Consider the following 144,179-nt stretch of genomic DNA (forward strand, 5'->3'; position numbering starts at 1 on the left):
CATACAACACTCCTTCCGTGGCCTCCAGCTGCTCTTAAATGCTAGTGAAACTAAATGCATGCTTTTCAACCGATCGCTGAGTAGCTTCACTACTCTGGACGGTTCTGACTTAGAATATGTGGACAACTACAAATACCTAGGTGTCTGGTTAGACTGTGAACTCTCCTTCCATCTCCAACCCAAAATTATATCTAGAATCGACTTCCTATTTCAGAAACAAAGCCTTCTTCATTCATGCTGCTAAACATACCCTAGTAAAACTGACTATCCTACTGATCCTTGACTTTGGCGATGTCATTTACAAAATAGCTTCCAACACTACACTCAGCAAATTTGATGTAGTCAATCACAGTGCCATCCGTTTTGTTACCAAAGCCTCATATACTACCTACCACTGTGACCTGTATGCTCTCGTTGGCAGGCCCTCGCTTCATATTCTTCGCCAAACCCACTGGCTCCAGGTCATCTATAAGTCTTTGCTAGGTAAAGCACCGCCTTATCTCAGCTCACTGGTCACCATAGCAACACCCACCCGTAGCACGCGCTCCAGCAGGTATATTTCACTGGTCATCCCCAAAGCCAACTCCTACTTTGGCCGTCTTTCCTTCCAGTTCTCCGCTGCCAATGACTGGAACGAATTGCAAAAATCACTGAAGCTGGAGTCTTATATCTCCCTCACTAACTTTAAGCATCAGCTGTCAGAGCAGCTTACCGATCATTGCACCTGTACACAGCCCATCTGTAAATAGCCCACCCAACTACCTCATCCCCATATTGTTATTTATTTTTGCTCTTTGCACCCCAGTATCTCTACTTGCACATCACCATCTGCACATCTATCACTCCAGTGTTAATGCTAAATTGTAGTTATTTTGCCACCATGGCCTATTTATTGCCTTACCTTCCTAACCTTACTACATTTGCACACACTGTACATAGATTTTTCTATTGTGTTATTAACTGTACGTTTGTTTATCCCATGTGTAACTGTGTTGTTGTTTTTGTCGCACTGCTTCGCTTTATCTTGGCCAGGTTGCAGTTGTAAATGAGAACTTGTTCTCAACTGGCCTACCTGGTTAAATAAAGGTTAAATAAAAAAATAGATTTAAAGAACTGCAGGTTAGTGACGTTTTTTGAAAAGTAGTGTCGATAAAGAGGTTATAAATTAGCTTATGTGTGTTTTAACTATACTTAGAACACTTATACTACTAAGCTGACCAATTAAGTCAGTGGTGAAATGCATGCTGCTGTACTTACTCGTGGGGTTGTCCATGTATTCATTCACTGCCTCTGTGGTGGTGATGGAGGCTGAGTTGTGGTTGTTGAGGTTGAGGTTGAGGCCCAGTGGCTCCTTGCGAGGCTTCTCTGGAGAGATAGGAGGTACCAACCTGGGTTCATCCTCCTCTTGGGGGAAGAGGTTCTTGGCTCTGGCCGCTATGGAGAGCCGTGATCGGGAAAGGATGGCTGTCTTGGCGGGGGGTGGAGCCTCTGGTTCTGGTTCTTTTGGTTCTGGGACTATACTGGGTTTTCTGTGGAGCATGGGTCTGGGTGCTGGGGTTGGGATGGAAGGAATAAAGGGAGTGGAGAAAATGGAGATTGCCCCCTGGTAGTTATTGACATTACTGGGCTTCTTGATTGAGGGCTTGGGGGCAAGGGCTGGGGCTGGTTTGGCTGAAACCACAGGGGGTTTGATGTGAGTGTTCCTGGGTAGAGGCTCTGGTTGTTTGAACTCTGGTTCCCCATCGCCCTCCTGGCTCTCAAAGGCCTGGATCCGGGCCCGGATGTTACGTTGGCTGTGAAGGGCGGCCATGTCACCGTCCTCGTCACCTTCCTCGCTTTGGTCGCTCCCGTCAGTTGGTGTCTGATTGTCACTAGCGTCACTAGTGTTCTGGTCGCAGTGGTCCACGGGACAAAACACATCTAATAGTTCCTGTAGGTACTTCCCCGAGGGAGGAGCCTCGACTGCTGTGTCATCTACAGAGCTGGAACCACTGTAACTGAGCCTGACCAGAGTCTGAACTTTGACCTCCTCTGTGATTGTCTGTTTGCAGGATTTGGAACGAGGAAGCGGGATGGGACGTTCAGTGGCTACTGGGACTGTAGGTTCTAAGAACGTAGTGATAGTGCTGGGTTCGGGAGGTTTTATTGGCCCATCCAATTGTACGGAGACAGATGGAGAAAGAGACTGGGTGTTTGGGATTGCACAGCTGGAATCTCTAGGGCTGGGTTGGGCTGCGGCTGATTTGGGGTCAGTTTGGTTCTTAGTGTTAGTGGTGTCTACTTGGATAAGACCAGAATCAGATACAGCTGTTGCAGTGGTAGAGTCACTTTGTAAAGGCTTGGGTAAGTATGGCCTTGGTGGCTTTTTTGGCTTTATTTTCACTGAGAAGGAAGAGATTATAAACAATACATTTAGCCTATACTCACACCACTTAAGATGTATAAAAAAAACAAATGAAAACTTTGACTAAAAAGTGACGTTACATTGTTTTAGTCGTGGTAATACAAAGATATGATATTTGCCAACTATAGAGTTTTCGTGACGTTGTCAGCTAACCCATCTGTAATCATCACTCTCACAAGCCTCACCCGTAGACTGTCTCTTCTCGATTGGCTGTGAGGATGCAGTGCATTCTGGGCCAGCGGCAGTGTCGTCCTCCACAGGGTCGGTCTGCGTGGCGATGGTCGTGGATCTCCGGGGGGCGGCGGTCGGCGTGACAATGGTCTCCTGGGTCTTCTCCTTGATCACCTGGTCATAAGATGGCGGTGGCTAAGACACGAGAGAGAAGGTTCACACACACACACACACGTTGACCAAGCAAATGTGTAGCGGTGTGATTATTATAACTTGTATTCTACATGCAAGCTTGCTACCGTCCTACATTGACGTCCTATAGTACTACAACATGCAGAACCTGCCGTGCTTGTTTCACTGCCAAATTATATTTGCTTTGAAAGTAGTTGATCATCTCAAACATTACACTGAAAACTGTGAAAGACACAGGAACATGGTAAGGTTAAATTGGTAAAAGTTCAAATCCATGCAGAACACACCCAAACTGTGAACAGGCCAAGAACACACCCCCTGCTGTCTCCCCTAGTATTAGAGGCTGATGTTAGTTAAATAAACAGTACCTGGGTATCTGATTGGATGCTCCCTCCCCAGATGGGTTGTGAGGGAGGCGGGGCTGCCGTAAATCCCCCAGAAGCCCCTGGGAACCAGCCGTTGGCAGCGAGCGGCTCGGCTGACAGGACGGTGATCTCTGGACGTCTGAAAGACAAACAAGTCCATTACGCACAATACAGTAGACTGCCTCAACCAAACCGCACATGCAACGGACTGTTGACACTTGTCTTATGTTGACAGAAAGCCTTATGTAGCCATCATTTGTCATAAATCATTATATAGCTTTTTGAGCACCATATGTGTTTTTGTTAATATGCCGTGTTATAGACCATATTACTTTCTTTAATGGTTAGTCACCAGTTGAGTCGAGGACTGTACAAGTCAACATTCATATCAGTATGTTTCAAATGAAAGATGTGTATTGCACTGGAGAGCACAAGTTATTTGCCACAGCGCACTTTACCTTGAAGCACTTGAGGTTTGATTTTTGGAATAATGAGAGTAGAACTGTATTCAATCAGAGAGCTACAGACAGACTATGAAGTATTATGACCCTCCTCTGTTTACCTTCTGTCTCTGGTCTGTTCACTTTGGGTGCTGGTTCTCGCTGTGGGAGAAAATGATAGGAAATTCATCTCTTTCAATCTAATATGTAATGAATTGAACGAGACATAAAAAAAACACTTGGGGGAATTCAATCATGTACAATAGCTATATACCAGAGGAGGCTGGTGGGAGGAGCTCTAGGAGGATGGGCTCATTGGAATGGAATATATGGAGCAGAATCAAACACATCAATGTATGGAAACCACGTTTGACTCCGTTCCATTCTAGCCATTACAATGAGCCCATCCTCCTATAGTTCCTCCCACCAGCCTCCTCTGCTATAGCCAGACTTTAATCACGCTAGGTACATTATAAAAGTATGAGAATATACCAAATAATGGACAAACTCCACAATGAGAAACTCACTTCGCTTGATGGCAGCTCGTATTGAGGACAGAGGTCCTTGGCTGGAAGAGAGAAGAGTTACCATTGAGGAGAGGAGAGTTTGACTGGACAATAAGATTTCTTACATTTATACAACCTGAGAAAGCAAAGTATAATGCTGGCAACAGTCAAACTCCACCGGATTACTACACTGGACAGACAGTGCTAATTATCCACAAGCCAACCTGCCACTCAGCAAATAATCCTGACATTTGAAAACATTTCATTGTCATCCATAGGTATCCTAGGCTTCATATATGATAAATTAAAAGAGATAATATATACCCTTTTACCTCTTAAAAGACCTAAATAAGTGCAGAGTAACACCAAAGGATGATAACAACAGGGTTGAACCTCTTTAGCTGCAGTGGTCCTCTCTGCACTGCAGTTGCCAATGGGACGGCCACATCCTCTATCTCACTCTATCATCAACTCCAATCCACACAGCACAGCTACCGCTGCATACTGCAACCGAAAGAAGAGCCTACCTCCGGTACATGCGCCTGTTATACGCCAGCAATCAGAGTGAGAATGGGACAAGTACCAGAGACGTAGGCACAAGAAAGAGGACAATCATTAAAAAGCACGCCCTTTGAAGAGTTCAACCCCGCTTGCAACTTTCCACAATCCCTCTCCAGAAAACCCTTAAAAACGCAGCAGGACGCAGATCCAATCCACTGAATATCCTTCGGCATCGCCCATCTGTTACTGTAACAATGACTCAGAAATATCCCCAGTCTAACCCCTCCTCCTCTGGCCACCACATACATCTACCAAGCCCAGTGTGGTGTCCAAAAGTGCACTTCTGCAATATAACCACCCCTGCTGATCTGTATTCCCAGGTCTGATCTGACTTCCTGACTAGTGGTGTGTTGGAGCTGACACCACACCCCTCCCAGGCTGTGCCAGAATATGTTCCCAGAAGGGCCAACTACACAGTCTCAGCGGAACGGGGTCGTGTTCATTAGGGCACACAATGGAATATGTTTTAAAACATTTTTGCGACAGAAAACGAAGATGTCTTATTGGACAATTCCAGGTGATCCCTCTGGGTTTCTGTTTGCATATGGTGCTTAATGAACAGGATCCAGACCAGACCCCCATAGGCCCAGCACCTTCAACACATCCTGCTCATTAACTGAACTGGAGATGTGATGTAAACCATCTGGAGAGGAAGACAGCAACACGCCCCCCCCCGCCTCTCCCCCCACAGCACTACGTGGATAATTAGGACGATTAGCTAAGACCATAAACAAATAGAACAATAGGGAGGTTAATATAGTAGTTCAATAGTTGATCAACAAAAAAAGGTTTGTATTGGAACACGTTGACGTTTGCTGTACTTGAACAGAGGAGGCTGGTGGGAGGAGCTATAGGAGGACGGGCTCATTGTAATGGCTGGAATGGAATAAATTGACGTATCAAACATCTGGAAACTGTTTCACTCTGTTCTATTTATTCCATTCCAGCAGTTACAATGAGCCCTTCCTCCTATAGCTCCTCCCACCAGCCTCCTTCTGTGTCAATACCCTGGATTGGAAGACACTGAAAAGGTGCTGAGTTTTAAAGAGTTATCTAGGTAGGGTAAACCATGTTGTGAAAGAAAGGTTACAGGGTTGGAGTCAGTTTACTGAACTGAAATGGAATTGACCCTAACCCTGGACGGTAACCAACTTGGCTCTGGGGGCGTCAACAACTGAGTCAGTGTGGTTTGGTCCCCCATTCAAAAAGCTCTGACCTTCGGACACAGTGGACACAGTGTCCGACCGTCTGTCAAAGAGGATGGATCAGCGCATTGTTTGCTACCCTGCACCATTCACAACTCTCCCTCAGCAGAGCTGCCTGTTAAAGAGACAGTGTTCTGGCCACTGCAGTCCTGACAGAGCCGTGGAGCAACAGAGGTGGCTAGGTAGAGCTGGAACAACCCAGTGTTTATACTGGACCGTGCAACATTATCACAATATTAACACGTTTCCTTCTCTGTATTGAGCAAGACAGACACATTGAAAATGCCCAATATGTAATTCAAATGATATGGATTACTTACCTGGAATGAAGAGCCTCAGACTTATTTCTCTCTGTTCGATCTGAAAAGAAAAGTAACCAGTGTTTTCATTTTAACCGTCACATTTGAAAGATCAATTTCTCACTAAGAAAATACACTCATTTTGTACACAAACAAAGCAAGCTGCAGGTACAACGACACAGGACAGGTGAACAAAATAACTATGGGCTTTGCATACCTTCTTGCCGTTCAAAAACTTGAACAACTACATTCAGCTGGCTCAACATTCTAGTCTGTTCTTGTTTAACCAGTTACAAAGAATGACATGCAAATAGCAAAAGCATTAAAAAAAAAAAAAACTTTTCTAAACACAAATAATTGTTCTGTTAATGCTCTCATCTTTATTTCATCAAGCCAGACATTATCTCTGAACCATGATCTGTATAGCTACAATCTCAAAGAAAATCATATGTAAATAGGGGACCATGAGCAATATGTATGGAAGGAATGGCTCTCCCTCATTCACACATTCAATGGCTTATTCTGGATGCCTGACATTTTAGTGTCATGTCTAGATGGGATATAGCTTTTGTCAAATTGACGTTAAAAGTGGAATTATTTAGCATTTTAGCTAACCCTAACCCTTTCTCAACCTTAACCTAGTTCCCCTAACCTACTACTTTAATGTCCTAACCTGCTGCGCAGGTTCTCCTAAACCTGCTATGACAAACCACATTTCAGATGGAGTGAGCATTCACCCAGGACATGCTGTACAGGTGTCATAACTTGTCATAAATGTGTCATGTCTTATTTCCATATATGAAATCTTCAGAAAAGATACTGAACAGATATCATTCCAAAGTTATGTCGTCAGATTTAAGATATGTTAGCTGTATGTATTTGAGATTCTGATCAATGGCTAGATATTCATCTTGTAATTCTCCAACGCGTGTATGATTGAGGCCTAATATCACAGTACCACTATACCGTAGCCAACCCTTTTTTGTCTCTGAAGTGGGATCAATTCAAAGCTAATCAAATTTGATTGGTCACATACACATATTTAACAGATGTTATTGTGGGTGTAGTGAAATGCTTGTGTTCCTAGCTCCAACGGTGCAGTAGTATCTAACAATACACAACAATACCAAAAAAACAAAATACTGCAAAATTGCTTAGGAGCTAGAAGCAGAGCTGCCATGTCTGTCGGCTCCATCAGTGATCACAGGTTCAAAGTCATACAATACACATTAATTACCTGTATTATTTATTTCCTTCACTTTCAACCAGTGACCAGGTTTTCAGACTCAAACAATAGACTTTGAACCTGTGATCTGACTGAGTGCCACGACTGGAACTCTCTGAGGTGGTGGACTGGCTAGTGGTCCACAGAGCACAGCATCTAAGCAAACATTTACATTCATTTGACTATACTACAGTATATGAGTGTATGAGGCCTTGGCGCCATAGGAACTAAAATAAATCAGACAAGTAAGTCATATGAGGATATTAGAATCCCTTTTTGTTAAAAATCATGCATTAGGCCATCTTAATATTTTGATGCTCCTTTTTGTTAGCATCCTGCTAAAGACCTGACGCCATCGCCTCGTTCTCTTACAACCAGTATAATACTGTTACAATGTCTAACACCACACTTGCCATCTGCTATATGCTACTGCCTCAAACTTATGTTACGGACTCTACTGAAAGCTACTTTGAGGAAAAATGTACTTTCTATGCCTGTGCTATGTGGCTGTCCCACCTAGCCATCTGAAGATGAACGCACAAACTGTAAGTCGCTCTGGAAAGGGGTGTCTGCTAAATGACTCAAAATGGAAATGTAACATTTTACCTCACTATGAAACAAAACAAAAGTTAAAGGAAGTAACAGTTTGTTAGTGAATCAAATCCTCAGAGACATTTTCACACATTTATTTGCACTTTGGTCTGTGAGAGATTGTCAAATGTAACTGAGGCAGGTAAACAAAGACAGAATGGAGAGAGGTTTTCCACCAGGAAATCGTTTGACATTTACATACCGGTAGATACAATGCCATATATACACTGGTCAAAGGCAAGTGCAATGGAACAATGAATAGGAATCAATATCTAGTGGATTTTCAATATTCAACATGGAATACAGAGCAATCCCTGCTGAAAGTATTGTCTATAACCTACTGTGAATTGTACTGACAACATAATCTCACAGCGAAACATAGCAACAAGAGATGCTCCTACCTGTTAACGTCTTAAACACATTTCACAAATGTCCCCCAAAATGGTGTGTATTATTTCCTTCATGTCCCTCTCTACTTTTCCATGCTGTGTGTTGCTGTGTAAAGAAACAAACTCCATGACCACAAACGACAACAGAGAAAGGGAGGGGTCTCTCTCTCTCCCTACTGGCTGGTGTGTTGACTTGCCCAATGTGATCAAATGGAATGTGGCCATTCAGGAAGTACCACTCTACTGTCACTCTCCTGCTCTACTGAAAAGGTTCGATGGCACACTACAAACAAAATGACCCTCTGCTCTGATCTTAAAAAGGCACAGTTCACACAAAATACAAATATGCCAGGATTTCTTCGGGCGTTGCTTGTTACAGTTACTTGTTACAGTAGAGCAGGAGAGTGACAGTAGAGTGGTACTTCCTGAATGGCCACATTCCATTTGATCACAATGACTGAACTAGGTCATTGAGTGCATATGTATGTTATTATAAGGGTTGTTCTGGGTTTGTTCCAGCCCAACACCTGTGTTTATCTAACAGAATCAAATCAACATGTCTTCCTGTGTCAGAGAGAGCACAATACTGTGTGTCTTTCTGTCCATCTTCCCTATTGGCAGGGTGTTAATGGTGGGCACACCCATTCTGACGCTACATCTCTGTTGGCCAGATCCTTGTATTTCCCTATTGTAGCACCACTCCCTGCTCTGGAAACATGCATAGCTCTATTATTTGGTCATCTGTCTACGTTAGTGTTAGGATGTAGGCTACATATTAAAAACCTTGGCATACTGTGGGACTATGTTTTGCTGGATTAGAAGGTGGAGTCAACTGTTACTATATTCCAATCCATCATAGATAGTACATCCAGACACAGTGCCACGTCATTTTAGTAATTTAGCAGACGTTCTTATCCAAAGCGACTTACAGTAGTGAGTACATACTTTTTTGTACTCGTCCGCCCGTGGGAGTCGAACCCACAACCCTGGTGTTGCAAGCGCCATTCTCTACCAACTGAGCCATAACATATCCTCTTTTCTAGAAGTGCGACCATTATGAAACACACATTCACTTTTTATTTTAGATAAGCTATAGCTGTGGAAACCAGGCAGAAAAGCACTCCATCCATAGAAGTACTTTCATTAGATACTTATTATTGCTGGCTTAGTGAAGAGGCTCAACCCTCTTTCTCGGAGTGGTGGGAGAGAGACATTTTCCAGGTCATGGACTCCTCCTTCAGAGGGCTTTTAATAGTAAATATCCCATGACAGGTTATGGACAAAGACACAATAAATGAATAAATAAAAATATAAGATTAATAGCCTATTGAATATGAAATAAATATAATTTTTAACACCAAAAAATAAGCAACAAAACAAGAGAGGATGCAAAACAACTGTCTAACTCATTAAAGAGAAAAGAATCAAAGATATGGTTTTAAAGCTGATTTGCTTGCTAAAAGACCAGCTACAATAATAACCATTGAAGGGAACCCATACAGAAACACAACAAAACAACTCACTATGACACATGCTAACATCACTCAGAACTGGGGCAGCCCTCTGTAAAGAACAAGTGGTAAGAGGGAGTGTAGAAAAAAAAAGCCTCTCTTAATATGTAAGCTAGGCCCAGGACTTCAAACCAACCAGAGAGGTCAGAAGTAAGGTTACATCCCATGGAGGGTGGGGCTAGGCTATGAAGGCACAGCAGTGTGGAGACAAGGAGCCTAGTTCTCATCCCTAGTCAGTCCATAAAGAAGCATCTTCCTCTATATCCCGACCCCGGTAACATGGCATGTTCAGGAACGTGATCTCTCATATTCTGGGTTTATTTATCCAGCGCAGGAATCGCTGCGTCTTCCCAGAACCCCATAAGACTTCCAGGGGTTTTCATATCGTTGGATCCTACTTCCCACACAGGCAGAACAGACACGGATGTCCCCATAGGGTAGAATCGAAGTCTTCCCTATACTTTCTCAAAGGGGAGTGTTTCAAATGATTTAGGGTGGGCTGGGGGTTAATGGCTGGGTAAGTGGGCTGAGGTGTGAACGCAACAGCTGCACATTAACCGTGTCCAATCCAGAGCCATTGTGGGTCCGTTTTGAGAGATGTTCTGTAGGAAGTCAAACCCGTGGACCAGACAGGTCAGTTGGACTAGCCAGTAGAAATAAGGAACCAAGTCAATATCGTGTGTCAATTATTGAACATATTTTTATTATGTTAATCAATGATAAACTATCTGGCAGAAATAGATTTGTTTAAATTGTATTAATTTAGCAGACGCTCTCATGCAGAGTGAAATACAGTAGTGAGTGTATACACTTTCATACTTGTTTTGCACACAACCCCCCCCCCATGTGAAGCACTATGAAGACAGGTCAGTTGGACTAGCCAGTAGTATATTGCCTAGCCAAATATATTGTGTCAATTATTGAACATCAATTTATCATTATTATCTTTAATCAATGATAAACTATCTGCCAGAAAGAGTGAAGCATTCTGGGTGATATTGAAATACCAGCTTTTGTGCACTGCACATCTATTTTCTCTCTTGAGGCTCTACAGTACATTAATATGTACATCTCATTTGCTACAAGGGAAACAGGCTCCACATTAATATTTGAGAGCCTTTTCATCACACAAAAGAAAATAGTTATTTCACAGCTGTCATTAGGCTGCCTGCATGTGGAGTCAAATTGATAAGTTATGAATTTGTCGACGTCGAGTGGGGAAGCTAATATTTTACAACGGGACGAGTCAATTAAAATCTAATATGCCTTTTTGGAAATAGTCAGTTTAATTGCAAAATACTAATGATGGTTGGATTTGTATTAATTGATAAGCCTCAGCTAAGGGAGACACGATTCTTCAAAGGAAGACAAAATATGAATTTCTCCTTCTCCATACTCCTACAGCCACCCGAGGGTGAGAGAGACAGAGATGAGGGGGTCTAAGTTATATATATACACACAGTGGAACTCTCCATACTCCTACAGCCACCCGAGGGTGAGAGAGACAGAGATGAGGGGGTCTAAGTTATATATATACACACAGTGGAACTCTCCATACTCCTACAGCCACCCGAGGGTGAGAGAGACAGAGATGAGGGGGTCTAAGTTATATATACACACACACACACACACACTGCTTGGAATAATAAACAGTCAAAGTGGAACAGATATTATGTCTACGACGACTATAAAAGCATAACATTGTGAATGTGGAGCGCTCTATCCTTGCATGAAAAACAGACAAGAGGAGACAGACCATGATCATGTCACCTATGAATAACACAGTGTCAGGAGCTGATTCTTAACATGACTCAAGTCAAGACATGATTAGGTGATGTCAAAGAGGAGTCATCCATGGATGTTAGGGGGCGATGACAGTCTAACGGAGATCTTGCTCAATGCAAGGAGATTAAACTTTGGCCAATTGAAAATGCCAATGAAGAACAGTATGCACAACGTAATCATCAATGATAACATATGGCATCATATGAGATAATGTACATTACTCTTTAAAAGTGACAAGCATATACTGTACACTGAAGCCTTAATTGGCTATTCTCAGCTTGTGACAGAAATAACTTCATATGATATAGCCTAGCTAGCCTACACACATGTGCAGTAGAGTTGGCAGTTGGCACCATTATCAAGTTACAAGACAACCGTTCCTGTTCGCCTGTTCCATCACACAGTCAACCCACCTGCCCATAGGATCAGCCTGATCTCCCCATACAGACAGATGCAGTTAACCCAGGCCTGAACTAACACACTGGGCATGGAGGCTTGCGTTGGGTGGGGTGGGGTGTGTCTTTACTGGGAAGTCAGGTGTTTGCTCAACAGGTGTTGCTGCTTAATTCTCCCCTAACTACACTAGGAAGGTCTAACCATTTCTATGGGTCCAAACACATTGTTAGATTGGAAATTGCTCAGCATAGAACCATGTTTAGAACCAGAATTCAAAGGTGAGGGAAAGTTCAATATACCAACAGCCATTGAAATGTAAAATAGTAAACCAAACACAATGACTAAAATCAAATCAAACTATTTGCCACATGCGCCGAATACAAGTGTAGACTTTACCGTGACAATGTAAATTGTCTGGTGGTGATTTTTATGAATTGTTCAGCAGCCTAATGGGTTGGGGGTAGAGGCTGTTGAGGAGCCTTTTGGTCCTAGACTTGGCGCTCCGTGTGGTAGCAGAGAAAACAGTCTACAACTTGGGTGACTGGAGTCTCTGACAATTTTATGGGCATTCCTCTGACACCGCCTATTATGTAGGTCCTGGATGGCAGGAAGCTTGGCTCCAGTGATGTACTGGGCCATACGCACTACCCTCTGTAGCACCTTACGGTCAGATGCCGAGCAGTTACCATACTAGGCGGTGATGCAACCGGTCAGGATGCTCCCGATGGTGCAGCTGTAGAACCTTGAGGATCTGGGGACCCATGCCAAATATTTTCAGTCTCTTGAGGGAGAAAAGCTTTTGTCGTGCCCTCTTCACGACTGTCTTGGTGTGTTTGGACCACGATAGGTCGTTGGTGATGTGGACACCAAGAAACTTGAACCTCTCGACCCACTCCACTACAGCCCCGTCAATGTTAATGGGGGCCTATATGGCCCGCCTTTTCCTGTAGTCTACGATCAGCTCCTTTCTCTTGCTCCCATTGACGGAGAGGTTGTTGTCCTGGCACCACACTGCTAGTTCTCTGACCTCCTCCCTATAGGCCGCCTCATCATTGTCGGTGATCAGGCCTACCAATGTTGTGTCGATAAGCAAACTTAATGATGGTGTTGGAGTCGTGTTTGGCCACGCAGCCATGGGTGAACAGGGAATACAGGAGGGGACTAAGTACACACCCCTGATGGGCCCCAGTGTTAAGGATCAGCCTTGGCAGACGTGTTGTTGTCAACTCTTACAACCTGGGGGCGGCCCATCAGGAAGTCCAGGATAAAGCCTATAGACATGTATTCATTTACAACCCTTTATCTTGATCTACATGAAGATTGTGTGGCATAAGAGATATGAATATGAATACATTTTAGAAGTGATTTCACCAGGAAATAAAATGACAAAAGCAAAAACATACAGAGCCAAAATGAACAGGATCAACCTGTCTGCCAAGTGTCAGTGGTTTTCCAGATGCATTTCCAGCAACACAGTTAGCACCAAATGACACAGCTTGTCTGGCATGAGATGAGTAATATTTTAAGTGTCGGGACATGTACAATTTGTTGTGTCATCCTTCCTGTCTGGCTGACAGAGTTTCAGGGTTTTCCAGACCATTTCCGTGTGGTTGTAGCACTGTTTACTGACTGCTGTATCTGATACACACAGGTAGTTGCTACCAGCTGCTGTATAAAAGTATCCTTTCACTGAATGATGCAGTGAGAGCATTGTGTCAACCATAGCAGCTGGATACTGTAATAGTGCAGAGCAGAACTAGGGTTTGTTTCTATATAGCACTAGAAACTGATTTGTTGCTAGAAGGCATGAGAGAAGTGAGAGAGCAAGGGTTTTCAAACTCGGGTTTGCGTACTATTATTATTATTATTTTTTAAATATATAGATACTTCTTGATTTTTTTTTTATGTGAACAATTATTATTTTAGGAAAATCGCTAGCTGCAACAGAATACAATCGTTGATACCATTGTATGTCTCTGCACCAAGTATGAAGGAAGTTAAAGGTAGATTTATGAGCCAATGCTAACTAGTGTTAGTGCAATGACTGGTCTACAAGAACATTTAGCATGCTAGCTGTTCTTGTTGATTGGATTCTACCATCTGAAGTAGTAATTTTCAGATAAACTGTTTTTCTCAGTGTCAACTTAAAAGATCAAAACCAGATAGAAAGCAGGCAGAAATATATATTTTAGAACTAACAATCAAATAAAAGCTAGATAGTCAGGGAGAATATAATATTTTAAAAACTGGGCATTCAGGGCACATGCCCATTGATTTTGTTATAATGTTTGAGCAGAGGAACACAGCATTAGCCATGGCAAAATGCATAGAATTTCTGGAATTTAGCTTCAAAACTGCAACAAAAAAGACCTCAGCTCAATAGAATTGAACAATTTGTAGAATTGCATAACATTTGCTTCACAACAATACGTTATATTAATTAAATGTTCAGCTAAATTGTATAATTTCCTACACACTTAACCATATGTTTCATGATGGAACACTGTTCCAAGTTGTCATGTTCATGGGTTAAAAGGTAAAAATCCACGTTTTGAAATTATATTGCCCCAAAGTGTCAAACACATGTAGCCTACTTCAGGAGACGCTGTATCAAAATTACATGAGGTTGACCTTCACGATAGATTGTTGACAAGTGGACATACCTGTTGCTTGATTTCGGTTCCGTATATCCCTCAACTCCTCCGCCTCCTCTTCTCTTCTGGCTTCAGCCATACTAGATAAGAACACTGCGGCGCCTGGTAATTTCCGGCAAATTAGAACCGTGTCATTAAAATAACTATTGACTGAGGTGGGAAATTAATTTGCCTTGTAAACAGTCTCGGCTGGTGCGTAAAGTTGGGTCTTTGTGGCCTACCCCGGCCACCGAGTATAACGTTCTACAACTGTGTTTGTGTTAATGTAATTTTGTAGAATATGAAGGGTAGTTAGGCTATAGCTCCCTACCTTGTCCGCACCGACGGTAGCCCGACCCGAATGTCAACCAAAGGAACTGAATTGTCTGGCAAAAGTGGTATCACAAATGGAGATGTGTGCCCCGGAATTGAGAACCGTGGAGTGGAGTTGACAGACCGCAACAAAAGTTTCTCTCCTCACCACATTGTCTGAGTAAAACCACTGCGACCCGAACACAAAGAATTGTAGCCTAACGGAGTGAGTGGTCACAGTGTTCTCTTGTGCGTATTGGGGAAAATGTTATCCTTAAAACATTTTTTAAAAACAACATCCAAAGCACCGCTATTCGCCCATAGATACCCAGACGGCCGCCCATAGTGATGATGCTAGTTCACCTGTCATTCAATACATGTTACGGCTTGCAGACACAGGCAGGAGCTTTTTTGTTTGTTGTTGAAGCACATACAAATGAAAAGGCACCATACTACTTTACATATTAGCCTACTAACTGGGTTGAGTTGTGTAATAACAAATGTAGTTATTTAAGCTAGAAGTAATGATTAAATATACAAATGTATATTTTTCTCTTCAAGGTAATCTGAATTCCATACTGTATGAACTCTACCCTCCCAACCTGTTGCACCACCAGTGTGTGACTCGCACCCGACTCGGGTGAAGACAAGACAGTCTCCCACTTCGTCTCCTTGGGACATGGTAGTTCCACAGGTATTATCTTGTTAGACAAAGAACAGTTAGCCAGTAAAGACCACTCATTTACAGCGGAATGGTCTGACTCACCACAACCAGCCTCTGTGACCGTTTGTTTGACATGATAGTTTGGTTTGAGTCATGAGTAAAAACATAAAGACTGAGTTGTATATCTATTGTGAAGCATAGACAAAAAAAGCACATACATGTAATTATATCTCTATTACAGTATAGCCTACCATTGCATCTAGGAAATCAAATGGCTGAGGTAGTATTTTGAATCCTATTTTGGGTGTTTCTCATCTATTAATTAATCCCCAAGTTTGATATTTGAATCTTGGCACACAGTCCAAACACATATGTTCTCTACAGCATAGAGACAGAGAAATACCACGGTGACTGCCTGAAAGATTCATAGTAAACTGAGCAATTTCTCAGGAGATGTACTTCAAATTATAAGCACTAGATGTCCCTATCTACCTTGTTTATTTCTACTAGCCAGCACCTGGCACAGTCCAAATCAAATGTTGTCACATGCTACAACAGGTGTAGACTAACAGGAAAATGCCTACTACAACCCTTCCCAACAATGCAGAGAGAAAGAAAATAGAGAAATAATAAACGTAATAATAAATACACGATGAGTTGCTTGTTTACAAAGGTATCAGGTAACCATAAAGTTCAGGATAGACAGTATTTTTATGTTATTTTTTTTTTAAAGTAGAAATGATACATGTGTGCAAATACTTTTCACAATACACAATGTGCAAATAAACATATTCTACAATGTCAATTCCTCATCCGCTATGAGAAGTCTACTTAGTCTGCCATGACCAAGAACCCATGTTTACCTCGTTTTTACAACAGAGACTAATAACACGGCGAATAGCTGCTCCAACTCGAGCCCTGTGACGAGAATGGCAGCTGGCACAGAGCTCCTTAGAACAGGTGACACTGTTAACAGTCCTGTTCAGTCATGGTTGTTGGTCTCCTAACGAGATTTGGGTGGACACAGTTGTCTATGTTTGTATGGTTTTACATTGCCATTCAATTATTATTGTTTAGGATGGAATAGCCTAGTCCTTTGATCATCTGGGCTGGGCAGGATAAAAAGAGGTGTTGAAATACAGGGCTAAAATCCTTGTTTTGTATAAAAAACAATTGTGTGAAGGGCAATCATTTACAGTGCATTGACTTCTCACACTGCTCTCACATTCACAAACTAGTGATGGGTCGTTCGCGAAACGAGTCGGCTCTAAGAGCTCTTGTAGCTCTTGTAGGTGAATGTTCGGAGCCAGCTCGCATATTAGAAGAGCCAAATCTATTTATAAAATATTTTTAAAAATTAAGATATGAATAATCAAAAGATTTAAATTAATAGAATTAACTAATTCAAATAACAAAAAAATGTATAAAATAATATAGGCCTAAATGCTCAAGCGCACACACATTCGCTCTGACTGTCTGCTCAGACTTACAGCCTCACCTGTTGTTCCTGTCAATCAGGCACACAGTGTCAACCAATGAACCAAAGATGCGTGAGGGAGGGCCGAGCCAACTCACTCACAGTCACACACTTTGCAGCCGAGGAGAGAGAGGAAGGACAGCTGTGAAAACAACAGCTGGAAAATGAGTCGGAAGCACAGTAGCATTTGGATGCATTTTAATAACGTAGACCATGTTAGAGCACAGTGTAGAATTTGCCAAAACAAAATCTCATATAAAGCCGGTTCTATGCACAACCTACACCATCATATGCGAACTGTGCACCCAACTGTGAAGCTAGCTGTAGTGGAGCTTCGAGAAACTAGCGGGCCTGCTAGTGATAGTGGTGGAGCCAGCACATCCGCACGTGGAGATGTATCCACTCAGTCAAGTAGGCCTACTTCGCGACTCACAGCAACGCACTCTTCTATGGACCAGTTTATGCCAAAGTCTATGTCTGTAGCAAAACAAGGACAAATTGATATTGCATTGGCTAAAATGATTGCCACCGATTTCCAGCCATTTTCGATCGTGGAGGACAGAGGTTTTAGAAATTATAGCAATAGTCTAAATCCAATGTACATAATTCCAAGCAGGAAAACCCTTTCAAAATCACTTATTCCACAACGGTACGAGATTACACAGGCTTCAGTATGGGAAAGAGTCCAAAAAGCTACTGCAGTTTCCCTTACCACTGACTGCTGAACATCAGGGGTAACCACTCCTTAAATGTCGGTTACATGTCACTTCATTGAAGATTTTTTGATGATTAGATGTCTTCTGGACTGCTTTGTGTTCAGCGACAGACACACCTCAGAGAACTTGGCAGAGGAACTGTTGAGAGTGGCCAGAGAATTGCAAGTAGATGGAAAGGTGTTTTTTTGTGTTAGCGACAATGCAGCTAACTTAACCAAAGCCATGAACATTTTTAAATGGACCCATCACCCATGTCTTGCCCACACAATCAACCTGATTGTGAGAGATGCTATGAAGGTGATGAAGCCCACTGTGGACAAAGTGAAAGCAGCTGTGGAATACTTCCACAGGAGCACAGTGGGCTCTGAAAAACTAAAGTCTACACAACGCCAGATTGGGATGCCTGAGCTGAGGCCTAAACAAGACTGCACTACAAGGTGGAATTCAACATTATATATGTTGAAGCGGTTTCTTGAGTCAAAAGATGCCATCTCAGCTTCCAGTATTTATGTTGCAGTAGAATAATTTTGCACGCCCAATTTTTCAGTTTTTGAATTGTTAAAAAAGTTTGAAATATCCAATAAATGTCGTTTCACTTCATGATTGTGTCCCACTTGTTGTTGATTCTTCACAAAAAAATACAGTTTTATATCTTTATGTTTGAAGCCTGAAATGTGGCAAAAGGTCGCAAAGTTCAAGGGGGCCGAATACTTTCGCAAGGCACTGTAAGAAGGGCTTTATAAATACATTTGATTTGTTCATCTCTACCCTGGCCATTGTCAATGCACCTGTTGATGCTCTGACCTAAGAGGAATGGGAGGTGGTGGAGGATGTGTGCAGAGTCCTGGAACCCTTTGAGCAGGTCACTGTGGAGATCAGTGGAGAGAGGTACAGTAAGCAGTTATTATTTAATCCAGTATTATATATGTATATGAGCAGTAGTTGAGAATGTAGTATCAGTACACAAAACATGAACCTAAACTAATAAGTTACTGTTCTCTCTTTTCAGCTATGTGACAGCCTCAAAAATGATACTCCCGTGTAAGGGTCTGCAGCGAATCACAGCCAGTCGCCAGAGAGAAGCAAATGTAAGCACAGGACATGTGACAGAGTTGATGGATACCCTGTGTTCATCAATGGACAGAATGTTCCACAGAATGGAATACATTCTATTAGAAACTAAACATGCTATTAGAAACCTCTGCACTTGACCCCAGGTTTAAGAAGTTAGCCTTCAGTGATGCCAGAGCGATTTATGAGGCTCTTCAAAGAATAACCTCAGCAGCAGGGAGGGACAGCCCCAACAGTCAGCTGGCTCAGGCACCAGGAAGAAGAGGGATCAGATGGAGCAGAAGCACCAGCAGTAGTGCCATAAAAGTCTGCTGTTTGGATGCTGTTTGATGAGAGAGCAACTATAGGGATGCAGCACGAAGGAATCTCTCAGCAGATTCCATAATTGAGGTCCGATCCTATTTGGAAGAGCCCCTCCTCTGAGCTGGTGGTAGAACAAGGCTTCCTAAAGTCATGATAGGGAGACTCTGCATAGTGGCCACGTCCGTTCCCTCTGAGAGGGTCTTCTCGAAAATGAGACAAATAATTACTGATAGAAGAAACCACATCAGCTCCTCGTAAGTGAGGCATCTTGCATTTCCGAATGCAAATCTCTCATAAAAGCAAAATATGGTCAGCATTGCTGTTGGTTATAACATGACAATAAAGAAGAGAGAGAAAAGAGGGACCAGTTTAATGTTTTAAGTGGGATGCTGCAGTTTTGCACATTGTTATTTATTTTTCTTTGATTTGGTGCAATATTCTATTATTATGTTGTTCAGATTGTATTCGTTTTGAATGGTTAGATTTATATGCACTTTATTTATATACATTAAAAAGTTATACTTTATATTAAAATGTTTAATAGCTTTCTTTTTCATAACAAACCAATGCATTTTTAAATACATTGTGGTTAAGGTAGAGTATGATTTACTTTAATCATTTAATTCGAATTGTTTGAACACCAATCATAGTCAAACTATCGCAAACTGTTTGACTTGAAAAAATACAACAACATTTTTTTTTAAAGAGCCGTTTGGCAGCCAAAAGAGCCTGCTCTTTTCAGTGAGCTGAGCCGAACGAGCCGGCTCACTGAAAGGAGCCGGAATGCCGATCATCATCACAAACTGCTGTGGGCACAAAGAGGGAGGAGCCTAAAGCTTAGTGTGCTCGCGACGCTCACCTATGTATACTACCTACAGTAAGCAGACTGACTGGTTGGCGACCTTGTTAGCTAAGTAGCTTATATCTTTACTTTTCTAATAGAATGCGACATTAAACCAGGGAAATTGAACAACGTTCTGCTGGAGAATTAGTGATTTTCGAGAGGGTTATGTACATTTGTAGGAAAGTAGGGTAAAAGGTTGATTTTGCTCCGCATCTTGAAGCTGTGCGGTGTTGTTACACGAAGTCGGCTAAGTTACTTGCACTTCTGAGACTCAGCCTACGGTACGATATTTCAGTTGGTCTTACTACATATAAATAGACTACAACTAATGTATTTGTAAATTACGGATTTTACAAAGTAAATAACTTGGCAAGACATTGTTAATGTATTTTGCTGCTTGTCAAGTGACCGGGACTGTCTGACTCTGTCAAGGCATAATGTGACACGTTTACATGTCGGTTGTTATCATGGGGTTGTCTTTTTATAAACATCTATATCAGAGTGACTTGTCATCTGTCCTGGGCACATTTCTCAGAACAAGTTTAAAAGTATCTGTCTATACAGCTTGATTCTTGCAAATGCCTGGACACAATCTGTCACCTTTCATTCACCTTTATTGTGCCTCACGTGACATTTTGCAAAAGTTTATTGCTGATGTTATCCACATGTTAATGCTGTGGGGCCCAGACGAATGTGTTTAATCAGACCCACGAACATAAAGTACATTTGGCATCTACTGTAACATAATTCATAATTATTTGTAGCCTTTCTGCTATTCGTTCTGCAGAGGTTAACAGATATGTGACACACACACACTCTTCCAACTTCAGCAAACTTGGGAAACAAAACATGGTAGTATGAAGGGTATTTTTGAAAGGAGTTTTGGACCGGACCGGTACTCTTATCATCTTTCTGTGATGAAGAGGTCAGGGTATTGGGTTACTACCTCATGGGATCACATTCAAACAGACACCCATCAATGTTTCATGGTTGGCCATATTTTATTTACATCTGGTTGGGTGTGGACCGTTCTTTATACCTCAATGGTGTGGACTATACAGGGATTGTTTTACATCAAAGTTGTTATAGGAAAATCAGTGTTGATACAAATTGATTTGAACACAATTTGACCTGACGCAAAAACCCTACTCTGTATAATCAAACTCAGTCAAAACTGTTTGCTATATGCAGTGTATTTGAAGTGAACTTTTTCGAGAAATGTTGAATTATGCTTTGGTGATTTCAAACTGTCAGCACACTCACTGTGGAAGTTGGGTTGGCAGTTGGCTCTAGAAAATGCACACAGAGGGCAAAGCTTTTTGAAGTCCTTTCATTTACTCCTGGGAACTCTCATTGGATGTTACAGACAATGTTTAATTCCAGCACGCTGACTAAATTGATCTGATTTTCTGCTCAGGTGTCATTTATGTATAATAGTAGGAAGAGTTGATACCAGGCTCAGTTGTCCTGATTAGTGTAAATATGAGGATTGATGTCATGAAAGTACAGTATGTGCTGAATAACTATGCTAATCTGAATTGTGGACTTGTTGTAATTGGGATTTTACAGTATGTACAGTAGTGTCTATTTGTGTACTTGTGTTTACATTTGCGTGCATTTTCCATGTGGATTTCCAGGCCAATGAGAATGGCAGTCTGTTCCTTGACCAGTGGAAGCTGGTGGGAGGAACTGTGGGAGGACGGGCTCATTGTAATGGCTGGAAGGGAATAAATGGAATGCTATCAAACAGATCAAACATGTGGAAACCACGTTTGACTCTGTTCCAATTATTCCATTCCAGCCATTACAATGAGCCCATCCTCCTATAGCTCCTCACACCAGCATCCCCTGCACTTGACACACACCTCGCCTTCATATGGCCTTTCCAGAATTCTAGTTACTGACCTAGTAGTACACAGCTTTAAGATGCTCTGCCTCGTGATCATTAACCACACAGACTAGTGAGGTCATATCCCACAAGCCTCATCGCTCCAACTGAGGCACCTTGCATTGAGGGCTGTGATATAGGGCCTATACCTAACGTAAACAAATAATTCATAGCACTATGTCAACATAGCAGGGGACTCAGACTTTATATAGCAAGATATTGGCTTTGTAACACGTGAATGCACTGGAAAAGTAAGGAGTTTTTCTGCTAAGTAACCACATGTGTGTGATCAGGTCAAGTGAGGAGGCAATGTGAAGGGTTTTCCCTTTTAAATCTCTGACATGCATGTCAATGGAGCATTACACAGGCCGGCTGGTTTAGTTTCACATAGTGGAATGTCTGGTTTGACCACTTCAGTCTACAGTGAGACCTGTAGGGCTAAGCCAAGCTATTCATGTAAGAGCAGAGTGTAGTCTGGACTCTACGGTTAACTTTTTTTATAAGGCGTGTGCCTAAGTTGAAAAATGTAGGTGCACACAAAGAAATTTAGGAGCACAATTAAGATTATTTGTGATATTAAAGCCAGAATCTTACATTTTTCTCTGCTCACTGGTGCTCCTAAATAACAATTCCAGGTCACACAGCAAAACATTTAGGCGCATATGCGAGTAAAATGCTCTCACTGTAGAGCCCTGGTAGTGGTGAGATTAGTGACTTATCATCGCAGGTTAGTTAATCTGGGAATGGCATGAGATCGCAGTACACATACACACACACTAAACAAAGTTATACCCTATGGATTATATGGTTGAAGATAAGAGACTTAATTCAATGGGAGTTGGATAGGACAGAGTATCATGTAACACAGTTTACCCAGGGCACTGAGATATGAATATAATTGTGTACTCATCAACTCCCATTGGCTATTTCTAACACATGGTGCAACACATCATAAGCTATGTGTGTGTCAGTGAACAGTTGGTGTTCTCTCTATGTCATGGATGGTTGTCAGAAGGCACAAGCAGCTGAGAGTGCCGCTAACTAGTGGTCCTTGAGCTTGAGGTCCTTCCGATTATCTTGACACGCTGTTGTTAACGTTGCAGAATGTGCTGCTTTTTCATCAAGCACAGAGGGCATGCTTGGTTAAGTTTGTTTTGAAAAACATCTCACTCTGACTAGGCCAGGGAACAAAGTGACCAACCATGCAGGGCAGCATGAGGTAGCATAAACCCAGGCCACCGTGTGACTGGAACAGGGAAGAAACAGGTGTCTGGGACAGCCACCATGCCAACAGCGGTGGCTGTGATGACTCACCGGCCCACCAACCAAGCTGTCTCCCTTTCTCCCAGTTTCTCACACTGGCCATGGCCTCAGCCCAGCTCAGGCTCAGCATTGTCCCGTGTTTGGGATTACACCCCCCCCCTTACCTCCCTGTCTAACCTCCCTGCCCCCTCTTGCGACCCCAGTGAGGGGTAGGTGAGAACAAGGGAGCCGTGTAGAGAGGGCCACTTGCTGGAGTTGTTAACATAGTCTTAACCTAATCCGCTGGGGATGACTGACTGTCGCCCATACCTCTGAACCTTAACACAAGTGTTATGTCACTTTTTGAACTGAAAGTCTACACTAAGTACCTCTTATCTACTGTTGATTGAACTGAAAGTCTCCACGAAGTAACTATATTATCTATTGTTGATTGAACTGAAAGTATCTACTAAGTAAAGGGAAAGTGGGATACCTAGTAAGTTTCACAACTGAATGCATTCAACCAAAATGTGTCTTTTGCATTTAACCCAACCCCTCTGAATCAGAGAGGTGGAGGGGGCAGCCTTAATTGACATCCACGTCATCGGCGCCCGGGGAGCAGTTGTTGTTGGGGGTTAACTGCTTTGCTTAAGGGCAGAACGGCAGATTTTTCCACCTTGACGACTCGGGGATTCGAACCAGCAATCTTTCGGTTAAGGACCTCTTATTGTCTACTGTTGATTACCACTTATTGAGAAGTATGAAGAAGCTGTCAAGCTTCTTAGTGTCTTTGTCTCGTATTTGACATGGCATGTTCCTTAAAGGTAGATTTAATTACATTTTTTCCTTCTCACGTAACTACAGTCACGTTTACTTTTTTCTAGAATGTGCTTCTCTTTGACTAAGCTGAGACACCGTAGCTTGTTTTTGTCTCAGGATACATCACAAATTGCAGGACCTCCAACAACCTTAAATGACCTCCAATTAGTGGTCGACTGATTTATAATTTTTCAACACCGATACCGATTTATTGGATACCGATTAATCGGCCAATTTTTATTTATTTATTTGTAATAATGACAATTACAACAATACAGGCACTTTAGTATTGCCAGTGTAACAGTATAGCTTCTGTCCCTCTCCTTGCTCCTACCTGGGCTCGAACCAGGAACACATCGACAACAGCCACACTCGAAGCAGCGTTACCTGTCACTCCACAACCACTCCAAGTCTCAGAGCGAGTGACGTTTGAAACGCTATTAGCGCGCACCCCGCTAACTAGCTAGCCATTTCACATCGGTTACACCAGCCTAATCTCGGGAGTTGATAGGCATGAAGTCATAAACAGCGCAATGCTTGAAGCACAACGAAGAGCTGCTGTAAAACGCACAAGTGCTGTTTGAATGAATGCTTACGAGCCTGCTGGTGCCCACCATCGCTCAGTCAGACTGCTCTATCAAATATCAAATCATAGACTTAATTATAACATAATAACACACAGAAATATGAGCCTTAGGTCATTAATATTGTCGAATCCGGAAACTATCATCTCGAAAACAAGACGTTTATTCTTTCAGTGAAATACGGAACCGTTCTGTATTTTACCTAACGGGTGGCATCCATAAGTCTAAATATTCCTGTTACATTGCACAACCTAATGTCATAATTACGTAAAATTCTGGCAAATTAGGCGGCCCAAACTGTTGCATATACACTGACTCTGCGTGCAATGAACGCAAGAGAAGTGACACAATTTCACCTGGTTAATATTGCCTGCTAACCTGGATTTCTTTTAGCTAAATATGCAGGTTTAAAAATATATACTTCTGTGTATTGATTTTAAGAAAGGCATTGATGTTTATGGTTAGGTACACATTGGAGCAAGGACAGTCTTTTTTCGCGAATACGCGAAATCAACATCGATTATATGCAACGCAGGACACGCTAGATAAACTAGTAATATTATCAACCATGTGTAGTTAACTAGTGATTATGATTGATTGTTTTTTATAAGTTAAGTGTAATGCTAGCTAGCAATTTACCTTGGCTTACTGCATTCGCGTAACACTCTGGAATGGAGTGATTGCAATGGTATCAAGCCCATGAAAACCGTGTTTTTGATACCATTCCATTTACTCCATTCCAGCCATTATTATGAGCCTTTCTCCCTCAGTAGCCTCCACTGCTCTCCATCTATAGAACAGCATGGTGTCTAGTGGGGAGACTGACTGGAGAGGGAAGATTCATATCTTAACACTACGGTAGTTCAAAAAACAGGCGCAACAGCAGTAGTAGTGTGCCTGTTGAGTCCAAACCAATGGAGCCTATTATCTCCTCTGATCTGGTTAATGACATGAGAGCGTGGCGAGGCCTAGCGCTTTTCATCCCTTCTGAGAAGGGCCCTACCAACATCACAGCCATGCTATGCTATTCAGCCCTTCTGAGAAGGGCTCTACCAACATCACAGCCATGCTATTCATCCCTTCTGAGAAGGGCTCTACCAACATCACAGCCATGCTATGCTATTCATCCCTTCTGAGAAGGGCTCTACCAACATCACAGCCATGCTATGCTATTCATCCCTTCTGAGAAGGGCTCTACCAACATCACAGCCATGCTATGCTATTCATCCCTTCTGAGAAGTGCTCTACCAACATCACAGCCATGCTATGCTATTAATCCCTTCTGAGAAGGGCTCTACCAACATCACAGCTATGCTATTCATCCCTTCTGAGAAGGGCTCTACCAACATCACAGCCATGCTATGCTATTCATCCCTTCTGAGAAGGGCTCTACCAACATCACAGCCATGCTATGCTATTTATCCCTTCTGAGAAGGGCTCTACCAACATCACAGCCATGCTATGCTATTAATCCCTTCTGAGAAGGGCTCTACCAACATCACAGCCATGCTATGCTATTCATCCCTTCTGAGAAGGGCTCTATATACATCACAGCCATGCTATGCATCCCTTCTGAGAAGGGCTCTACCAACATCACAGCCATGCTATGCTATTAATCCTTTCTGAGAAGGGCTCTACCAACATCACAGCCATGCTATGCATCCCTTCTGAGAAGGGCTCTACCAACATCACAGCCATGCTATGCAATTCATCCCTTCTGAGAAGGGCTCTACCAACATCACAGCGATGCTATGCTATTAATCCCTTCTGAGAAGGGCTCTACCAACATCACAGCCATGCTATGCATCCCTTCTGAGAAGGGCCCTACCAACATCACAGCCATGCTATGCAATTCATCCCTTCTGAGAAGGGCTCTACCAACATCACAGCTATGCTATTCATCCCTTCTGAGAAGGGCTCTACCAACATCACAGCCATGCTATGCTATTCATCCCTTCTGAGAAGTGCTCTACCAACATCACAGCCATGCTATGCTATTCATCCCTTCTGAGAAGGGCTCTACCAACATCACAGCCATGCTATGCTATTTATCCCTTCTGAGAAGGGCTCTACCAACATCACAGCCATGCTATTCATCCCTTCTGAGAAGGGCTCTACCAACATCACAGCCATGCTATGCTATTCACTGCTGCATCTCTGCTGTTACCAGACTCGTATTTACTATTGCTAATGCTGCACAATTTAAATATTTGCCATCTATTCTACTGAGCCATTTACTTTATGGTCGTATTCTTATCTTTTATTATTTATTGTTGCGTTGTCGAGAAGGAACCTGACAGTAAGTGTTTCATTGGACAGAGTAGTGTATACAATGTGTATCCTTTACATAATCTCCATTCATTTATCCCTCCACCTCGCCATCCCTCTATCCCCCCCGCCGTCTCGCCTTCATGCAAACACTCACCCCTTTCATCTCCTGTTGGCGCGGCAGCATGCAAACAAGGTAGAGAGGAAGCAGCAGCAGAGATCTGGATTGATGTTCCCACACTAAACCCATTGAGAATAGGCCAGGGGTTTATCCATGTTGCCATCAGAGATCTACCTACTCCCCTCCTGACTCCTGGCCTTTGTTGTTTACAGCTACATGGCGATGACGTCTGTGGAAAAGTATGTGGAAGTTCTGCTGTGGTACTGTTCTACTGAAAGTACACACACAGTATTGTTTAACTAACCTTGTGGGGACAAACAATTTATAAACATTCAAATCCTATATCTCTAACCTTAACCAAAAAACCCAATCTTATCCCTAACTCCTGAACCTAATTCGAACACAAATTCTACCTTAACCCTAAACTTCCTAGAAATAGCATTTGACCTTGTGGGGACTAACGAAATGTCCCCAGTTGGTCAAATTTCTGTTAATTTACTATTCTTGTGGGGACCCCACAAGTATAGTTCCACACACATACACACGTACTGCAAGAATCACTTCACTCACTCCCTGGATCACTGACAAGCTAACCGGCACTTGAAGGCTGTATTTTGTACCATTGACTCCTGTGTTGTCTACTACTCACCTGTCTCAGTATTATTGAACCATTCAAACTAGCCTTATCTCACTGTAGCAGGCTGTGCAGCTCTCTGTATCCCTGTCTCAGAGTCTCATGGAAGTCATTATTACGCAGTGGCTCAAGGGATTGTTTTAGCCACTCTAAATGCAGGCAGCATGTTGCTGTGCCGTTATGTGCTGTTCCTAATGCTGTGGGAAAGAGAACGCTGGGTGTGTCAGCCTGGGTATGCATTTTATAATATGTGTTGATCCTCTGGGGTGTTTGGCTCTAATCCATTCAGCTTGTTGACCCCCCCCCCCCCCCCCCCCCCCCCAGGCCTCCTCCCTCCCTAGCAGGTAATGAGGAGGTGAGCTGATGTGTTTGAACATGTTAATCAACCTCCTCCACTGAGCCCAGAGGTGGGAACACTGACTGAACGCAGCACGTGTTCAACGTGTTGAGCACCTAACTCAGCCAACCTACACCTCAGCCTATAACCTTCAGCTGGTGTTTAACACAGAATCACAGTCCTATCTGATAAGGTCCTTTATGGCTTTTACCCTGTTGTATTAGGTTGTTAATGGGCACAGCTGTTGAGTCCCTTCATGTTGATGTTTCATTTCAGAAATACGACTGACTGTTGCCTCAGAATGATGTGTTGATTGGTACTCTGTTTTAATGTAGCCAACACAGATGGGCTTCAGAGAAATGTATAATTGTGATGTTATGAGCGTTCCTAGTCTGAATGCAGTAGGCCTAACTGTTTCATAGAGACTAACTGTAGTGCGGACAGTGGTCAACGTCCCCTCGGCTACAGGAGAACGGACGCCTAGATGACACTGGATGGTGTCCTCCTATTGTAAATGTCTGTGTTGTTCATTGGAGAAGGGGACAGATAGACTATATATAGCCAGGCTCTCCCTCTTTGGCCCCAGTTGTGGCCCACCTGTAAATATTTCAAAAAGGTACCATCACTTTAATGGCCACTGTAAATGTCCTCTGTCTATCACCCATTGGTCTATCACTGGTGGGAGGAGGGCCAATGTCAGAGCCCATTCGTCCTGGCCAGACCCTATTGTTGGTCCATTTGTCCTGGACCAGGCCCTGCCATTTGTCCTGGACCAGGCCCTGCCATTAGTCCTAGACCGGGCCCTGCCATTGGTCCATTAGTCCAAGACCAGGCCCTGCCATTGGTCCATTAGTCCTAGACCAGGCCCTGCCACTGACCAGGACATCATTATGGGCTCTGTCTGAAGAGGACAGTCGCACTTCCTGATGGAGCTTAATGATCTCACATCAGTCACAAAGTCCAGATGCACAGGCTATGGGAGTGTGGTGGACTAATTAATGTATTGGTTGGTGGTTCAGTCGACAGTATTGAAAAATGCCATGCATACATTTAACTAATTTAAGAAGCAGACACTCGACTACTAATTAATATTGTGAAAAAGAGTTCTCATTGCTTGGTGGGTGTAACAATATGTGTACCTAGAATTCATTAGATTTAAATGTCTGGCCTCAGAGGTAGGAATCACGCACAGCAACATGTTCAGAAAGAGTAAAAAAAAAGCCAGTGTACTGCAAGTTAGGACAGCCTTGTAAGTGCTACTGTAGGTGTGGCTAGCTGGCTTTTCAACTATCTATCACGACCTCGCCCTAGTGTGTGAAACACCTGCCGAGAGGGAGACGCTTTTTACATCTCACAGCTTTAGAAACCGGAGCCACTGTCACCAGAACCACTCTGTCAGAATACACACACATTGATGATGCTTACAAAACCTCTGTCCTTAGGCAAACATTCTATCCTGTCATCGGTGGCTCTGCCTGTGTTATCTCCCGTGAAAAGCTCTTCCTATTTTGTTACCTGTGAAGCCTCTCTCTCCCTCTCCCTCCCTCCCAGCCCATCCATTGAATAACACGTTCAAAAGATGACGTAACAAGATAGACTTCACTTCACTTTCTATAGCTTTATCTCAATGTATTTACCTTGGGAGTTAGCTAGGTCTCTCTACCTAACTCTGACTAGGACTTGTTGCTCTGTGTATAGTCAACCAGTAACCAACTTTACAAAGATGCATGACACAGTTCGAAGAAAATGGTCTTTTCATCTGGTAGAATTCAGTGTTGAAATTTTGTCCTTGGCTACTTTCATTACTCAGGAGACACTTATACACATTCAGTGACTGTTATAGCATGTATAGCATAGGCCTATGTCATAGCATTGTTATGTCAGGAGGACATAAGCAAATGTCAATGCAGTGATGTTTCTAAACCCAAGGTGAAACTAACACAATGTTGACAGAGAACACTCAGCAGGTCACTGTCCTCTAATCTAACAGGTTCTTAGAATGAATTTAACAGTAGCATGGGGAATGTGGTGTTGATCTCTTCAAGCTCACTCTTTCTCTCTGTCCCTCACTTTATTTCTCTGTCCCTCTTTCTCTCTCTCTGTATCTCTCGCTCTCTCATCCTGTCATTCTCTATCTCTCATTCTCTCTCTCTCTTTCTCCATCTCTTTCCCTTTCCCCCTGCGCTTCCTTAGCAAAATCAATATGGTGGTATGCTGCTATATTTAATTTATCATCATTCTAGTTTGACTGTGGTGGTATGGCTTTAAAACACTGCTATAGTTGGCCTATTTGTTCCTCTCAATTCTCCATGTTCCTTATCATCTCTACTAGGCTTCAAAGCAGGTTTGATGTTCTCCTGGTGTTGCTGTTCCGTATTCCCTCACTCACACGAAGCTCTCTGAGGAGTTAACCTCCACCCCAAGGGGAAATCATCTCACCCTGTATACTCTGATCCAAACCCTTCAGAAATAACATCTGGTCATGAATGGCAGAAACCATGGTTAGAGGATGACACTAGGTCTGTGGGCGAGAGGGGGATGGAACTAGATTCGATAGTGCTGCTAGGTAACGGATGTGTTTTGAAACGGTGGAAGCTCCTGTAGTGGATTCATGTCCTCTGTGTGCCAGTAGGAGTGGGTAATGAGCAAGAGCAGTGTGGAAGTTTCTCTTTCCTTTGTACTTGTGAGAGTGGGGATGGAGAAAGATAATGACAGAATGAGATCATCATCATCCCTTGCAGTTGTCATCATTCAGTTTCATCACCATCTAGGCTACATCGTAATCTTTCATCAGTGACTCAGGTCTCTGATCCCAACAGGGGTTCTTCACTGTGCCCGATCACAGCAGGAGGTCTGTTCCATTTCACCTCCTTTTGGAATAAATGAGCCACAAGTAGTGTGTTACTACATACGTCCTCATGATCAATGAGACTATTGATTCATTATTGATCCAGATTAGTCACCGACTCACTCCAAAACAGAAAAAAACGGCTGAATGTTTATAGCGCTCCCTGCTTAAAGCAGCATGCCTCTTCTTCCCTTTTCAACTCTGTTCAAGTGCCTCCAAAGTGTGTGTGTGTGTCTGGCTGAGGTTCGCAACAGGGGTCCTTAGTCAACACTCCTGTTTTCAAAGGGAGATGCTGATTTCAAGACTTCTTCAGAGCTTTTCTGTTTATCCAGTCTCTGGCGTTTGGGGCTATGGAGACGCACAGACACACACACTTTTCTGGGGTCACATGCTCTCCCAGAAACATTATAAATTGAGTTGATTACACAGGCATCAAAAATAATAAAGCTGACTACATTCATTGTGTGAAAGCAAAGCACCATCTCCTTGGTGCTCCTCTTTATAGAAGTGGTGCCCCATCTCCCTGGTGCTGCTCTTTATAGAAGTGGTGCCCCATCTCCTTGGTGCTCCTGTTTTATAGAAGTGGTGCCCCATCTCCCTGGTGCTGCTCTTTATAGAAGTGGTGCCCCATCTCCTTGCTGCTCCTGTTTATAGAAGTGGTGCCCCATCTCCTTGCTGCTCCTGTTTATAGAAGTGGTGCCCCATCTCCTTGGTGCTCCTCTTTATAGAAGTGGTGCCCCATCTCCTTGGTGCTCCTCTTTATAGAAGTGGTGCCCCATCTCCCTGGTGCTGCTCTTTATAGAAGTGGTGCCCCATCTCCCTGGTGCTGCTCTTTATAAAGTGGTGCCCCATCTCCCTGGTGCTCCTCTTTTTAGAAGTGGTGCCCTATTTTGAGACTTGACAGTATGTTGCTGGGCTCTATTTTGAGCAAGTGGCGCATCTCCTCTCCAGGCAATATAGTAGTATCCTCAATATGTCTTCCAACTGCAGTGCACTATGCAGTTAGGTTACAGTAGGTGAGTGTGTGTAATTTAGGTCATATTTTCCTCATAGAAAGGAAGTACTGAGGGGAGTAGCTACATTTCTGTCTCCAGTGTCTCAGATTAGTTACTAGTTGTTGGTGTTTTCGGTAACTGGTGTGGAGTCTGTAGTCATACATTTTTGACCCCTAATTTCCTGGGATTATAATTTGTTTTAAGAATGATTCAGTGTCAATCCCAGCATAATTTAATTTTAAAAAGTAGCTTCCTATAACAGGAATGAAAAACAAATTTAGGATGGGTTAAAGCGGTCAACATTGCTCATCACTGACTGACTCTCTATTTTTGAGGCGTGGCACACTGTAGAGTTACCTCTTAATGTACTTAAAAAAATAAAATGGAACCGTTATGTAACTAGGCAGTTAAGAACAATTTACAATGATGGCCTACACCGGCCAAACTCGGACAACGCTAGGTCACCCTATGTGTGCCACCCTATGGGACTCTGAACGACAGCCAGTTGTGATGCAGCCTGGATATAAAATGCAGGAGTGTTAAAAGACAGTACTGAGCTATACAGGGACATATTAGCCCAGTAGTGAAGTTTAAAAGGCACTCCGTCATACTCCAACCATATTAAGAAGAAACCAAGATGGCCAAGATACAAACAGAATCTTCAGTTTGATTCTAGGACACAGTAGTTGCCAGTGCATTGTTTTCTGAGTCCAGGTAAGGTAGGTTAACCACTATAAAAGTACAACGCTAATCTACCACCAGGCCTGTTTTGACCCCATGAGGTTGAAGACACAGACTCTGGTGAGGTAATGTGTCTGTCTGTGGAAGGAGAGGACGTATTACTGTGGCATTAAGACGGAGCAGAGACGCAGCCAACTGGAGGAACCCAACAGACTGCTACTACTGTCTCTCTCTACCCTATAATTGGGGGTCATGCATCTGGCTGGGACACTAAGCAGAGGACTGTAATAGTATCTCCCACTGTCCAGTATGTTGTGTTTTTAAAACGGACCCAATGAGAAGAGTGCTTGTTATAGGAAGGAGCTGAGCTTTGGGAATGTGGTATTTTGTGAGTTGTTTGTGTCCAGTTATGGGTCTTGTTGGTAGCAGTGCAGCACTATAGTGGGGCTTTTTAGTGTGAAACTAAGAACTTGTTACAAATCTGTACTTGAGAGGTTTAGTGCTTTATGGCTTCTCTATATGGGAGAGTAGTGTGTGAGAGTGAATGGAGGTGTGGATTCCTTTAGAGCACTCCTCCTCTCCCCTCTCCTCTCTGTTTGCGTTGACCCAGCTGGACCTGGACCCCCACTTCCCCTCCATGGGTGGAGCAGGTCCCTGGAGGAACTACAGCCACAGTCTGGGCAGTGGGGGGCTGACACAGACACACATTGAGCTCCGACCGTGGTTATTGTTTACAATACATCATGCCGATATGATCTCCAGGGAAACATTTAGGAGTTGTCGCTACAGAGTAAGTCAACTTGGACATGACTGGTGGTTGTCGGTGGGGTCGAGAATGCCTAGAATGTTTTAGCTTATGTTTTATTTGACGTGTGTGGACTTCCGTGATCTGGCCTCCCTCGAAGAGTGTGGTCAGTGGTTACATCGTAGAAGTAAAGTCTTTCTGCGCACTGTAATATGTTGTGACAGGTTTCCCATGGTGCCTCAGTGTGACAGTGTCAGAGGTCATAGTATGTAGGGGAGGAGAGGGGGACTCATGGTTGACCAGAGACACCAATTATATCACAACTCTAATTGGAGTGAACAGTAGCATGATTATTCAACAAATGATGATGACATTTATTATGTTCTTTCAGAAGATGTTAGTTTGGCACTGTTGTCTCCATGCTTGTGTAGTGTGTGTGGATGTGGCGTGGGTCGTTGGATTGCTCTCTTTCTCTCTGTGTTACTCCCTCTTTCTCTCTCTCTCTGTATGTTACTCCCCCTCTCTCTACAGTCAGTGGTGTTCTGAGCCTCTTACTCACATCGTCCAGTCACTTCCTCACATAGCTCTAGTCTCCAGTCATTCCACTGCTCCGTACCACATTACCAGGAACTCCACTCAGTCACACTTTCTGGCAGTGCTGCTCTCAAACCTCCTCTGGTGTGTCAAAGTTAGACTTCTCTCTCTCTCTATCTCCACAGGACTGGGTGTGTCTGGATGTAAAGAGGGGACATTCTGTGTCGTCGATACAAGACGAGCAACCATGGTGAAACAGAGGTAGGAATCTCAGCGATTTCTGTCCCGGGTGACCCTGCCTCATGCATTCCTATAAGGCACGTTCCCTGTGTTAACTAAAAACAGATGTGTTTAGCTTTAGCATTAGTATTTCAGTGTGTCTCTGTGGTGCCAAGCTCTGTGGCTGGTTGTTGAGTCTCTCCTCTTCAAGTGGGTCGAAACCATTCAAAAAAAAGTTTGACTTGGCCGTGATTGGTTGAGAGTCCGTTTGAGGGGCAGCCTTTCTGATCTCTAATTGGTCATTGTGGTCTGACAGTCTGCTTCTGCTTCTGCTTCCAGCAGGAGGGTTACAGTTGAACTCCTGCAGTGCATGGCTGTAATTCATGTGTTGTTATTGTACACTGTATGAAGCAGACGTCTTCAATAGAAGACATTGTCCTAAAATGTTGTTTACTGACCTGGTTGATTATATGCCAGTACCTAGCAACGGCTAACTAGGTATTGTGCGTTTGTTTGCATTGTTGTCAGGTTGAGTCGGTAGCCCAGTTTTTATTTTTTATTTACTGTCTAGTCAGTCCCAATTGTTAGTCTGTTATCAAAGTATTCAAAGTGTGATCTGTTGACATGGATATAATCTGAACATCAGTTGTTCTCAGAATTACGCCCATTCGATGTGGGCACTTGGCCAATGACATCACATAGCACTAGACTCTAGAATGAAAATCATCTGATTCTCAGAACCACCATAGTCTCCATTCACTGTCCCCGGAGGAGCGGAAACATGGGATTCTAGGAAGATAATAGAATCCAAATATCCTCCGTCCTGAGTTATAGTCCTATTTATAACTGACCTGAGCAGGGACTGGGGCGGGGAGGGAGATGGCCTGTTGCACTACACCATGTCAGCAGAAAGCCAAGCTTTTCTTTGCAGCAATGGTCCTCTTTCCTGTACAATCACCTCCTTTACAAGGGAAGCAACAAATAACCCTGGCTTGCACCTATTGTTATCTGACTGTCACAGTCACATAATTAAGTTAGCAATGGCTCTGTGCATTGCAAAGTCCATCGGTGCTGGTATAAGCATAGAGAATGTATTTGTGTTTTATTTCAATCTGTGGGGATACAGGTCTAAGTGTGTAGCAGGTAAACGCTAAGGCTGGAACAGTTCTGCAGTGTCTTGACAGACAAGTTATTTTTAGTACTTTTAATCCTTATTTTGGTTCCTGACTGACGAGCAGTGTGAGAAACGGACACCTGACCTCACTCTCTAGATATGTGAGGGACACATATTTTCACAGGCGCTTCTGGACAGAGCTAGAATCAACATAACATTAGGCTACAAAGTTAACATATTTTACATACCAAAACAGTTCCAGACCATTCATGGAAAGAATAGTGTTTTATTAGTTCTCGCGGGCCCACTAGCTGGTAATACACACTCTATTGTCATGCATCATAATCTCTTCTGGTGTCACAAGATGAGTGAGTGGGTGATGAAAGTGGTGTCACTGGGACCTTATGGAATTCACTGTGCATTGTAGCCTACTAGCGAGGCGTTACGTCTGTAAATCTGTGGTCTTCTGTAGTTCAGTTGCTAGAGCATGGAGCTTGCAACGCCAGTATAGTGGGTTCAATTCCCGGGACCGCCCATACTTACAAATGTCGCTTTGGAAAAAAGCGTCTGCTAAATGGCTTATATTATTACAAAGCCATCACCACTTTTCCCTGGGTAAGTATTTTGGCAGGCACTTGTCGAGCTGAGGAATAGAGGGCATGGTTTGTGCCACCGGCTGAGTGTCTCCCCCTCTCGCACGCTCTCTGCCTGTGCCCTGTCATTGTTTTCCCTCTCTTTTCTCTCGCATGCCTAGCTGCTGTGAATCCAGGGGGAGAGAAGACCGTGTTACAGGCTGCTGCAGTGTTTGTGTTTTTTTTTTGGGGCTAGAGGTCAACTGAACAGCATGTCTCAATCAATCACCCTGAATCTGTCCTATGGCTACAGTAGTCTTAATCTGTCAGCTACTACTACAGTATGCCATAGTATGTATTGTTAAAGGTTTGAACAGTGACAAATTACTGATTCACCATCTGCATGTACAGGATGATGACATGATGTTTTCTGTGCTCTGCAGATCCCCAGTGTTCCCTCATCCCCCTGTCCAAGTGGTCTCAGCCGGTCTCCAGTGAGGACTCTCCCCCTCTACCCCTTTCCGTCCTGTGTAATGGTTTAACCCACATGAGATCTGGTCACCATGATGATGGCCTCCATGGTTGCCAACGGAAACAGGGATGGCAGACCGGGGGAGGCCCTGGTCCTGAAAGGGTTGGACCCAGAGACCTGCATGATCGTGTTTAAGAACCACTGGGCACAGGTGAACAAAACCACAATTCTGTCTTGTAACCCTAGTTATAACTTCAGCTCAAAACCCTCATTTAACTTGTATAGCTCAATCTCGTAGAACCCGGACCCTAACTCAAACCCTCAGAACACTAAATGCATATCATTGTAGCCCAATCACTTTAACCCAGAAGCTCTTCCTCGAACTCTTAAAACACAAACTCTTATAATTGGAACCATAACTCCAAACCCCACCGCAGAACCTATAACACAAACATTTCCTAAATCCTACAACCTAAACTCCTACAATCCCGCCCATGAACGTGAACCCTCTCAGGCCCAGACCTCATTGTGGTAACTGAACGGCTACAGTATGTAACTGAAATAATGACTGTCTACTGGCTCCTCCCTTCTCTATTCAGCCTCAGTTCACCCCAGTGGGAGGGAGTTGGCAGGAGTCTCCACCCCTCTCCGCTACAGAGAATAGAATACAGTAAGGCCTGGAAACACAAACATAATTTACTATAAAATGGGGTTGGAGCTCACGTTGCTGGACGTAGAACAGTAACAACACAACCAAGAGGCCTGAAATTATGTTCAATCTGTTCCATTTTTGTGTATCATTCTCAGCATTTATCATTTTTATTTATTTTTTAACCTTTATTTAACTAGGCAAGTCAGTTAAGAATTACGGCCTACCCCGGCCAAACCAGGACGACGCTGGGCCAAATGTGCGCCGCTCTATGGGATAATGTAAATGTTATGTCTGTGTAGTGCACTGTTAAGGGTTTCAACAGAATCATATTCAGAAATGTAGGACATTTCTAGATCTTGGACCCTCTCTGCAGGAAGGTTGGCACTACAATACGGCTCCAGCTGAGTCTTAATTGCTACATTTTGGCTAATTAATAGCGGGATAGGAGTACTATTGATTTTGGGTCTTAGAATTCCTGGAAAAGCCCAGCCTGCTAAGTAGGCACCCCCCGGGACCCTATATTGAGGAAAACTGTTGACATTTCAGAAAAATGGGTAGACTTTCATTGACAGTCAATGGCTTCAGCCTTATCTCTCCCTCTCCAGACCCCTGTGAAATCACTGTCCTTTTGTTAGGATGTCTGAGAGAGCTGAATGTTATCCAGTCAGTGTAGTGGGTTGCCCAGGACAGGATAATATGTTCTGGGCAACAGTTTGTTTCATCTCACTATGGTTCTATACAGATACCAGTACACAAAAGGAACTATATTGATGTATCTCTATGTACCAGTACATGTTATCCATTATCCTGACGGCTCCATGCCTCCACCTCCATGTATTACTAGTCAGTGGTTAGAAAAGGCCACTTGATCATCTATAGTCCTACTGTATTACCCAGCTATGTCCTCAAAGCTATTTGTTACACCAGAAATACCCAAAAGAATTGTAGACAGACCTGAGTGAAGGAAGTGGCAACTTTAATATGACACCCATCACTACTCCCCTTCCTCTTCCTTCCCTCTCTTCACTCATCCTGTGCGGTTACCGCGCTATCATGCCTGGATCAATCAGTCACCTGGGGGCTCTGTCTCAGTCAGCCAGTCTGGCTCTCCCTCTGCTCTGCTCTCAGTGGACTTCCCATCGCCATGGTAGCAGGGCCTGGTGGGGACAGTGAGCTCATTGTTGTGACTCTATGAATAGTTCCTCCCATGTCTGGGTTGTGTTCATTAAAGGAATGTTTTAAAACTTAGTGAAACAGGGAGGTACTACCTGAACCTTTCCAATGAGAAGACAGATTTGAGTTTTTTTCCCAGGCAACAACTTTTTTCATGCATTGTGGGCTACTGAACACAGACCTGTATTCATTAGTGAGGCTTGTGTAGGGAGGTCCTACTAGAGAGGGACTAACTATCTACACACTAAGGCACAAACATATAGAGGACAAAACAGCCTTATACACTTTCATATCAAGCTGATTTACCATCAATATATTGATATTACGTGCACGTCACTGTTAGCGTTCATTTTGTTTATGGTTCACTGTCAATATAAATGCGATGTCACTTGATTTGTGGTTGTTCATTTACATTTCAGTACAGAATTCCGCAGGCAACAGTGGAATTGGAACACCACAAACCCAATTTACACACAATTGTAACTGCCTGGGCTTGAGATATTATATTGACATGACTCAGGCAAATGTAATCTTCGTAAAATCACAAACGATGCATCAGCTTCCCCCAATTTATTTCCCGTAGGACTTGAGTTGTATTCTCTCTCAGATCTTCCTCTTGTAATAGAGACTGTTGTGTTCATCTAGATCAATAAAGGCAGCAGCAGGCTGTCCGATGACGATTATTAACTGTCACTTATGAGTCCTCCCGAGAGAATATTACCAACATAACAAACCAACATGTTTCAGTCAATCTAATTTATCCTGAACATCATTGTAAGCACTTTGGCAGAGTCTGAGAGAGTTTGTCTTATACTCTGGTGTACACGCAATGAAATAACTTGCTCATTTGATTTAAACTGTTACGATTTGCTAGTTGATTTATTTAACCTTGCTCTATCGAGGTTATCGAATAAACTTCAAGTTGACCAAAGACAATATTCAGTTCACTGCGAGAACTAATCTTATTTGATCTTCTTCCTTGTAAAATGAAGGTGAAATTATCACAGATATACAGGTACTATATTCATTTCTATGGACATAACCCTGTACCTTCCCCGTTGTCCCTTCAGGTGGTAAAGATCCTGGAGAAGCATGATCCTCTCCGCAGCAACACCAGCAGCAACATGGCTGCCCTTGGTGTCATCGGCCTCTCCAGCGGCGGCCCAATGCGTTTCGGCGGGCCCATCCCGGGGGACGAGGCCAGCGCGGTGCAGAACTACGTGGAACATATTCTGTTCCTGCTCATGGAGGAGGACGCCGGCCAGGCGGGAGCCATGGGACCCATCCTGGAGTTTGTGGTGATGGAGAACGTCATGGAGAGGCTCTTCCTGTGGAGCCTGAGGCGACAGTTTACTGATGATATGAAACTGGAGCAGCTCAAGGTAGGTGTAGAGGTTAGAGACTGTGGTCGGTAACTAGAGGGTTGGGGGTTGAATCCCTGGTCTGACAGAGAAATCTGTCATGATTTGAGGAGGGTGTCTCGGGGGTTGGGATAAAGGAAAAAGACATCTCAGTGACAACTGACAATAAAGTAATCTTCTTCTTCTAAGATGTACGAGATGATTGTGGGCCAGGCGCGGCAGCCCTTACTGCACCACAAACCTGTGTTACGACCCTTAATGATGCTCCTGTCGTCGTGCTCGGGGACAGCTGGCCCGGAGGTGGAAGCTGAGCTGGTGTCATTACTCAACCAACTGTGCTGTGTCCTGGCCAAGGACCAGTCTGTCCTGGAGCTCTTCTTCCATACCAGGTGAGCTTCTCGCCTTACAATGTAAAGCGCTTTGAGATACTGGAAAAGCTCTATAGAAATCCCATCAATTATTATGGTGATTATTATTACAGCGAGGACCAAGGGGCGGCCAACTTCCTGATCTTCTCCCTGCTGATCCCCTTCATCCACCGGGAGGGCCTGGTGGGCCAGCAGGCCCGGGACGCCCTGCTCCTCATCATGTCACTGTCTGCAGAGAACCAGCGCGTGGCCCAGCACATCGCAGAGAACACCTACTTTTGTCCGGTGAGGAGAGGTGTCTGTCTTTATGATACTGTTGTCTTGCTCCTTTTGGTCTCTTTCACGTTATGTCTGTGATTTGTGACTCTCATTTTATGGCTCTGTATTTCTGTTTCTTAGGTCTCACTGTCCCTTTGCCCTTCTCGCTCTCTTTGTTTAGACTTTGTCCTCCCCCTCTCTCTCTCCTCTCTCTCTATCTCTGTATACATGTCATATGGACGTTTGTTCTGCCCTTGACTCAATGTCCTATTAACTCATTGTACCAACTACCAGACAAATTAATATCCCTGACCTCTCTTTGTCCCCTGATAGGCGTATGATATTCATAGCCCAAATATGCTTAGCCTACTGTATGCATAATGAAGCAGGTCGAGGGAGAGTGGCGCTGTTGTATGTTAAACGTGAGGTATTCATATGCTTTTGATAATGTAACAAGCAACACACCCATGTTATTAAAAGGCTAAACTCAGCCCAGCTGTAAAAATGATTTATACACATCTCAGACTGTATATTTAAATTGTAAACCTTAAAAAAATATTAGTTTGATGAAACAAAATGGATGAAGACTTAAGTCGATGATTATAAATGATAATCGATTTGCACTAGACTGATGTCGTAACTTTGACCTGTGTTGTTGATTAGAATACTTATCAAACCATGCCACCATCTTGATGCATTAGCTCACCAGGGAAATCACTTGCTTTTGGATGGTAACTCTAAAATCACACAGCCATACGTCAATGCCCATTGTTATTGATGAAGCCGGGCAACAGGTAAATCAACTAGTGGTTAGAACGTTGGGCCAGTAACCGAAAGGTTGCTGGATCGAATCCCCGAGCTGACAAGGTAAAAATCTGTCGTTCTGCCCCTGACCAAGGCAGTTAACCCACTGTTCCTAGGCCGTCATTGTAAATAAGAATTTGTTCTTAACTGACTTGCCAAGTTAAATAAAGGTAAAAAAAAAATAAACTAGAGGTCATTTTAGTAATGCTGCCTTTCTCCACTTGCTTTCAGCTTTGAGGGAGGGGGAATGGGGATGAGGCTTCTATCACATGCATAGATTCACACACTAGTCATTTGAATGTGAGACCATGAAGAGAAGGGAGTTGGTAGATTTTATAACATACAGTACAGCTCAAAGCATGGAAGGGGAAACATCATTTATATCTGCGCCATAAAACCCACTAAGAGTGAAGCTAGAGTGAACACACATGCATAAAAGTCATTTGTGCCCACTTCCACACTCATAATTAATGTATTTTGCTCAATGCTCATATTTAATCTATACTGTAAATCATTAGCTATAACTCTCTATCAATGCACCAGCCTGCCCATCTGAATGTTTTTACAGTATCCCCACAGAACACTTGTCCTGTTGTGACTAGTATCTTCACTATCAAACACTTCTGTTAAGCCGTTGTGGACTGACTATCTAGCTTGGCAGTGCTTAAACAGTGTCAACAGAATGTGTTTCAATCTCACCTGTACCGTGGAGAGACTGTACAGGCTGCATGGACCATAACCAGTTATGTAACAGTATTTGACGTAACTGCACAGCAGGAGTAGGCTACAATACCTCTTTGTCACAGGATTACCTGCCTAGCTTCCTACTGCCTGGATAAGCCAATGGAGAGACAGGGATATACCTGTACCAGGAAGTCAGAACAGAGACCCATTCAGTTCCCTGGTTTAGAGGCATTGCTCTATCCTGCCAAGGCATTTGAGCCCTTTGTGCAAAGTCATGGACAGTTATCTTTCGCATGCACAAAAGGAAACTCATGCAAAGATGAAAGGAAACACATAATAATATTAGATCCTAGTTATTCCCAGCAACTTGGTCGCATACTCGTGATACCAGACCACAGTGTACAGTTTATATGGTGTAAGTAAGCAATAGCCTACTTGAAGGGGTTCCACTAAATGCGTCTCTCTCGCTCCTCTCCCCCTCCTCTAGGTGCTGGCCACGGGGCTGAGCGGTCTCTACTCATCTCTGCCCACCAAGCTGGAGGTGCCCGGTGAGGAGTGGCACTGCCTCCACAGAGAGGACTGGCTACAGATGCCCACCCTGGTTCAGTTCCTCAACTCACTGGAGTTCTGCAATGCAGTCATTCAGGTGGCTCACCCCAACATCAGGGACCAGCTGGTCAGCTACATCTACAATGGCTTTCTGGTGCCTGTGTTGGCACCGGCCCTCCACAAGGTCAGTATAAACACAGCATGGATCGCACAGTATTACATCCACCATTTCAGATCAATGTCAGATCAGTCACTACTTCCAGGAAGATTGGAAGGAAGGATGCAGCGTATTTGTATCCAGCCTACTGATGGTTGTGTGTTTCTCTCTAGCTGACCCTGGAGGAGGTGATGACTACCACGGCCTATCTGGACCTGTTTGTGCGGTCGGTGTCAGAGCCGGTCCTGCTGCAGACCTTCCTCTCCTTCATCCTCCTCCACCGCCACGAGAACGTTCACATCCTGGACACGCTGGTCAGCCGCATCAACACACCCTTCCAGGTAACGTCCACATCCTGGACACGCTGGTCAGCCGCATCAACACACCCTTCCAGGTAACGTCCACATCCTGGACACGCTGGTCAGCCGCATCGACACACCCTTCCAGGTAACGTCCACATCCTGGACACGCTGGTCAGCCGCATCGACACACCCTTCCAGGTAACGTCCACATCCTGGACACGCTGGTCAGCCGCATCGTCCCCTTCCAGGTAACGTCCACATCCTGGACACGCTGGTCTGCAGCATCGACACACCCTTCCAGGTAACGTCCACATCTTGGACACGCTGGTCAGCCGCATCGACACACCCTTCCAGGTAACGTCCACATCCTGGACACGCTGGTCAGCCGCATCGACACACCCTTCCAGGTAACGTCCACATCCTGGACACGCTGGTCTGCCGCATCGACACACCCTTCCAGGTAACGTCCACATCCTGGACACGCTGGTCAGCCGCATCGACACACCCTTCCAGGTAACGTCCACATCCTGGACACGCTGGTCTGCCGCATCGACACACCCTTCCAGGTAACGTCCACATCCTGGACACGCTGGTCTGCAGCATCGACACACCCTTCCAGGTAACGTCCACATCCTGGACACGCTGGTCTGCAGCATCGACACACCCTTCCAGGTAACGTCCACATCCTGGACACGCTGGTCTGCAGCATCGACACACCCTTCCAGGTAACGTCCACATCCTGGACACGCTGGTCAGCCGCATCAACACACCCTTCCAGGTAACGTCCACATCCTGGACACGCTGGTCTGCAGCACTGACACACCCTTCCAGGTAACGTCCACATCCTGGACATGCTGGTCAGCCGCATCGACACACCAGGTACGGGAGGGAGTCTGCAGGCTGAGGCACCTGCTCAGCACGTGTCAACTTCCCTTTTCAGATCCGTGAGCCTTTGTGCTAGTACTCACAAATACACACAACCGCACACAGTTGCAAAACATATTGATTACTGTGCATATTTCAACCTAGAGTCTCCTAGTAACACTTAGTAGATAGCCAGGCCTCCTCAACCTGACAACTTTCTGAAGGATCTCATTTATGTCTGTGAATCTTGCTGCTATGCTGTGTGAGTCATGTTTAAAATAACTGAGACTTGTTTTGGAGAGCTTCCCCAGAGGCCGTTTCCTAATAATTTAAACAAATATTTAAAATGTCAGTATCAAAGACAGCAGATTATTGCCATGGCAATGCACAATAACTATCTAATTAGTCGTTGGACTGATGATACAAGGCAAGTAAATATTAGGAAATGTAATGTATAGTTCAAACAGGGGGAATTGCTGGAAAGGCTTCATTCATTAACATCAAACAGAGACTTGTCAATTGAAACGTTCAAGTGCTCTCTTCACAGGACTACTCAACTGTGAAAAACGCTCCTGGGCTGATTTGTACTCTACAGGGTAGAAAACAACACTTCTGATACCTGCAGCCCATTTAACATTGATGGTTTTGATAAGGACAACACAGAGTTACGCATGGAATAAACAAACGTACAGTCAATAACACAATACAAAAAGTCTATATACAATGTGTGCAAATGGCATAAGGAGGTAAGGCAATAAATAGGCCATAGTAGCGAAGTAATTACAATTTAGCAAATTAACACTAGTGATAGATGTGCATATGATGATGTGCAAGTAGAAATGCTGGTGTGCAAAAGAGTAAAAAAGTAAATAAAACCAAATGGGAATGAGGTAGATTGGATGGGCTATTTACAGATGGGCTATGTACAGCTGCAGCGATCGGTAAGCTGCTCAGCTAGCTGGTGCTTAAAGTTAGTGAGGGCTATATAGGTCTCCAGCTTCAGTGATTTTTGCAATTCGTTCCAGTCATTGGCAGCAGAGAACTGGAAGGAAAGGCGGCCAAAGGTGTTGGCTTTGGGGATGACCAGTGAGATATACCTGCTGGAGCGCGTGCTACGATGGGTGTTATGGTGACCAGTTAGCTGAGATAAGGCGGGCTTTACCTAGCAAAGATTTATAGATGACCCGGAGCCAGTGGGTCATATGAAGCGAGGGCCAGCCGATGAGAGCATACAGGTCGCAGTGGTGGGTGGTATATGGGGCTTTGGTAACAAAACGGATGGCACTGTGATAGACTGCATCCAGTTTGCTGAGTAGAGTGTTGGAGGCTATTTTGTAAATGACATCGCCGAAGTCAAGGATCGGTAGGATAGTCAGTTTTACGAGCGTATGTTTGGCATCGTGAGTGAAAGAGGCTTTGTTGCGAAATAGGAAGCCGATTCTAGATTGGAGATGTTTAATAGGAGTCTGGAAGGAGAGTTTACAGTCTAGCCAGACACCTAGGTATTTATAGTTGTCCACACATTCACAAGTCAGAACTGTCCAGAGTGGTGATGCGATTGGTTGAAAAGCATGCGTTTAGTTTTACTTGCGTTTAAGAGCAGTTGGAGGCCACGGAAGGAGTGTTGTATGGCATTGAAGCTCGTTTTGGAGCAGTGTCCAAAGAAGGGTCAGATGTATGCAGAGTGGTGTCGTCTGCGTAGAGGTGGATCAGGGAATCACCCACAGCAAGAGCGACATCATTGATATATACAGAGAAAAGAGTCGGCCTGAGAATTGAACCCTGTGGCACCCCCATAGAGACTGCCAGAGGTCCGAACAACAGGCCCTCCGATTTGACACACTGAACTCTATCAGAGAAGTAGTTGGTGAACCAGGCGAGGCATTCATTTGAGAAACCAAGGCTGTTGAGTCTGCTGATAAGAATACGGTGATTGACAGTCGAAAGCCTTGGCCAGGTCGACTCACTGTTGGTGAGTCGCCCCATTCCAAACCCTCAAATGGACAGACATTTCCATACATTTATCATTATTCAGCTGTCAGCTACTCAGACAGATAGGCATAAACCTGTTTCCACACAATCCAACCTAATCAAGACATACACCATGCCTAAAATATAACACATTAAGGACATAGGGGCACTATTAGCTGGTTACATGCCAACTAAGTGAAGTTGCATCAGGGACACTTACAAAACAAGTATCATCAAAAGCTGTGACTTCAGGCTGTCCAAACAGGTATGATGCCAGGTGCCACAGGCAGACATTTTGAAATTCAGCCCTGGTAATCCCTTACATGTTAATCCAGTCCTGTGATGTATTCCGGTCCTCTGAGGCCTTTGTTTCATCATCTTGTGATGTTTATCCTCTTGGTGTTTTCCAGCTGGGTACTGTGTCTCTGGCACTGTTCCAGACTCTCATTGGACTGTACTGTGAGGATGTGATGCTGCAGCTCATCTTGAGGTGAGTGGGTGGGGCCTGTTCCATGTTCTATGCATGTTCATGATGATATTATATGGAACATTTGGGGTGTATGATGTCTTTCTCTGTATACCTAGTTGAGGTGTACACACACACTTACAAATTCAGTTTCTCCTCTCAGCTAAGCCTCATTGTCTTACTGTAAATCATGGTACAGCTGATTGGTTTACCATGTGATGAGCCCGTACTCCGCTTTTTCTCTTTAACACCCAAACACCGACCCATCTCCATTTCTTGGTACAACCATAACCCCCCGTCATCCTCCTAACCCCAGTCTCAGTTCCCCCTGCTGGGGCTCCCTAACAGGATCTACCCCCCCCCCCCCTCCTCTGGTTCTCCAGGTACCTGATCCCCTGTAATCACATGATGCTGAGCCAGAGACGTGTGGTGAAGGAGAGAGACTTCTACTCTGTGTCGGCCGCTAAGATCCTGGCGCTCACACCCTCCTGCTGCTCCCCCGAACACAGCCCCCCACCTCTCAGACAGCTGGACTCCATCCTCTGGTCAAAGGGTACAGACAACAGTGCTAACACTGGCACCATGGGTAAGATAGGTTCACTGGAGATTTCTAGCTGGTTCTGTACTTTATACAGTGCCTTGCGAAAGTATTCGGCCCCCTTGAACTTTGCGACCTTTTGCCACATTTCAGGCTTCAAACATAAAGATATAAAACTGTATTTTTTTGTGAAGAATCAACAACAAGTGGGACACAATCATGAAGTGGAACGACATTTATTGGATATTTCAAACGTTTTTAACAAATCAAAAACTGAAATTGTGCGTGCAAAATTATTCAGCCCCCTTAAGTTAATACTTTGTAGCGCTACCTTTTGCTGCGATTACAGCTGTAAGTCGCTTGGGGTATGTCTCTATCAGTTTTGCACATCGAGAGACTGACATTTTTTCCCATTCCTCCTTGCAAAACAGCTTGAGCTCAGTGAGGTTGGATGGAGAGCATTTGTGAACAGCAGTTTTCAGTTCTTTCCACAGATTCTCGATTGGATTCAGGTCTGGACTTTGACTTGGCCATTCTAACACCTGGATATGTTTATTTTTGAACCATTCCATTGTAGATTTTGCTTTATGTTTTGGATCATTGTCTTGTTGGAAGACAAATCTCAGTCCCAGTCTCAGGGCTTTTGCAGACTCCATCAGGTTTTCTTCAAGAATGGTCCTGTATTTGGCTCCATCCATCTTCCCATCAATTTTAACCATCTTCCCTGTCCCTGCTGAAGAAAAGCAGGCCCAAACCATGATGCTGCCACCACCATGTTTGACAGTGGGGATGGTGTGTTCAGCTGTGTTGCTTTTACGCCAAACATAACGTTTTGCATTGTTGTCAAAAAGTTCAATTTTGGTTTCATCTGACCAGAGCACCTTTTTCCACATGTTTGGTGTGTCTCCCAGGTGGCTTGTGGCAAACTTTAAACAACACTTTTTATGGATATCTTTAAGAAATAGCTTTCTTCTTGCCACTCTTCCATAAAGGCCAGATTTGTGCAATATACGACTGATTGTTGTCCTATGGACAGAGTCTCCCACCTCAGCTGTAGATCTCTGCAGTTCATCCAGAGTGATCATGGGCCTCTTGGCTGCATCTCTGATCAGTCTTCTCCTTGTATGAGCTGAACGTTTAGAGGGACGGCCAGGTCTTGGTAGATTTGCAGTGGTCTGATACTCCTTCCATTTCAATATTATCGCTTGCACGGTGCTCCTTGGGATGTTTAAAGCTTGGGAAATCTTTTTATATCCAAATCCGGCTTTAAACTTCTTCACAACAGTATCTCGGACCTGCCTGGTGTGTTCCTTGTTCTTCATGATGCTCTCTGCGCTTTTAACGGACCTCTGAGACTATCACAGTGCAGGTGCATTTATACGGAGACTTGATTACACACAGGTGGATTGTATTTATCATCATTAGTCATTTAGGTCAACATTGGATCATTCAGAGATCCTCACTGAACTTTTGGAGTGAATTTGCTGCACTGAAAGTAAGGGGCTGAATAATTTTGCACGCCCAATTTTTCAGTTTTTGATTTGTTAAAAACGTTTGAAATATCCAATAAATGTCGTTCCACTTCATGATTGTGTCCCACTTGTTGTTGATTCTTCACAAAAAAATACAGTTTTATATCTTTATGTTTGAAGCCTGAAATGTGGCAAAAGGTCGCAAAGTTCATGGGGGCCGAATACTTTCGCAAGGCACTGTATATGCCTATCACTAGGACAAGACAGTGTAACGTGCCACATGCAGTAAAGTGGAATTAACCCCCTATTTAACCAGTTGCTTTCTATTTGAAGGTGATCTTTTGAATGCCTCAATGGTTCTCAGAGAATAAACTGTTACTTCTGAAGGATTTTAACAATCGGTTTCAATATTATAGGTCGAGAGATAGACAATCTAGTTTCCTTTGTTTCAAGTGGCCTGAATATTTGTGTTTGGGATTTTAGGCCATGTGCTGCAGCTTAGTCTGAGTAGACGAAACGAATTAAGATCACATTTGATCCTAATCTGATTCACACTTCACTCTCTTCTGTATTCACAATCGCAGCTTCAATGAGCTCTACGCTGAGCCAAAATCTCTAACACACAAAGTTCCTTTACTGAGTTGCGACTAGTCATAACATTGTTGAGCGCTTTGACCTAATTAGAGGTGGTTTTTGCCAAAAACCAACAAAACACAAACCACACAGACAAAGTTGAACTGTCTAGATATCCATGATACAGCCCATCACCTTGGAAAGTTAACATTATGTATGTGTATATGTGTATATGTATGTATATATATATATGTGTGTGTGTGTGTGTGTGTGTGTGTGTGTATGTATATATAAAATAACTTTCCAAGGTGATGGGCTGTATCATGGATATCTAGACAGTTCAAACACTTTGTCTGTGTGGTTTGTGTTTCGTTGGTTTTTGGCAAAAACCACCTCCACTTATATTTTTATATATATATAATATATATATTAATTAATTAATTAGTACAACAGGGGTCGGCAACGGGCGCCCTGCCCTGTGTTCTGTTGATAATGCATTATTCCTATCCCCGCAGTAGAACGTGTTCTATTGATAATGCATTATTCCTATCCCCGTAGTAGAACGTGTTCTATTGATAATGCATTATTCCTATCTCCGCAGTAGAACGTGTTCTATTGATAATGCATTATTCCTATCCCCGCAGTAGAACGTGTTCTATTGATAATGCATTATTCCTATCCCCGCAGTAGAACGTGTTCTATTGATAATGCATTATTCCTATCCCCGCAGTAGAACGTGTTCTATTGATAATCCATTATTCCTATCCCCGTAGTAGAACATGTTCTATTGATAATGCATTATTCCTATCCCCGTAGTAGAACATGTTCTATTGATAATGCATTATTCCTATCCCCGTAGTAGAACATGTTCTATTGATAATGCATTATTCCTATCCCCGTAGTAGAACATGTTCTATTGATAATGCATTATTCCTATCCCCGCAGTAGAACGTGTTCTATTGATAATGCATTATTCCTATCCCCGTAGTAGAACATGTTCTATTGATAATGCATTATTCCTATCCCCGCAGTAGAACGTGTTCTATTGATAATGCATTATTCCTATCCCCGTAGTAGAACATGTTCTATTGATAATCCATTATTCCTATCCCCGTAGTAGAACATGTTCTATTGATAATCCATTATTCCTATCCCCGTAGTAGAACATGTTCTATTGATAATCCATTATTCCTATCCCCGTAGTAGAACATGTTCTATTGATAATCCATTATTCCTATCCCCGTAGTAGAACATGTTCTATTGATAATCCATTATTCCTATCAATTTATTATTCCTTATTAAGAGTCATTCAAACATCCATCAGTTATGGTTCTGTATGATTTTTACATGAAGTCTCATGTTGTCAGATTAATAACATAAGAGGCCTTATTAGAAAGTGTTTTTATCAACTCATGAAATCTCAATTAAATCTGTTTAGCCTCCTGTGGTTAATTGTCAACGTCATTAGTTCTGCTGTGCGTGAATTCATCGTGCATGCAGCGCAGTGTGTCAGCCAGGATTAGTTATATTATTCATCGCACTGACTTGTTCTGTTTCCTGTCTCTCTGTCTCTCTCTGTCTCTGTCTCTGTCTCTCTCTCTCTCTCTCTCTCTCTCTCTCTCTGGCTATCACTGTTAGATACATTACTGACTTGTAGTGCTCCCTGTCTTTCTGTCTGTTTTTCAGAGACCGAGGAGACCTTTTTGGAGGAGGATGGCTCGGGCTACTCCTGCGTCATCGGCTCTGAGATCTACCTGGACGTGAACTACCTGCACTACCTTTACAATGCCCGCCTGGGCATCAGCAGCTGCACCCGGGCCTGCCAGGTGTGGTCAGCCCCCTACGATGGAGAGGACCCCCCTCCAGAGGAGTACCAACCCAGTGCCCTGGAGGAGGCTGGGGCCAGGGGACGCCAAGCCCAGACGGTCAACCCCAAGAGATCACATCCACATCCACGGCCTCGTCCCCCCTGCCCGCCCCAGACCACAGACCCAGCCCCTACTAATCAACTAGAGCTGGAGTGGGACGATAGTTATGATGCCGGTCCGGTGGTGTCCCCCGAGGCTGCTGCTGCTGAGAGTAGTAGACCTCCACAGCTGCCTGCAGCCGAGCCGCCCAAACACATCCAGGAAATGAGGAGGACTGCCATCATGCTGGTTAAGGGTTCCTACATCGAGGAGTCCGACTTCCAGGATGATGTCATGGTCTACGACCTTGTGGCAAAGAAGGACGCCCGCGATACTGTGGATTGCCGCAGACCCAGCCGGGAGACACTACCGGAATCGGAGGAATCTGAAATAGACTCGAACTTGAACCTTGAGGAGGACCATTTCAAAGAATCCAGTTTGCAGGAGAAGGATGAGGTCCCCCTCAGCAATGGCCTGAGTCTTCCACTCCATCCCACCAACATGGAGGTCACAAAGGGGTCAAAGGAGGTCAAGGCTCATGTTGCGGACCACAATTCCAACCTCCAGAGCCCCTCGGCTGAGGTGGGGGACGACCTCATGGGTCAGTACGAGGAGCTGATTCGTACGCTGGGCAGCGACGAGACCGGGACTGGGGGGAGCAGCCATGTGAAAACAGTGGACAAAGAATTCCGGAATCCTGTTGTCACCCCCATGGAGGAGGACGAGGTGGACTTCAGCTCCTTCTCTGTGGATACGCCAGAGCTGGAGAAGCCGCACTCATCCCTGTTTGGGACCAAGCTCCGCAGTGGGAGCACTAGGAGCCATTCTGTGCCTTTTACAGGTAAGATAAAACAACACTCTCAGAAATAAAAGCCTTAACTTTTGTACAATATCTTCACCAGGTTTGAAGGTCAGCTCTCTAACACGTGTCAAGAATTTGCTAAAGAATCACAGCGTGGTTATCTTACGATGCATTTGACTCATAGCGAGAGAGAGAGGCTTTACTCAGACTGTCAAACCTGGTTAAATTAAAGTAAGACAGATAAAACTTCAGTCTGAGTAAAGTCTGTCTCTCTCTCTCTCTTCCTGTGTAGATTGAAGTATTATCTGCCTTACTTTAAGGCTTGTTACTTTAAGGCTTGATCTTTAACCAGGTTTGACAATCTGAGTGAAGACTCTCTTTCTCGCTTCCTGTAGGGCCATTTGTCAGTGTGCTGTTGTCACGTCTGGAGAACATGCTAGATAACTCTCTCCATGTCAACCTCCTGCTGACTGGTATACTGGCCCAGCTGGCTGCCTACCCCCAGCCCCTGCTGCAATCCTTCCTCCTCAACACCAACATGGTGTTCCAGCCCAGCGTGCGCTCACTCTATCAGGTACAGATAGTGTGTGTGTGTGCGCGACTGTGAGTGTGACTGTCACCAGCCCAGTGTACACTCCCGCTCCTAGATTCCATTAATTCTGTCAGCGATAGATGGACAGACAGACTGAAAGTCTATACATAGCGATAGATGGACAGACAGACTATGTATAGACTTTCAGTCTGTCTGTCCATCTATCGCTATGTATAGACATTCAATCTGTCTGTCCATCTATCTCTGTGTAGACTTTGTCTGTCTATCTGTATCCTTTGTTCTCTGAATGACTTTGAGGCAGATATGGACACAGTCCTACTGTTAAGATACTCCTCATAGACACTGCAATGCACGCCTACTCAAAACAGAGACAACTCTCTTAGTAAACATTTCACTCTGCTCCATTTAGTAAGCATTAGAGGTGTAAAAACATCCCCCCAAAAAACTGTTTGCTTTTCTCCCTCACCGCTCTAAGCTGTTTAAACCTCTGGAGACTCATGAAACAACCAGAAAACCTGTTAGAAGTTTGAGAGGAGGGATCCGTTATGAATAGTATTAATTAGAGAGGAGATTATGAATACTATGGGTTTGTCCTAAATGGAACCTTATTCCCTATATAGTGCACTACTTTTAACCAGAGCCTTATGGACCCTGGGTAAAAGTAGTGCACTATATAGGGGATAGGGTGCCATTTGGGACGCAACCTATGAGCGGCGTACACTTAACGTGGCAATGAAAACAGAGTTCAAAATGGCTGTGAAACAAGTCTAGTGAGACTTTAACACAGTGTTTTTCTCTCCGCTGGCTGATTCATGCATAATTGAATAGAGGATGTGTAAACAAGTAAATCAAAATGGAATGGGGATGTTTGAAAGCTCGCATTAAAGGGAATGTTTGGATGGGGATGAAAGGGGATGGCAAGTTGTTGACGTACAAACACTGGGCACTTCATTTTCATTAGGGTCCAGATTAAAAGAGGTGGATTGTTTGTCATGGAGATAAATGCGGTTTGGTTCTCTCATCATCAGTGTGTCTTGTCTTGCTTAATGTCCTTGTTTTGTCTGGTTTATGCCTCTGGTTTTGTTTTCAATCGTGTAATATGCTTTTATGCAAAAGCTACCTGTTTTACACCTGATAGTGTGTATTGCAATACTCTTGGCATCAAGTACGTAAAGCCTGTTGGCTTAATTCAGTCAAAACAAATGTATACTTTCTTTGATAAGGCGTCTTGCGCTGTGGAAATGCAATGATTGCATTCATTTGTCTCAGTAGAACAATACAATGTTTGTGTGCAAAAAAACAAAACAATTCAGCATGGTGATCTCATTGATCCACCATCTTGTTTCAATGTAAGCTCGCGAGATCAGGATAGCCGAATGAGACTACCTCATTGTAGCTTTGATACAATATTTATCCTGTACTTTCTGTGCTCTGGCAGCTACAGTGCCTTCAGAAAGTATTCACACCCCTTGACTTTTTGTGTCACTGATCTACACAAAATACCCCATAATATCAAAGTGGAATTTTGTTAGTAGACATTTTTTTTAAATTAATAAAAAAGGAAATGCTGAAATGTATTGAGTCTAAGTATTCAACCCCTTTGTTATGGCAAGTCTAAGGAAGTTCAGGAGTAAAAATGTGCTTAACAAATCACAAATTGAATGGACTCATTCTGTGTCCAATAATAGTGGTTAAAGGGTTTTAAAAATGACTACCCCAAACATACAATTATCTGTAAGGTCTCTCAATCGAGTAATACATTTCAAGCACAGATTCAAAGACCAGGGAGGTTTTCAATGCCTCGCAAAGAAGGGCATTGATTGGTAGATCAAATTTTAAAAAGCAAACGCTGAATATCACTTTGAGCATGGTGCTGTTATTAATTAGGCTTTGGGTGGTTTGTCAATACACCCAGTCATTACAAAGATACAGAAGTCCTTCCTAACTCGTATGCCGGAGAGGAAGGAAACTGCTCAGGGATTTCACCATGAGGCCAATGATGATTTTAAAATGGTTACAAAGTTTAATGATTGTATAATGAGAAAGCTGAGAATAGATCAACATTGTAGTTACTCCACAATACTAACCTAAATGACAGACTAAAAAGAAGGAAGCCTGTATAGAATAAAAAATATTCCTAAACATGCATTCTGTTTGCAACAAGACACTTAAGTAATACTGTAAAACATGAGGCAAAGAAAGGAACTTTTTGCCCTGAATACAAAGCTTTGTTTGGGACAAATTCAACACAACACATGACTGAGTACCACTCTTTATATATTTGAACATTATGTTGGCTTTATCATGTTATGGGAATGCTTGTCATCAGCAAGGACTAAGGAGTTTTTTAGGATAAAAAATTAACTGAACACAGCTAAGCACAGGCAAAGTCCTAGAGGAAAACCTAATTCAGTCTTCTTTCCAACAGACACTGGGAGACGAATTCACCTTTCATCAGGACAATAACATAAAACACAAGGCCAAATTTATACTGCCGGTGCTTACCAAGACGACATTGAATGTTCCTGAATGGCCGAGTTAGTTTTAACTTAAATCGGTTTCAAAATCTATGGCAAGACTTGAAAATGACTTTCTAGCAATGATCAACAACCAACTTGACAGAGCTTGAATAATATTTTTAATAATAATGGGCAAATATTGTACAATTCAGCTGTGCAAAGTTCTTAGAGACTTACCCAGAAAGACTCACAACTGTAATCACTGCCAAAGGTGATTCTAACACATATTGTCTCAGTGGGTGAATACTTATTTAATCAAGATGTATTAGTGTTTTATTTTTCATAAATGTTTTAATAAATGTTAGAATTTTTCTTCCACTTTGACATTAGAGTATTTGGTGTAGATTATTGACAAAAATTACAATTAAATCCATATTTAGTCCCTCTTTGTAACACAGCCAAATTTAGAAAAAGTCTAGGAGTGTGAATACTTTCTGAAGGCACTGTATTTCCTGTCTGATGTTCTACTGATGTTACTATATATGTGTTTCCATATCAGGTACTAGCATCCCTTAAGAACCAGATAGAGCAGCAGGCCTCGACCAAGAAGGACTTCCCAGAGCTGATCACCTCCGCCCAGCACTGCCTCCTGGCCAGGGAGAGTTCACTCAAGGGTCAAGGTGAGACTTGATTGACTACAGTACCCATAATTCTCTGTCCTACACATCTGGTTCCATGTTAGTAAAGATGTTCTGAAGCTAACGTAATGGCTTCCCTGCCAGGATACATAGTGTATATAACAGCCGTATAACTGTGTACTGTTACTTACTGGTAGTATAAATGTTTTGTTTGAATAGACGTTGTTCAATGTTGAATTCTGAGCTTTATTGTCAGCTATCCTATGAGCATCATTAGAATGTCATTTAGGTATGTTTTGTAGCCAATAGCCAGGTCATTGAGATTAGAATAGATACAGGCAAAGCTTCCAGAGGATTTGAGGCAATATCCTAGATCATAAGACCAGTAATGAGCCAAGCAATAACGTTGTTTCTTATCGCTGCAATGCAATGAAGCTCCACTGAAAGATTAAAACTGTATCTGTGCTTAGTTTGTGTTGTGTTTGGTTCCTCCTTGAGGACTTGGAGAATATATTCAGCTTGGTCATGAAGCATATCAGCAATGGAGAAACAACAACCTTCTGACGTTCTTCTTCTCATACTTCTCTAGTATACTGCATTCCCAATGGTTTCTCCCCACCATTTTATCTGCAAGCTTCTCTCTGAGCAAGGAATGTATTGGTATGAGATTGCATGAGATTTAAAAAGGAAAATGAGACTGATATAAAAGGGAGAATTTCTTCTTTCAAGTGGACCAACATGAGCTTGCTACAATGTCCAACTGCAGTTGAATGCTACTATTACTAATGTCTTATTTTTCATCTCTTTACTTATTCTCCACAGATACAAACAGCGGAGACAGCCGAGAATGTTCCCCCCCGGAGGCAGGAAGGATGATGAAGAGCTCTCCTCCTCCCCAGCCCAAGACCATTTCCCTGGCCAGGACCGAGGTCTTCGCTACCGTCCTCTTCACAGAGTTCCTCAAAGAACTGGCGGCCATTGCGCAGGAGCACTCAATACTATCGCACGTCCCTATGGAGGAGTAACGATGTAATAACATTGCAATAATGTTATAATAACATTTTAATGATGTTATGGTAACATTGTCTCACAGGGAAGGAGTGAGTGTCTGTCCCTGACCTGTTGTGTCCACTCGGGTCACTTTTAAACGTTTTTCATGTTTTCCAACACTTGAAGAACACTATACCTCTTGGATTGATTCACTCATCTTTTATCTCTCTCCCTGAGGTAGTTTTTAAAATGGGTTATATATATTTGAGGCTAATATATTTTTCCAAACCAAAATATAAAAACGTCGGGCTCTGATGTACAGTAACACATAACTTACAGGAATCTCTCACCCATTTGATGCATTTGCCATTGATACCCTCAGACAGACTCGTGTATATGGTTCTGCCCTCAGAGAGTTGTATGCATAGGCCTATGTCACATCCAAGGAGCAGGTCATGTGATTTATAATGACTGGAAAGTACTGACCTACTTCAAGCCTTTGGTGGAATCCCTGCACCAACCAATAAGAATGCTGAAATGGAAACGTGGGGCTAATCGACCAAAGACTGAATAGAATGGAACAGGCTGAATGGAACAATGGGAAGGTAATGATACACAAAGGACACATAATCGGTCCCTTTAGGCTTTTAGACTTACAATATTGCAATCATAAATGTCAGTGTACTGCCCTGGTAGCAACAGCCTCTCCAGTGACCAGCTCTAGTTGTCTTGTAGTGATGGCCACCATACAATGGGGACTTATACGTGGCCTTACCGAAATCTCTGTTGGTGCCGTGTTGTCACCCTGGGGTTGCATGCTGTACTGGAAATAATCAGAAGCCTAATTTTCAGGATTTCTCCCTGCAGAGTATTCATCACTAATCAAATGTTATTTGTCACCTGCTTTGTAAACAACATATGTAGACTAGCAGTGAAGTGCTTACTTACGGGCCCTTCCCAACAATACAGAGAGAAAGAAAATAGAGAAATGGTGGAAAAGTAATAAATCCACAATGAGTAACGCTAACTTGGCTGTTAACACGGGGTACCAGTAACAAGTACCCTAGCAGCACCACTAAACTACTGGTTAGCGTGTTGGTGTTAGAAGTGGGATGCTAGTGGGAGTCCCATTCGTCTCATACTTACTTTATGAGTTGGTGTAGACCATGGCATTTTCTAATGTTATGTATTTGGTGGTCGTTGTTGTTCAAAACTCTTGACTGAAGGAGAGGCCTAGTAAGTTAGACGATCAGGCTCACTGTACAAAACAAGTTTGTGTGTCGCTAAATACCTTCTTTGTTCAATAGACATATTTCAGTTATGTTAGGTTTTCAATGCACATTAGATATTCAATCTGGAAGATGTTGTTTTTTAATTTAGGGGTGCACTTCAGGACACGAGTTCTTCTGACGTCAATTCTCAATGCTGCGGCTAACTCCATTTTCCCATGGTGCACCAGGTCCTGTCCACTGAATGCACGTTATTTATAATGATATCTCTCTAAAAGGAGCTTTCCATATCAGGGTGATGCATTCAATGTTCACCTTATTTCCTATGTAGTGCACTACTTTTGACCATATAAATCAAGAGTAGTGCACTATATGGGGTAATGGGTGCCGTTTGGGAAGCTCTCAATGTCTTAGCCTTATTTTAGTACTTTTTGTATATAATTGGGAAAAATAATCAAAGAAGCAGCACACTATGCAAATCATTATTGATATTTGAGGTATAAGAGTACTTTATTACGTTTTGTTTCCTGATGGGGTTGGGTATTTAATACAGAATGTACTTAATGTCACAATAATGGAACTGTTTTGTAGAGAGAGGTTCTATTGCCATATTTTTTCACAGAAGTTGTAACTTGTAACTCTTCTCGTTGCTGTATAGGGAATGCATGTTTCTTGTATGTTTTTATGAGTCAAGTTGGGAAAATTGGAATACATCACTGTTGGTTTGGTCATTGATGATTTGGCACATTAATTTTAGCATTGAGTGTTGGCCAACTCTCACAGGAAGACGAGGGTAGCCTGAAATCCAAGCTGATATGCTCCATTTGAAGTTTGAATTCCAGACTAAGGTCTACCATTAGCAACAAATAAATAGCCTTGATTTTAATTGACTTTTTTATTTAAGGTTTTGATTTCAACCAAGGAGACATTTTGTTACAATGCCTGTCCCTATTAAATGGATATGTTAGGGAAGAACTACCTAAAAATTGGTGCCTGAATTTTGAATGAATTTCCTCCTGTTGTTTAGTGTCTACTCTGGGCTAAGCATGGTCATGTTCAGTAGGCATAAAAGTGATCTTATCCATTTAGAAATGCTCTTTTTTTGTTTTCTGTTGCAAAACTTTTTCCTATGGTGCATCCTAATGAATGTGGATGCAGCTGCAAAGTCAACGATATACCACTGTCTGCTCAAACTAGTCCACAAATTGGACCGATGGACAGTTGTGGAATGCATCATTTCTTGCCATTGCTAAATTTGGTGATGTACTCCATATTCTCTTGTAGTAGAATGTTGTGTGGAGCACATTTACTTCAACCAAATTTAGAGACACAGTTCTCTTCAGTTGCGTAGAGGTTTCATTCCAAAGAGAAGTAGTCTAGTTTCTCCCTTTTCTACAACTATTAGCATCCATTTTAGATGTCAGCGATGACCTTGTCAGGTTACTCCAGTGTGTATTCTTCTGTCATTAAAGTCAGAGGTTCCAAGGAATTATTTGAATAAAGACATGTATTGTATTCTTTATAATACGTTTTTATTGAAGAACAGATAAATATGTCATGTGTTTTGACTTGACAGCTTCTCTACCCAAATTTATATTTTTAGCTTCACCTCGGCAAAGTGAAATGCAAAACACATTTTTCCTTCCTCTTCTTTCGCCCAGAATTGGTTGTGTTTTCAATGGTTTGTTCAGTGGACTCCACTGGCCTCGTTTAGTAAACAATCCCCCCTCTATCCCTGTTCATACCTGGTTCTAACATGCAGCCTTTGTCCTGATCTTGTCCAATTCTGATTGTGGCCACATTTTTGGACGATTAAAAAAACGCATTGTGATCAGATCGAAGTGTACACGGACAAGATCAGGATGAATGTTAACAGCAGGTATAAACAGGGCTTCTGATAGCCATTCATCCAGTGACCCAGCTTCTGTTCAAAAATAGGTATTATTCACAGGCACTGAAACAGCAGCCAGCCACAAACCCTCTTAAAATCAAGAAGTTCAATTGTGTTATGTACAATACCTCTTTTATATAGGTCACTGCATACGGCATTCAATAGAAACAAAGGGGATGAATGGGAGGCAACTACCTACGTTACCAAACTGAAGTCGCATGCACACAGCCAACTAGTATTGAATTACTGCGTGATTTGACAAAACCCAATATTCAAGCCATCTGAATGTAAAAGAGATGCCTAACTCTAGAGAGCTAAAGGCCAATATGTCTCAGTATTGCAGGTTACAGTATGTATCTCCTTCACTTGACAGCCACAAGGGGGTGCTCACTACTCATGACTACTTCCTCTCCTTTGACTGAACACTGACCTCTAAATCATTCCTAATCCGATCCATTTTAGAGGGAGTATCAGGAGATACATTGCATATAGTACTTCAGTCCTCTGTTGCTCTCCTGATTCATTTCAGTGCTGCCAGAGGACAGTGATAAAAGCAGAAAGATGACTTCTGGGACGACTCCCAAACTGCCTGGTAATGGGCCATACCTTTTATTAGCTATGTTCTGCCATTGGTGGGTTCAGTGTTCCAAACTGCTAAGGGATTCCAGAATGGCTCTGCTTAAAGTGTGATTATCATGGAGGATGTGTATGCCATTCGCTTGATAGTTTTAGATGAAGTGTGTGTTTGGGAGGGGATAAGTGTGCACACTCCAAAGAGAATTAGAATATATTTATGTACACAAAGTAATAATACAACTGCAACAACTTAAAGGCGGGTACGGTGCCAGAACACAACATGAGAGACAGTTGATTTAGCAACAATAATCCTCTTGACCAGAGGACATAACTATGATGATGTCATGCTTGCTGCCTCTATGACCAGTTTGATATTCCACCAAGCATATAAAAGTTGAGGCAGTCAAGGTGGCCAAAGACAGTGTTAGTTAGTCCTCAGGATGTCTTCTGCTCCAGGATGGCCCGTACCAGGACTGGGTCAGCCCTGCCTTTAGTCTCCTTCTGGACCAGACCCATGAGCTTGTTCAGAACCTTCTTGTTCCCACTGCGGATGGCTTGGACCTGTAGGGGGAACAGTAGCAGCACAAATACTTATGTTTGCATTTAATTTATTGATCATCAACAGAATTCTATCAAGACTGGCTACTAGCAAAAAGTCGATGAGCCTGTACACTCCAAGCTCATCATTAAGCTCAGGGACCTGGGTCTGAACCCCGCCCTGTGCAACTGGGTCCTGGACTTCCTGACGGGCCGCCCCCAGGTGGTGAAGGTAGGAAACACCTCCACTTCGCTGATCCTCAACACAGGGGCCCCACAAGGGTGCGTGCTCAGCCCCCTCCTGTACTCCCTGTTCACCCATGACTGTGTGGCCACGCACACCTCCAACTCAATCATCAAGTTTGCAGACGACACAACAGTAGAAGGCTTGATTACCAACAATGACGAGACAGCCGGAGGTGAGGGCCCTGGAAGAGTGGTGCCAGAAAAATAACCTCTCTCTCTCTCTCTCCTAATGGCAACAAAATGAAGGAGCTGATCATGGACTTCTGGAGACACGAACTTAGTGGAGAAGGTGAAAAGCTTCAAATACCTCGGCGTACACATCACTGATAATCTGAAATGGTCCACCCACACAGACAGTGGCGAAGAAGGTGCAACAGCGCCTCTTCAACCTCAGGAGGCTAAAGAAATGTGGCTTGGCCCCTAAGACCCTCACAAACTTTTACAGATGCACCATTGAGAGCATCCTGTCGGGCTGAATCGCCACCTGGTACGGCAACTGCACCGCCCCTAACCGCAGGGCTCTTCAGAGGGTGGTGTGGTCTGCCCAACACATCACCAGGTGCAAACTACCTGCCCTCATTGTGGCAGCTCTTTTCCAGGGAGGCCTCACCTGGTCTGGGTGTGAGTCCACCACCTTCTGGCAAATCCTGTGGATCTCTGTGCTGTCGTTGACCATCCCCAGGTCCTGCTCCTTGACGATCTGCTGGGCCGTTTTACCTGGGGTCTTCCACAGCTCCTGGAACACCTGTATGGAGCAATGAAACACTCAGGTTAAACCCCAATTGAAAATTATATAATATACACTGAGGGTACAAAGCATTAAGGACACCTTCCTAATATTGAGTTGCACCCCCTTTTGCCCTCAGAACAGCTACAATTCATCAGGGCATGGACACTACAAGGTGTTGAAAGCGTTCCATAGGGATGCTGGCCCATGTTGACTCCAATGCTTCCCACAGTTGTGCCAAGTTGGCTGGATGTCTTTTGGGTGGTGGACCATTCTTGATACACATGGGAAATGGTTGAGTGTGAAAAACCCAGCAGCTTTGCACTTCTTGACACACTCAAACCAGTGCGCCTGTCACCTACTACCATACCCCGTTCAAAGGCACTTAAATCTATTGTCTTGCCCTTTCACCCTCTGAAGGCTTAAACATCTTTAACCCGTCTCCTCCCCTTCATCTACACTGATTGAAGTGGATTTAACAAGTGACATCAATAAGGGATCAAAGCTTTCACCTGGTCAGTCTGTGTCATGGAAAGTGTTAATATTTTGTACACTCAGTGTAGTAACACATGGACTTTGCATTAAATGTTTTGGATGTTATGCCATTTTGTTATCTCTCACCTGCTTGGCGATAGAAGAAGAGATTTGTCCATTCTCCTGGAGATTCAGTATCTGGGCTAGAGCTTGAGGAGAGATCGGACTGAGAGGGGGAGCAAGAGAGAGAGACATGAGAGAGACACATATGTGAGAGAGCGAGACAGATATGAGAGAGAGAAGGAAGAGAGAGAGACATATATGAGAGAGAGAAGGAAGAGAGAGACATATGAGAGAGGGAAGAGAGAGACATATGAGAGAGAAGAGAGAGAGAGAGACAGATATGAGAAGGAAGAGAGAGACAGAGAGAGAAGGAAGAGAGAGAGAGACAGATGAGAGAGAGGCATATGAGAGAGAGAAGGAAGAGAGAGAGAAGGAAGAGAGAGAGAGACATGAGAGAGAGAGAGATATGAGTGAGAGAATGAAGAGAGAGAAGGAAGAGAGAGAGAGGAAGAGAGAGAGACAGATATGAGAGAGAGACAGATATGAGAGAGAAGGAAGAGAGAGAGAGAGACCGATATGAGAGAGATGAGAGAGAGACAGATGAGAGAGAGAGAAGGAAGAGCGAGAGAGACAGATATATGAGAGAGAGAAGGAAGAGCGAGAGAGACAGAAGGAAGAGAGAGATAGATATGAGAGAAGGAAGAGAGAGAGACATGAGAGAGAGAAGGAAGAGAGAGACATATGAGAGAGAAGAGAGAGACAGATATGAGAAGGAAGAGAGAGAGACAGATGAGAGAGAGAGAGAAGGAAGAGAGAGACATGAGAGAGACATATGAGAGAGAGAAGGGAGAGAGAGAGACATGAGAGAGACATATGAGAGAGAGAGAGAAGGGAGAGAGAGACATGAGAGAGAGAAGAGAGAGACAGAAGGAAGAGAGAGAGAGATATGAGAGCGAGAGAAAAGAGAGAGAGAAGGAAGAGAGAGAGATATGAGAGAGAAGGAAGAGAGAGAAGGAAGAGAGAGAGAGACATGAGAGAGAGAAATATGAGAAAGAGAAGGAAGAGAGAGAGAGAGAGAGAATGAAGAGAGAGAGACAGATATGAGAGAGAGACAGATATGAGAGAGAAGGAAGAGAGAGACAGATATGAGAGAGAGACGGAAGAGAGAGAGAGAGACCGATATGAGAGAGATAAGGAAGAGAGAGACAGATATGAGAGAGAAGGAAGAGAGAGACATATGAGAGACGGAAGAGAGAGAGAGAGACCGATATGAGAGAGAGAGAGAGACAGATGAGAGAGAGAGAGAGACAGATGAGAGAGAGAGATGAGAGAGAGAGAGAGAGAGAGAGAAGGAAGAGCGAGAGAGAGAAGGAAGAGCGAGAGAGACAGATGAGAGAGAAGGGAGACAGAGAGACAGAAGGAAGAGAGAGATAGATATGAGAGAAGGAAGAGAGAGAGAGAGACAGATATGAGAGAGAAGGAAGAGAGAGAGAGACAGATATGAGAGAGAGAAGGAAGAGAGAGAGAGAGAGAGAGAGAGAGAAGGAAGAGAGAGAGAGAGAAGGAAGAGAGAGAGAGAAGGAAGAGAGAGAAGGCACAGGAGATGTCATTAGACCCAGTCTATCCTCTCCTGTGTGACAGTGTGATGGTGTCTATCTACCCCGGAGTCACTGTGCTTATAATGAGAGGCTATTTGGCCCCGTCTCTCTCTGTGACAGCCCATTGCCACCTACAGGGCACATGATCATCAGTGCTGTCACGAATCCCCGAGTCAGACACACACTGAGCCAGAGACACACAGTCACATACACACTGACTGAGTTATGAACGGAAATATGGCTAAACAAACAACAAACACGTGAATCCACACAGAGTCAACATCCACTCTCGCTTTTTTCAAAACGACAAAAGGCACACAAACATCCACGAGTTCTCAGACAAAGACATGAAGCAAGACACATCCTACTCTACTCTGTTTGATCAGTCTTCGAGCAGTCTGGAGTGTAGGATAAAAACAGCCCTATTTAAACACTCAAAACACTCAGCTTATTACCCAGATATATTCTCTATTCACATTCACTGTCTGCCACAGTAATAACGGAAGGTATCAACATGAAGATAGATAGGAAACATCGCAGGGAAAAAGCACAGAAATGACGATTCCAGTATGGAAATTATTTCAGGCCTCCGTCTAGCCAAGATGTTGGATCCTGAGATAGGATCTTCAACATGAGGTTTGAAGTCAACGCAAGACTGAAAAGAGGAGAACAGAGGAGGAAGGGGAGGAGGGACACATGATAGGAGTTCGGGAGGAGGGGAGGGAGAAGAGGGTGAAACAAGATGAAGGATGTAGAGGAAGAATGATAGGGATGAGGTGGAGAGGAGAAAGAGAATGACTGAGGCTAGAGTAGGACACAGAGGAAGAGGAAGAGGACGACTGAGTGTCTCACCTCTGGCTGACACTCAGGTTCTGTTGATGGAGGAGGCCCTGCAGCTCGTTCATCACCCAGCCAATCACCTTTCTCGGCCCAGCCTTGGTCTCCCTGATGACGGCCTCAAAGTAGTCCATCAGCCCGTCCTCATTCTACAACAGGAGGCCCAATGAAACACACTCAATAATACTGTATATACAACAATTTTACTGCGCTTTGCAGGACAGAGGCAGAAGTGCAGACAGGGTAACTGGCTGTGCAAGAATAGGTTATTTTGGGTAGTTATTAAATTGAGAGACAGTGAGGGAGAGAGTACAATGGAGAAACAAAGGAAGGGGGGGAGAGAGGGGGAGCAGAAACGAGTGCCAGAAAGTGGGAGGGAGAGAGACAGACAGGAAGACAGAAGATGAAAGCCAGAGAGATGGAGGGAGAAACCTACCTACCATCAATTATAATTAACTTGCTCAGTTGGACGTTAACAGATACACCTACATACTGTGGTAGTCACTCACCACCAGGGTGAAGCTGTGTTCGGGGAGGATGCCGTAGGTCTCCACCAGCCTCTGCCTCCTGACGCTGGGCAGCTCCGGCAGCCTCTCCCTCACCTCCTCCAGAACCACCACCTGGCTGGGGGCAACACCAGGGGGGGCTGTAGAGCACGCCTCGTACACCATCAGAGGAGGCAGGTTGGGCTCCGGCATGAACCTGGGGGGGGGGGGGGGGGGGGGGGGGGGTGAGAAAGATGGAGAGAGAAGAAAAGAGAGCGAGGGAGAGAATAGGTGGGAGAGAGAAGAGGTGGGAGATAGGAGAGGTGAGAGAGAGCGAGGGGAGAGAGAAGAGAGAGGAGAGGAGAGGAGAGGTGAGAGAGTGAGGGGAGAGAGAAAAGGTGGGAGAGAGAAGAGAGAGGAGAGGTGGGAGAGAGGAGAGAGAAAAGGTGGGAGAGAGAAGAGAGGAGAGAAGGGAGAGGAGAGAGGGGAGAGAGAAAAGGTGGGAGATAGAGGTGGGAGAGAAGAGAGGAGAGGTGAGAGATAGGGGAGAGAAAATGTGGGAGAGAGGAGAGGTGGGAGAGAGAAGCAAGAGGAGAGGTGAGAGAGGAGAGGTGAGAGAGAGGGGAGAGAAAAGGTGGGAGAGAAGAGAGAGGAGAGGTGAGAGATAGGGGAGAGAAAAGGTGGGAGAGAGGAGAGGTGGGAGAGAGAAGAGAGAGGAGAGGTGGGAGAGAGGAGAGGTGAGAGAGAGAGGTGAGAATGAGGGGAGAAAGAAGAGAGGAGAGGTGGGAGAGAGGAGAGAGCAAGGGGAGAGAGAAGAGAGGAGAGGTGGGAGAGAGGAGAAAGCGAGGGGAGAGAGAAGAGAGGAGAGGTGGGAGAGAGAAGAGAGGTGGGAGTGCATGTGTGACAGAGGGAGCACCCAGAGCGAGCACGGTTAAAGACAACAGAGGAGAGAGAGAGGAGAAAGAGAGGGAGGAGTGAGATAAGAGAAGATCGAGAGGGAGCTGTTATCAGCAGTAGAGAAAGATAAGAGGAGTGCTGGCTATCTCTGCAGGCCTCTTAGACGACACAGTGTCACACGGTCAGACAGAGGGCTGTCTCTACACACAAAACACACACACACATACACTTGTGTGACTGCGTCGCACGCTTACTCTTCGTCACAATTCTTGCTAACTGATGTGTTAGGGCCACGGGGTGGCGCATGTTTATCGGTATGTTCATCTACTGGGCCCCTTGACATGATGACCTCTCTCCTCTCCATCCTGTCTCGCTCCCCCTCTTCTCTCCATGCAGGCCCTACAGCGGTGATCGTATCATACCACACACCATGCTGGAGGCTGTGCTGCTAGAACATACTGAAGTGAATATGAGTTGTACTCACCTGTAGTCCTGAAGGCCCTCCTTGTCTCTCATTGGAATGGTGTGACTGTAAAACAGAGGGACACGTTATGGCTTTGAGGTACTGTATAACGCTAGTGTTTCGCTCGTTACAACAGTTACTACGGCAGATTGTTCATGTTGAAGAGGCTGTAACTATGGGCGAGGGCCACAGGTGTGAGGTGAGGGGCCCCCAGTCATTCTGTCTATTTCTGGACCATGACAGAGCTGTGGGCCTTTGCTGTCAAACGCACTTCATCAGGCCCAGCGCACACACACACACACACGATGGTGTTATAGGCAGGTTGACGTTTATTGTCATGAGTCTTGTCCTGGAGGCAGAACTGAGCGATTTCCCCTTAGATAGGCCAGCTGCAAAGTCACAATGGGCTTTGTGTTCTTCATTTAAGGTTAGTGTTAGGCATCAGGATATTAGCAGTGTGGTTAAGGTTAGGTTTAAAATCAGATTTGATGACTTTGTGGCTGTGCCAGCTATTAACTGCTCTGCAGAGCTGCCTCCAGTACAAGATTCATGATGAAAAACGCTAACTTGCGCATTAGAGGCAGGCCCCAGCTGTGTGAAGAGCATCTCATTTCATGGGCTTGACAACCATCGCTAGCACACTGGTCCACAACACCAGACACTGACTGACTCCCAAGTGGCCTCATTCATCATCCGTAGTTACTAAAACGTTTTCAAATCAACCCCAGAAGAGAGAATGTATTGAGATCAAATATCAACACAGGAGATGGGAATACAGTGTTTAATATCTGACCCAAATAATTATTACAACTCTGAAGAGACGCATCCTGTGTACATTGTACCGTATCCCGTGAAACATCATATTCTTAGTCAATAGCCATTTTTGACATGTTATCAGAAACACTCTCACTGTGACGTAATGGGACTTGTCGGCTTGACTTGGTTCGAGGGTTGGTTCTAAAAGCCTCTTACCCAGTCTTGCCATCAAACGACCGTGTCTCATTCTGCACTGTGCCGCCGCTCTCCAGGACAAACATCTGTCTCTGGATCTCATAGTCTGTTGATGAAAATACACACACACACACACACACACGCGGCCTGATCAGAAGCAAGCATCCAGCCAACTGGCACGGTGTTAGATCCTCCCAACATCTGCCAAGACACATGGCCCTGCCTGAAGTCTCCTAACTGCTGCTACATTAGTTCTCTGTGACAAACGACTGTCTGGAGTTTTGACTTTTAAAAACTCTTTATCACTTCTCTGCACTAAGTTAAAATGGAAGTCTACTCTTGGGATAAATAATGAAAGCGGCCAAGTCACTTCGTATCACACAAACTGTTAATGGCCTGCTGCTCCTGGTGAAGAATTTCAATGGCCCCTATGACTCTCCACCGTCTCCAGTATGTTGGAGAGAAGAGAAAAGAAAGATGGGAAACTCTGTAGAAGTGGAATTAGTGTTGATGGGAAATCTATTGTTCTGTAGAAAGCCAATTTAGCCTAAGTTAGGCTTGCAAACTGTGTGCTCAGTTGTTCACTGAAACAAATGGTCAATAAAGTTGTATTCTATATCTTCCTGAGTTTGTGTGGGTAGGAAAGGCCTCGTGCTTTCTAGTCAATGTTAACGATCCCTCTACACTAAACGTCTCTTCAGAAGCCTTTCCATCTTCAGTTCCTGTCAACAGAAAGCCTGTTTCTCTGATTCCTGTGGGCAGAGAGAGTGACGACTGCCTTCAGGGATAAAACACCTCAGAAAGAACAAATCATGGAAAGACATATGAAGTTGAGACAAGAGGAAGTTTTGGCAGTTACTTCACTGACTTGTCTGAGTGAACATTTACTCAGAGGAACTCAGATAAGGCCGGTTGTGTGTGTGTGTGTGAGCCTCATTTCTGTGTGTGTGTATGTTTGTGCCTCACGGTGTCTCTAATCTTTGACTCCCAGTTAGACTTGCAGTGCACGCATAATTACACAGCCCTCCGTCAGACGACTGTTTCAGAAAGATGACAGCCCATAAAAAGGATTCCGTGCTGTTCACTCTTTTTCTGTGTGTGTGTGTGTGTGTGTGTGTCTATATTTCCCTGAGTGTTCATCCAACTAGCCTATTCCAGACCCACTGGGTCGTGACCGCTTCACTTCAGTACCTCCACTAACCCCCACCAATGACAATGAGGATATACCCTTCACACACTATTGTGCCAACCTGAACCAAACTGTTCTGGCTCAGATATTGTCTTATTCACATGGTCCTTTTCAGCACGGTTCCAGCAACTATGGTGAAGGCTTTAACCAGGCCAGCTCAGTACAGCTTGGTTTGGCTCGGTTCAGTTTGGCCAGAGACTCTCTATAATATAGTCTATGTAATGACGAGATGGTCTTGTCTCTGCCCTAACAATGGGAGTTGTTGTCGCAAAGGCGGAAAGGCAGGCAGATTCACGTGTGAAAAATACTCAATAAACTCCAATATAAAATAATTTTCTCAAAGTTGCTGAGATGCCACGTGCATCCACTTACTTTTATATATATATGTGGAAAACCCCTTCAAATTAGTGGACACCAGTTGCTGACAGGTGTATAAAATTGAGCACAAAGTCAAGCAAGCATTAGCAGTAGAATAACCTTACTGAAGAGCTCAGTGACTTTCAACGTGGCACTGTCATAGGATGCCATCTTTCCAACAAGTCAGTTTGTCAATATTCTGCCCTGCGAGACTTGCCCCGGTCAACTGTAAGTGCTGTTATTGTGAAGTGGAAATGTCTAGGAGCAACAACGGCTCAGCCGCAAAGTGGTAGGCCACACAAGCTCACAGAATGGAACCGGCGAGTGCTGTAGCGCGTATAAATCGTCTGTCCTCGGTTGCAACACTCACTACCAAGTTCCAATCTGCCTCTGGAAGCAACATCAGCACAATAACTGTTCGTCAGGAACTTCATGAAATGGGTTTCCAGGCTGAGCAGCCGCACGGACATGGAAACACACAAGCCTAAGATCACCATGCGTAATGCTAAGCATCGGCTGGAGTGGTGTAAAAAAGTGGCAACGCATTCTCTGGACAGACGAACCTGGGTTTGGCGGATGCCAGGAGAACGCAACCTGCCCCAATGCATAGTGCCAACTGTCAAGTTTCTTGGAAGAGGAATAATGGTCTGGGGCTCTTTTTCATGGTTCGGGCTAGGCCCCTCGGTTCCAGTGAAGGGAAATCTTAACGCTTCTAGTTCTAGACGATTCTGTGCTTCCACTTTGTGGCAACAGTTTGGGGAAGGCCCTTTCCTGTTTCAGCATGACAATGCCCCCGTGCACAAAGCGAGGTCCATACAGAAATAGTTTGTCAAGATCGGTGTGGAAGAACGTGAATGGCCTGCACAGAGCCCTGACCTCAACCTCATCGAATACCTTTGGTATGAATTGGAACGCCGACTGTGAGCCAGGCCTAATCGCCCAACATCAGTGCCCGACCTCACAAATGCTGTTATGGCTGAATGGAAGCAAGTCCCCGCAGCAATGTTCCAACATCTAGTGGAAAGCCTTCCCAGAAGAGTGGATGCTTTTATAGCAGCAAAAGGGGGGACCAACTCCATATTAATGCCCATGATTTTGGAATGAGATGTTCGACGAGCAGGTGTCCACATGCTTTTGGCCATGTAGTGTATATCAGTACATTCGTAACAACCTAAACATTGTGCAACTTCTATTAGGTCAAATAAGCCTCACTTAGAAAATTAGCTATCACATTTGTTTTCTTACCAGATCCAACACTCTCTCATAGACCTCCATACAAAAACAATCCCTATTTGGTGTACTTATCGCCGCATTCTCGCGTGGACAGATTAACGCGAGTGGAGCTTCTCGCTTCGCCTCCGGTTTGGCTCAGTATTGTGAAAAGCCCTCTGCAGCACTCACCTATGGCCCTGGCCAGGTTGCGGGCACTGTTGATGTTCTTGACCTCAGTCCTGATGCCCCAAGGATCCCCAGGTCTGTGGACGGACACGTTGGCATCCACTCTCAGCTGGCCCTCTATAGGAAGAGAGAAGGTATGAGACAGCTGGCACTCTATAGGAAGAGAGAAGGTATGAGACAGCTGGCACTCTATAGGAAGAGAGAAGGTATGAGACAGCTGGCACTCTATATGAAGAGAGAAGGTATGAGACAGCTGGCACTCTATAGGAAGAGAGAAGGTATGAGACAGCTGGCACTCTATAGGAAGAGAGAAGGTATGAGACAGCTGGCACTCTATAGGAAGAGAGAAGGTATGAGACAGCTGTCCCTCTATAGGAAGAGAGAAGGTATGAGACAGCTGGCACTCTATAGGAAGAGAGAAGGTATGAGACAGCTGGCACTCTATAGGAAGAGAGAAGGTATGAGACAGCTGGCACTCTATAGCAAGAGAGAAGGTATGAGACAGCTGTCCCTCTATAGGAAGAGAGAAGGTATGAGACAGCTGTCAATATAGAGGCTCTCTGGATGTTTACTTGTTGCCAAAGAAAAATAAACTGTTAGTTTTATTGTAATTAAAATATAATATTTATGATGATAGGTTAATAATATAATATTTTTAACCTATTTTACCTAATGTTCTAATACTTTTTTAGAGCCCCTGTCAGTCACATGCCCTTACAATCGTCCTACCCCCCCCCCCCCCCCCCCCCAATACGGTGCTCCTGTGTCCAATGCAGGCCTCCCCACCAGCCATGGTTCCCTGGTGTGTCAGTTAGTGTGTGTGTGTAAAATGCAGGCCTTCTTACCAGCCATGTTTCCCTGGCAGGTCCCTAGAGCCTGCAGTATGAGCTGCATCTCTCTGACGGCTGCGGCTGCCTCCTCTCCACAACTCATGTCTGGCTCCATCACCAGCTCCATCAGACCCACACCTGGAGGGAGAGAGAGATGTTACATACACTCCCCATATGCCTACATAGGATTTGGCTAGCCAGTCCCTGTTCTATCTAGATCTGTATATACTAGTTGGAGCTCTGTGGTAGACTCCTCTTGGAGTCTGAGTTTTTGAACTCTATGGTACCTGCTCTGTTGAGGTACACCGATGGGAAGCTAAACTCCATCTACCTGCTCTGTTGAGGTACACCGATGGGAAGCTAAACTCCATCTACCTGCTCTGTTGAGGTACACCGATGGGAAGCTAAACTCCACCTACCTGCTCTGTTGAGGTACACCGATGGGAAGCTAAACTCCATCTACCTGCTCTGTTGAGGTACACCGATGGGAAGCTAAACTCCATCTACCTGCTCTGTTGAGGTACACCGATGGGAAGCTAAACTCCACCTACCTGCTCTGTTGAGGTACACCGATGGGAAGCTAAACTCCATCTACCTGCTCTGTTGAGGTACACCGATGGGAAGCTAAACTCCATCTACCTGCTCTGTTTAGGTACACCGATGGGAAGCTAAACTCCACCTACCTGCTCTGTTGAGGTACACCGATGGGAAGCTAAACTCCATCTACCTGCTCTGTTGAGGTACACCGATGGGAAGCTAAACTCCACCTACCTGCTCTGTTGAGGTCTATAAGGGTCTGGTTCCTGTAGTCATCGTGGAGGCTCTTGCCACTGTCCTGCTCTAACTGGATCTGTTTGATCCTGACACTCTTGGTGACCACCGCGTTCCTCTTACGGCCCCCCAGGTGACTGTAGGTCAGGGTGCCGTCCACCGCGATGGGCAGCCTCTGTTGGGTGATCTGGTAGCCCGCCTGGATGGAGGAAACACATGAAACTGGAAAAGGTCAATTTTGTGTGATTGCTTCAGCTGTCTAAATGGGTCTCATTTATCAGATATGTAATAGCCTAGTCTCATATGCTGTATAAACTTGACATTTGGCATGACAACGATTATAGGTATTACCTCGCAAACAGATCTGGGACCAGGCTTAGGTATTTAATTACAGCCACTATATAATACAATTAAGTCATAATACCGAAATAAACTTGGCCTGCATAATCAACGATTTACCATTACAATTAACTTGGAAATAACTTTAAATATTTCAAGGGGTCAAGAGTGTTAAGAACAAAATAGCAATCCATGCATTAAACATGAGCTAAGATTCAGCCGTTAGTTAGTTACTTAGGGGAGGGATAATACATCCCTAAAACTGGTTACTCCAACTCATTATTATGCGGTTGGAACATTATTGTTGTTTCGTTGAGAGGGGTTCAAAGTCACAAAAGCGAACTGAATGAATATTTTATCTGTTCTGTTATTCTGAAGAGCCACTGTGCTGCCTGCCGCTATTCCACAAGTGAGCACGGTAGCACTATGTCCCGTTGCCACGGCAACCGTCGCTAGAAAAGACTAAACATTCATCATACTTATTGGCATGCCGACGAAGAAGAAGAAAGGGAAGGAATAAATATGAGCAAAGAAAAAGGAGAGAAAAAAGTGAATTAGCCATAACCATCTGTGTGTTGTACTGTACCCGATCAACAAATCAATCACTGGCAACAAACACAAGCATAATGGCCCACGGGAGACATTCCATTTTATCTCAGCGGTGTACTATAAATACAGGATTATAGCATTAAAAGATGCTGATTTCTCCCTTTCTAGAATAATCAATTCTCTCATAGAGCTCTGTCAGTGTCAATGCAAATGTTATTCATTAGCGCAAGTGCCTCCTAGTTAGCATACTGTATGCATTGCTGTTCACAAACAGGCTACGTTAGTTAGCTTAGCACCCAGCAAAATAGTGGAGCATTTTGCAATCCCGGCATAATCAGTGAAGAGGTGTTGGTGCTTTGTATAATGAAGGGCAGCTGAAGTTGGATGCAGACCAGTGGTGGTATAAAACTGCTACTGGAAGCCTCTGGGTCCTTCTAGTCACACCCCAGCCCCAAAACCTAATGAGCAGTCTGGTATTAAAGCACTCAGTCGGTTCAGGAAAGTAAATCCCAACCTGAGAGCTCTCTCTCCAAATAGACTCCTATTTGTCGTTTTCAGATTCAGTTCACTGAACCTAAGCTGCCTTCAACAGATTCATGATTTGATGCACCAAACCTATTCCCCTCTACAACCCTTGATTCAACTAGCCCTACCTATTGTACATCCACATCCCCACAAACAGATCCATTTGAGTCATTAAATAGTCGTCAGGGATAACATCTGCACAGAAAACACTCCAGAAAAGTAGAATTATGCATATCCGCTAGTAGCTTAGTGTGAAGCTGCTGGTGCATGTTATTAAGAAGAGGCTAGCTGTTATAACAGAACACCTGCCTGCCACTTCAATTCATTCCTGCTGCTGGTCAGGCAAGCGCATCATAAATCATGTAATGAGCAGCAGTGCGTTCGTTGTGTGAAATTAAATCATGGAACACATCAATAATGCACAACTCCATATATGTGTTCTTAATAAATGCATGTTTTTTTAATGTCCTCGTTCTCTCTACTTCAATAGGCTGCTAGTAAAATAATTTAATAGAGAATGTGCTGCTTAATGCTTCACTCATCATGGCTATTATTTTCTCTGTCTACATATCATGAAGAGAGCATGAACATCCCTCCCAACTGAATTTAACGCATTAGCATGATTCATTATGCAATACAGGCCTTTTCATCCCATTTCCCTGTCTATTTCCCAGGCCTGGTAAAACACAAGTGTTGTCTACAGGGTAAGCAAAAAACATATTTATAAGCATTGGTACCACTTGTGGGCACGGTGAACATTTAAATCTTAACTGGCACTATCGTTTCAACAGCGCATGTTTTAACATAACCCAAAGAGGGAGGTGATGCAACACTCAGTAAGCAGACCGGAAATCTACAACGGGGAAACAAGATGAGGTGGGACTTGGGAATAATCCTTCGGCTTCCTGCTGGGATTCCACCCCTGGGATACATGTCGGAGCTTGAAATCAATAATCTACCTCTGCTGTGTGGAAGGATTATGCAGCTGTAGACTCACGATAACATTATTACCAATGAATCTGACTGCTGGGTTCGAAAGACAACTCAATCTTCTAACAATCTAGGCTTGGCAGGCCTTGTGTTGACCATATGCCTCTATTCAAAAGAACTAGAATGACTTAGGCCATCGTGTCATCTAGTTCATTTCTTAATTGACAGGATATTGACATACCATAACATTAAGACAACTACACTGACAACCCGACGATCCACAATCCATTCCCTGACCCCACAAAATAACCCTCACAAGCTACTCTATTGGTCATTAGACATGACCTTGACCTTAGGACAAAGTTAGGGAAGCTTTTTAAACTCTTCACTCATCGAATACAGGAAAGGTATGGATTGCACTGTAACAGACAAATCTCCTAGCTGTCTTGTCATTTTCTTGAGAGTGGAAAGTCCCATTATGGTATAATACCACTAAGGCACTTAAATGATTCAAATTCATCCTTTTCTCAGTCCACAATTTCTCATCATCAGCTCGTCAAGAGTAATGTCAGGGTAATTTCTTTCGACATAGGTCACATTAAGCCAGGGCTGCCCGTCTTTCCAAAGTGAAATGAAACTTTTTGGGAGGCTTTGTTGGGCAATTGCTATTGAATCTCTTCGACTCTTCCAATGACAGGTCTTGATGTCAAGGTCATAAAATGTCAGTCATTACAGCACTAAAATTACCCAGGAGCGCCTGGCAGCAAGGTGAGGGTGAATATCACTTGGCCGCAACTTCTAACAGCTAACAGATTGCAGGAAACAGAAGCTGTCATTTGGCTAGATATCGCTGGCAATAAGCTTTTCTGCCGGTTTAGCAAGACTCGTCACTATTAAATGATAGCCTAGCTCAGGGACAGGAGGGAAGTAAAATGGGAACTTTACTTTGGGGAGAGATGGATGCTTTGACCGATGAGAGCTACTTACAGTGGGGCAAAAAAGCATTTAGTCAGCCACCAATTGTGCAAGTTCTCACACTTAAAAAGAAGAGAGAGGACTGTAATTTTCATCATAGGTACACTTCAACTATGACAGACAAAATGAGTAAAACAAATCCAGAAAATCACATTGTAGGATTTTTAATGAATTTATTTGCAAATTATGGTGGAAAATAAGTATTTGGTCACCTACAAACAAGCAAGATTTCTGGCTCTCACAGACCTGTAACTTCTTCTTTAAGAGGCTCCTCTGTCCTCCACTCGTTACCTGTATTAATGGCACCTGTTTGAACTTGTTATCAGTATAAAAGACACCTGTCCACAACCTCAAACAGTCACACTCCAAACTCCACTATGGCCAAGACCAAAGAGCTGTCAAAGGACACCAGAAACAAAATTGTAGACCTGCACCAGGCTGGGAAGACTGAATCTGCAATAGGTAAGCAGCTTGGTTTGAAGAAATCAACTGTGGGAGCAATTATTAGGAAATGGAAGACATACAAGACCACTGATAATCTCCCTCGATCTGGGGCTCCACGCAAGATCTCACCCCATGGGGTCAAAATGATCACAAGAACGGTGAGCAAAAATCCCAGAACCACACGGGGGGACCTAGTGAATGACCTGCAGAGAGTTGGGACCAAAGTAACAAAGCCTACCATCAGTAACACACTACGCCGCCAGGGAAATCCTGCAGTGCCAGACGTGTCGCCCTACTTAAGCCAGTACATGTCCAGGCCCGTCTGAAGTTTGCTAGAGAGCACTTGGATGATCCATAAGAAGATTGGGAGAATGTCATATGGTCAGATGAAACCAAAATATAACTTTTTGGTAAAAACTCAACTCGTTGTGTTTGGAGGACAAAGAATGCTGAGTTGCATCCAAAGAACACCATACCTACTGTGAAGCATGGGAGTGGAAACATCATGCTTTGGGGCTGTTTTTCTGAAAAGGGACCAGGACGACTGATCTGTGTAAAGGAAAGAATGAACGGGGCCATGTATCGTGAGATTTTGAGTGAAAACCTCCTTCCATCAGCAAGGGCATTGAAGAGGAAACGTGGCTGGGTCTTTCAGCATGACAATGATCCCAAACACACCGCCCGGGCAACGAAGGAGTGGCTTCGTAAGAAGCATTTCAAGGTCCTGGAGTGGCCTAGCCAGTCTCCAGATCTCAACCCCATAGAAAATATTTGGAGGGAGTTGAAAGTCCGTGTTGCCCAGCAACAGCCCCAAAACATCACTGCTCTAGAAGAGATCTGCATGGAGGAATGGGCCAAAATACTAGCAACAGTGTGTGAAAACCTTGCGAAAACGTTTGACCTCTGTCATTGCCAACAAAGGGTATATAACAAAGTATTGAGATAAACTTTTGTTATTGACCAAATACTTATTTTCCACCATCATTTGCAAATAAATTCATAAAAAATCCTACAATGTGATTTTCTGGATTTATTTTTCTCATTTTGTCTGTCATAGTTGAAGTGTACCTATGATGATAATTACAGGCCTCTCTCATCTTTTTAAGTGGGAGAACTTGCACAATTGGTGGCTGACTAAATACTTTTTTGCCCCACTATATTAATGGGGGAGTAAGTTGTCTCCTCTGTGATTTAGGCCGGGATACCTTATTCAATAACTTTGTAAAAACTGCTGATATAGCCTAAAAAGGGCTTTAGAAATAAATGTGATTGACGATTGCCTGTGATTGAAGGATAGATGGGGTCCGGGTTGACTTACAGGAAGGTCAGCATAGAAGTAGTGCTTCCTGTCAAAGAGAGACTTCCTGTTGATGGTACAGTTAAGGGCCAAACCTGTCATCACTGCAGCCTCCACACATCGTCTGTTCAGCACCTGAGGAGAAAGAGGAAAGGAACTTAGGTCTACTTGGTCAAATGACTATGTACACCAACATATTGTAAGCTAGGTTACATAGACCAGATTGTTATGATGGACAACAACTGTATGATTACGCAACTAATAGACAAACAGCCTTTATTGACATGAGGCATGTTTATCATCAGATGCACGATAACTTACAGGTAGAGTTCCAGGTAAGGAGGCATCAAAGAAGGACACCAGGGAATTAGGTGGAGCCTGGAACCCAACCTGGGAGCCAGAAAACAGCTTGGTGTTGGAGTGGATCTGAGCATGGATCTCCAGACCCACCACACCTACCAGCTCCTGGGGAGCACTAGAAGCACACAGTCAGAGAAATTAACACTTAGAAATGGGAGGCCACCATATCAACTCCATAATTTCATTTTCTGAACTGACTAATAGACTGGACTTATGAACAGCTAACTGCCAGGGTTGTCTGTTATAGGAGTTTAGATGTGGGTCATTAATTACAGTGCAGCATTTTAGACAGTTCTGTTGGTGGACTTTTTGTCGCGTTCAAAACAGGGAAATCGGAAATCTCCGACTTCAGTGCGTTCAAAACAACTGGGAACTGGGGAAAAACGAGCTCAGATTTGGTGGAAAATCGATATGAACAGTCATCCAACTCTGAACTACTTCACTGGTCGCCCCCAAAGCCAATTCCTCGTTCGGCCGCCTGTCCTTCCAGTTCTCTTCTGCCAATGACTGGAACGAACTGCAAAAATCACAGAAGCTGGAGACTCAGATCTCCCTCACTAGCTTTAAGCACCAGCTGTCAGAGCAGCTCACAGTTCACTGCACCTGTACATAGCTCATCTGTAAATAGCCCATCCAACTACCTCATCCCCATACTGTTATTTATTTTTGCTCCTTTGCACCCCAGTATCTCTACTTGCACTCATCTTCTGCACGTCAATCACTCCAGTGTTTAATTGCTAAATTGTAATTATTTAGCCACTATGGCCTATTTATTGCCTTACCTCCCTTGTCCTACCTCATTTGCACACATTGTATAGACTTTTTATTTTGTATTATTGACTGTATGTTTGTTTATTCCATGTGTAACTCTGTGTTGTTGTTTGTGTCACACTGCTTTGCTTTATCTTGGCCAGGTCGCAGTTGTAATTGAGAACTTGTTCTCAACTAGCCTACCTGGTTAAATAAAGGTTCAATTAGGTTCTTTCTAGAACTCCGACTTTCCGACCCAAATATCACTGACGTCATGAGTTCCCAGTGGTTTTGAATGCGGCATATCAGAAAAACCTAATCAAAGTCATTCAGAATCCCTGTCAAGACAACCTGTGAGGATGCTCTGAAGGCAGAGGGGTAAGAAGGACAATATTTACATATTTATAAAGGAAGCTATCATGCAGACGACTAGCTATAAATAACCCGCATGGAGGTTTTTAACTAACAGCAATGTTTGCAACGTCTAAATACGGAAGGGAATGTGGTTATGAATGATGTGCGACTGTCGTCCTCGCTAACTAGCACAGGCGCGCACACAATACACAAACAGTGCACATCAGTGCGAGCTAGCTAACGTTAGCATTCACTTCGTGGACCTACCTTTTCCGTTTTGTTTGGGCTTGACTCTGGCATCGGGAGACAGACATACATATTCTCCTTATCACACACCAACTGTGCCTTTGGTAAGTAATCGTTGGATAAAATATTGCAACTTGTTTATTCATATTACATAGCAGTGTAGTCATTCCTGCAGAGGAGCCTGCCATGTTTAGCCTTTCTATTTAGAGTATTATGGTAGTTGTAGTCATAGTAAACTTAGTTTCACACAAAATCCGAGGGCATGTGCCTTTAAGAAAACTCAATACCCCACAATGCAACACATTTAGTGCAACCCATATTTCGAATTTCCGGCGATTTATGTTACATTTTCCGGCTACAAGAGCAGCATTTTTGTGGCGGGAGTTTCCCCCCATATTATTGTCAAGGTTGGTTGTTTACAGCGAAGTAAGTGTTGATCCGTGCAATAGTTTGGTGTAAAATTGGCAATGGCAATGAACGGCGATGGAGTGCATGGACTGAACGGAGAGACGGTGGCCCCATCTGAAGCGAAACACACCAATGGCACTCCTAGCAAGTCAAAAATAGCTTGTGAAAACGGCGAGGCAGACATCCACGCTGCCAAGCAAAATGGAACTAAGAGAAGAACCCCAACTGATACGTTCTCTTTCACTGCCGAACCTACCATCGAAGACATACGACGGATGCAAGCGGAATTTACTGACGAGCGAGACTGGAACCAGTTCCACCAACCCCGCAACCTCCTGCTAGCTATGGTCGGAGAAGTGGGCGAGGTATCGGAGCTGTTCCAGTGGCGTGGCGAGGTGACCGAAGGACTTCCCGGTTGGACCGACTCCGAGCGCGAGCACCTGGCTCATGAACTCAGCGACGTCCTCATCTACCTAGTTGAGCTGGCCGAGAAATGTCATATCGATTTACCCCAAGCAGTGCTGTGCAAAATGGCCCTAAATAGGCTGAAGTACCCTGCCAGCAAGGTGCATGGCTCGTCTAAGAAGTACACTGAATACAAGGACTGAGCGATTGCATGCTGTCATGCCCAATTGGCGTAATGAATACACCCCTGCATTTACAAAGTAGACAATAACTGAAAAATACTCTTCAACTTCAGTTAATGGCAATGGAGAATGTTTCTACCTTTTTATTTAGGGCACTACTGTATCTCAATAGTTGGTCAAACTGCCCTTAGCTGCTTTTAGTTTTATCAAGTGCGTTTTAAATCCAGTGTTTTTCTTTAACTATATGGGCGTTCATCTTTTGATTTCCCTCTGATGCTTTGTCGTTTTAACTGTTCCCCAAAGTCAAATGTACAGGCCCTTGTAAGAGGTCCGTTTTATTTGTCATAGTATGAGTAACTACATTTTAAATCTCTTAAATCCATATTGTTGTCGACGATCGATGGAAGCTATGTTCTTTTGTTGCTTTAAATTCAATACATGTGTGCAACTGATAATCGTCCGCCCAAAAGTAAAAATGCCTTCAACTATACTTGCTGTCCTGCAGATGCTATGTAATTTATGTATATTGACTCTGTAATGCATTTATCAATCAGATTTAATCACTATTGCCTTACTTCCCTGGGAAATTAGCTACAATGGGAGATGGGGAAATTAACACAAGCACACAACGCTACTATGGGAGATGAGGGAAATTAGTGAGTTACTCTTGTAGTGGTTCATTTTGAGAAGCAGTCTGTTAAACAGTAGTGTTTCATGGCCCCAGGCCTATGGTTAGCGATCCAATATGTAGGCTAGCCATATAAAACGCAATATGTAAAGTGTTGGTCCCATGTTTCATGAGCTGAAATAAAAGATCCCAGAAATGTTCCATACACACACAAATCTATGTAATGATCATGCTGTTTAATCAACTTCTTGATATGCCACACCTATCAGGCAGATTAGTTATCTTGGCAAAGAAGAAATGCTCACTCACTGGGATGTAAACAAATGTCTGCACAACATTTGAGAAAAATAAGATTTGTGTGAGTATGGAACATTTCTGGGATCTTTTATTTCAGCTCATGAAACATGGGACCAACACTTTGCATGTTGCGTTTATATTTTTATTCAGTGTACAGTTGAAGTTGGAAGTTTACATACACCTTAACAAATATACTTAAACTCAGTTTTTCACAATTCCTGACATTTAATCCTATTAAAAATTCCCTGTCTTCAGTCAGTTAGGATCACGACTTTATTTTAAGAATGTGAAATGTCAGAATAATAGTAGAGATAATGATTTATTTCAGCTTTTATTTCTTTCATCACATTTCCAGTGGGTCAGAAGTTTACATACACCCAATTAGTATTTGGTAACATTGCCTTTAAATTGTTTAACTTTGGTCAAACGTTTCAGGTAGCCCTCCACAAGCTTCCCACAATAAGTTGGGTGAATTTTGGCTTATTCCTCCTGACAGAGCTGGTATAACTGAGTCAGATTTGTAGGCCTCCTTGCTCACACACGCTTTTTCAGTTCTGCCCACAAATTTGAGGTCAGGACTTTTTGATGGCCACTCCAATACCTTGACTTTGTTGTCCTTAAGTCATTTTGCCACAACTTTGGGTGTATTCTTGGGGTCATTGTCCATTTGGAAGACCCATTTGCAACCAAGCTTTAACTTCCTGACTGATGTCTTGAGATGTTGCTTCAATATATCCACATGCTTTTCCTACCTCATGCCATCTATTTTGTGAAGTGCACCAATCCCACCTGCAGCAAAGCCCACAACATGATGCTGCCACCCCCGTGCTCCACGGTTGGGATGGTGTGCTTTGGCTTGCAAGCCTCCCCCTTTTCCCTCCAAACATGATGATGGTCATTATGGCCAAACAGTTTTGTTTCATCAGACCAGGGGACTTTTCTCCAAAAAGTACAATCTTTGTCCCCATGTGCAGTTGTAAACTGTAGTCTGGCTTTTTTATGGCGGTTTTGGAGCAGTGGCTTCTTCCTTGCTGAGCGTCCTTTCAGGTTATGTCGAAATAGGACCCGTTTTACTGGGGATATAGATACTTTTGTACCTGTTTCCTCCAGCATCTTAACAAGGTCCTGCTGTTGTTCTGGGATTGTTTTGCACTTTTCGCACCAAAGTACGTTCATCTCTAGGAGACAGAACGTGTCTCCTTCCTGAGCGGTATAACGGCTGCGTGGTCCCATGGTGTTTATACTTGCGTACTATTGTTTGTACAGATGAACGTGGTACCTTCAGGCGTTTGGAAATGGCTCCCAAGGATGAACCAGACTTGTGGAGGTCTACACATTTTTTTTCTGGGGTCTTTGCTGATTTCTTTTGATTTTCCCATGTCAAGCAAAGAGGCACTGAGTTTGAAGGTAGGCCTTGAAATACATCCACAGGTTCACCTCCAATTGATTCAAATGATGCCAATTAGCCTATCAGAAACTTCTAAAGCCATGACGTAATTTTCTGGAATTTTCCCAGCTTGTTAAAGGCACAGTCAACTTAGTGTATGTAAACATCTGACCCACAGTAATTGTAATACCGTGAATTATAAGTGAAATAATCTGTCTGTAACAATTGTTGTAAAAATGACTTGTGTCATGCACAAAGTAGATGTCCTAACCGACTTGCCGAAACTATAGTTTGTTAACAAGAAATTTGTGGAGTGGTTGAAAAACGAGTTTTAATGACTCCAACCTAAGTGTATGTAAACTTCTGACTTCAACTGTATATTGGCAAGACTTTTTTGGCTAGTGTGTGTGTGTGTCCAGATGTTCCACCCCTTTACACTTGCACACATCTGTCATGGATCTAAAAGCATTCGATTGGTGTAGTTGTTGGCTGCAGGGAGTTTCCACCATTGTTAAATCCATGACGGGAAGTGTGCAGTTACAAACTTTGGGGAAAGGGTGGAGGATTGGGATGCGGCCTGTCTGTGTCGAGTCAGTGTAGACCCAACCACAACAGGTTTTATTAGTCGTATGTTCAGGATACACACCGTATACACTGTCCAACCAAATGATTACTGGCAGGTTCCTTCTCGACAATCCAACAACAATAAGAAATAATAAAATATAAGAATTCAAACATAAAGTAAATGGCTCAGTAAAATAGAATGAACATTCTAGCATAGGCATAATACAGGAAGGCAAAATGTATATAACAATATTTACATGTGTTTTGGGGGGGGGGGGGGGGGGGGGGGGGGGGTTGGGGGGCAAGTGTTTTAAATTGTGCAGTATTTAGCAATCGTAAATAAGAGGTGTGCATGCATGTGTGCTAAGGTGCTGTGACTCAGTGCAGGTGGTCAGTCCGGTTCAAGTGTTCAGCAGCCTGATGGTTTGTTGATAGCAACTGTCTCTGGGCATGATTGGTATCAGACCTCATGCTCCGATACCGTCTGCTTGACGTGAGCGAACAGCTCGTGTGTGGGGTCCTTGATGATGCTGCGAGAAATCCTCAGGCACAGTTTCAAGTAGATGTCCTGGATGGGTGGGAGCACAGTCCCATGAACAGTGAGTGAACACTGGATTTTTGCAGATGTGACATGACATGTTGATGTACCATCAACACTGATGATTGACTGTATTTGCTCAGGAAGTGAATACATTTAGGGCCCCCTAGTTTGACAAGCCTGGTCCCTGATTTGTTTCTGCCGTCTTGCCAACTACTATAGTCATAGTTACGCCAAGTCCGCACAAACAGATCTGGGTCCAGGCTGTATTTTCACTTATGGACTCTCCTAATTCTGAAGTTTATAACACTTCTTAAGTGCAACTGCTCTAAACAAATTGTGTTCAGCCTCGATGAGCCTATATTTAAACGGTCCGTGCTAGGTTAGGTTAGGTGAGGGTTAAAGGGTAGGGACTTCCCAAGGATCCCAAATAGCACTGACCATATTGAAACCATGGCACTCTGTGTGAATGGTGCAAATGTTGATTTGCTGCACCATAGCATACTCCATAGCCTGAGGTAAACATTCCCGAGATGCGATGCACAATTTATTTTCATTTTCTAGCATGGTGTGAGCCTATAGCAGCATAACTCCTGGGCCTGGCTGACACATTCTTGGTTTGCTAGTACTATTCAATTTGTGTGGAAATGTCCCAGGCAGGTAGCAGGTTGGAATCAATCTCTCACAGCCGAAGGGGTGGGTTGTCTCTTGTGAATCTGGAAGTAATGTTCCTTTGACCACATTGCTTCCTTCATTGCTATTCAGTATGGCTGCTAGGGGAGAGTGGGATTAAATGAGTGCCACAGTGGTCTAAGGCACTGCATCGCAGTCCCTGGTTCGAATCCAGGCTGTATCACATCCAGCCGTGATTAGGAGTATCATAGGGCGGTGCACAATTGTCCAAGCGCCGTCCGGGTTTGTCCAGGGTAGGCTGTCATTCCAAATAAGAATTTGTTCTTAACTGACTTGCCTAGTTAAATAAAGGTTAAATGTAAAAACAAATAATAATACATTCGTCATCACTCCGTCAAGGGAAATATAGTATTTGCCACAGGAGTCACTAGTGCACGATGGGACAAGGACATCCCTGGTGGCCAAACCCTCCCCTAACCCGGACAACGCTGGGCCAATTGTGCGCCGCCCCATGGGTCTCCCGGTCGCGGCCGGCTGCGACAGAGCCTGGACTCGAACCCAGAATCTCTAGTGGCACAGCTAGCACTGCGATGCAGTGTCTTATACCACTGCACCACTCGGGAGGCCCTAACAAAGATATCTACATATATTTCAGGATGTTGTGTATCCATGGAAATAATCAGAATTCATATAAATATAGCTTGTCCAAAAAAAGTGGTGTCTTGGCACAATTTACCCTGGGTATGTGGTAAGTTGAGCTGAGGGACAGGGTAAATTAACTGAATGAACTGAATGAAATATTACTACTACCTTTTTAAAAACATGTCTATCTCTATTTCCCAAACACAATTCAAAACAATTGCTTTTTGTCTTTTAATAATTTTTCAAAATTTTAACATATGCCAGGCCCAGTTGTTACCTCATATCGCAGCGATAATGCCTTACGTTACACCTTTGGAAGAAAACACTTCATTTTGCTGAACTTACCTCATGGCCATTGGCTCAACTTACCCCAAGACAAACATTTTGACTATTAGCCCACCCAGCTACAAGGATGCACTTTCATGCTAGGTTTAGGACCTCATATTGAAGCTTATAGAGACCCCAACTGATGTATAGAACACTCTTAAGATGATCTACTTTGGTTTAGATACAAGTGTCATGAAACCTCTAACAAACTCAACTCTGGACCTCGGGGGCCAGTTCCACTGCTTATTATTGTTCTCCTCTAATCAGGGACTGATTTAGACCTGAGACACCAGGCTTGTGCAATTATTTATCAGGTAGAACAGAACCTGCAGTCTCTAACACAATAAATTAATTTGACTTTTTTAGACCTAACTTGCTTACTACTTTTTCCATGTGGTTTCTTTCTTCATTGTCTCTATGAAAGGATGACCTTTTTGGTCAATTTATTAATTTTGTGTATGGTTTCCTAGAAACACGGGTTTCTCAACATACCCCTTTGGCTCAACTTCCCCCGCTCTCCCCTATAGCTCAGCTTTGTGCTACCTGTTATTTCTCTGAGAGTTGGGGAGTTTGGGTATTTTTACCCCCAGCCACAGTGACAGAGCAAGAGAAGTTCTCTGTCTGAGACAAGGTTTTGGAGAGCTCTTCTTGCCTACATTTGTAAAACTGAGAAATAGTTGTGATTTGGTATACTGACTGTGGTTTCCTTGTGTTGTTTCCTCATAACCCCCAAAGCATTGGGTTTGAGTGAGTAATCATGAGGAGCAAATGAATATTTCTCTAACCCTTTCCTGAAGCTATAACTAATACCCCAGCTGAATGATAATGCAGCTCTGACTCAGGCAAAAGTAGGCTCTGCAATGCATCTTTTTGCTATTCATCACACTTATTTCCCAAGTCCCAAGGCGGTGTCAGAGGATGGCTCTGACAATTGTCAAAGACTCCAGCCACCCTAGTCATAGACTGTTCTCTCTGCTACCGCACGGCAAGCGGTACCGGAGAGACAAGTCTAGGTCCAAAAGGCTTCTTAACAGCTTCCACCCCCAAGCCATAAGACTCATGAACAGCTAATCCAAGGGCTACCCAGACCCCTCTTTTACGCTGCTGCTACTCTCTGTTTATTATCTATGCAAGGTCACTTTAACTCTACCTACATGTACATATTACCTCGATTAACCGGTGCCCCCGCACCTCGACTCTGTACTGGTATATCGCGTCGCTATAGTTATTTTACTGCTGCTGTTTAATTATTTGTTACTTTTATCTAATTTTTTTCCTTTTACTTATACATTTTTTACTTAACACGTTTTTCTTAACTTCTTAAAGCATTGTTGGTTAAGGGATACAATAAGTAAGCATTTTACTGTAAGGTGAAAAATGTGATTTGATTTGAAGTCTGCCTTGGGATTTTTACTGAAGTCTTGACTTTCTCCATTATTATGAGACGTATGACTTCTACCATACATTGGAACATGTTTTAAAAAAAATGCAATGCAGGCGGAAGCAGATAGGCTTTCCAGACCTACATAGCACCAACCTACACAACCTTCTTTACATTTGGATGTGAGGCATGCCTACCATTTGTATAAACACCCACATTTCTCCCCTGTGCTCTCCTTATCTCCTCTGTCAGATCCTTCCCAGCAGGGGTGCCCAGGTGACAGCCAAGATGCACATCGCATCGCCCAGACAGGCTCCAGGATGCACATCGCCCAGCCAGCGACGCACACAGAGCGATTTCTCATGCCACTCACCCTGTTAATGGCCAGGCAGTGATTTTCTCTCCTCTCTTTTCCTGTCCTCTGTTTGTTTGGCTCTGACAGACACTGTGCATCCCAGATGGCACCCTATTCCCTATACTCTATAGAAGTGCACTACTTCTGACCAGAGCCTCATGGGGTGTAGTAGTGCACTCTAAAGGGAATAGGGTGCCATTTGGGAGTAAACACTATCTTTATCACCTCTTTGATTCCTGCTCGCTGAAAATATCAAAGCAGCCAGATATTTTTTTCCCCTCTTACATTTTAAAAAGCTGACACCAAAGTTCTGCTTAAGACAACCTGACGTTTTCTCCCCCGCAAATGTCGGGATATTGATGCTATACCGTAGAAGTGATTCAGTTTTCCATCAGGAAATTGTAACATAATGTCAGGTAATTCGAAAAGCCACGGTCGTGTAGTGTTTTATTCATTGATGTGACGCAAGTGTGTGAGTACACGCACACAAACTACTGATGTTTTACTGCAGAGTTTCTATTCTAATATGTCATGTAGGTTACTTTGTCCTTAGTCCCCCTGCTTTGGCAAGGTCAGGACGATGATGATGGTGATTGAGGAGGCTGATGATGGTGATTGATGAGGCTGATGATGGTGATTGATGAGGCTGATGATGGTAACAATTGATGTTGACCGCATCTGACAAAATTCTGAAGCTCGTAGTCAAAAAGTTTGGGCTCGAGCCAAAACTACCGTGTTAGTCGGACAGCGATTTCTTCATACATTCATCCCACGAGAACCTGTCATCTGGGCCGTTACGGTGCATTCCTAAAGTATTCAGACCCCTTGACTTTTTCCACATTGTGTTACGTTACAACCTTATTCTAAAATGGATTAAATTGTTTGCTACACACAATACCCCATAATGTCAAAGCAAAAACTGTTTTTAGAAATGTTTGCAAATGTATTTAAAATAATAAACAGAAATATTTACAATATTCACATTTCCATAAGTATTCAGACCCTTTACTCAGTACTTTGTTGAATCACCTTTGGCGTCTTCTTGGGTATGACGCTACAAGCTTGACACACCTGTATTTGGGGAGTTTCTCCCATTCTTCTCTGCAGATCCTCTCAAGCTCTGTCAGGTTGCATGGGGAGCGTCGCTGCACAGCTATTTTCAGGTCTCTCCAGAGATCGGTCGTTCGGGTTCAAGTCCAGGCTCTGGCTGGGCCACTTTTCGAATGCACTGTATGTCTGCAATGCTGGGACTGCTACACTTCAAGGCTACCAGAGACTCTTTGACAGACAGGAAGGCATGCAGCTAACTGTTGGTTGATGCTAATTGAAATGAAACCAACCGAAGTAATAAACGCTGGGATGTTTTGGGGAAACTTGACAACAAGATGGCAGTTGCCTTCCCTTGTCATAAGGACCTCTGTGACAGCCTCTTCTCTGTGGGCAGTGCCTGTGGTGGAACACTGGTCCCTCGGAGGGAAGTGGTGAGTGCATCACTTTCAAGGTGCAGTATTACATTAGACCAATGTGGCATCAAACGGTTCCAAGTCCACAGGCAATAGATTGCCACTAGTTGCATAATTGCATCCTAGCACACTTATCCGTTTCTAGAAGCCAGCATATACCTGTACTGTATTCAAAGGTGATGCTTACTGCCAGTGAAAATGGACAGGAGTCTGCTTGTTTGTGTTCTCTGATGATATTCTATCGCATTTTCGTCCCACCTGCTGTTTTTCCTCTTAATATATACTGAGTATGTACCAGACAAGCTGGCAATAGAGTTGTTCCACCATGCAGTCCTTTGGGGAGTTTCATCCCGTCACTGATTTCCACCAGGTATCAATACCCAGAATTCTCAGCTAGCCCCCGGCCGGTAGTGACAGCCAGAAGCAGGGGCGTTTAAATCAGCCGTACCTCAACCGACCCTGATCAAAGTGCAGCATTGTGGGGGCTGCAATTGGACCGTTTGGACACCATGGGCTCACCATCTGAGGCTACACCCCCTATTTCTGCCTCTGGCTTTGAAGGGATTCATCATAGGCCTGCATTCATCATACACATCCCAGTAAAAAGTCCATGGTGGAGCGGAGGAAAGAGAATTCTCTGACTGAAATGCTAATATGGACAGGACTGTTGCGCAAATCAATAGTGATGTGGTATGCTTTGAAGGTGGTGTGCCTCATTTAATATTTTGGAGAATACTTATCCCCCTAACTTTACCCTTATAGATTCTGTCTTTGCCGCTGTTATGTAGATGAGATTGGATTGATCGATAAGACCCTCTGTCTTTATAGCTACTGTGGATTAAATCCATGAAAAACAAAATGGAGTATAGAGAGACTACGGTGACTATAGATCGGAATCACCATGTTCTAAATATGAGGTCGGCATAGGGCACCATTGAAATGCTGGCTGTGCTGTATACCACGCAAGGTCGTTCACATAACAACTGGATCAAATTCAATTCTGTGCCCAAGGATGATGGCTACAAAGAGCTGTCTCTTTTGAAAGCGAGATCAAGGCTATAATAGCACCTTTTTATTCAAGGAAGTTGTTGCTATGTAGGGGCTGTTGCTATGGAAGAGGCTGACTATTTCGCTACCTAGTTTGTCATCTGAGTGAAGTTGCAGGTCTTCAATTCTACCACTAGGAGGAGCCCTTTCTCTCTGTTTTATGTACTAGTTGAAGCCAACAAGAGAAGTTGGTTAACCTGTAGCCTGCTCCCAAATCTGTTAGTGCTGCATAGTCAACTGCTTGGCCATACAGCACAAACTGATCTGGGATCAGGTTGGTTAACCTGGGGAAGTGAATCAGATGGCTTTGTTTCGCCTCAATGGGGTTCATCCTGCGCGGAACAGCGTCACAGGGTCACAGGTGGAACGATGCTGCCTCACAGGCTTTGGGAAGAGAAAGGAATAAAGGAACCGAGTTATATAGAACGGAATTGAAAGATACCGAGAAGGACTTGACTGTTGTTTTAATGAAAATGCCAAGATGCGTCGGTCAGTACGTCTGTTTGTGTTCAGTGCTTTTGAGCTGTTGACGTTGGTGAATGATACCATAACTTCCAAAGCAGTAGTGGCGGTCTAAATGTGAAGCCCTCTGCATGAGTCACTGACTACCAGGACCTTTAGATTTCATAAATGCTTTTCTTTTTCACTTTTCTTCATTTTTGATCTGAGCTCCCCGAAGTCCCCGACGCTAGCTCTCTAGTCTACCTGGGTTTTGAAGGCACACTCCCCAGTGCCATTTTGAGGAGACATTTATGAAAAACTGTTTAACACAGTTTGAGCTGTGCCATGGTGTAGAGAAACTGTAAGTTGATGGAGTGTGGAACAGCTCGAACCAGGCCTGGAGGTGCATTCGTTCAGTGTACCGTTTTTCTTAGGATTGAATAGGTCACAATCATGTTGACAGGCAGGTCTACCTCTGAGAATAAGCCGTAAAGTTACGGTGTGAGAAGACCCACAGTGTTGGTGTTCTCCAACACCTGGAGAACATAGCATTTTAAATGTTTTATATTGATGCAGATTTTTGTTGTCAATCAGGTTTGCCCTCATTGTAAAACTGTCTATGCTAATAATTTTTGCTTTATAGCGAACACAACCTCTACGAATTCCATTAAGGCCCAACTGTCAGAAACAGATGCCTTTTGTTTGTGTGTGTGTGTGTGCGTGCGTGTCTTTGCATTCGTGTCACATATTAGCAGCGCTCAAAGGGAACTGAGCAGTAAACCAGTTCACACGGTAGTTTGCCATTAAGCCCTGTTAAGGGTTTGTGCATTCTCCATAACTCACAGGGTGCGGTGGGTTGGCTCTGCTGCTCCTGCTGCTGCATATGAACAGAACACAACCCCTGGTGCACTTAGTGAGACGAACCCAGAATATAGATGAGATGAGTTGTACTCCATGATCCCACCGACGTCCTCCCCTCCCTTGTCTGTGGTTACCTCAGAGTAGTCAAACCTGGGAGAGGAGATCCCCATGTCTCCCTTTGTCGAACATCTCCTCTCCCTCCCTCCCCTGACGTGTACGCTCTCTCTCCCTCGCTCCTCTGTCCCCTTTGTCTTTCAGTGTCTAGCCTCTTCCTCCTTCGTCCCATTTAAACATTCTTGTCTTACCACCTAGGAGCCTCTTGGCGTTGGCCCGTAACATCGTCCAGCTGCTCCCTCCATCCCTTCGTGTGTCAGCTTTGACGGGTCATCGCTCACCCAACTACCACAGGGACAAAGCTTCTCACATCTCCCACTAAGACGACACCTCTCTCTGGACCTCCACGGGTCCAGGAAAGTTCCAGCAGAACTTACAGTAATGGGCCCTGAATAGTGTCTGCTTAGGATAGATTATGACGGAGCACCAGTGAGCGGTGTTGCCACATTCCAGTCCCTGGGTCCACTGCTGGGTCTTGGCTGATAGGGACTGAGACAGGCCCTTTAGGACTGCAATGGCTCAAGACTATTGCGCCACATTCCAGTGCAGATGCTAGCAAGCGAAATCATATCCCCTCTACGGATGATTCCTATCCTCCACACCCATGGTGTCAAACACTTCAAAATGAGATGTTTGGAGAAACAGAACGATACTGAGCAGGAGTCAACCCGGGGTGTCAAAACACTTTGAAATGTGACTTTTGGAGAAACGTGAATAAACGTCTAATTCTGTAGTGAGACTGAGAGCGTGTGTGTGTGTGTGTGTGTTAGAGAACGAGTACAGAATCTCTATTATTCTCCTTCTGAATGAACACAAGCATACACCTGTATGGTATAGAATGGAAAAAGCCATACAGCTAAATAAAACAGTTGAACGTTTTAACTAGGTTCAAACAAATACAGAAAAACACTCCCTCTAATTGAATTGCTGTTTCAATGGTTTAACAAGAGTGCTGTGGCATTGTACTATGTAATTATTCTATTTCCATGAAATATTCAACATCTCCCAAAACAGTTAAACATTTAATGACTTGGAATATGCAAACAGAGTGAAGGTGGGTCCGCCTTGGAATGTCTGTAGGGGAGAGCGGGGTAAGTTGAGCCGTTTTTCACATTCAGCATCCCCCAGTCAAAGGAAATATAGCTTTCTTTCTAACAAAGATATCTACATATACAGATATTTCAGGATGTTGTGTATCAATGGAAATAATCAGAATTCATGTAAACATTACAGTTTTGAAAACACTCCCTCCCTCGTCCCATTAAACATCCTTGTCTTACCACCTAGGAGTCTTATGACGTTGGCCTGTAACATCGTCCAGCTGCTCCCGCCATCCCTTCCTGTGTCTGCACTGACCGGTCATCGCTTACCCCATCACTACAGGGACGATGCTTCTCACATCTCCCACTAACACGACACCTCTCTCTGGACCTCCACGGGTCCAGGATAGTTCCAGCAGAACTTACAGTAATGGGCCCTGAATAGTGTCTGCTTAGGATAGATTATGACGGAGCACCAGTGAGCGGTGTTGCCACATTCCAGTCCCTGGGTCCACTGCTGGGTCTTGGCTGATAGGGACTGAGACAGGCCCTTTAGGACTGCAATGTGAATGTCTCAATTGCACCACATCCCAGTAAAGATGCTAACATGCAAAATCATATTCCCTCTGCCGATGATTCCTATCCTCCAGAATCACGTCCGTAGAAAAGGGCAGTGCCCAAACTGACTTAGAGTTGAGGTGCAGCCGAAATGCAAGATTATCATTGGGGGAAAACAGGTGCAGCCGAAATGCAAGATTATCATTGGGGGAAAACAGGTGCAGCCGAAATGCAAGGTTATCATTGGGGGAAAACAGGTGCAGCCGAAATGCAAGATTATCATTGGGGGAAAACAGGTGCAGCCGAAATGCAAGATTATCATTGGGGGAAAACAGGTGCAGCCCTCCCACATATGCCACAACCATTCTTACACCAGGCCAATCCAACTAGCCAGAGGTAATCCACGCCGAGAACATGTGAATTCATTCCAACATGTGAGCTCATAGATTATGGATGGAGCCTGCGGTATGGAGCCATGTCCCGCCATGCATATTTCAGGAGGACCATGGGAAGATCCCGTAGTTCTCCAGGCGGCATCGAGTGAGCAGTTCGTGGGGATTGCAGTCGTTAATAATGCCCCTGGATTGCATTGGTAACCACCCGTGGCACAAAGTGCTGTCAGTCCGCTGACATCGGCTTCAAACTAGAGAGATAAAACGCTGTAGATAGCATTGGATTTCTATTATTATAATTCTTCATTGGGCTGCTGAGCAAATACCATCAGAGTGGGAAGGCCCAGAAGGGGTATTTTCTAAGGAAAAGTTATACGTTAGGCTTAAATACTATGATCTATCAATTTAGAGGAACAGTGTGTCTTTTTTTCATTCCGTTTTCAAAAGAAAATATCCTGCTGGATATGTTAAAGAACCAACATGCCTGTCATCAGCTAACAACCAAATAACCGTGGATCTTTTTCAGATAATGATAATGAATGCAGGCTACGTAATGAATAGATAATTGGGGTATGGATTCATGTGGGATTAGAAGCAAAGCATTCGCAACATTTATATATGATGCCGCGGCACGTCTGGCCTATTTTCCTATGTGTTGTTGTGTGGCTACGCTGTTCTCCCCGCCTTCATTTCATGTTCGCTTTCAGCTTCACATCTCCCTGTTCTCTGTTTAATACCAGATTTGACGCTCCGAGGTTGTTTTTATTCATTTGCCATAGATCTGTTGAGAGAGTGCTGCTGCCTCATTAGCCGTTTCATCTGTGAAAGATGAATTTGTGATGAAGGCTGTTTCATATCTGTTCTGCTTGACGGGCATGGCGGGGGGGGAACGGAGCTCGGGAAAGCAAAGCAAAGCATTGCAGGCTATAGTTTCTCTTTTTGGTAACATTTCTCTGGGAGCTTCTCCAAGGTGAGGCCTGCAGTTGTGTCTAGAACTGTATCCAATACTTTACCATTCTTTGTACACGGTTTTGCTCCTTTTTTCTTGATTCATGCTGTAAACGTCTACCTTGAATGTGTGCATCCTTCCCACCCTCCATTAGGTGTCTCATCCCTCCTTCTGTGGTAGGGGGCGTAGCCAGGGCTGAAACAATTCTATAGAGGGAGATAAATCCAGCATCATTAGGACACAAATCACCATAGATAATGGACCTTCCCCGGCCCAGCCCAGCCCAATAGCAACCCCACTAGGAGGAGGGGATGAATGTAAACCACTAAGCCCACTTTGGTGTATCCGAGTCCAGCCTTCCACAAAGTGCCGTCTCTCTGGAGGAAGCTGGAAGAGATGACTAATTACAGTGATGGGGGGGGGGGGGGGGGGGGGGCTATACAGATGGGTCCCCTCCCCTCAACTCCCTTTACCTCTTGTTCAGCCAAACCCCTATTCTCTTTCTCCTGTGAGAGAAAGGGAGAGAACGAGAGAGACCGAGACAAAGAGCGAGAGAGAGAAGGCGAGGGAGAAGGGCCAAAGCCTCTGTTTTGGCAGGCCCACTCAGGAGCGCTGAAGAGCGAAGGCTCCCTATTCAGGGCGTGCCACAGAGAGGGCCTGTTCCCACCGCTGCTTCCACACAGGCAGAGTGGGGGGCAGCGTAATGGGGGGGGGGATCCTTACACTCTTTTCTGAAAGGTAGAGCAGAACAGGAGGGCTCTCCTCTAGTTTACCCTCTCTCTCTCTTTCCTCTCTCTCTGACCAGCCTGTGTTTCAGGACTACCTCCACTCTGCCTGCTCCTCCCGGTGCCATGGATACAGCCCTGTTTTCTGATTAAATGGGTCGAAGCCCGACCCCCATCAATAACCCTGAATGAGATGGTGTGTAGAGAAGAGAACGATATAAAGGCCCATGTAAGAGGGCATGTACAGACTGGGGTTCCCCTCCTGGCCAATCAGTTCAAAGGATTCAAAATAACCTTGTTTTTTCAGTTGCCCTGCTTTTATTAACAGTATTCTCTTTGTGTGTGTGTGTGTGTGTGTGTGTGTGGAATAGAGAGAGTACAGAATCTTTATTATTCTCCTTGTGAATGAACACATAGCCTGTATGCTATAGAATGCAAAAAGCCGTATGACCACAAAACAGTTGAATGTTTTAACTAGATTCAAACAAACACAGAAAACACTCCTCCTAATTGAATTCCTGTTTCAAAGGTTTAACAAGAGCGCTGTGGCATTGTACTATGTAATTATTCTTCCGTTAAATATTCAAGATTTCCCAAAACAGTTAAAAACATTTAGTGCTATGGAATGTACAAACAGAGTGAATGTGGTCCGACATAGTGTCTGTAGTCGGAACACATTATCCACACGATGACTCATCCATCTTTTTAAATGAATGATGAAATGTTCCGCCCTTGATTGTTAGAGCAGTTTGGAGAAGACTCATAAAAACTATTTACTTTTCAAACAGCTTTGACTTTCATCGAAGCACTCTCTCTGATTTTAAAGGTGCAATCTGGGATATTTGCTGTTTAATATTTGGTTGTGGGCTAATGTTGAGCTTTAACACAAATCCCAGATTGTATCTTTAAGGTCCAAGCTGCCCTAAACTGCTGTTGTCTTGTTCATTAGGGCACACAATGGAAAACATTTTAAATGTTGTGCAATGGAAAAAGAAAATTGACATTTCAAATTGGACAAGTCCAGGTGGTAGGCTAGTCCCTCCCTGTTTTTAATTTTTAAATTTATTTCACCTTTTTTTTTTTTACCTGGTAGGCTTGTTGAGAACAAGTTCTCATTTACAACTGCAACCTGGCCAAGATAAAGCAAAGCAGTGCGACACAAACACACAGTCACACATGGAATAAACAAACGTACAGTCAATAACACAATAGAAAAGTCTATACAGTGTGTGCAAATTAAGTAAGATTGGGGAGGTAAGGCAATAAATAGGCCATAGTGGCCTAATTACAATTTAGCAATTAAACACTGAAGTGATAGATGTGCAGAAGATGAATGTGCAAGTAGAGATACTGGTGTGTAAAGAAGCAAAAAAAAAAAATTAACAATATGGGGATGAGGTAGTTGGGGCTGGTCTACCTAGCAAAGACCTATAGATGACCTGGAGCAAGTGGATTTGGCGACGAATATGAAGCGAGGGCCAGCCAACGAGAGCATATAGGTCGCAGTGGTGGGTACTATATGGGGCTTTGGTAATAAAATGGATGGCACTGTGATAGAGTGCATCCAATTTGCGGAGTAGCCAGTTTCAGCCAGTTTCCTTCCGTTTGGTGCCTAGCCAAAGAGCTAGAGCATAGCCCTTCTAAGGATAAATACAATTGTAACACCACTCTGTCACGACCCAGTTCAAAAGATGACAAGAACAAATGACACTTGTAGACGCATTAAGTGGCACCGTTTAGGCAGCTGCACCCTGCCACCCCGAAGCACTCCGGAAGTCGGCATACGTTGTACCTACATACAGTGCATTCGGAAAGTAGTCAGACCCCTTCCCTTTTTCCATTTTTTCCCCCCACTACAGCCTTATTATAAAATTGATGAAATAAAAAACTATTCCTCATCAATCTACACACATTACCCCATAATGACGAAGGTAAAAACAGATTTTAGGACATTTTTGCACATTTATAGACACCATTTTTTTAACGTAAGTATTCAGACCCTTCGCTATGAGACTCAAAATTGAGCTCAGGTGCATCCTGTTTCCATTGATCATCCTTAAGATGTTTATACAAGTTGATTGGAGGCCACCTGTGGTAAATTCAATTGATTGGACATGATTTGGAAAGCCACACATATGTCTATATAAGGTCCCACAGTTGACAGTGCATGTCAGAGCAAAGACCAAGCCATGAGGTCGAGGGAATTGTCCGTTGAGCTCCGAGACAGGATTGTGGTCGAGGCATAGATCTGGGGAAGGGTAGCAAAACATTTCTGCAGCATTGAAGGTCCCCAAGAACACAGTTTTTTCCATCATTCTTAAATGGAACCACCAAGACTCTTCCTATAGCTGGCCGCCTGGCTAAACTGAGCAATTGGGGGAGAAGGGCCTTGGTCAAGGTGGTGACCAAGACCCCGCTGGTCCCTCTGACAGAGCTTCAGACTTCCTCTGTGGAGATAGGAAAGGGGGATACCTAGTCAGTTGTACAACTGAATGCCTTCAACCCCTCTGAGAGAACCTTCCAGAAGGACTACCATCACTGCAGCACTCCACCAATCAGGCCTTTATGGTACAGTGGCCAGACGGAAGCCACTCTTCAGTAAAAGGCACATGACAGCCCGCTTGGAGTTTGCCAAAAGGCACCTAAAGGACTTCCAGACCATGAGAAACAAGATTCTCTGGTCTAATGAAACCAAGATTAAACTCTTTGACCTGAATGCCAAGCGTCATGTCTGGAGGAAATTTGGGACCATCCCTAAGTTGAAAGATGGTGGTGGCAGTATCATGCTGTGGGGACGTTTTTCAGCTGCAGGGACTGGGAGACTAGTCAGGCTTGAGGGAAAGATGAACAGAGCAAAGTACAGAGAGATCCTTGATGAAAACCTGCTCCAGAGTGCTCAAGACCTCCGACTGGGGCGAAGGCAAGACGATGCAGGAGTGGCTTTGGGACAAGTCTCTGAATGTCCTTGAGTGATCTAGCCGGAGCCGGAGCCTGGACCCAATCAAATGTTTCTGGAGAGACCTGAAAATAGCTGTGCAACGATGCTCCCCATCCAACCTGATAGAGCTTGAGAAGATCTGTAGAGAAGAATGGGAGAAACTCCCCCAAATACAGGTGTGCCAAGCTTGCAGTGTCATATCCAAGAAGACTCGAGGCTGTAGTCGCTGCCAAAAGTGCTTCAACAAAGTACTGAGTAAAGGGTCTGAATACATGGAAATGTGATCTTTCAGTTTTTAATTTGTAATACATTTTCAAACATTTCTAAAAAAATGTTTTTGTTTTTTGCTTTGTCATTATGGGGTATTGTGTGTAGATTGATGAGGGGGGGAAACAATTTAATCAATTTTAGAATAAGGCTGTAACGTAAAAAAATGTGGAAAGGTCAAGGGGCCTGAATACTTTTCGAATGCACTTTACATTAGAGCTGAATCAATAGGCCCAATGGCCTCCTAACTGTTGCTAATTGCCCACGCTATAATGCACTGTCTAAATATTTCCAATTAGCTTACAGCTGCAAAATTAGTCATTTTAAAGCATTCGTTTAACTAGTTTAACTAACACAAGGAAGTGAAAGTATAGTGTTGTAACAGTTTTGATCTAGCCGAGGAGAACCTCTAACGAGGACACCACTAACAATGTGTGTCATTTCATCTTCTGTTAGTTGATAACCCTGTAAAATGACTTTAAACTGTAGTGTGGTAATTATTACAGGAGCCTGTCAACACCCCAGAAAATGTGTGTGTATGGCAAAGAGAAATGTTTCTTCGATAATATCGTTTCCTCCCTCAAGTGTCTGAGAAGTACCAATACCCGCCCATAGAAAATAGTAGGGGAGGGAAGGAAGGAGGGACAGATGGAAGGAGAGAGCAAATATAAATGTTTCAGCGATAAGTGTCTCAGAAGTTGGCAAGGGAGAGGGAGCGAGAGACTAGAGGATTCAGACACTCAGCAGAGCTTATGTTGAATTCAGATTTCAGATCCCTTTCAAGAGTCTGGGATGGGGGCGAGAACAGTTCCAAAATACCACACATACCTTCCACTTCAAAATCCCCCACAAAGACCGAGATATTCACTTTGTTACATTGCAGATACCCACTTTCTCAAACTCCCGAGACACCCAGGTAACCACTTTTTAAACCACTCGCATACCAAATAGCCTACCATTCAAAACCTTCAGACTTAGTACCACATATTCCCATCCAGCAGTCTCATTAAAACTATTCTACACTGATACCCTTCAGTATTTGCTGCTGATGCTAAGCCGCTCTACATTGAACCTCTGTGGTAACAAACAGCGGGACTCTGTACAGTCGTGACCAAAAGTTTTGAGAATGACACAAATATTAATTTTCACAGTCTGCTCCCTCAGTGTCTTTAGATATTTTTGTCAGATGTTACTATGGAATACGGAAGTATAATTACAAGCATTCCATAAGTGTCAAAGGCTTTTATTGATAATTACATGACGTTGATGCAAAGAGTCAATATTTGTAGTGTTGAACCCTCTTTTTCAAGACCTCTGCAATCTGCCCTGGCATGCTGTCAATTAACTTCTGGGCCACATCCTGACTGATTGCAGCCCATTCTTGCATAATCAATGCTTGGAGTTTGTCAGAATTTGTGGGTTTTTGTTTGTCCACCCGCCTCTTGAGGATTGACCACAAGTTCTCAATGAGATTAAGGTCTGGGGGAGTTTCCTGGCCATGGACCCAAAATATCGATGTTTTGTTCCCCGAGCCACTTAGTTATTTATCACTTTTGCCTTATGGCAAGGTGCTCCATCATGCTGGAAAAGGCATTGTTCGTCACCAAACTGTTCCTGGATCGTTGTGAGAAGTTGCTCTCGGAGGATGTGTTGATACCATTCTTTATTCATGGCTGTGTTCTTAGGCAGAATTGTGAGGGAGCCCACTCCCTTGGCTGAGAAGCAACCTCACACATGAATGGTCTCAGGATGCTTTACTGTTTGTTGGCATGACACAGGACTGATGGTAGCGCTCACCTTGTCTTCTCCGGACAAGCTTTTTTCCGGATGCCCTAAACAATCGGAAACGGGATTCATCAGAGAAAATGACTTTACTTGCTGGACTTTCTTGGGCGTCCTGAAGCCTTCTTCACAACAATTGAACCCCTCTCCTTGAAGTTCTTGATGATCCGATAAATGGTTGATTTAGGTGCAATCTTACTGGCAGTAATGTCCTTGCCTGTGAAGCCCTTTTTGTGCAAAGCAATGATGATGGCACGTGTTTCCTTGCAGGTAACCATGGCTGACAGAGGAAGATCAATGATTCCAAGCACCACCCTCCTTTTGAAGCTTCCAGTCTGTTGTTCGATTCAATCAGCATGAGTGATCTCCATCCTTGTCCTCGTCAACACTCACACCTGTGTTAACGAGAGAATCACTGACATGAAGTCATCTAGTCCTTTTGTGGCAGGGCTGAAATGCAGTGGAAATGTTTTTTGGGGATTCAGTTCATTTGCATGGCAAAGAGGGACTTTGCAATTAATTGCAATTCATCTGATCACTCTTCATAACATTCTGGAGTATATGCAAATTGCCATCATACAAACTGAGGCAGCAGACTTTGTGAAAATTAATATTTGTGTCATTCTTAAAACTTTTGGCCACGACTGTACTTGCAGTGCCATTCTCGAGCTTTGAGAAACCTTCTGGCACGAGTTACAAAGAAAGGAATGCCATTTTTATCTCTGACTAGGTTCCACCTGGAAAAAAAACCTCACTCCATGAATGGTTAGGAACACCATGGCTGTGTTATATTGTGTTCCCCTGACTCGACACAGGCAGGAGATTTTGTGGCAAAATGTTTCTCAAAGCTCAAGAATGTCCGTGAATTTGGGGGTTTGTTCGTCTCAGACTACTAGCTACTTTCTTTTCGAAGTGTCCCTTTATGTCAGGTAGAGATTAAAAGAATGTATAAAAGTTTCATTCCAGTAACCACTTTTCCATCCACTTTTTATCTGAGTAAAGTCATACCGAGTAAAAAAACATCACAACAGCTGTGATGGAAACAGGATGTTTCGGTCCAATTTTATAAATGCCGACCGGTAATTTGTTTGTTCGACATGATGGGAACTTTTTGTGCTGGTAAAATGAATTATGCGAGAGATGACGATGGAAATATTGACATAAATACAACATATTGACGAAAACTTGGGAGTCAGGCGATGTGATATGGTGTGTGGTCCTCCCACTACGAGTCGGGAAACCATGCAGTTTATTAGGCTACAGATTAAATAACTTCACAGTGGTGAAAGTGCACAGTGATCTTGATGCTGCTTTCCAATAAATATCGAGGGTCTGATACTGGAACTGGTGTGTCTGTGTGTGCTAAGATATAAGTGAGAGATACAGTTGAAGTCGGAAGTTTACATACACCTTAGCCAAATACATGTAAACTCAGTTTTTCACAATTCCTGACATCTAATCCTATTAAAAATTCCCTGTCTTGGGTCAGTTAGGATCACCACTTTATTTTAACAATGTGAAATGTCAGAATAATAGTAGAGAGGATGACTTATTTACGCTTTTATTTCTTTCATCACATTCCCAGTGGGTCAGAAGTTTACATACACTCAATTAGTATTTGGTAGCATTGCCTTTAAATTGTTTAACCTGGGTCAAACGTTTCGGGTAGCCTTCCACAAGCTTCCCACAATAAGTTGGGGGAATTTTGGCCCATTTCCTCCTGACAGACCTGATGTAACTGAGTCAGGTTTGTAGGCCTCCTTGCTCGCACACACTTTTTCAGTTCTGCCCACACGTTTTCTATAGAATTGAGGTCAGGGCTTTGATGGCCACTCCAATACCTTGACTTTGTTGTCCTTAAGCCATTTTGCCACAACTTTGGAAGTATGCTTGGGGTCATTGTCCATTTGGAAGACCCATTTGTGACCAAGCTTTAACTTCCTGACTGATGTCTTGAGATGTTGCTTCAATATATCCACATAAATGTTCCTGCCTCATGATGCCATCTATTTTGTGAAGTGCACCAGTGCCTCCTGCAGCAAAGCACCCTCACAACATGATGCTGCCACCCCCGTGCTTCACGGTTGGGATGGTGTTCTTCGGCTTGCAAGCATCCCCCTTTTCCCTCCAAACATAATGACGGTCATTATGGCCAAACAGTTCTATTTTTGTTTCATCAGACAAGGGGACATTTCTCCAAAAAGTACAATCTTTGTCCCCATGTGCAGTTGCAAACCGTAGTCTGGCTTTTTTATGGCGGTTTTGGAGCAGTGGCTTCTTCCTTGCTGAGCGTCCTTTCAGGTTATGTCGAAATAGGACCCGTTTTACTGGGGATATAGATACTTTTGTACCTGTTTCCTCCAGCATCTTCACAAGGTCCTTTGCTGTTGTTCTGGGATTGATTTGCACTTTTCGCACCAAAGGACGTTCATCTCTAGGAGACTGAACGCGTCCTCTTCCTGAGCTGTATGACGGTTGCGTGGTCCCATGGTGTTTATACTTACGTACTATTGTTTGTACAGATGAACATGGTACCTTCAGGCGTTTGGAAATTGCTCCCAAGGATGAACCAGACTCGTGGAGGTCTAAAAAGAAATTCTGAGGTCTTGGCTGATTTCTTTTCATTTACCCATGATGTCAAACAAAGAGGCACTGAGTTTGAAGGTAGGCCTTGAAATACATCCACAGGTACACCTCCAATTGACTCACATTATGTAAATTAACCTTTCAGAAGCTTCTAAAGCCATGACATCATTTTCTGGAAATTTCCAAGCTGTTTAAAGGGACAGTCAACTTAGTGTATGTAAACATCTGACACACTGGAATTGTGATACAGTGAATTACAAGTGGAATAATCTGTCTGTAAACAATTGTTGGAAAAAGTACTTGTGTCATGGACAAAGTAGATGTCCTAACCGACTTGCCAAAACTATAGTTTGTTAAACAATACATTTGTGGAGTGGTTGAAAAACGAGTTTAATTGACTCCAACCTAAGTGTATGTAAACCTCCGATTTCAACTGCAAGTCTTCTCTAAGAAGACCGTAACATTACTGTGTGGAATTGCCCATAATGTAACTTTTGGATTACTTAAACTCAGTAACAATCTGATTACTTTCAGTTACTTTTGGTTTACTTCACCATTAAGAGGCATTAGAACAGGGGTAGGCAACCTTGTTCCTGGAGTGCTGCAGGATTCTGTTCCACATAGGCACCGCACCTGACCAAGTGAGCTAATTGATCAGTTTAGTGATTGCCTAAATTCAACACACCTGGTCTTCCAGGTCAGTTAAATCAAAAACATGAAGTGCTTCGGCACGCATTTGGTGTGTCATCATAGTGGCCTCTGACTTGTGGTTTGACTTGCTCAGGTGGAACAAACTTAAACTTTCTCCTTTTTTCATTGCTTAATTGAATGTCCTTGAGAAAACAGAAAGGTGTCATCCAAGAAGTGATCATCTAAAAAAATATAAACGCAACATGTAAAGTGCTGGTCCCATGTTTCATGAGCTGAAATAAAAGATCCCAGAAATGTTCCATACGCCAAAAAGCTTCTTTCTCTTAGGAGGAGTATTTTTGTCTGTAATAAAGCCCTTTTGTGGGGAAAAACTCTTTCTGATAGGCTGGGCCTGGCTCCCCAATGGGTGGGCCAATGCCCTCCCAAGCCCACCCATGGCTACGCTGCAGGGGTGGGCAACTCAAGTCCTCGAGGGCCTGATGGTGTCACAGTTTTTTCCCCAGCTAACACACCTGTCTCCAATAATCACCTAATCATGATCTTCAGTTTAGAATGGAGTTTGATTAATCAGCTGTGTTTGCTAGGGATGGAGAAGAAGTGTGACACTAATCAGGCCCTCGAGTACTGGAGTTTCCCACCCCTGGTTAGGGCCTAATGAATTCATTTATAATGACTGATTTCCTTATATGAACTGTTACTCAGCAAAACCTTTGAAATTATTGCATGTTGCGTTTTATATTTTTGTTCAGTATAGTTCAATGTTTCCCAACCCCGGTCCGCGAGTACCCCCAACAGTACACAGTTTGTAGCCCTTGGTTGTAGCCCTTGACAAACACACCTCATTTAACTCATTGAGGGCTTGATGATTAGTTGACAAGTTTAATCAGGTGTGCTTGTCCAGGGTTACAGTAAAAATGTGTACTGTTCAGGGTACTGTACTCACTGTTTGGGAAACACTGCAGATACTTTTGAAAAGCTAGATCAATCTGATTACAATATTTTTGCTGGTAATGTAACTGATTACATTTGAACTGATTACATGTAACCAGTTACTCCCCAATCCTGTGTTGGTGTGATTAGAGGAGTTTGGCCTCTTTATTTACAGTGTTGTTTTCTGAAGTGGTGAATTGCATTCTAACCCCACTGCCAATCATTCTCATAGATTGGATTCTTGTTGCGACTCTGTGTGTGTGTGTGTGTGTGTGTGTGTGTGTGTGTGTGTGTGTGTGTGTGTTCGTTTAGGAGCCGTGCCTGGCCTTATGTTTTCCCGAACAGTTGCCTTTGCTCACTCAAACTAATGGGAAAGAGGAGAGAGAGATAGTCTGTGAGTGGCACTATTGAGAGATACTCGGCTGGCATCAGAACTATAACTATTCTCCTGGGATATTGGGCTCTGTCAGGCTCCCTGGGCTTTGGTTTGAGTGAGTGCCCTTGACTTTAGTCTAGCGTCACGCAATATTACATTTCCAACACACACATACGTTCACACACATCTCACGTAAAGCGTCAATCAGCAGTAGAAACAATAACAAAGTGTTCTCCCTGTCCCTGTTTTGGTAAGAGCTGAGGGATGGGGCTGGAGAAATGTAACCACTTTCAAATTCATAGAGTTATGGATGCAAAGACTGACCATCCATTATTTCAAAATGATCGTTCTAAGCATGTTTTGAGGCTATATAGTGTTTGTTTAAATATACTTTGTTTACAAACATGGGAGTAAAACAAGCTTATAGGTTGGGTACTGATGGTGTATTCTTCAAAGTTGCCTTGATGACTGCTTTGCACACTCTTGGCATTCTCTCAGCCATCTTAATGAAGTACTCACCTGGAATGCATTTCAATTAACAGGTGTGCCTTGTTCAAATTTAATTTGTGGAATTTCTTAATGCTTTTGAGCAAATCAGTTGTGTTGTGACAAGGTAGGGGTGGTATACAGAAGATAACCCTATTTGGTAAAAGACCAAGTCCATATTATGGCAAGAACATCTCAAATGACCAAAGATAAATTACAGTACATCATCATGAAGGTCAGCCAATCTGGAAAATTTCAAGAACTTTGAAAGTTTCTTCAATTGCGGTCGCAAAAACCATCAAGCGCTATGATGAAACTGACTCTCATGAGGACCACCATAGGAAGGATGACCCAGAGTTACCTCTGCTGCAGAGGATAACTTCATTAGAGTTACCAGCCTCAGAAATTGCAGCCCAGATAAATGCTTCACAGAGTTCAAGTAACAGACACAACTCAACGTGTCCTTTAGACTGATGAGTCCAAATTTGAGATTTTTAGTTCCAACCGTCGTGTCTTTGTGAGATGCAGAGTAGGTGAACGGATGATCTCTGAATGTGTGGTTCTCACTGTGAAGCATGGAGGAGGAAGTGTGCTGGTGCTTTGCTGGTGACACTGTCAGTGATTTATTTAGAATTCATGGCACACTTAACCAGCATGGCCACCACAGCATTCTGCAGCGATACGACATCCCATCTGGTTTGCGCTTAGTCCCACTATCATTCATTTTTCAACAGGACAATGACCCAACACACCTCCAGGCTGTCTAAGGGCTATTTGACTAAGAAGGAGAGTGATGGAGTGCTGCATCAGATGACCTGGCCTCCACAATCACCCGACCTCAACCCAATTGAGATGGTTTGGGATGAGTTAGACCGCAGAGTGAAGGAAAAGCAGCCAACAAATGCTCAGGATATGTGGGAACTCCTTCAAGACGGTTGAAAAGCGTTCCAGGTGAAGTTGGTTGCGAGAATGCCATGAGTGTGCAAAGCTGTCATCTAGGCAAAGGGTGGCTACTTTGAAGAATCTAAAATATATTTTGATTTGTTTCACACTTTTTTGGTTACTACATGATTTCATACGTGTTATTTCATAGTTTTGATGTCTTCACTATTATTCTACAATGTAGAAAATAGTCAAAATGAAGAAAAACACTTGAATGAGTAGGTGTGTCCAAACTTTTGACTGGTACAGTAGGCCTATAGTCAGATGAGTGAATGATTGCAGGTATCCCTTCTGCATCACAATCTTTTGATGCTTTTTCCCCCATTGTTGCTCAGGTTTGACTAGTAGAATATCAATAAGGAGTTTCTATTATTTTTAGTTTGTGTGAAAATGGACATCTGACAAAAGCAACGCTAGAACAATCCCAGTGTTGTCAGTTTCCATGTCTCCTAACAATGGTTTCTCCACAGAGTATAGTTTTAATCAGCCTCCATCTCCCCCCTGATAACTAACTCCCCATCTTGGCCCAATCCTCACTTACACAGAAGCTTTTGTTTAGCTACGATCCCCTCCTCTCAGTCTTTCTCTCTCCATCTCCCTCTTTTCATTTTTCCCTTTCCTTTTTGGTCTGGAATTGTAATTAGCACCCAGAACCACACTGGCGCCTAAAGACAAGACCACGAAATCCCAGCAAAAATCAGTCTCGGGGGCAGCTGTGTCTGTGTCCTCAACAACAAGCATATGGCAGAACCTTCTGGAATGTGCAAGTCTGGTTGGAGGATGTCTTTTCCTCTTCTCTTCTCTCTCCCAACCCAACATTCTTTAAATGTGTCTCCTGCTCAGATCACATTGAAATTGGCTCCTGTCATTGGCGTGACCGTGTGATTCCGGCGTGTACATTCCTGTCAGGAGCAGGAAGGGTGAGGGGAGGGTGGCGAGGTGCCCCGACCCACCATCTTACGTACGCTGTCGATGTACCCTCATCTCGGAGGGGATCAAGCACATGAAATCTCAATACGTATGCACACACACTCCTAAGTCTCACTCAGAAGTCCACGGCCCAGGGCGTTTGGGGGGTTGCCTGCTCCACACTCGAGAGGCAGACACACATGCTCACACTGCTGCTGTGCTGGGAACTGAGGAGACAACACAGACAACATATTCAGAGAAAAAAAACACACACACACACACACACACAGTTGAGAGCTGGCTCCATGATAACAGATAGTCTTCTTGTTTTTGGGTCCTTTTTTGAATTTCTGAAAGAAAACAACAAAACAGGATATCTGTAGAATGCAGTGTAGTCATACTCAGCGGCGGTTGAATGACTTCTGAAAGCATCTAGGCTTTATTAATGCCTCTGCTTTTCATCTTCCTTCAGTAGATGAGTTTTGAAATTCTAAACACACAGTATCCCTCCTCCTCCTCCCTCACATACTCCAGTCTGTATGAAAGACAAGGCCCAGGCGGGGGGTTGGGTTCCCCATGGAGGCGACCCAAGGATTCTGAACACCAAATACTTGTTCACACAGTGGCTTTGTGTGGCCAGCCTAGCGTGACGCCCACATGGCTTATAGCACAGTGAGCGCTCAGCGCCAGTGTTGGTTAGCTCACCACCCACACATTCACAGTGTCCTGGTATACAGAAGTACTGCGGTAAGACTGTCGATTTATGGTGCGTTATCTTCGCTCCTTGCCTAATTGGTGAAAGAGTGATGGCACTTGAATAGGAAGATGTGTTCCCTGATCCTGAGTGGTGTGTGTCTGTCTGGTGTAACTCCTCATGCTTGCTTAACCACAGACATATTATATACAGTAACTTAACCCCCCCCCCAAAAAAATGTCTGCATATTCCGCAATCCATAGATGATTGACATTCATTGAACAACAAGACCTTCTCTTTAGGAATGCTCCTGCTGAACCCCTAAACCGACCTACTAAAATCACGCATTCCTTGACGGTCAGTTTCTTCCTCCCCTGATCTTTTTGGGGGCTGTTTTTCATAAGAATGCACAACACGCACCAACCTCTATGGTGATGAAACCGTGGAGTCTTCCCGTTCTGGGTGGCTGTGTAACATAGTCCTCCTGAGTGCAAACAAGCCCCAACCCAAAAGATTTGAGACATTCCGTGAATGTTTTCTCAAAACCCCTTAATTAATGTGAACAAGCTGTGAGGTTCAGTGCACTTGATCACACTGTGTGTATGTGCATTGCTTAGGAGCATGTGCGTGCACCGCCGAGGAGCGCGTGCACCGCCGAGAAGCTCCACCATGGTTTAGTTAACAAAAACAGCCTGATTTTGAAATACATTTTGATGCTAACGATGCCCTGTAATTGGCAACTGTAGAGTTTAAGGGCACTCATTATGGACCGCCGAGCGGGGCTGCCTGCTTGTCAAAGAGTGTGTTTGTGTGTGTGCCTGTCGAATGGTACAGAGTGAGCTCTAATCGTTCTGATGCAACAGGCTGCACGTTGTGATATTGTTCTCCAAGTGTAGGCCTTATTTCTGAAGGGGACTAAAGCAGACAATACTGACGAGGGTTTCTCCTTTGAGGCGGTGCGATGTTTTGGATTTTCAAGATTTCGTCCACGATTCCTTCCCTATTTCCCTATAAATTGAACTGTTTTTGACCGGAGCCCATAGCATTGTTGATCCTGTTGTGCTGTTATTCTTTTTAATTTAACCGTTATTTAACTATTGGTCAGGAGGGTCTTACAAATAACTGTCAATGCATAAGTAGGTTGACCCAACAGGAATTATAAAAGTAAATGTTTGTAATACTGGGCATCAGGCTTCTGTTAACCGTTTGAATTCATCACCACACTTATCAACAGATGACATTTTGTTGTGCCTCTTATGACCAGCAATTCAGCTTTGCACTGTAAGTCTAGAGGAGAAATGGCCCAGTCCCAGAACAGTTTGATCTGTTTGTGCTGTCCTGGTCAGCAGTGGCAAACACGTACAAGCAGATCTTGGACCAGGCTGTAGAGAGGCTGCTTCATTACAGGATTGGCCTGGCTGCAAGTCTCTTATGGTTGTTTGAAGGCGCCAAGGCGAGGTGCACTTTTACAGTATTGAACATGTAGAATATCAATATTTCATTTGACAAAATATTGCTTTCTGTTGTTTTTGCTCCTAGTTGGCTTGGCGAGAAACACACTCCATTGGAGGACATTTGGAGCGGAATTTCTGTTCATTCTTGAACCTTCATGAATTTCTGAGATGCTTGGCAAAGGAGAAGATCTCACAGACTTGTTCAATCGTGTTCTTTTAGCTGACTTCATAGCTCATGTCTTAGCCCGTTGATCAGTCCGTATGACTGATGATAGTGATGCATGCAGTCGATCCATTTTCAGATGCTGCTTCTAGCTTCCTGATAGAAACGGCACGGGGCTTGATAAGGATAAACATGATAAATGTGAAAGAAAGGAGACACATGGTACACAGGTTATAGATGTGATTACTCTCTGTCGAGAGAGAGAGAGAGAGAGAGAGAGAGAGAGAGAGAGAGAGAGAGATGCAGAAAACGACTGCCTAATTTATTCAGTCCGGTCACATCTTCCTGCAAATTATGTTGCTTATTATCCCTTTAAGCGCTCTATCACAGCCTTAAATCAGACTGAATTATGGGAGCACAGGCTTCGCCTGCATGTGACTGAGCAGCAGGGAGGGTGCAAGCCTGAGAGCCCATCAATACTATTTACCTCTCTTTCTCTCTCTGTGTCATTGTCTCTCCTTTTTCTCTTTTTCTTTCTCGCTCTCTCTCCCTCCCTCTCCATCTCCCTCCCCATCCACCTCGACTATGTTATGTACCAGGACAGAAAAACAAGGGTCATTTAGAGGCTTTCATGATAGAAAATAATAGTACACAACTATCAGGCCAATGGATATGACCACTCCACCTCTTTCATGCTATGGACTCAAAGTAAGGATGAGTAATTCTCACCAATTACTAGTATTACAGCTGTAGTTTACATCTTCAATTACGAGAAGATTGTTTTTTTTATTGAATTTTATGTAACCTTTATGTAACTAGACAAGTCAGTTAAGAACAAATTCTTAGTTACAATGACGGCCTGCCAAAAGGCCTCCTTTTTATTTTATTTTATTTTATTTCACCTTTATTTATCCAGGTAGGCTTGTTGAGAACAAGTTCTCATTTACAACTGCGACCTGGCCAAGCTAAAGCAAAGCAGGGCGACACAAACAACAACTCAGAGTTACACATGGAATAAACAAACATACAGTCAATAATACAGTAGAAAAATCTATGTTCAGTGTGTGTAAATGTAGAAGATTAGGGAGGTAAGGCAATAAATAGGCCATAGAGGTGAAATAATTACAATTTAGCATTAACACTGGAGTGATAGATGTGCAGATGATGATGTGCAAGTAGAGATACTGGGGTGCAAAATAGCAAAAAGATAAATAACAATATGGGGATGAGGTAGTTGGGTGTGCTATTTACAGATTGGCTGTGTACAGGTACAGTGATCGGTTAGCTGCTCTGACAGCTGATGCTTAAAGTTAGTGAGGGAGATATAAGACTCCAGCTTCAGGGATTTTTACAATTCGTTCCAGTCATTGGCAGCAGAGAACTGGAAGGAAAGGCAGCCAAAGGAGGTGTTGGCTTTGGGGGATGACCAGTGAAATATACCTGCTGGAGCGCGTGCTACGGGTGGGTGTTGCTATTGTGACTAGTGAGCTGAGATAAGGCGGGGCTTTACCTAGCAAAGACTTATAGACATCTCCTGCGGGGATGAGAGCTGGGATTAAAAATAAATGAAATAAAAATTTAGGACAAAAAAATGCTTACATGTGTAACGTCTGCTTCCAACTCACACTCTCAAACATATAGATCCCCTGAACGCAGCTCACTCTCCAGATCCCAATCACCTGAATTCCGATCACCTGCTCACACACCTGTATGTCATTTACACACACTATTTAATGAAGTTCTTTGCACCCTATCATTATTCGGAGCTTTGTTCATTTCCATACTAGTCCTGCCGTGTATTGTAGTTCTCACTAGTTTCCATCCTCACTAACAATATTTTTTGCCTATTCTCTGCCTGTACTTTTGTCAGATTTCCTGTCATCAACCTATTGCCTGATCTCCTGGACTACGGTATTAGCCTTTTTCCCTGCCTGTACTGTTACCTTTTTGGATTCCCTGTGTATGACCTTCTGCCTGGCCCTGGACCCAGCTAACTGCTGTGTCCTGCGCTTGACACCAGCACTCTGTCTCCCATCATACTCATTACAACATGATTTGACTGTCTTGGTAACTGGCCCCATATCCTGTCCTCCCCGATAGTCATTACACTGCACTTCTCCATCTCACCTCACCCCACCCCCTCCCCTACACCTCCAATCCTGTCTTCTGATCACCCGTCTGTCCCTCAAGCCATTCTATTCCATTCCAGGATAGATACTACCCATCTCCCCTTCTCCTCTATGTACCAGCACTCTAATTGCAGTAATTTGGGCTTATTCAAGGATGAGATACAGTACACTGTCATCAACTTGTCAGCACATATTGCAATGTTGGAGAAACGAGCAGGGGGAGAAAGTGTCGTCCCTCCTCCCCCATTCCTCACCCGTGCCTCACAGAGCTTTCAGTCTAATGGTGCTCAATTTCATAAGGCCATTGCATCAAAGCAGCCAGCAAGGCCACTTTTTGAGGAAACAGCTTTTTGTCACGGTGGAAGAAAAAATACCCAGTTTGATCTTGACAACATCGGAGAGAGCAGACCAGATATATTACCCATGGGCAATTTCACTGTAATGGAATTGAAGTTTTATTTCACTTTAAAATGTATGCCAAACAAAAAAACATTGATTTCAAAGTTTAACAAGTCAGACAACTCTATGCACAAGGACTACTGAAAAATGTACAATAACGAATTTAGTAGAAGAATTGTGCTGATGCAAACTTTGGTAACAGAATTACGGTAAGATCTTCCTCAGGTTTTTATGCTGCCACGTTTCCCACCTGGGATGTCGGGTATGACATGGTACCTTGAGCTTGAACATCTCTCTTTTGGTTATTGCATTTAAAGGAAGCAAAATGGATTAGATTAGATCATGGTTCCCTGATCTGTATGTACTACACAGAAATGCATAATTATGGATATGAATGTCCTTCTACTTCACAAGTTTGGACATCACAGCAGAGCACAGTTGAGTACAGTAGAGTTTAGCACAGTACAGTAGAGTAGCACAGTACAGTAGAGTATAGGTCAGTACAGTACAATACACTGTACTCTACTGTACTATACTATACTGTGTTTTACTGTACTGTGCTGTGCTATCCAAACTTGTGAAACGTACGTCTGTGATAGGTTCAGATTTGGTCCAGTCCGTCTGTTAACATCAAGGCCAGGTTGGACTGACCAAATTTCACCGATCCAGTAGAGGTTAAACTTACAGAAGGTTAAACATTTCTCCCAAACTAAATCTAAGTGTTGGCAGGGGACCTTACGTCAACATTACTGGGTTTTGATGGAAGACTTTTTCTGGTAGATGTTTTCTAAGACAATGTTTCCATCTGTTTATCCAGAAATCAAAATCTTTACTCATGCCAAAGCAAATTGTGGGAAATGGTTGAAAAACCTATCGATGCCTTAGTTTCCCCAAAATATATTGACTCTTAGCTTTATTTGACACCCAATTTCATACTCCTACGAACTTCACATATTGGTGCTCATGGGTCCTGTTCGATGGAAATGCCCCCCCATGCACTGTAAGAGATCCTTTTGGAAAAGGAATCTTATTTTCTTCTCCACGGCCGAAAAAGGCCCGTTCAGTAGTAATCCCCCTCGGGAGATACTGTAGCTCAAAGTCCTGTTTAACTGTCCACTGAGGCTACTGCCCTTCCTGATTTTCCCTGCCGGAGTGTGTGTGTGTGAGGTGTGTGTGTGGTGGTAGTAGCCAGGTCCATGCCTGGACACTGAGAATACCTTAAGAAGCTGCTCAATCATACTGTACGCTGAGGCTTTATCAAAGGTATCCTGCTGGACAGGGCAGAATCCATTTAGAACCATGGGGCTGGAATTATATCCCTGAGTGAGAGATAGTGGGATGAAGGGAGAGAGTGAGAGGGGTGAAGAGAGAGGGAGATAGAGAGTGATAGAGAACATTTCAATGTATCCTGTCAGATGATGTCTGGGGTTGCTGTTCTTATTTTGTGGGCCGTGGAAATTGGGAGGTCCCGGTTGCGTTTATCAGGCCGATGTCTCTGTGAGGGATCCTTGCCCCAGGTTGCCCCCGCTACGCAACACAAAATGCCATTCTCCATCTTGTCGGGAGTTGAAAGGGAATCCAGTTTGAGGCACTGTGGAGGGACTTTGGTTCTGTGGTACACACACACACACAATGACAAACTAGCACAAAAACCATTGCATATAGATGGCTTTGTATATTCATATGAGGCACCAAATGTAATTCTGATTAAATCACTACAGCTGAATGCTGACTCCTTATTGTTATTGGTCTGACTGCTGTCTTCTGTTATTGCTATTGTTTGAGGAGGAGAGGAAGTGGCTATAGTGCCTGTGTTTGGACGAGTGGACATTAAAGATGGGATGCATGGTGCTAAATGACATCTCCACAGTCTTCCCATGATTCTAGCACCCTAAGTGGGATACAACTCACTTTCCAACGCCCCGCCAACCAACCATCTCCCCAGGCCCTGGATAACTAGGAGGGGGACAAGAGTGAGAGGGGAGTGAGAGAAGGGCGAGAGGGGTTTGTGTGACACCTCACTTGGTGCATTAGCCACATCACACGTGCCCCCCACCCCCCACCCCCAACCAGCTGTTCTTATTGCTGCTAGATAAATTGTTGTTTTCAGCATTGGCATGAACTGGAGGAGTGCATTTTAAACAGACTTGGTATGTTTCCCATTCTAGAGACCGATGAAGCAGCTCTGTCTCCGTGACTGTGTGTGTGCTGGCAGCGAGTACAGCATGATTGAGTTATTTAAGATCTCATTCTGAGCAACATTTCCATGTGTACTCTCCCTCTCCATTGATGTGCTGGCGGGATGGGAGTCACCGGCATCTCCTCCCCTTATCCACTCTGCTCCCACATTGATAGTAATAAGAGAGGACATACTGGGAATCAAGGTCTCGACTCGGCATTCAAATTAACAGACACACACACACTCATAGTACACACTCAGGGCCAAATGAGGTGCAGGTTCAGGACTGATCATTTATCTCCCTGTGATTAAGACTGAGCAATTTCACATAGAGATGGACTGGAGGTGTGTGTATGCGTGTGTGCAGCGTTACAGGAGCCAAAAGCCCTTCCTCTTCACCCTGGTGATAACATTAAGGGAAACGTTCCTCTCCAACTGCAGAAACCAAGACTATAATCTTAGGCTAACACTGTAAAGGCCGCAGGGCCAGAGCCGCGGGAAGTAGGGGTGCTGACGGTGCTGCAGCACCCCCTGAATAAAACAGATTTAATATATATACATTTCACAAAAGTCATGTATTTCTAGTATTAGTGGACCACAGACGATGCAATCTCAACCACACTGCACACTGCCCTGTTCATCGACTACAGCTCAGCATTTAACACCATAGTACCCTCCAAACTCGTCATCAAGCTCGAGACCCTGGGTCTTGACCCCGCCCTGTGCAACTGGGTACTGGACTTCCTGACGGGCCGCCCCCAAGTGGTGAGGGTAGGTAACAACATCTCCACCCCGCTGATCCTCAACACTGGGTGCACCCACAAGGGTTCGTCCCTGTTCACCCACGACTGCGATGCCACGCACGCCTCCAACTCAATCATCAAGTTTGCGGACGACACAACAGTGGTAGGCTTGACTACCAACAACGACAAGACGGCCTACAGGGAGGAGGTGAGGGCCCTCGGAGTGTGGTGTCAGGAAAATAACCTCACACTCAACGTCAACAAAACTAAGGAGATGATTGTGGACTTCAGGAAACAGCAGAGGGAACACCCCCCTATCCACATCGATGGAACAGTAGTGGAGAGGGTAGTAAGTTTTAAGTTCCTCGGCGTACACATCACAGACAAACTGAATTGGTCCACCCACACAGACAGCATCGTGAAGAAGGCGCAGCAGCGCCTCTTCAACCTCAGGAGGCTGAAGAAATTTGGCTTGTCACCAAAAGCACTCACAAACTTCTACAGATGCACAATCGAGAGCATCCTGTCGGGCTGTATCACCGCCTGGTACGGCAACTGCTCCGCCCACAACTGTAAGGCTCTCCAGAGGGTAGTGGGGTCTGCACAACGCATCACCGGGGGCAAACTACCTGCCCTCCAGGACACCTACACCACCCGATGTCACAGGAAGGCCATAAAGATCATCAAGGACAACAACCACCCGAGCCACTGCCTGTTCACCCCGCTATCATCCAGAAGGCGAGGTCAGTACAGGTGCATCAAAGCTGGGACCGAGAGACTGAAAAACAGCTTCTATCTCAAGGCCATCAGACTGTTAAACAGCCACCACTAACATTGAGTGGCTGCTGCCAACACACTGACTCAACTCCAGCCACTTTAATAATGGGAATTGATGGGAATTGATGTAAAATATTTCACTAGCCACTTTAAACAATGCTACTTAATATAATGTTTACATACCCTACATTATTCATCTCATATGTATACGTATATACTGTACTCGATATCATCTATTGCATCTTTATGTAATACATGTATCACTAGCCACTTTAAACTATGCCACTCTGTTTACATACCCTACATTACTCATCTCATATGCATATACTGTACTCGATACCATCTACTGCATCTTGCCTATGCCGTTCTGTACCATCACTCATTCATATATCTTTATGTACATATTCTTTATCCCTTTACACTTGTGTGTATAAGGTAGTAGATTTGGAATTGTTAGTTAGATTACTCGTTGGTTATTACTGCATTGTCGGAAATAGAAGCACAAGCATTTCGCTACACTCGCATTAACACCTGCTAACCATGTGTATGTGACAAATACATTTGATTTGATTTGATATAGACTGGGAAAAAAAAATGTTTCAGCATCTCCGCTTTAGCCAAAAAGGTAGTTGTATAATTAAGAAGAGTATCTTGCAGGACTTAATAGCTGGAATTGTAAGAGTTGTTGCCCTGTCCCTTTCTCTGTGATCATCATTCTAATGGGATCCAGAAAGAACAAAACCCTGTCCTCAAACATCTACATCAAAAGGTGCAAAGTTATGTCCAAAGACACAAAACATCCACACCAAATTCAATTTTTTTCTTGATTAAATAACAAGGAAAACAAAAAATGTTTTCTGCAGTATTAATTTACCATACTTACAAACCACTTAATGTAAATGAACATTAATGTATTGTACATAAGCTGATCATCTACGTTTGTACCTGTAGACTTTCCATCACCATGAAGAAAAACAATGTACAATACAGTAATTAAGTACAGTGAGACATCAAGTGGTCTGTGATGATCAGTTGGTAGAGCATGGTGCTTGCAATGCCAGGGTTGTGGATTTGATTCCCACAGGGGGACCAGTATAAATGGTGCTTGCAATGCCAGGGTTGTGGGTTTGATTCCCACGGGGGACCAGTACAAATGGTGCTTGCAATGCCAGGGTTGTGGGTTTGATTCCCACGGGGGACCAGTACAAATGATGCTTGCAATGCCAGGGTTGTGGGTTTGATTCCCACGGGGGACCAGTACAAATGGTGCTTGCAATGCCAGGGTTGTGGGTTTGATTCCCACGGGGGACCAGTACAAATGGTGCTTGCAATGCCAGGGTTGTGGGTTTGATTCTCACGGGGGACCAGTACAAATGGTGCTTGCAATGCCAGGGTTGTGGGTTTGATTCCCACGGGGGACCAGTACAAATGGTGCTTGCAATGCCAGGGTTGTGGGTTTGATTCCCACGGGGGACCAGTACAAATGGTGCTTGCAATGCCAGGGTTGTGGATTTGATTCCCATGGGGGACCAGTACAAATGATGCTTGCAATGCCAGGGTTGTGGGTTTGATTCCCACGGGGACCAGTATAATAAAGTATGAAAATGGATGCACTCACTACTGTAAGTTGTTCTGGATAAGACGTCTATTAAAATGGAAAAGGAACGAATATTCCATTTCTGTTTTCACATAGAAATAAGTTGCATTTGCAAAGTATTTCAAGAAGTATTATCAGATTAACTATTTTGTACAGATAATTATCAGACTCAAGTTACAAATGCTGGTAAACACTGAAATACATTTTGTTAAAAAAAATCATAAAAGTAGTGCACTGGGCCTTTACTAGTCCTGTATTAGCAGACCAATTACAGCAGACCAATTACAGTCTTCAACGCGGGCAACAAAAAAAAAATCTGCACCCCCCCCCCCCCCCCCCCCACCCCCAAACTACTTCCTGTGGCTATGCGCAGGGCAGACTGACATTAAGCAGACTGCTGAATGCCACAGGGGCAGAGTGACATTACAGAGACTGTCGAATGCCACAGGGCAGAGTGACATTACAGAGACTGTCGAACGCCACAGGGCACAGTGACATTACAGAGACTGCTGAACGCCACAGGGCACAGTGACATTACAGAGACTGCTGAACGCCACAGGGCACAGTGACATTACACAGACTGCTGAACGCCACAGGGCAGAGTGACATTACAGAGACTGCTGAACGCCACAGGGCAGAGTGACATTACAGAGACTGGTGCACAGTGCAGGGCACAGTGACATTACAGAGACTGCTGAACACCGCAGGGTAGAGTGATATTACAGAGACTGCTGAACGCCGCAGGGCAGAGTGACATTGCAGAGACTGCTGAACGCCACAGGGCAGAGGGACATTACAGAGACTGCTGAACGCCACAGGGCAGAGGGACATTACAGAGACTGGTGCACAGTGCAGGGCACAGTGACATTACACAGACTGCTGAACACTGCAGGGTAGAGTGACATTACAGAGACTGCTGAACGCCACAGGGCAGAGGGACATTACAGAGACTGCTGAACGCCACAGGGCAGAGTGACATTACAGAGACTGTCGAACGCCACAGGTCAGAGTGACATTACAGAGACTGCTGAACGCCACAGGGCAGAGGGACATTACAGAGACTGGTGCACAGTGCAGGGCACAGTGACATTACACAGACTGCTGAACACCGCAGGGTAGAGTGATATTACAGAGACTGCTGAACGCCGCAGGGCAGAGTGACATTGCAGAGACTGCTGAACGCCACAGGGCACAGTGACATTACAGAGACTGCTGAACGCCACAGGGCACAGTGACATTACAGAGACTGCTGAACGCCACAGGGCAGAGTGACATTACAGAGACTGGTGCAATTTGAATGCGCAGCTATACCGTGACAAGATCCTGAGGCCCAATGTCGTGCCATTCTTCTGCTGCCATCACCTCATATTTCAGCATGATAATTGAAAATGTCCCAGTTCTTTCATGATTTTAGCGGCAAGGCCGTTTGGCCTTCTAGAGGTGCCCAATCGGCTAGGGCACCAAGACCATCATCTAGGGCACCAAGGCCATCTGCCAGAGCACCGAGGCCATCTGGTAGGGCACCAAGGCCAATAACCAAAATAGCAAATTAAATTGATTTGAAAACCGAAAACCTCTAGCTATTCTGTTAAGTAAAACACAAGTGTATGTAAATGTACATACATATTTAACCTACATGCCAAATTGTAAGTGATAGCCTATGCGTATTGGCTACAGTCTGTCATGTCCAGACCGATGCTGACAGGAGGGAGGTACCTAAAAATGTTGACAAACTTTAATGAGACTTGAATTACATGTATTATAAGCTAAACACCAGTCATGTTTACCAAATATAATGTAGGTTGGATAATTAATATTAGTGTCTAAAGGCTTCATTCTCTCATACTCCAGTCACTTTCCTTTCAGATAGGAGAGAAAGGCCCGTCAGTACCTGTTGTGCATCACGACACATCACCCACCTTGCAATCTGAAAGGAGGCAGTCAACATTTTGAGACTATTTAACCGTAAACGTAATTGAATTGTTTTTCATTTTATGAGTCATATCTTACCGTGTTCCGCCCATAGAAACGTTAAGGGGATCATTTTATAAACATTTCCTCAAATGCCATTGAAACCAGTATTTCTCTCATGTTCTAAACTTTCTTTCATTGTACAGCAGCAAAAGACACATTCCTAGTCCTATTAACAACCTATGTGTTGTGCTTTGGAGAACGGTGTTTTCCTGCTAATTGCATTTTGGAACATTTACGCTTTATAGCCTACTGCCGTGTTGAAATTGCTGCGCTTATAATTTGAAGAAATAGCATAATAGTTCATCAACATTTTAAACGCTCTGATCTTTTGCATCAGCTTTATTGCTTTTTAAATGTTTTTTAAATCATTTTTTTAGTAGTTGTATTCATTTGGGGTCTATTGTCCCAGAGTCTGTTTTGGAATATTACTTTCTTGCACGGAACAACAAGAAGGACTCCCCAGTTGCGTCCATGACGTGTCTGTCTTCATTAGTAGCCTCCTTCAGAGCTGTAATGCCTGTGAGAAGGACCAATACCACCTGATGGGGATTGGCTAATTGAGATATCTGAGAGAGCCGTGTGAGTGAGAGGTGCTTTAGAAGCAGGACGATTGGCAGTCATGGCCTCCAATGCCCCCTTGTGTGGCCACCAGACATGTCACCCATTGAGCATGTTTGGGATGCTCTGGATCAGGTATTGCCAAACTGGGGTACGCCTAGCCTCAGGGGTACGTGCAATGCCGTCGGGGGTACGCCAAATAAAAATATGATTTATATATTTGTTGTTGTTTTACATTTTTCACATTTTCAATTTTATATTTTCCAACAGGGCTAAACATTTGGGTGAGGTTTTTTTTTCGCCTGAGTAGTCTCGTTTCACTTCCAAAAATAAAATGTAACCATCTAGTGTTCCACGAAATAACGACACAATGTCAAATACAGGTAGCCCAGTCAAATAATGAACATCCAATCACATCAACCGTTACTCTCTCGCGGTATTCCACTAACAGTCCGTATATAGCCAAACGTAGTTGCTGCTCATTCCGTTTTCTCGAAAATGAATAAATGGTTAAAAAAATTAAGGCTCACTTCCAATGCTAGCATCAGTAATTCTACATTTGTCGTTAGCCCAGTTAGCATGGACGCTGACAATTGGGAATCTGATGCAGCCGAAGAGCTACTGCCACCTTACCCGGGAAAGCACCGAACAACAGACAGGGATGTTGGACCATCGAAGAGGCGCAAATATGATGAGAACTACGTTGATTTGGGGGTCACTTACATTGGGAGTAGTGCCTTTCCTCAGCCACAGTGTGTTACATGTGCAAAAGTACTAACTCACAACTCGATGAAACCTTCACTCTTGAGCAGACATTTAGAAACAAAACATGCCAATTTGAAAAATAAACCACGGGAGTTTATGGAGATTATTTTTGCATGCAATAGTTCCCGACACTACTTGGGTACACTGCAGCATCCACCGAGAGGCTCTTGCTGCCAAGAGAATGCCTGACAGCTTGAAAGACGTTGTGGACACTATAGTGAAAATGGTTAACTTTGTCAATGCAAGGTCCCTGAACTCTTGTGTATTTTCTGCACTATGCAATGATATGGGCAGCGACCATGTAACGCTTTTACAACATATAGAAGTGCGCTGGTCATCAAGGGGCAAAGCATTTACATGTTTTTTTTAATTGAGAGACGAGCTTAAAGTTTATTTTACTGACCATCATTTTCACTTGTCTGTCCGCTTGCGTTTTTCACATGACTGGCCTATCTGGGTGATGTTTTTTCTTGACTGAAGGATCTGAATCTAGGATTACACGGACTCTCCGTGACTATTTTCAATTTGCGGGACAAAATTGAAGCTATGATTAAGAAGTTGGAGCTCTTCTCTGTCTGCATTAACAAGGACAACACACAGGTCTTTCCATCATTGTATGATTTTTTTGTGTGCAAATGAACTCAAGCTTACGGACAATGGGTGCGCAATTACGCAGGTACTTTCCCGAAATGTACAACACAAACAACTGGATTCATTATCCCTTTCATGCCATGTCTCCAGTTCACTTACTGATATGTGAACAATAGAGCCTCATCAAAATTGAAATGGCAACAAGCGGTTCTGTGAAAATTGAATTTAATCGAAGCCACTGCCAGATTTCTGGATACGGCTGCGCTCAGACTATCCTGCCTTGGCAAATCGCGCTTTTAAGACACTGATGCCCGTTGCAACCACGTACCTATGTGAGAGTAGATTCTCGGCCCTCACTAGCATGAAAACTAAATACAGGCACAGACTGTGTGTGGAAAATTATTGAAGACTGAGACTCTCCAATACAACCCAACATTGCAGAGTTATGTGCATCCTTTCAAGCACACCCTTCTCATTAACCTGTGGTGAGTTATTCACAATTTTTTATGAACAAATAAGCTTTTATCTGTAAGATGGCTAAATAAAGAGCTCAATTTGGATTATTTTATTATTATTTGGTCCGATAAGAGCTCTTTGTCATTTCCCATGAGCCGGGTTGTGACAAAACTCACACGTTTTTAATAAATGAATTGCATCTCGTGTGTGCATGCGTGCGCGTGCGTGCGTGGCAGGCTTACAATGATGGCAAAAAACAACATTTGAGAGTGCTCCGACCCTGGTGCTAGAGGGGGTATGCAGCTGGAGGTTGAATGTTTGAAGGGGTACAGGACTATAAAAAGTTTGGGAACCACTGCTCTGGATCAATGTATACGACAGCGTGTTCCAGTTCCCGGCAATATTCAGCAACTTTGCACAGCCATTGAAGAGGAGTGGGACAACATTCCACAGGCCACAAACAGCCTGATCAACTCTGTTAAGGAGATGTGTCGTGCTGCATGAGGCAAATGGTGGTCACACCAGATACTGACTGGTTTTCTGATCCACGCCCCTACTTTTTTTGTGACCAACAGATGCATATCTGCATTCCCAGTCATGTGAAATCCATAGATTAGGACCTAATGAATTTGTTTCAGTTGACTGTTTTCCTTATGTGAACTCAGTAAAAAAATGTAAATGTTGCATTTATTTTTTTGTTAAGTGTAATTTACCACCTATGATGTCATCAGGCAGGCCAAAACTTCCCACCAAAACATCCCACCTGTAACAGATTTCCTCCTCTTCGTCTGAAGAGGTGTAGCAAGGATCGAACCAATACGCAGCGTGGTAAGTGTTCATGTTTTAATAGAAAAGACTGAACATGACACAAATACAAAATAACAACGTGAAATGGAAACAAAACAGTCCCGTGTGGCACAAACACTGACACAGGAAACAATCACCCACAAAATACCCAAAGAATATGGCTGCCTAAATATGGTTCCCAATCAGAGACAACGATAGACAGCTGCCTCTAATTGAGAACCAATCTAAGCAACCATAGACCTACAAAAACACCTAGATGGTAACAACCCCATAAATCTACAAAAACCCCTAGACAGTGCAAACACCCTAGATGAGACAAAAACACACATATTACCCATGTCACACCCTGACCTAACCAAAATAATAAAGAAAACAAAGAATACTAAGGTCAGGGCGTGACACCACCAAAACAGGCTGAAATTTCAGGTGGTCTTTTCAAACAGCTCTTACACTAAAAGGGCATTATCATAATTTTTCACAATTTCACAGCATTATTCCAACCTCATCATGTGGAAATATATATAAAACACGAAATCTAGTTTTTGACTGCACTGGACTTTCAAAAGTGTACAGCTCACTGTGGCAGGTAGCCTGGTGGGTAGGAGTATTGGGCCAGTAACCGAAAGGTTGCTGGGTCAAATCCCCTTGCTGACAATGTAAATATCTGTTGTTTTGCCCCTGAGCAAAGCAGTTAACCCACTGTTCCCCGGGCGCCGAAGATGTGGATGTTGATTAAGGCAGCCCTCCGCACCTCTCTGAGTCAGAGGGGTTGGGTTAAATGCGGAAGACACATTTCAATTGAATGCATTCAGTTGTACAACTGACTAGGTGACCCCCTTTCCCTGTAATCTATAAATATATTATTTGTGTCTTTCATTCGAGCAGAATGTTGCTTTCAAATCTTTCTCTCTTGTTGCCTCTCTCTCTGTCTCTGTCTGATTCTCCCTCGCCTCATGCATTTCTCTCTCGCCTCTTGCCTCTCTCTTCCTCTCTCTCTGTCTGTTTGTCCGTCTGTCTGTTCGCTTCTTGTCTTTCTTTCTCGCAACTTGCCTCTCGCTCGCTCTGTCTCTACAGGGTTTTTTTTCCATATCTTCCTATCTCCACTCTCTCTTGCTGAGCATCTTGAAAACTTCTCAGGTTGGCTTAATGTTGAGTTTTGGTGAAAGGAAATGTTCTCACTTTGAATTCTTCAAAGAGAGTAAAAGTAGTCCTGGTAGGTTTGTTTGGAAGATGTTAAATGTTGGCTCCTACTTTCTAATTTATCACAGCAGGGAAGCTGGCTTCATGATTGGATTTTCAATAACACCATGCAGGTATATTTCACCAGAAATGGACTGGCCACAGGTCAATTGAGCCAAATGGGTAGAAAATGATGATATTTGTCTAATAATGCCATGTGGAAAAGAAATGGGCTGGTGTCAGGGCCTTGAAAAGAATTCAGCCGCTGTTTTAAAAATGCCCAATCAGATGTCTGTTCCAACCCGCTCCTACATTCCCTATGGCTTTGAGGTGTAGTACTTTCCAGTAGAGAAAAACAAATAATAAAAGCCCAGCTTTATGTCCTGTGAAATTAAACTTTGCTTATAGACATATATTTCGTCTTCCATTTGCTTTGCTGCAATGACAACAGCCCCCCCCCCCCCAGCTGAAATATATCTTTCCATTTCTTCATTGGACATGTATTATTATATACTGTATATTACTCACCCGTCGGAAAGCGAATGCGAGTGGTTCATTTAGTTGGGGTATGGTTGTTAGAGTAATACTGTATACGTACAGGAGGGCCAGTAAGCTGAGAGGGGAAGGAAATGTTTGTTGCTGCTGAGTGTCATGGCAAAGGTTCTGGGTACTGTCTGATACTGCCTAGCTCGCTCTCTCTCACTCTCTCTAAATCAGTCACTTCCCCAGAGCAGTAACTCTCAGCGCTCTGCAGAGCTATACCACAGCACTATCAGTGACTAAGAGTTTTGCTCCTCTGACATCTGGACAGTGAGTGATTCTGGATACTGAGTTTGTGCTCCTCCTCTGTTTTGTCTTTGTAATGGCCTAGCTTCACACTTTTTCCACAGTTTTAGGAAACTTTGAATCAACAACCTTGTGCCACAGCTAATGCCTTCCCCGCCCCCCATTCCACATCCCATGGAATTGGCATTACTGTGAGAGTGTCTGCGTCTCAGTGACTTTGATTATTTGCTGTCAAATGTCAAACGAAATATAAATATCAGGAAATCGTCCCTGGGTACACACACTCTCTGGCTCCCTCTGTCTCTTTCTCGCTCTCTGTCTTTGTGTGTGTGTGTGTGTGTGTGTGTGTGTGTGTGTGTGTGTGTGTGTGTGTGTGTGTGTGTGTGTGTGTGTGTGTGTGTGCGTGCCAGATGAACAGGCTGGGAGCTCTGATCCAAAGTGTAATTACTAAGACAACATCTTGTTAAGCCCTTATACCCAATAACTTAAAAGTAAAGGAGAACCTCTACAGTGATAGCACATCTAGATTCTACATCATTGTTGCGTCTAAAGCCCTTTGAAGTTGACCAGGTGTTACGTGCAGAATTTATCCTCTTTTACAGCCTCTCTCCAAGCACTATATTATCTTTGGCAGAAGTTTTACTTTTTGATTTTGTTGAAGAGCCTTCCCCTGGGCAGCGGTGGTGGAAAGGAAGAGTTTCTCAGAGATTAACCATGTAGGCTATGGCATACTCAATTATCCTTATTTAGCTTATTTAGCTTATTTAGTCTAAACCCCTTCTCTTAAGATCAAAGGGTGTTTGTTGTCTAATATTCTCTCTTTTTACTCTACCATGCCCTGGGCTTCAAACCTGTACTTACTGAACAAAAATATAAACGCAACATGCAACTTCAACGATTTTACTGAGTGACAGTTGATATAAGGAAATCAGTCAATTGAATTCAATTCATTAGGCCCTAATCTATGGCAGGGGCGCAGTCATGTCTAACATTCGATATGTTGCTCTAGAACACAGGAGATTGGTGGCACCTTAATTGGGGAGGACAGGCTCATAATAATGGCTGGAGCAGAATTGGTGGAATGGTATCAAATACATTGATGCCATTCCATGCGCTCCTTTCCAGGCGTTATTATGAGCCGTCCTCTCCCTCAGCAGCCTCCACTGCTCTAGACACTTTAATCTGCTACTGTGCTCTGTGGAGAAGCTCTAGTTGAACAGATATCAGCTCTGTAAACGCTTGTCAGACTGAGATAAAAGTCCTCAGTGCTGAACATGATGAGATATAGATGACATTGACCTATCACACGCAGTACTGTGCAATTAACATCATCGCACTTGACACGTCTTTAGTTCAGACATGCTATCAGCATTACACACACATTATTGAATAGCATATCTGTACACTTTTTTCACCTAACAACAACGTTTACGATCCAATCTGACAAGCGTGTCACCATAACACTTTTCCCCTCCGCATCATTCTGTTCCTTTTGATGACTTCCAGCACCATTACTATAAATAGTTTACCCAGCTCATCTAAACATCCCCATTAACCAAGCCTCTCCTCTGCCTCAGTCTCAGTCTGCCCTGTGATGTCTGAGATGTGTTGTCCTTCACGGCTAATTCAGATCCTTTTGATTGCTACCATTAGTACCGTCATTATCTCTCTTCTGTCTGTCTCTTCCCTTCCACGGTCTATCTTAGTCCCCCACCACACCTCTGCCAGTGTGCGTGTGCGTGTGTGTGTTTTTGTTTGTTTGTTAGGCCCTGTAAATAGGGCTTACTCCCCTCCACACACACAACCTCGCCATCACGTGGCTCCAATCAACCAAAACCAGCAATCATACCGTTAACCTCACCGAGTGTTTTTCACTCCCGCCATTTGGAGAAATGATACCCATTTGGCATCTTTTCTCCAGCTCCAATATGCATGGCATCGCACAGAGAACAACCCCTGGTCCCAGTGGTAGCACATCGTGGGCATGGATGGGGGTGAATGGTCTCAATAATGGCTGGTCTTCATGGCTGTGGCATTTAATGTTTCCACTGAGGGCAGCAGGCCCTATTTGCAGTGCAGGGCCAAACAAACAAACGCACACACACACTGGCAGAGGTGTGGTGGGGGACTAAGATAGACCGTAGAAGGGAAGAGACAGACAGAAGAGTGATAATGACGCTACTAATTGTAGCAATCAAAGGGATCTGAATTAGCCGTGAAGGACAACACATCTCAGACATCACAGGGCAGACTGAGACTGTGGCAGAGTAGAGGCTTGGTTAATGGGGATGTTCAGATGAGCTGGGTAAACTATTTATAGTAATGGTGCTGGAACTGTCATAGTCATACACACCTGTTGCATGATGGGTACCTGCTGTACTTAAATAGATTGTTCAGCTTGAAGTGCATTACTTCATTCACTTTAAAGTAACTGCAGGTATTGATTGACACTTTTACAGCCCTTTCAGTCTGATACAGTGTAACTGCCCTTCATCTCTCTGTCATGGCTGGATCTGCTGCTTAGTGTTTGGGAATAATGAAAGTGCAGATAACTGCTTGAGTCGTTAGGTGTAATGGGGACACACTGCATAAAACTACGCAGAATGTAATTGATCAATGCCAGTGTAATATCAGTTGTAATGTTTACGAAATGTGGACATCCTATATCAGCTTGAATGTGAAAACGGTACATTTTGACATGATGCATCATGATGCAGCTATTTTGACGTCGAAGTGCCACGTACTGTGATTACATCTACACTACATCAGATTGAACGTTTTGTCAGTTTGGTGCATCACTTGGTGCCGTGGATCATTTATACATCAACGTTTGACTCGATCTCTTGAAGGACGTCATCCTTGGCTTCCCTTTGAGACACTATTCAAACACAGACCCTTTTAAAATGTTGCCTTTGGGCCACTTCCTTCTCAAACATCATTGATTGGTCACTGTGAACACAGCTGAGGAGTCAATATACTGTAGAACTACTTAGTGCCATTCAGATTCATGCTTCAAGAAAATAGTTGTCAACTGTCTGGGCTGTGTGTCGTTGGCGTCGTCCCACTACCCTCCCTGTCTCTCTGTCTCTCCAACCATTACTGAATGATTACCCCTGGGTGCAATTTTGTGTGTGTGCGTGCGTGATATATACTGAATTCTTGAGACATCGCTCACTAATATACAGTGCCGTGAAAAAGCATTTGCCCCTTTCTGATTATTTTCTATATTTGCATTTTAACACTGAATGTGGTCAGATCTTCAACCAAAACCTAATATCAGATCAAGAGAACCTGAGTGAAAAAATAACACAACATTTTGTATACTTATTTCATGTATTTAATTTGGAAAAGTTATGCAACCCCTGTGTAATAAAAGTAATTGCCCCCTTACACTCAATAACTGGTTGGACCACCTTTAGCTGAAATGACTGCAACCAACATGTTCTTGTAGTTGTTGATTGTGGCTACACTACCACCACCATGAATGGCTCTTGGTATGAGGTTCTTACTGTGGAATGTCTGGGTTTTCAGCAGACATAATGGGACCCATGTCGTTCAAAATACCTTAGGTTGCCAAAACGCACCTGGAAGCACCTGTCTAGACTCGTCAATACTCCTTGAAGAATGTTCTATGGACAGGTGAAATATATACAGTACCAGTCAAAAGTTTGGAAACACCTACTCATTCAAGGGTTTTTCTTTATTTTTTTATTCTACAATGTAGAAAATAATAAAAAATAAAGAAAAACCCTTGAATGAGTAGGTGTGTCCATACTTTTCACTGGTACTGTATATATTGTATATATTTGTTGGTACTTGTACCCCACAATTTCATGATATCCAATTGGTAGTTACAGTCTTGTCCAATCGCTGCAACTCCCCTACGGACTCGGGAGATGTGGTCGAGAGCCATACTTCCTCCGAAACATGACCCTGCCAAGCCGAAATGCTTTCTGCTCGCTTAAGCTGGAAGCTAGCCACTATGTGTCGGAGGAAACACCGTCCAGTTGGTGACCGAGGCCAAACCCTCCCCTAACCCCGATGACGCTGGGCCAATTGTGCACCGCCTCATGGGTCTCCTGGTCACAACCAGCTGTAGTCTGTAGTGACGCCTCAAGCACTGCGATGCAGTGCCTTAGACCGCTGCGCCACTCGGGAAGTCCCAGGTGAACTTTTTTAACGACATGAGTATCGTTATGTCTAGAGACATAGGGCCATCATGTTTAATACTCTTCAAGTTAAACTTAAATATTTGAGTAGAAAACAGCATTTTGTTTTCACTTAGTTTCAGTTTTTTATATTCCCTGTTGAACAAGAGCTGTACACCTCACACAGGTGCAGATGGAAGCTTGGTCAATCTGGTTCATTGGTTGGTTCCGGAAGCAAGTCTGTTGGCATTGTTACTGTACCGGTCATCACACACTCTGTCTGGCCACAGATGCCACCTGTGCTCCCTAGTTAACTATTTGGCTAGCGTCCCAAACAATTACACCAGCTTGGCAGATCTGTGGGCCTCTGCCACCAAATGGCAAATTTACCCAGCTGTAGTAATAGTAAAGTCGATGTTTCTGCTGTAAACACACTTGTAGCTTTAATAGTGCAGTACCATTCATGTTCACTATAAAGGAAAATGTAACTGTTTAAGGCATCCAATCATGTTTGTTGTTATTGTAAGATGGCTCTTAAAGATTTTGGTAGTCCAGACCAGAGCAAGGGATTCCCAGTAGCCATGATGACCAACAGTGTGATTGCTGTTTTAATGAAAAAGATACTATCGAATACAGAGCAATCAATGTGTTTGGCTGAGTCTCATTAAGAAACATGGGAAGCCATTTTACCCTGATAACAATGACAGAGTGAGTTGCTGATCTAAACCAGTGGTTTCTTTTTTGGATCTTTTTTGAAGTTTGTCAAAATAGTTGATGTATCTCAAAGCAAGCAATTAAGTTGCTTTTCTCCCCCACCCCCCAAAAAAGTTACCTTTCTCCAATCTTGATTCAGAAGGTTGAGATGATGATGAGAGTGGGTTTTGCCAACTGTTAAGCTATACAGGAATCTTGGCTTTGCTATTTCATATTTATCTCTCTCTCCTTCCCCCCTCACACACTCCCTCTGTCTCTCTCGCTCTCTCTCCTTCTCTCCTTCTCTCTCTCCGCTCTCCCCTTCTCTCTCTCTCGCTCGCTCTCTCTCTCTCTCTCCCTCCATCTCTCTCTCCTCCCCCTCACTCTCTCTCCTACTGCTAAGACATCTTGACTTATAATTCTGAAATATACGCCAGTTGGGACCATTAGAATGAATTATTTGTTATGTTTGTGCTACTGCTACACATGACGCTCCGACGCAAACCACAAAGGACTTTCAAAGAGAAAGAAAATGTGTTTTGTCTCCTCTCTTAAGTTGCTTCAAAGGGAGATGCATGAAATGTCAGCCCCACTTACGAAGCCATACATAATGTTCAGACGCCTCATTCAGACAAGCGTGTGGTGCGTTAAAAGGTTTGTGGTGGTGTATATACGTAACGACGATAAGAGGATTTAGAGAACTTCTTACGGTGCCATAGCAACACCTCTTGAGGTGTCTGAATTATTTCAGGGTCTTGACATTGGCACTGGCATTTACTGTAGGCTCCGTATCATAGATAGTAATAACATTGACATTTTAGTCATTCAGCAGACGCTCTTATCCAGAGCGACTTACAGGAGCAATTAGTGTTACGTGCCTTGCTCAAGGGCACATCGGCAGATTTGTCACCTAATCGGCCCAGGGATTTGAACCAGCAACCTTTCAGTTACTGGCACAATGCTCAACGCTAGGCTAGCTGCTAACTCTACTAGATATCACTTGGAAACAGATCCAGAAAGTACCCATTACTGTAACCACATCAACAGTCAAATGAAGCCAATTAACTGGTCTTTGGATCAGGAATCATCCAGTGAATTTATCATCTACATACAGCTGCCGATTTTATATACATTTGCTTCTGTAAATGTGTATTAGTCTCCTACTGCGAAAACACATACCTGTACGGACTTGAACTGGTGCCAGCGTTATAACTGAGTTGTTAAAAGCAAGATGGCGCTGAAGAACATGGCTGACATTTTACATTCTCCCAACCAATTGTGCAATTTTATAATTGTACATATTTTTTAAAACTTATTGTGTACATAATGTTGCTGCTACCGTCTCTCTGACCGAAAATAACTTCTGGACATCAGAAAAGCGATTTACTCACCGCAGACTGGAAGAAACCTTTTTTCCTTTAACGAGTCCGACGAGAAGGATGTCCTGCTTTCACTGGAACAGGCCCAGATCCACACCTTTTGCGTGAAGAAAGACAAGGAAAGGGGACACATATCGGGGATTCTTCTGAGAGCGAGTAAACTCTCAATGCCTTCCATTCTGCTTGCTCTAACGTGCAATCCTTGGAGAATAAAATTGATGACCTACTACTAAAATGATCCTACCAACGGGACATTAAAAACTGTAACATCTTATGTTACACTGAGACGTGGAAGAACGAAGAAACGACAATATAGAACTGGCGGGATTTTCCATGCCACGGCAGAACAGAGACGCTACCTCTGGTAAGACGAGGGTGGGGGTGTGTGTCTTTTTGTCAATAACAGCTGGTGCGCGATGTCTAATAGTAAAGTCTCGATGTATTGCTCGCCTGAGGTAGAGTACCTTATGATAAGCTGTTGTCTAAAACTATCTACCAAGAGAGTTCTCATCTGTATTATTCGTAGCCGTCTATTCACCACCACAAAGCGAAGCCGGCACTAAGACCGGCTCAACTAACTCTATAAGGCCATAAGCAATGAAGAAAATGCTCACCCAGAAGCGGCGCTCCTAGTGGCCGGGGACTTTAATGCAGGCAAACTTACATAAGTTTTACCAAATTTTTACCAGCATGTCACATGTGCAACTAGGGAAAAAAATCTTAGACCACCTTTACTCCATACACAGAGATACATACAAAGCTCTCCCCGTCCCTCCATTTGGCAAATCTGACCACAATTCAATCCTCCTGAATTACTGCTTACAAGCAAAAACTAAAGCAAGAAGTACCAGTGACTCGCTCAATACGGAGGTGGTCAGATGACGTGGATGCTACACTACAGGACTGTTTTGCTAGCACAGACTGGAATATGTTCCGGGATTCATCCAATGGCATTGAGGAATACACCATCTCAGTCATCAGCTTCATCAATAAGTGCATCGATGTCGTCGTCCCCACAGTGTCTATACGTACATATCCCAACCAGAAGCCATGGATTACAGGCAACATCCGTATCGAGCTAAAGGCTTGAGCTGCCACTTTCAAGGAGCGGAAGACTAATCCGGATGCCTATAAGAAATCTCGCTATGCCCTCAGACGAGCCATCAAACAAGCAAATAGTCAATACAGGATGAAGATTGAATCCTACTACACCGGCTCTGACGCTCGTCAGATGTGGCAGGGGCTTGAAAACTATTACGGACTACAAAGGGATACCCAGACATGAGCTGCTCAGTGATGCGAGCCTAACAGATGAGCTAAATGCCTTTTATGCTTGCTTCAAGACAAGCAACACTGAAGCATGCACGATAGCACCAGCTGTTCTGGATGACTGTGTGATAACGCTCTCGGCAGCCGATGTGAATAAAACCTTTTAAACAGGTCAACATTAACAAAGCCAATGGGCCAGACGGATTACCAGGACGTGCACTCAAAGCATGCGCGGACCAACTGTCAAGTGTCTTCACTGACATTTTCAACCTCTCCCTGACCGAGTCTGTAATACCTACATGTTTCAAACAGACCACCATAGTCCCTGTGCCCAAGGAAGCGAAGGTAACCTGCCTAAATGGTTACTGTCCCGTGGCACTCACATCGGTAGCCATGAAGTGCTTTGAAAGGCTGGTCATGGCTCACATCAACAGCATCCTCCCGGACACCCTAGACCCACTCCATTTCGCATACGGCCCAAACAGATCCACAGATGACGCAATCTCAATCACACTACACACCGCCCTTTCTCACCTGGACAAAAGGAGCACCTATGTGAGAATGATGTTCATCGACTACAGCACAGCGTTCAACACCATAGTGCCCACGAAGCTCATCACTAAGCTAAGGACTCTGGGACTAAACACCTCCCTCTGCAACTGGATCCTGGACTTCCTAACGGGCCGCCCCCAGGTGGTAGGATTTGGATCCTTAACACTGGGGCCCCTCAGGGGTGTGTACTTACTCCCCTCCTGTATTCTCTGTTCACCCACGACTGCGTGGCCAAACACGACTCCAACATCATTATTAAGTTTGCTGACGACACAACAGTGGTAGGCCTGATCACCGACAACGATGAGACAGCCTATAGCGATGAGGTCAGAGAACTGGCAGCGTGGTGCCAGGACAACAACCTCTCCCTCAATGTGAGCAAGATAAAGGAGCTGAACGTGGACTACAGGAAAAGGCGGTCCGAACAGGCCCCCATTAACATCGATGGGGCTGTAGTTAAGCGGGTTGAGAGTTTCAAGATCCTTCGTGTCCACTTCACCAACGGACTATCATGGTCCAAACATACCAAGACAGTCATGCAGAGGGCATGACAAAACCTTTCCCCCTCAGGAGACTGAAAAGATTTGGCATGGGTCCCCCAGATCCTCAAAAGGTTCTACAGCTGCACCATCGAGAGCATCCTGACCAGTTGCATCACCACCTGGTATGGCAACTGCTTGGCATCTGACCGTAAGGCGCTACAGATGTACTAGGCCGTTCGCACTACCATCACTGGAGCCAAGCTTCCAGCCATCCAGGACCTATATAATAGGTGGTGTCAGAGGAAAGCCCTTAAAATTGTTAGAGACTCCAGTCACCCAAGTTATAGACTGTTTTCTCTGCTATCGCATGGCAAGCGGTACCAGAGTGCCAAGTCTAGGACCAAAAGGCTCCTCAACAGCTTCTACCCACAAGCCATTAGTCTGCTGAACAATTCCTAAAAATCACCACCGGACAATTTACATTGACCCCCCCCTCCCCTCTTGTACGCTGCTGCTACTCACTGTTTGTTTGTTACCTGTGCATAGTCACTTCGCCAGCACCTACATGTACAGATTACCTCAACTAGCCTGTACCCCTGCACACTAACTCGGTACCGTTGCCCCCTGTACAAAGCCTTGTTATTGTTATTCTTATTGTGTTACTTTTTATTATTACTTTTTATTTTAGTCTACTTGGTAAACATTTTCTTCTTCTTGAACTGCACTGTTGGTTAAGGGCTTGTAAGTCAGCATTTCGCGGTAAAGTCTACACTTGTTGTATTCGGCGCATGTGGCTAATAAAGTTTGATTTGATTAATGGGAGTGGTCCATGTGGTGTGTACTTGTCTGGAACACGGGAACTTCACTGTGTGTGATGTAATGAGGTGATATTACTAATTCTGCCAATGCCATGTAATCTTACTAAACTCCCAATTAGCACTCGTTGAGCCAAATGATCACCTTAGGATATTGGCACCTGTCTTCACAACCATTTCTCAACATTGGTAAAGACTTTCAGTAGCTAACGCGTTTACGATATGTCTAATGTTATCCTGTAGACAAGTTCCCATGTGGCAAATGAAATCCCTTTAGTCAAGTGAAATGGCTATATATGAATTGGTTGTTAATACAATGTGTAGTTATTGTTGTATTGAGACTAAGATTCATAAAGACTACACGCTATGAGGGCTTCTTACTAATATATTACATCGCTAGCTACTGTAACCACATCAACGGTTAGTAAAGGTAAATACCAGCTGAAAAATAAAGCCAATGAGCTGGTCTTTGGTTCAGGAAGGTAACCATGCAGTGACTTCATCATCTTCTGCATATGGCTGCTCATTAAGGATACATTTACTGTTGTCATTTTTCATTAGTCGCCTACTGTGAAAACACAGACATGAACGGGTGCCAGCATTATAATTGAGCTGTTAATGGGAGTGGTCCATGTGGTGTGTACTTGTCTGGAACATGGGAACTTCACTCAGTCGTCTATAGTTTAATGTAATGAGGGGATATGACTAATTCAGGGAAGAATTCAATGTTGATAATGCAATTAACAGTTATCAAAACCCAGTGAGCTTTATGTAATTGGCACCAACCGTCAGAGCGTTTTGCGTCGTGCCCAAGAACAGTCCTTAGCTGTGTGTTATTAGTAATAATCCATTGGTTCTCATGCCTAATTGCTTAAATAACATGTAGTTATTGTACTATGATACATAGACTATAGCAGGGCTCTCCAAACCTGTTCCTGGAGAGCTACCGTCCTGTAGGTTTTCACTCCAACCCTAATCTAGCGCACCTGATTCTAATGTTTAGCTGGTTGATAAACTGAATCAGGTTAGTTACAACTGGGGTTGGAGCGAACACCTACAGGTGGATAGCCCTCCAGGAACAGGTTTGGAGAGCCCTGGACTATAGGCTATTATGGTGTTTCATGTAACCACCTTCCCACCAATACATAGTCTACAAGCTGTCACCGAGGAACCCAATGACATTGCTAGCTAGGAAATTGTTAATGTGTGGCTCCTCTGATTCCACCATTGCAGCTTTGAAAGCTTGGCAATTATTCCAGCATGGCACAACTGCTTCAAATGAGAAAAGGTTACAGCCGCCCCTGTAGTGGTCTGATCACCACTGCTGTAGTTTAGCATCATCAGCGGCTAACGCCTAGCAGTGAAAATGGCAGATTGAAGGATTTGATTGAAATTTGATTGAAAATGGGCCCCTCGTGGCGAAGGCGTGGAGGTGAAAATTGCAATTGCGAATCCCTATCTCGATCTGATGTTTACACGTCTTCATCAATCAGGGTCTGCAGCTGCGCCACACACACACACGCTCAGGGTTGTCTCTTCACAACCACCACCTACCCGCGTGATTGTATTCTATATAACAGGGATGATGTAATCAAGGACAACACATACAGGAGCATGAATTTATATGGCAAAATATATCACTCACCTATACCTGTGTGGCAGGATTGTAGTATGCGGGTAAACAGGAAATTATTCTTCATGGACGAGTGGTGTGTTTTCAGCTGGCAATCTAATTTGACATATTTTAGTGTGTTGTGGTGGGTATCTCTAAGGCAACAGGCAAACGAGTCTTCTGCATGGCAATATTTCGATTGCCACACACACACACACACACACACACACACACACACACACATACAATCTTCTGATCTTTTGGCCCCATTACAAGGCTAGATTTCCATGTAATAGGTCATCATGGGACAAGGACAATCTGTGGCACGACACAACCGTGTCTAATGGAGGGTCAGATAAGACTCTGATAATGACCTGCCAATGTCTGATGCTATGGGGTGATAGCAATCACAGGCAAGGGTGGTGTGTGTGTGTGTGTGTGTGTGTGTGTGTGTGTGTGTGTGTGTGTGTGTGTGTGTGTGTGTGTGTGTGTGTGTGTGTGTGTGTGTGTGTGTGTGTGTGTGTGTGTGTGTGTGTGTGTGTGGGTCTAGAGTATGCAAGGTGTCAGAGATGCTGTATCCATTGCAATGCAGACACACACTTATTTACAAACTAACACACACACATACAAAATGCACAATGCATCCATATTGATATTGATGTGTTGTGCATTTTGTGTGTGTGTGTGTTAGTTTTGCAAATAAGTGTGTGTGTCTGCAATGGATACATCTCTGACACCTTGCATACTGTAGACACAGACGTCAAAGCACTTTTCAGCAAGCTGAAAGAATTTGAGTAAAATAGATGAAAAGCCTCGGGAGGAATTGAAACGAGACAACCTGACACAATGCTATGCACAGTGTTGTCAACATGCACATCTACAGGTTGTCCCCCACTCAAAACACCACAGGATGTCATATCAGAGAGCAGGAGAAGGGTTGAGGGGAGAGAGTAGGACAGTACAACCCCTCCATGCCTGTAGCCTTCTCAACTTCTCCACAGAACAGGACTACCTGTCTGAAACATGGCCCTGGGAATCTCACGGTAGAACGATAGATTATTTACCGATGCAGGTATTATATCCATATTCACCCTGAGTACAAGATAACAAATATATACAGTGGGGCAAAAAAGTATTTAGTCAGCCACCAATTGTGCAAGTTCTCCCACTTAAAAATATGAGAGAGGCCTGTAATTTTCATCATAGGTACACTTCAACTATGACAGACAAAATGAGAAAAAAAATCCAGAAAATTACATTGTAGGATTTTTAATGAATTTATTTGCAAATTATGGTGGAAAATAAGTATTTGGTCACCTACAAACAAGAAGATTTCTGGCTCTCACAGACCTGTAACTTCTTCTTTAAGAGGCTCCTCTGTCCTCCACTCGTTAAGACACCTGTCCACAACCTCAAACAGTCACACTCCAAACTCCACTATAGCCAAGACCAAAGAGCTGTCAAAGGACACCAGAAACAAAATTGTAGACCTGCACCAGGCTGGGAAGACTGCATCTGCAATAGGTAAGCAGCTTGGTATGAAGAAATCAACTGTGGGAGCAAATATTAGGAAATGGAAGACATACAAGACCACTGATAATCTCCCTTGATCTGGGGCTCCACGCAAGATCTCACCCCGTGGGGTCAAAATGATCACAAGAACGGTGAGCAAAAATCCCAGAACCACACAGGGGGACCTAGTGAATGACCTGCAGAGAGCTGGGACCAAAGTAACAAAGCCTACCATCAGTAACACACTACGCCGCCAGGGACTCAAATCCTTCAGTGCCAGACGTGTCCCCCTGCTTAAGCCAGTACATGTCCAGGCCCGTCTGAAGTTTGCTAGAGAGCATTTGGATGATCCATAAGAAGATTTGGAGAATGTCATATGGTCAGATGAAACCAAAATATAACTTTTTGGTAAAAACTCAACTCGTCGTGTTTGGAGGACAAAGAATGCTGAATTGCATCCAAAGAACACCATGCCTACTGTGAAGCATGGGGGTGGAAACATCATGCTTTGGGGCTGTTTTTCTGCAAAGGGACCAGGACGACTGATCCGTGTAAAGGAAAGAATGAATGGGGCCATGTATCGTGAGATTTTGAGTGAAAACCTCCTTCCATCAGCAAGGGCATTGAAGATGAAACGTGGCTGGGTCTTTCAGCATGACAATGATCCCAAACACACCGCCCGGGCAACGAAGGCGTGGCTTCGTAAGAAGCATTTCAAGGTCCTGGAGTGCCTAGCCAGTCTCCAGATCTCAACCCCATAGAAAATCTTTGGAGGGAGTTGAAAGTCTGTGTTGCCCAGCAACAGCCCAAAAACATCACTGCTCTAGAGGAGATCTGCATGGAGGAATGGGCCAAAATACCAGCAACAGTGTGTGAAAACCTTGTGAAGACTTACAGAAAACGTTTCACCTCTGCCATTGCCAACAAAGGGTATAGAACAAAGTATTGAGATAAACTTTTGTTATTGACCAAATACTTATTTTCCACCATAATTTGCAAATAAATTCATTAAAAATCCTACAATGTGACTTTCTGGATTTTGTTTTCTCATTTTGTCTGTTGTAGTTGAAATGTACCTATGATGAGAATTACAGGCCTCTTTCATCTCTTTAAGTGGGAGAACTTGCACAATTGGTGGCTGACTAAATACTTTTTTGCCCCACTGTATATAGTGTGTGTGTGTGCTAGATGAAAGGGGGTCATACACATCAGTGCTTCAGATAGTAGCTATATATACTATACTGTATCATACAGTGCTTTCAGAAAGTATTGAGACCACCTTGACTTTTTCCACATTTTGTTACGTTACAGCCTTATTCTGAAATTGATTAAATAAAACAAATTCCTCAGCAATCTACACACAATAGCCCATAATGACAAAGCGAAAACAGTTTTTTTTAGAAATGTTTGCAAATGTTTTAAAAATGTAAAAATCCCCTTATTTATGTAAGTATTCAGCCACTTTGCAATGAGACTCGAAATTGAGCTCAGGTGCATCCTGTTCCTATTGATCATCCTTGAGATGTTTCTCCAACTTCATTGGAGTCCACCTGTGGTAAAATCAATTGATTGGACATGATCTTATCTTATGTCTTATCCGGTGTCCAGTGTGAATTTAAGTATGCTCTCGCTCTCGCTCTTGCTCTCTCTCTCTCCCCCCCCCCCCCCCCCCGCACTCCCTGGCCTGATGACTCCTTACTGTCCCCAGTCCACCTGGTCGTGCTGCTGCTCCAATTTAATCTGTTCTGCCTGCGGCTATGGAACCCTGACCTGTTCCAGACCTGCTGTTTTCAACTCTCTAGAGACAGCAGAAGCAGAAGAGATACTCTTAATGATTGGCTATGAAAAGCCAACTGACATTTACTCCTGAGTGCTGACCTGTTGCACCCTCGACAACCACTGTGATTATTATTATTTGACCCTGCTGGTCATCTATGAACATTTGAACATCTTGGCCATGTTCTGTTATAATCTCCACCCGGCACAGCCAGAAGAGCACTGGCCAACCCTCATAGCCTGGTTTCTTTCTAGGTTCTAGCCATTCTGCTTCTTCACCTGCATTGCTTGCTGTTTGGGGTTTTAGGCTGGGTTTCTGTACAGCACATTTGATTGATTGTCAGAGCAAACACCAAGCCATGAGGTTGAAGGAATTGTCCGTAGAGCTCCGAGACAGGATTGTGTCGAGGCACAGATCTGTGGAAGAGTAGCAAAAAAATTCTGCAACATTGAAGGTCCCCAAGAACACAGTGGCCTCCATCATTCTTAAATGGAAGATGTTTGGAAAGACTAAGACTCTTCCTCAAGGTGGCTGCCCAGCCGAACTGAGCAATTGGGGGAGAAGGGCCTTGGTCAGGGAGGAGACCAAGAACCTGATGTTCACTCTCAGAGCTCTGGAGTTCCACTGTGGAGATGGGAGAACCTTCCAGAAGGACAACCATCTCTGCATCACTCCACCAATCGGGCCTTTTATGGTAGAGTGGCCAGACGGAAGCCATTCCTCAGTAAAAGGCACATGACAGCCTGCTTGGAGTTTGCCAAAAGGCACCTAAAGACTCTCAGACCACAAGAAACAAAATTCTCTGATCTGATGAAACCAAGATTGAACTCTTTGGCCTGAATGCTAAGCGTCGCGTCTGGAGGAACCCAAGCATGGTGGTGGCAGCATCCTTCTGTGGAGACTAGTCAGGATCGTGGCAAAGATACAGAGAGCTCCTTGATGAAAACCTGCTCCAGAGCACTCATGACCTCAGTCTGGGGCGAAGGTTCACCTTCCAACAGGACAGCGACCCTAAGCACACAGCCAAGACGACGCAGGAGTGGCTTTGGGAAAGGCTCGGAATGTCCTTGACTGGCCCAGTCAGAGCCCGGACCCTAACCCGATCGAACATCTCAGGAAAGACCTGAAAATAGCTGTGCAGCAACACTCCCCATCCAATCTGACAGAGCTTGAGAGGATCTGCAGAGAAGAATGGGAGAAACTCCCCAAATACAGGTGTGCCAAGCTTGTAGCGTCATACTCAAGAAGATTCGATGCTGTAATACCTGCCATAGGTGCTTCAACAAAGTACTGAGTAAAGGGTCTGAATACTTATGTAAATGTAATATTTTGTACATTAAAAACAAAAAAAGTCTAAAACTGTTTTTGCTTTGTCATTATGGGGTATTGTGTTTAGATTGATGAGGGAAAAAACAATTTAATAAATTTAAGAATAAAGCTGTAACGTAACAAAATGTGGAAAAAGTCAAGGGGTCTGAATCATTTTTGAAGGCACTGTAAGAGTTTACACAACACTTAGAGCTGAATTGTATTTTGTGGCGGTCTCCACCATCCAAACTGAACTGAGGTGAAAATAATGAAACACAGAGGACAAAGAATGAAAGTTGGAACACTGTCTCCTTATGTATGAAATATACAGGAAGGAGAATCATCGCTGTCTGTCTACTGGTGATGTAGTACACGACTTGGCAGCTCGTCATAAATATCATGATGACCCAGTACTCCTCAGTTGGTGCACAGTAATATCTCATCCTAATATTTATACAGTATGAGTCAAAAGTTTGGACACAATTACTCATTCAAGGGTTTTTATCTATTTTTACTATTTCCTGCATTGTAGAATAATAGTGAAGACATCAAAACTATGAAATAACACATATGGAAACATGTAGTAACCAAAAAAGTGTTAAACAAATCAAAATATATTTTATATTTGAGATTCTTCAAAGAAGCCTTCCTTTGCCTTGATGACAGCTTTGCACACTCTCAAGCACAGCTTGATTTTTTACTTTTAGATTTTACTTTTAGATTTGTGTGTATTGTTGTGAATTGTTAGATACTTCTGCACTGTTGGGGCTAGGAACACAAGCATTATTTTGGAGCGGCCTAGTGGGTAGATCGTTGGACTAGTAACTGAAAGGTTGCAAGTTCAAATCCCAGAGCTGACAAGGTACAAACCTGTCGTTCTGCCCCTGAACAGGCCCGCTGTTCCTAGGCCGTCATTGAAAATAAGAATTTGTTCTTAACTGACTTGCCTAGTTAAAAAAATTGCTACAACTGCAATAACATCTGCTAAATATGTGTATTTGACCAATAAAATGTTTATTTGGTTTAATTAAGCCTGCTATGTGCCCCCAGGGTGTTCTCTCAGGACATCCACTCTTGTCTAACCTCTGTGTGTATAACCTCTTTCTGAGATGGACATGATATGAGGTAGAGTCCTAAAAGGGAAACTGTGCTTTCCGAGGAGGTCGTTCCGTCCCTTGAGTCCTGCCCTACATATAAGCATTACATGTTCTACAGTATGTGAAGATCGACGCAATACCATACAGTGTATATTTCTCTGTTTTGTGTTATGGCTACTAATGGTATTTTAATAGTCATTCAATGCAAAGTAACAGCAAAATCTGTTGTATTTCGGCTTTAGCATTATTTGCCAATTTATATGTTTTATATTATATTCTCTGTCTTCTACTTTAATCTTGTTCTTTTCCTACGGTTGTTACTGTACTAGCCACAAACAACATGTTTAACTCAACCTGGAGGCATCGACAACAACACAGATTACTGCAACAGTTGTTAGATATTTAGGCTACCATTAGTTTGTTTGTACTCTGCTCTATTTTGTAGCTGTGAAACAATATCAACGTGACCAACAAGCTAATGATCATTAGCAGTCTGTGGGGGTGTTTTGTTTTCATGTTATTGGAACATAAATTGGGTCCGCAGGAAGGCCGTTTGAGATGGGGCACCATATTGCCTATGGGATGCACTAGTTTTGACCAGGGCCCTATGGTCCCTGATGAAAAGTATTGAACTTGTTTTTTTTTCTCCTCCTGGTCCGAATTAGACATTGTGCTAAACTCTGATTTACATACGTCTCTTTGAGACGACCAGTGATTAACCCGTATTTAAATAGGCAGAAGGCACAGTTACCGCGGTAATTGCTTTATTAATTTGTAGGGGTTTGGTTTGAGCTAAACCGATAAGATTCCCTTTCATGAGAGTCAGAGGGGCTGGCGAAGTCAACAAAGTCTCTCTCCGCTTAGGGAGACATGATTTAAAGCCCATTTCACACTTGACTTCAGAAATGCCTGAATCATCCTGCCTCTCTCTCTCTCTGCCTCCTCACCCGCAGAGCTGCCATCTTGTTTTGTCCTTGTGGCTCTGGCACTTTGTCTGTTTCCAGAACTAGACTTTTACAAGAGTTTCACTTTTGTAAAAAGTGGGTGGCAGGTGTGTGTGTGTTGGTGTGGGTTGGTTGGTGGGTTTGTGTGTTTTTTGGTTGGTGGTTGTGTGGGTGGGTTGGTGGTTGTGTGTGTGTGTGTGTGTGTGTGTGTGTGTGTGTGTGTGTGCCTCTGTACGACACACTCTGGCCTCTCTGACTGTGTGGGTGGGTGGGTGAATAATGCTCTTACAAGAAAGCTATAGCCTAAGTACAGCCATCTTGTCATGTCCATATGCCATCTCGTCTCCCTTTGAGAGCTCATACTTGTTTCTGCACTCTATGTGGGTGGGAAAACATCTGCCAGTGTGTCTCGGCACTCTCCTTATTTCCATTAGAAAGTAAACAGATAGTTTCCCTTGTGACTTTCACTCCTCAACATGGCTTAAAGGTTAATATATATGCCATAGTAGTAAAAATGATAAATAAATGGGGCGGTGGGATGTGAGACAGAATATGCGGTCTGACTCCAGGAAGACTAGCAGCCTCTAAGGCATCAGCTAAAGGAGATCCAACTAAAGAAGAAAGAGAACCAGAGCTATAGAGTGAACCAGGGGAGATGGAGGCCAAAGGTATATGTGTATTGTGTATGTACAGATGCCGTATCTTAATTTGATCATCCTGCACTACAGGAAATGCAACATTGAAGTGTATTCCTGATTTAAAAAGGCTTCAAAAGTGCAATTTCGACTTCAGACTTGATTTGCCCTAATGAAAAATGCATCAACCCCTACAAAGAATTTCCGTTAAAGATAATCCACATAACAATTCACATTTCCTGTTGCTGCAGAATTATTTTCCTACTGTGTGAAACTGGCTCAAATTAAGATACGGCATCTGTATATTTGCTCCTCTATATAGCCAGATAGCCACACGTATACACTGTCTTCATTAAAACTCTAGTCACACCTGCTAAACCACTGAGCACAGATGATCAACCAAATACTGTGCTGATCAAATTCCCATTCCCTTTGTGTAAGCAGTAATTAGAGGGAGAGTGACAAACAGGCTGTGTGTGTGTGTGTGTGTGTGTGCGCTCTACTCTTATCTCCTCTTCGCTCGCTCCTCTCCTCTCCTCTGGTCACATCACAGGCTGCATGGATTGTAGAGGGTCTCCATGGCTACAAAGCATGGCTGAATTAGACGTAGGGCATTAGACATACGTTATAACCGGTAACTGGGTTTACTTTCCGTGACAAGACCAATACAATATCCCCCCAGTCTTCCTGTGCAGCGAGAAAGCTTTTGGAATGGATTTTTTGTTGTTTGTTTGTTTCTTTTCAAACTGTAAACACTGGGCCATGGTTCTGAGTAAAATTGTTTGGTAGAGGGATCCAAATTTGCACTCATGCAGTGTAAAATTATAGTTGTTTTCATCCCCAGAAATGCAGGTATTGTTTACGATTGAATGGCACCTTAACTTAATATCGTGGAGAGGAGCAAAGCAAAGCTGACCGGTTGTACAACGCTTCTTTATTGTTTTCCCATGATAAAATGGAGCACGGTGTCAATCATTGGCGTCCATCGACCTGGGATGTTAATTGAATGACCTTCGTTAATGAATGCATTATCGCTCCTTATTTGCGGCTGTAGGCAGAGTCTTAATCTGCATTAGGAGAACGTGATACGGCGTCCTGTCTCTGTAATCAGTTTATCTCTCCAAAATGTTACATTTGCTTATCTGCTTATTATCTTAATTAGAACGCAATAGGAACAGTAGATATGAACATCTAAGTCTGGACCACCCGGTATTTCATGTAGGCCTAAAAGTGAAACAGAAGCTTTGTTTAATTAGATACTTTTTTACATCTGTTGATTTGGTTTTGATTGCTTTGGGCTTGATAAGAACCCTGCCAACAACTGAAAGATTCAGTCATGCTGAGTTACATTGTTGTTTTTCATAGCGTTACATTGAATTGAATGTCCTATTGACAGTACATTTTTGCTGGACATAATGCATTTGTCGTGTGCTGCTTGGTAGCTACTTGTACCTACAGTATTCAAGAGGGAGTAATGTAAAGTAACAAATGACAGATAATGATTGGCTTGTGGCCTATACTGTAGGTCTGGCAATCTAAAGGTCAGACGGTAGTGATGATCAGTTATCCTTCTATAGCATATTGTAGTTCTCAGAACTCTGATAGTGTTGGTTGTCACTGAAAGAAAAGAGCCTGCACCTTTTGAAGATGTAGTAACATGTTTCATCAGAATATAAATGGATGAAAGGGCATCAAGGAGAATAGAAAACCTGATTTCCTTTGACATGTTATAAGGCCAAGGGAGACGCAGAGATACTGCAGAATCAGTTTAGATGGTATTATAAGCAGGTACAGGAAATGTTTGATGCTCGCCTCAGATGACATTCTTCCTGTGGTATTAAAATAAAACATTTTACAAGAGAAGTTCACGCTAGGCCACATACTGTAGTATAGGATATGAATTCACAATCAGATCAGTGACAAATATTGGCTGTGGCAGTCTTTGCTTATGTGAAGACTAATATTATGATTGTTGATTAATTCATATGTTGTCATATTGAGTTTGTCTAGGAGGGCTGTTCAATGTTGGTCCTGTGGAGACATGACTTCTGGTTTTGATTCTCTCCTAATAAGGGACTAAATCAGACCAGGGACAGCAGGTGAGTGCAATTAACTACCAGGTAGAAGAAAAACAACAGAAGTGGTTCTGCCCTCCAGGACCGGAATTTAACAGCCATGGAGCCTTGCTGAATTCAAATAGGCATAGGAAATTACTTGAGGTGGAATGATTTCTTTTTGTAAAAAATCAGAGAAACTTTTGAATTTCATTGCAGTTGAATATCCCAGAAGCAAGAAAACAAGTCAGTTCTTTGACATCAATGGCTGTCTTTAAATGATAATTAAACATGAAATATGGGTTGCATAACTGCAATTTGGACTTTCATCCCAGATAACAGAGCAGGGATGACTGGTTTTCACTCGGAATAAAAGAAAGAAATAGATACATTGATATGTCTATCTCGGCACCATTTTTGACTTGTTTTATAACCTACATGAAATGAAAGAATAATGGCGATCTCTTTTGGTTTATAAAATAATTGCCGTCAAGAGGAAAGGAAATAATGATATTTGAAAGTTTCAGACTGAACCTATCCTTATTTAATCATTTGAATCCGGTTCTGACACGATCCCTATAATGAAATAGTTGAGTAAAAATATCATCCCTGCCTAACGTAGCCTACCAAACGGAAACATGGAACTGACATATCCAGAAAGGGAAGAATGTAGTTAGGCCTACACCTAGAATTCAACATCAACTTTATTCCCTAAGTACATTCACACATACTCTGAATTTTACTTAGTGATATAGTGCTGCTAGTGATAGACAACATTTAGAGACTGCATACAGAGTAATTTACTAAAATGTATACAAAGTAGATGGATGTAAGTGCAAATTAAGTAACATAGAAGGAAGTGTTTGCTACTTTCACATCATCTGCATTCCACAGCTCTGATAAAGCAAATATTATTAGCATTAAAGTGCTAGAGCTCCCCAACCATCATCTGTGTGTATTCAACAGTCAAAGCTAACAGTATCAGCATTGAAGTGTTACTGTTTAGCTGTGGCGCTAACTGTCAAAGCTAATGCCATTACATTAGCATTCAAGCCCTAGTGACTTAGCTGTGGTGATAAATGTCAATGCTAATGCCATTACATTAGCATTCAAGAGCTAGCGACTTAGCTGGGATGCTAACTGTTGCGTTGGTTGCACCTCATTTAAAAAGAGCAATCAGCGGCAGCATGCTGCTTATCAGCAGGTGTTTGGAGCGGAGTGGCTCATCAGCATAAACAAATTAACCTTAGATAGATGGAGCCCAGAGGCGAAAACAGATGAATAGAAAACATTAGAGAAAAACAAGAACGATAACCTGTCTGTCACTTTCACAAACACGACCAGGCTAGAAGGCAGGAGTATCTCTATTAAAAGATGAGGGTATTTGATTAGAGTTTTGTTATTGTTATTTTGTTATCTGACCATGTCATAGATACATTCATTGTGTTGTTTGTCATCTACTACATAGCTTTGATAATTTAGGCC

At 43.7% G+C, this 144,179-nt stretch overlaps 4 protein-coding genes and 1 long non-coding RNA gene across 8 annotated transcripts in view; 3 read left to right on the top strand and 2 right to left on the bottom strand.

The window, feature by feature from the left end:
* The window catches only part of sh3d19 (SH3 domain containing 19), a 23,584-nt gene extending 8,244 nt beyond the window's left edge, over window positions 1-15,340 (bottom strand). Inside the window, exons 1-8 of one of the 3 annotated variants that reach the window (XM_021573453.2) lie at window positions 15,005-15,340; window positions 14,704-14,796; window positions 6,165-6,204; window positions 4,100-4,140; window positions 3,695-3,734; window positions 3,136-3,271; window positions 2,590-2,770; window positions 1,258-2,382 (exon numbers count right to left, since the gene is read on the bottom strand). In XM_021573453.2, the coding sequence (XP_021429128.2) occupies window positions 1,258-2,382; window positions 2,590-2,770; window positions 3,136-3,271; window positions 3,695-3,734; window positions 4,100-4,140; window positions 6,165-6,204; window positions 14,704-14,773 (1,633 nt within the window). In that variant the 5' untranslated portion in view covers window positions 14,774-14,796; window positions 15,005-15,340. Of the gene's footprint in view, window positions 1-1,257; window positions 2,383-2,589; window positions 2,771-3,135; window positions 3,272-3,694; window positions 3,735-4,099; window positions 4,141-6,164; window positions 6,205-14,703 lie in introns of all 3 variants that reach the window. The other 2 variants (XM_036954305.1, XM_021573455.2) reach the window with 2 other exon arrangements.
* Window positions 15,341-20,013: 4,673 nt separating this feature from the next.
* Window positions 20,014-58,423, top strand: LOC110497380 (protein FAM160A1). Of its 2 annotated transcripts, XM_036954306.1 has the most exons (14): window positions 20,014-20,341; window positions 33,942-34,017; window positions 36,105-36,344; window positions 39,029-39,340; window positions 39,509-39,708; window positions 39,801-39,972; window positions 41,921-42,166; window positions 42,313-42,480; window positions 45,687-45,766; window positions 46,126-46,328; window positions 50,012-51,073; window positions 51,430-51,608; window positions 54,606-54,726; window positions 55,507-58,423. In XM_036954306.1, exons 3-14 carry the CDS (start codon window positions 36,225-36,227, stop codon window positions 55,707-55,709), a joined length of 3,066 nt encoding a protein of 1,021 aa, XP_036810201.1. In that variant the 5' UTR covers window positions 20,014-20,341; window positions 33,942-34,017; window positions 36,105-36,224; the 3' UTR covers window positions 55,710-58,423. The 2 variants fall into 2 exon arrangements, with proteins under 2 accessions (XP_036810201.1, XP_036810202.1); XM_036954307.1 differs by lacking the exon at window positions 33,942-34,017.
* Window positions 58,424-59,151: 728 nt separating this feature from the next.
* LOC110497381 (glutamyl-tRNA(Gln) amidotransferase, subunit B) lies at window positions 59,152-78,208 on the bottom strand. Its single transcript, XM_036954308.1, has 13 exons — window positions 77,984-78,208; window positions 76,574-76,727; window positions 76,274-76,387; window positions 71,194-71,392; window positions 70,438-70,560; window positions 69,596-69,709; window positions 66,670-66,754; window positions 65,719-65,763; window positions 64,362-64,554; window positions 63,868-64,001; window positions 61,502-61,580; window positions 60,764-60,898; window positions 59,152-59,931 (listed from the first exon to the last, which is right to left on the bottom strand). The coding sequence occupies exons 1-13, from the start codon at window positions 78,148-78,150 to the stop codon at window positions 59,806-59,808; spliced, it is 1,668 nt and encodes a 555-aa protein (XP_036810203.1). The 5' UTR covers window positions 78,151-78,208; the 3' UTR covers window positions 59,152-59,805.
* A 90-nt stretch (window positions 78,209-78,298) lies between these two features.
* Window positions 78,299-79,756, top strand: dctpp1 (dCTP pyrophosphatase 1). Its single transcript, XM_021573460.2, has one exon. It carries the CDS (start codon window positions 78,430-78,432, stop codon window positions 78,976-78,978), a length of 549 nt encoding a protein of 182 aa, XP_021429135.2. The 5' UTR covers window positions 78,299-78,429; the 3' UTR covers window positions 78,979-79,756.
* Window positions 79,757-81,525: 1,769 nt separating this feature from the next.
* LOC118941456 lies at window positions 81,526-82,010 on the top strand. The gene is made up of 2 exons (XR_005037662.1): window positions 81,526-81,585; window positions 81,620-82,010. It is a non-coding gene; the product is annotated as an uncharacterized LOC118941456 (long non-coding RNA).
* Window positions 82,011-144,179: the final 62,169 nt, after the last annotated feature.

This window comes from Oncorhynchus mykiss, chromosome 19, assembly GCF_013265735.2.
Source record: "Oncorhynchus mykiss isolate Arlee chromosome 19, USDA_OmykA_1.1, whole genome shotgun sequence".
NCBI classification, from domain to species: Eukaryota; Metazoa; Chordata; class Actinopteri; order Salmoniformes; family Salmonidae; genus Oncorhynchus; species Oncorhynchus mykiss.

Excerpts from the sequence above, each read along its gene's own strand:
- LOC110497380 (XM_036954306.1), top strand. The coding sequence starts at position 36,225 with ATGATGATGGCCTCCATGGTTGCCAACGGAAACAGGGATGGCAGACCG. Across the intron at positions 46,329-50,011 it reads TGCTAACACTGGCACCATGG|AGACCGAGGAGACCTTTTTG; the intron begins GTAAGATAGGTT and ends TCTGTTTTTCAG. Across the intron at positions 54,727-55,506 it reads GAGTTCACTCAAGGGTCAAG|ATACAAACAGCGGAGACAGC; the intron begins GTGAGACTTGAT and ends TATTCTCCACAG.
- LOC110497381 (XM_036954308.1), bottom strand. The coding sequence starts at position 78,150 with ATGGCAGGCTCCTCTGCAGGAATGACTACACTGCTATGTAATATGAAT. Across the intron at positions 64,002-64,361 it reads AACACAGCTTCACCCTGGTG|AATGAGGACGGGCTGATGGA; the intron begins GTGAGTGACTAC and ends CTCCTGTTGTAG. Across the intron at positions 61,581-63,867 it reads AACCTGAGTGTCAGCCAGAG|TCCGATCTCTCCTCAAGCTC; the intron begins GTGAGACACTCA and ends TCCCCCTCTCAG.
- dctpp1 (XM_021573460.2), top strand. The coding sequence starts at position 78,430 with ATGGCAATGAACGGCGATGGAGTGCATGGACTGAACGGAGAGACGGTG.